The sequence below is a fragment of the Pseudoliparis swirei genome, chromosome 8, assembly GCF_029220125.1.
Source record: "Pseudoliparis swirei isolate HS2019 ecotype Mariana Trench chromosome 8, NWPU_hadal_v1, whole genome shotgun sequence".
In the NCBI taxonomy this organism is placed as follows: domain Eukaryota; kingdom Metazoa; phylum Chordata; class Actinopteri; order Perciformes; family Liparidae; genus Pseudoliparis; species Pseudoliparis swirei.
Genome location: NC_079395.1, coordinates 16,330,743 through 16,441,316, shown reverse-complemented (window position 1 = coordinate 16,441,316; position 110,574 = coordinate 16,330,743). Strand labels below are relative to the sequence as shown.

Here is a 110,574-nt window from a genome sequence, read left to right as displayed (position 1 = left end):
TCATTCTGTCTCTACGTGTCGCGTTAACACTTCTCGGCTTTCTGTCTCGCGCGCCGCAGAGCTCCGATGCCAGCGTGTGCGCGCACATCGGGACGGAGAAGGAAAAAAAAGTCACTTGCACTTTGTGTTAACTTAAAACTCACCTGCTTTCACCTGAAGCAGCTGCAGGGCGATACTTGTGTTCGCCACTAGTTGGCGGTAGCGGGTTTTGCCATGACTGGCGCCGCACCTCTTGCGAGTACCTTTGATCTCCGTGACTTTGTCCGTGACTGACCAGGTCACCATGGAAACATTGTCACATGACATGTTTGTTTTCTGGCTCTGTGACGTCGCTAGTGACGTCACGGCGCACCGAACCAGAGTCTATAACTAGAAGTGACTTCCAGCAGGAATTTGTTCTGTGAATTGGCAGAAACCCCCACCACGACGTGTGGTAGAGGTAATGTGGTGTGGGGCTCTGTGAGATTCACAGAAAGGGTGGGTGGGAAGGCGATTCTCGAATCGCCAAAGTCCAAAAGATAAAAGAGAAACAAAAATGAAATTAATTTATTATATATATATATATATGACATTACATAACATTACATGTCATTTAGCAGACGCTTTTATCCAAAGTGACTTACAATAAGTTCATCCACCATGAGAACAAACTCAGAACAACAAGAATCAAGAAAGTAACATTTCTTCAAGAAAGCCAAACAACAAAAATACAATAAGATACCATAAGTAATAAGTAATACCATAAGTAATATAAGTAATACCATGAGTAATACCATGAGTAATACTATAAGTAAGTGTCATTCAAGTGCCACTGAGATGCTAATCTGTTTTTATTCAAGATAGTCAGAAAAGTGGCGGAAGAGGTAGAATAGAGACTTCCTGCCGTCAGTGGGGTTGTGAGTAAGGGATGTCCTGATTGGACGAGACCTTACGTGGGACACTGAGCTCCCCCAGCTTTTACAAACGTGCATATGTTGGTTGATTTGCATAATTAACATGATTTTCTAACAAATATTCAGGATAATCACCCACAGGCTTATGGGCGATATTTCAGCAAATGCTGAGCTGATTTTGACATTATTGGTGAAGCTTTGTGGCGTAAACGAAGACCTGGAATCCATTTTAAAATAATCTCCCGGAGATGGGCCTTTGCTGTTCTCCACATGGATCCAAAGAAGAGGGTCGATGAGACATCACAATAGTGAACATCCTGAGACGAGTTGAAAACAAATGTAGGTCAAAACTAAATTAAATAGAAACTTCAGACGTGGCTTCAAAGTACATTCAGTGTCCATTTATTTTTCTGCAGCAAGAAAAATAGAAAAAAGTGAAACGAAGGACATTCATACTGCTGAAGTGTAGTTTCTCATGCGTGCACGTTTACAGTACATTTTGATCTGATTACAAAGTCTCTTTGAACCGGATGTATTGCAACAATATATTTACAAAAATAACAATAAAACCGCAGTCAGAATCTTTTTAAACACGTCGACACATTCATAAAAATAAAGCTTTGTGAGACGTGTTTCCCGAAAAAAACAACAACACCTTATTTACAGTCAGAGATGAGTCCTGTGGAGCTACAGCAGAGATGACATCATTGTTTCGCATCTTTGCCACAACCTAAATATCTGAAGCGTCAAAACAATTGGAAAGTCGCATCTGAAAAGACATTTTACGTAATGTAACCATGTTACAGAAGGCAATGAGTCTGAATGATGACATACTTTATACTGATGACACCTTCCTTTTATATGTAAATATACTTGGCAAGAAAAAAATTCTGATTCCGATCAAAAGTACCCGCTGACTGATAGAATACTTTGATGTCCCGTTGTATTTGACTCCAACCGCTGCGTGCTTTTGTGCCAAAATTATTTAGATTTTATTTAGGAATTTTATTTGGGGGGGGGGGATTTTTTTTCACAGATATTTGACACTTCTGACATGGTTTAAAAATCAGAGAAAATACAACCAAATAAAAAGGAACATAACGTTTGAATTACTAGTATAATAATTGCACTCATTTGACTCTACAAATTCCAAAAGAACACAACTTCTTGCCACTTTTAAGTGGGCCGGGCAACACAAGGCACAAATAAAGATTCAGCATCAATCCTCCATATTGGCACTGGAAAATGTTTGTTTTTTTGTTCTGTAGATTTCTTTGTAACAGCCGAGGCGTCGTCTTGCTACCAATCAGAAAGTTGCCTCTGAGTGTTCCTACACCAAAAACGGACGCGTTTTCCTGAAGGTGACAACATTTTGTACCGACTCCGAAATGCAACTAAAAACCCACTGATGACAGCAGCATGATTGTCACGACACAACCCAGAACACTGGAGCCCTAATTCATCAGGAGCAGTCGAGACTTCCCCACCGTCGACCAAGCAAGTGACCATAATGCATGTCTACGTGTGCGTCTGTCTAAATACAGTAGACTCTGTGTGTGTGTGTGTGTGTGTACATCTGATCAGTGTTCAAACAAACCCAAAATAACACTCATAAAATCCATCCTCAGTGCAGGAAGTCCTCCGTGCAGCCGTCTAGCTCTTTGGTTTCCAGCCTCTCCAGTGCATCCGTTGCAGGGTCTCTGGCACCGTGAGACCGGCGCCGCGGCCTCAACCACCACACTTAATTACTCCCACCGACGCTTCCCCCCCCCCCCCTCTCACTCAGTCAGGGTCTCCTCCTTACAGGCATCTGGGGAGAAGAGCAGCAGTGAGGACAAGAGCAGTCATTTAACCAACCACGTTGTGGGAATCTTTTCATGCATTTACATCAATAATTGTGCATAACAACCACAGCAGTGGCTGGATTTTTGGGAAAAACATGCCAGTCTACGGCAGGACGTCCTCCCAACAAACAAAAAACACACCATTCAGGCCTTCAAAACTATAACAAATATCTAGAAATACTTTCACTTATTCGACGAAAACATTTTCACAAATCACTATTTCTATTTTCTACCTATAATTAGCCAGACTTTATTCTGCTCCTCTCCCTCCTTCAACGAGGACACACCAGCAGCAATAAAGTCAAAAGAGCCTTCAAGGGTATCAAAACAAAGCATGTTCACATCCACAGACGAGCTCGCTACTTGCAAAATGCAATCAGATCTCGTGAAAGCCAAACAGAAAAAGAGGAGAATTTAGAATTTGTAAAGCGTCTGCGGTGATGACGCCTCGGTTTACATTCAGACACGCCTCGTGATCGACTTCCCTCAACCTGTCCGTCCATGGAACTACTGGATGAACTAAAATACTCAAAATACCAATTTGCTCATCTCTAGTCATACTTCGAAGATGCTATATATATATATACACATATATACATATATGTGTATATATATACACACATATATCAATATACATATATATACACATATATACATACACACACATATATATATATATTAGGGCTGTCAATCGATTAAAAAAAATTAACTAATTAATCGCACATTTTGAAATTCATTAATCGCGATTAAAGGTTTTTTTTCCTTCTTTTTAAAGACAAAACTTCACACAGAGCTGTGTTTTCAAAGAGGCTCCTACCTATAAAGTGCCAGCGAGGTATTTAATATCGTGGATGATAAATTGTTTCTTCAGTGAAACATCAGATTAGTTTTTAAAAAAAGAAGTCCTGTCCCATTGGTCCTGTCATCTTTAACACTGAACAGCAGCAGAACCAGTGGCCTTGGTAAACTGACTGACATTCAAATATGTCACGTTAACCCTCTGGAGGCTGGGCTCATTTTATACATTTTACAAAAAAATGTAAATTCACCTTTTAAAGGCGTTTTAATGTGACACACCCCCACGTGTTATACATCAAACATTCCAGAACAATCTCATTTCTATACAATGAGGCACATTGTCCTCGCGCCATGTTCTCTGCTCTCTGACTGACAGGCTGCTAATGAGCCTCACCTGTGTGGTGGGAGGTCCTTGTGATTTACTGTGTTCATTGGTTGTTTTTTTCGCTAAATGTTGACAGACAAACGTATTGACAAATCACGGTGAAGGTTTCGTGTGACGTCGCCCCTCCGTTCCTCTGTGTATCAGAGGGGGAGACGGGAGGAAGGAGGAGCAGGAGGAAACCCGACTGATTCATCCACGAGTTTAAACTGATTTCTGCTCCTTATTTTCGCGGAGAAATAATTTTTTCAATAACGGAAACAGTGTTAAACCGTACTGCCGCGGTTTGACACTCAGAGGAGTGTAAAAATATTTTTGTGCGTTAACGCGGCCAAATTAATCGCATAGATTAACGCGTTAATGCTGACAGCCCTAATATATACAGGACTGTCTCAGAAAATTAGAATATTGTGATGCATTCTGGATTCATTACAAATCAACTGAAATATTGCAAGCCTTTTATTCTGATTTATTGCTGATTATACACAGCTTAAGAAAACTCAAATATCCTATCTCTAAATATTAGAATATCATGAAAAAGTATACTAGTAGGGTATTAAACAAATCACTTGAATTGTCTAATAAACTCGAAACACCTGCAAGGGTTTCCTGAGCCTTGACAAACACTCAGCTGTTATAAATCTTTTTTTTTACTTGGTCTGAGGAAATATTAAAATTTTATGAGATAGGATTTTAGAGTTTTCTTAAGCTGTAAGCCATAATCAGCAATATTAAAAGAATAAAAGGCTTGCAATATTTCATTTGATTTGTAAAAATCCAGAAAATGCATGCATTTTGTTTTTTAATTGCATTACAGAAAATAAAGAACTTCATCACAATATTCTAATTTTCTGAGACAGTCCTGTATACATACATACACATATATATATACATACATATATATATATAGACATATATATATATACATACATATTAAACATATTTAAATGCACATTGGATCTGTTTTTTTAACCAGCAGCAGTGGAGTCTCTTCACCCTCTACCCCCCAAAAGCATCCACACATCACTGCTGCATGCAGCGGCCTCCAGCACCACCATGCCTCCTCCTCCTCACAGCTACAGGCAGCAACGCAGGTGTGCGTTTCCTACCTGGGCCGAGGGTTAGGGCGGGGTGGGGGAGAGAGCTCAGGGTCCAGGACCGAGGGGGAGGGGGTTGGGGCTAGGAATGCTGAGCATCTATACCTGCCGGGCTGAGCACCAGGGCCTGGAGGATGTCGGACAGGGAGACGATGCCCTCGATGCTTGAGCGCTCGTCCACCACCACCAACCGATGCACCTGGAGGGACAACACGAGCACAGAGACATGACACGTCAGTCCTCGGGGTCGTCTCCGGTCCAATCGATGACCACAGACGTCGTCCCAGTCTCCGAATCTCACTTCAGCTTTGACGATTCGGTCCACGATGGTCTCCATCGTTTCCATTTTATGGCACTTCATGACTCCTTCGAAGTACTGAGAGCGGTGTTTGAGAGCCTGCGTCACCGTGATGTCCAGGTTGTTGTACGTCTTCTCGGCAGCCAGGTTCTAAACAGACGTGAAAACACATTGAGGGAAGAGAGACAACGAATCGCGGAGCACTTTACCTCTGATATGTGGCACTACCTTTCTTAAAAAAAAGACAGAAATTGTAAAAAAGTCAACTTACGATCACATCAAACTTGGAGTAAATATCCACAACTTTTCCTGCGTAGAGAACATAAAGAACTCCATGAGTAGGTTTAGTAATATTATGATACTTGGTCAACACTTGACATTACTGATCTCACCCGACTCGTCCACCACAGGCAGGGCGGACACTCTTCTCTCCACAAAGATGTTGAGTGCTTTGATGATGGGCGTGTTCGGGTGGATGAACGCAATGTCGCGGTACGACCCGATGCCCAGCTCCCCGAGAGTCTGCTTCATGAACGCTGGCTTTGGCATTTCACACATCTGGAGTACACAAACACAAACGATGAGGCAGGAACATCACTCTCCATCCACCTCCGTTTAAATAATGGCTTATTTGCTCAATGTCCACATTGGCCACTAGGGGGCAGCAGGCAGAGGGAAGTGGAGGAGGCGATGACGAAGGAATCCTAATGATCCATCACAGAGATTAAAATGCTGTGCAAGCTAAACAGTCGTTCACTGACAGACCGGCAGGGTTTGTGTTGGACTCACAAAAAGCTGGAGGAACTTGAGGATCCTCTTGTGTGTGAGAATATAAAGTGCATTCCCCGTGACGGGGTCGATGACAGGCAGGCGGTGAATTTTGTTTTTGATGAGCGTGTACACTGCATCGAACAGGCTGCAGTACAACAAACACAATGAGGAGTTACAAGTCGCACGATTGAAGAATCGGCCCCCGCGGAGACGAGAATATGCAATCAACCGAAAGATTCTTCATTCACGGAGGGACGACGTACCTTGCATCAGGTGATATGTTGACCAGAGGTTTGAATGTCGCTTGAAGGTAAACCTCTGGAGCAAGAAATTAAATATTTAAGTATTGTGTCCATTGTGCTTGTCAAACACAAGTAAAACCTTACATTATGCATGCTGCAGACACACGAGGGCACGCTAACCTCTCCATGTCTCAAGCTTATGCTCCTCCAATTCATAGATTTGCACCTGGAAAAAAGAAGAGAAGCAGACGTTGGTATGAGAAGAAAAACAAACAGAGGTCTCCCCATGCAAAAATTATGGCGAGTAGACTTTTACCATCGGGGACTTATAGTATCGTTGTAGTATGATGATGAAATCTGTGATTGTCAGCATTCCTGCAAGGAAAAACATTACAAACAGAATCTATGAACAACAGAGAGCGCCGTGCCTGCAGGCAATGTGCTCACAAGGGTGTGGTGCAAACAACCCCCCCGCTTTATCCTCACGCTGACCTGGCATTTATTATTCATCACAGGCTGACTTGCAATAAACTCTCCACAGGATAAATAAAATAAAAAACACAGCACAACAAACGGACGGATTCATAGAAAGTTTTTTTCTTTTGGGGTTAAATTCTATTTCCAACTTCTCAGAGTACTCGTCAACACAGATGAGTCACTGCCGTGTTTAATGGTTTACGGCTCGAATGTCTTTTGCTGAATATAAAGCGACGCACTCTACACGACATGACCAGTTAACACAGAGCCGTCCTCGCCGAGCACAACGGGAGAAATCACTAAATAAAGACGAGCTGTGGACTAAAAGTATGCAGCGTGCACATCGAGGTCTATATTGTGCTGAAGTCAAAGCTACAGAGTATGTAGAGGAGAGTGACGGCATATAAACAGATTGTCTTTTGCTAATTTAACACTTGATTGCTAAGCGCCGTCTTTTCTTAGGAGACGGGATTTAACCAAAAGCTTTTAAGTTACATCTGCGATGTGTGAAGTCTTTTAAAATGCGTCTCTTGTCTAACTTAAACCTGAACATAAAAACACGATCAGGCTATCAGTGCGTTTGGTTAATCACCATCTCACATGGCAGGTAAATAACATTATTTAATATACTATTGTACACACTATAAAATAATAATTCCAGTATAAGAGCAACATGCCACGGGAATTTTGTGACGACTTTTTGGGGTTCTTACCGACAAAGCTTTGCTTCTCCGTGTCCCATAGCGGAGCAGCTCGCACGCCGTTGGCTACCAAGGCAAAGAACGCTTTCTTCACCTGTCAGGCAAAAAGTTGGAGAGAGAAAAAAACCCAATTATAAACAATACTTCACAACAATCTGTGATGACTTCATCTATTGGCTGATAGAGAAATCCATCATCAGCTCTGTAGCAATGTCAGTTTGACCAAAAACAAGATATCTTCGAGACTTTCTCTGAATTCAAATTAATGTCTCATCAAAAATAGTCTTTGCCATCATCATCATCATCATGACATGTCACATTCTCATAGGTGGAGGAGAGACTTGTGATGTATTCTGTGAAGTGTGCGCTAAACTTCTGAGGGCTTTGTGTTGGTTTTAGTATTTCCAGAGTGTGCGCTGCAGTGGATTTAGCGGTCGAGGATCTACACATCAAAGAGGCCAAATCTCCTCAGGATTACTGTTTAACCGCTTTATGACAACTGCATCAACCATCTTCTATAAACCGGCCCGGAGGCAAATAGTCCTGCACATTTTCACTGAACATTAACTTTTGCCGAATGTCTTTTTTTTTTCGGTCATCAAGACGAGCGACCTTGAATTAAAATAAAAAGGTTACTGACTTGGAGTGCCGTGTCGAACACAACCAGCTTGGAGCTCGTGGGGACGATGTCATAGCACTTGTGGGATTTCATGAAGTGCATGTAAATATCACTCTCAGGTTCAGCAGCTGGAAGAACAACAAAGAAGAAAACACTTAGATTTTGTGATATGAATTATGTGATAAACATCACTGGGAATTAACTGGAAATATATATATATATATATATATATAAAATGAGAGCCTGAGAACAAAACACTCGGAGCATAAACAACCATTATGGATCTGGACCACTTAGAGCCACTTTACTCCTTATTACTGACAATTTAGATCTGCTTAAAGCACCAACAAGACCAGAGACAATGGAAAAACACAGACGGCGGTACTTGGGAACTTCTGTCCTTCACTGATGATGCAGTTTGGAGATTACAGACACACACACACACGGTGGCGAAACACTGAGGTCGCTATCAGTTTACTGAGAAATCGAAATATATTTGTGTGTGCATCGTTATTGAAAAATAAAACAAAGATTTGTTCCTTTGGATAATAATCAAACATTTAAAAAAGTGATTGCCGCTCTGATAAATGAGCATTTCGAAGGCGTATATCTCTGATGTGGTCTGGGTACTCCGCAGAGCCATTTGTCATTACTTTCCTTGGATATTTTAAAGATTTAATGATTATAAAAAACAAAAATAATCAGTTTTAACCATTAATTTCTGTTGAATATCTCTTTTAAAGTAGTAACAAGTAGTCTCTCCAGTCATCCACGGGTATGTGTCCATCTATCAAGACCTCATTCAAAATACATTTATTTAGATAAACATGCGTGTTAAGACAACAGCAGCACTACAAGTCAGTCTGTTGAGGAAATCCCTCCAATTCGTGGCAGCCGGTGAGTCGCTGTGTCTGTGTACTGAGCAGCCTCTGCGGACGACGACATCCTTTCACTGAGGAACAGCTGGACGACCTGTGACGTCCCGACGGCTTTTTTTATACACCTTTACATTCCATCTCCAACTGCGTTAAAAACAAAGGTAGTAAATAAACAAAAGAAAAACACTTACCAACATCATCTAGTTCAAGTTTCTCCAGCATGCCTTCGAATAAACCGTAGACCTGTGAGAGGGAGAAGGGGCAGTCGTGTGCAGTGAAGATTGCAGCAAGTCCCTCACATAAACAACAACAACAACAACAACACGGAAAAACTTTGCGTAGCTCGGGAGTGAGCAAGCAGGGGGAAGAGACTTTTCCCCTGCGGACTGAACACACCGAGGGAGGTCGCGGTGCGCACTCACGCCAAAGCCACGACACGCACGCGCGCCTCCGGCGTTTCACCGATCGCGGAAAGCTCCTCCAAGTCCGCTAAATATGCGCAGGTTACGTAACGTAAACATCGTGCTGTACGGCTGCAACTTTAATGGCACGTTACATTAATATTAGACAACACACACACCCCTTAAAACCCATGAGTGGAACAGTCCTGATCCATTTGCTGCAGTGGGGGGTGGGGAGGGCAACGCGTACGCGCCGCTCAAACAGCCGCTACACTGGCGCGTGAGAATCAAAACCACCGTAATAAATCAGATTCATTCTTTGTTATTCGTAATCTAGCAAACAACACTCGCCGAAGGGGGGGAAAGTCTTGAAATAGACAGCGTGGAGAGAAACAGAAGGGTAAGAAAGCCGGAAGCTTCACGCGCTGTGGACACGCCCCTCCATGCAGGGCAACCTGGGCGCTTCACCATATTAGGAAATCCCTTTACGTTGCTTAGCAGCAAGAAGCTGGGGATGCCTTGTCACAGTTCAGAGACCTTTTTTTCCTCTCTCTCCTGACAAAACGGGGAACATCGTAGAGATCCACAATAAATAAATAATAATCTGAGCCTCAGCAGTGAGAAATTGGCATGCAACGGTGTGCTTTTTGCCTGTGGCACATATAGGAGAGTATGGAATATGCCGAGTCATGCCGAGAGATGTGCGTAGCCTATCAAAAGGTTGTTAGTTGATACGCCCGCTTCACCCTCGTCCCTAATTTGCAAACATATATCACAACAAGCCACTGCAGCAGAGTGAGGAAACCGTTATCCCTGCTCTGGGATGCGAGTCGGTCTCCAGTGTCGCCGTGCAATGGTGAGACGGCACTTATCTCGCCAAAAAACACCACTCCTGCACTTTTAGAAATCTTTGCCCTGCTGCAGCACAGCGAGCACTCAGCCTGCTTTTGAATTCCAGCTAACTCTCGGGAAGCAGACGTGCACAAATTCATTAAATGAATTGCTTTTGTACTTGGATTGAGCAACAACAAAAAGTACCAGAAGAGTATTTGGTCTCCCCTTATAAATAATGGAGAGAGAGGGCGGATGATGGGGGGAGAGAGGCCGACAGGCACCGGCTCATCGCTCCTCAACCACAATCATGAGTCCTTAGGTGTTAACACCAACGGTATTCAATGCTGGTGATGAAATATTGACTTAGAATGCACAATCACTCATGGCTGAGAGGCGGAGACAGAGCTTGGGGTAATTAAATCTGTTTGGCTGAGTCACAGCCACAATCATTTATATTTGGCCGTTCACAAGCGGTGGTCGGACCGACCCGAGGCCAACACATCACATATTTTGCGGCGCGACTCACTTGTGGCGAGGTAGAGTAGGCTGTCACGGGGCTCGAGGACGGCATCGGGGGTTTAGCGCAGGGAAGGCTGAGGCGCTGCCCGGTGTCTAGAGGGCTGGAGACGGAGCGGGAGCGGGCGCTCGCCTCCAGGCGCTCGGGGCTCGGCGCGCTCGCCTGGACCTCCTGGGCGAAGACGGGTTGGCTGCAAGCCTGGGTTGGGGTGGTGGGCGGCGTAGAGAGTCCAGAGGCTGCGGAGAGATAGAAACAGTAACAGGTTCACAAATACCACGACTTATCGCTCGCTCCTCTCAATGGCCGTCCACACTTTGTTTTCAGTGACACTGGATTGATATCTTTGACGGGGGCCTAGTTGGCGAGGGCGAGGTGCTAAAATGGTGACGGCTGCAGATACCATCATGGTCGTCACACGCTATAACAGAAGAGGAATGCGTATCCGATCCACCGGGGACTCGGGGAGTCTTGAGTACTGAGAAACAACACGAATACCAGAGATAAAGTCCGAGGCCAGTCGATGACAGACGTGGATGAAGCACCATTAGAAAGACGGCTACAACATTATATCCACTTAGCGAGTCGCGGCGCTCGCCGGCTTTAAACGCCGGGTTTCAACAAACATCGTCACCCTTTGCTGTGGCGGTGCTTTTTATTTTTTGGAAGGAGTTTTTCCGTTTTGTCCACATATTGTGAAGGAAAATATTATCCGGCAAATAAATGTATCCGTCTTAAGAAGTTTAAGAAGCTTTGGGCAGCACGGTGGCTCAGTGGTTAGCACTGTCGCCTCACAGCAAGAAGGCCCTGGGTTCGAATCCCGGTCGTCCCAGGTCCTTTCTGTGTGGAGTTTGCATGTTCTCCTCGTGCCTGCGTGGGTTTCCTCCGGGTACTCCGGTTTCCCCCACCATCATAAAGACATGCACCGCAGCCTCACCCCGGTTCGTATGGATGTGAATGAATGTTGGTGGTGGGGGAGGGGCTGTAGGCGCTGATTGGCTGCCACGCTTCCGTCAGTCTGCCCCAGGGCAGCTGTGGCTACTGATGTAGCTTACCACCACCGGGATGACTGTGTGTGTATGACTACTGGACTCTGGACTGTAAAGCGACTTCGGGTGTCTAGAGAAGCGCTATATAAAATAAATGATTATTATTATTATTATGAAGATACTTTATTTTTTATTTGATATTCCTTTATTTGTCCCACAGTGAGGACATTTTAAAAATCACAGAGCATTAATAGAAAATAAATATAAAACACAAAACACAATAACAATACTAAATACTAAATATACAGAGGAAAGATAAAATAAAGTGCTTAGTTTGCCAGGATCTCCAGCGATCTACTGCAGTTGGTTGTGCAATTTTACAGTATCCTAATTTTACAATATGCATTTACTGTAAAAAAACAAACACATCACATAGATGCGTCAGTTACTAATCATATTACTTACTGCATCATATTCTATTATATCAACTACAAATTTTTATGATTCACAAACTTGTTTAAAAAAAAAAAAGTCTTCCTCGAGGCCCTGCAGAGCCGCCTCCCACACAGGTGTTTCCACTTGTTTGGCCTGATCAGAGGACTAATGAGCCAGAAGTGAAAACACCTGTGTGGGAGTGCAGAGCCTTTCGGTTGTGTAATTGCTTTGTTTTTGTTGTTGTTATTTTCCTCCACACTAATAAATGCTCTCTTTAGCTCGGGGAGAGGAATAGAAGCCAAAAGATGAGAACTCGTCCCCTCATTAAACCTTCAGTGTGACTAATGGGCTCTTTCCAATCAAACGTGAGCGGTAAAAGAATTGTAACAGCTACAGAAAAAGCCTCAAATAATAAATAACAAATATTTAATATGACAAAATCACATCACGATAGATCAAAACATCAATAAAACTAGAACGGGCACTCGGTAGAGCGCATACCTTCGCATATGAGAATATTGGGCATTGAATTATGAACATGTTGGCATTAGTTGCATGCCAATTGGATAAAAATTGACCGTGCTCTGGTAAAAAGAAGATGTTGACCTTTCCATGACCTTGACCTTAACCTTTGACCCGATTGATCCCAAAATCTAATCAAATGGTCCCCGGATAATAACCAATCATCCGACCAAATTTCATGCGATTCGGTTTAAAACTTTTCTTTGTTATGCGAATAACTCATACAAATAAATAAATAAACAAATAAATAAATACACGGCGATCAAAACATAACCTTCCGCATTTTCAATGCGAAGGTAAAAAGCTGTTAAAAATAAAGAAACAGATATCCTCGTGGTCTAATCCTCCGTAACGCTGCTGTGAAATAGTCAGCTGTTGACATCTGCAGCCCTCTGTTTCAATGAAACCCTTTGATGGCACTCCACAGCGCTTCTCATCTCGATGACCGCTCTAAAGTCTTCAATAATGTATCAGTGCTGGACAAAAGGAGTCCACTGAATCACGTGGGATGTCTTTTGCTCGTTCCTGGCGTCCTTCCACAATAACTAAACCGATCACAAGCAGCCACATTAAACTCCGCTGCAGCGGCCGGCTTCCCGTCACGCAGCTCGACCCGCCGCAGTGTCGGGTTGCAGGTGTCAGTCACTTGACAGCCTTCACATGCTCTTTCAAATCAGGCATCACGGTCTCGCGCGGGGCGACATGCGACACCCCGCGCCGCCCCTGAGCTTTGCCCACATATTTCTGAGGCCGGACAATGAGGGACATGGGTGATGAGGCCGGGCCACATTGCACGGGCCTCCACCAGTTGATCACGCACGGCCACGTAGCCAACACGTAAATGTCACATGAGGACTCAACCGCGTGAACATACGAGAATCTGCTGAGTCGTATGAAACAAGCCCAGATTGTTATATTCAAGTAATTTAAACATACGAGTGGAGAAATGAAGTATTTAGGATCATCGCTCAAAGGTTAGAGAGTTGCGTGTACTTCTAAATGAACCCGGGCCGACGTGGCCCTTATGGCACGTTGCTTTTTCAGATCATTTCCTGTGACTCGCTTTCCTTCTAAATATAAAATCGCAACAGAGAATCACACAACGTCTGAGATACTTTTCATACGTGAAGCCCGGTGTGTGTCGAGTGAACGCGTTTCTTTGGTCTGTCCGAGCGCACTCGGCTCTATCTCTTGACATTTAGTTGGCGGGCGCCAGCTCTCTCTCTGGCTTGACCTGCTTCCGCAGCGTAACCTTCTTATTTTAGCCGCGCCGTTGTGGCACATTCCACAGGAGGAGATAACAGCGGGGCCGCGAGCCCTCTCCTCGGCCTGCTTAATGAGGGGCAGCTAGACACCACACAGGAAGCAGATTACTGAAATTAGTCCAGTGCATCCAATTTATGTAATACTCTATATCATATTTTACAAGCACATACCACATACTGATAAAGATGCACTTTGCAAAGCTCCGTCAACGCAGGAGGACAAAGGTGGCATCGATCTGCGAGGTTAATCCCTCCATCCCTTGGAAACCAGTAAGAATAAAGAGTACACATTTCTATTTCCATGTCATCACGCAACTATTTCAATAAGAGATGAAACGCTTAGCCACACATAGCAATACATTAATCTGTAGCTACTTTGATAGTTTATTAAAGCGCCAGCACATCTGAACAAAACTAATGTGCACGTTTGCCACGCCTCCTCCGTCCCTTTGCGTTTCTCCCTCAACGAATTTATTCCAGCTGGTCAGCTGTCTCGCTCACGCTTTGGTGGAGGAAAATCTGGAATGCCGCCTTCGGCTGAACGCTTGGAACTGCATATCTGCCACCTCGCCGTTACAATGCAGTGCGAGAGGTCGCTCTCCGGGGTCTCTTCTCAAACACGCACAGGGCCAACAGCTGCAAAGGGACGCACCGACACACACACACACACACACACACACACACACACACACACACACACACACACACACACACACACACACACACACACACACACACACACACACACACACACACACACACACACACACACACACACACACACACACACACACACACACACACACACACACACACACACACACACACACACACTTTTTTTTCATGCAAAACGCAAAGCATTTCTTTGCTCCAGCTTCTCAATTGTGTAGATTTATTGATTTTTGTTGAATATCCCGGGGGTCTTGTATGAGACGTGGTCGGCGTAGAAGCCGCTCGGCGGGGCGGCGGATTAGCAGAAGGCCGCTCACAATCGGTTGTTATATTGCAATTTACAGTAAGCCGTGTTAACATAACACCCAAAGCAGATCCTCTCAGAGGCGACAGCGTGTTTTCAGCCAAGTGGTTCTGCGGTGACTCGGGGAGCAACGGGCTCCAGAGGGGTCGCCGGGCTGCGCCAGGCCCCAGTGGACGCGCTGCTACCGCTCCCTCCGGACATCCGCGTAAACACAACGGATCCCGCCTGTGGCGTGTGGATGGTGATGCAGGAGCTGACATGGGAGTCAGAAACCACATCATTAAAACTAGTTTACACCGTGATGCGGTTTCTCTGCACCGAAGCGCCTCGATAGCGGCGGGCTCGCTGTCACGTGCAAACTGCGTCACGTTGACGAACAGTCACAATTCAAACTGACGTACAAAATGTCTCAGAGGAGCACAGAGACTCCGGAAATTTGTCGTGAGGATGTCGGCAGCGAAGGCCTCGTGCGTTAGAGGCGTCGCCGCGCCGCGCGGCCTTCACGATGAACTCGACATCTGCTGACGCGGCCACGTTTGGACGTACATCATGATAACGGGCTCCTCTCATCGACCGGCTGTAAATCAGGAGCCATCACGTCTGTGATGAAGGGGCCACTTGGACGCCTCCCAGAGGCTCCCCAGCACTTTGCTCAGCGAGCATCACGAGCCAACACTTTACGATAGCCGCCTCGAGACGGCGGGCTGTGCTTTTTTTCGATTGGCGTCCATTTTCTGTCCCCGTTCACGTCGGCCTGCGTTTACTCGAGAGAACCTGGAGGGACCAGACACGTGCACAGATAGAGCCCTAGTGGTGCTCAAGCACCTGCCCTTTTGCCCTGGATGAGTAAAGGGCCCTTTTTGCTGGAGACACATTTTTTTCATTCATCAGTATTTAAGAATAAAAGTTACTCTCTCGGTCATCAATTCCCCGCAAATGTGTTTTAATATCCGACGGGGCATTTATTTGAGTTCTTAGTGAGAATTTTTAATGAAGAGAGAGAGAGAGCATTTTCTTTGTGTTGTATAAATGCCGTTTAGACAATTTCGAAAGTATTTTGAAAGTATGTTTATAAATGTCACGAGAATTCACAGCTAGAAAATAGCAGCTAGACTATGCTAACAATGGTATCTCTGGGTGTCACGCTATCCTTGTGCCTCATTGTTTTATGTGTTATCTCTTTGTTTGGTCTGTTCCAGTCTTGCAACGATCAATCTTGTAGAACACGGACAACACGGCTCAGCTAAAATACATTTTAATTTACAGTAAAGTAACAACACATGTGATTCAAACTATAGTTTCTAGTCTTCATCACTTTCAATAACACATTTTCGCTGCTTCTGAATTTCCTCTTGGCTGTTGATGTCTATCAATATCGCTCATTTTGAAAATGAGGTCAGAGGGCAATACGGATCCGTATCAGACCGGCGAGGAGGGCGATAGTGGCTGGCATGACGACCCATTAGCCAATCAGAACGCTTGTACTGTTGTTGCCATATAATAATTCATCTTTATTCATAAGGAAAATGTAAGCTAGCTGTCTAATCCTGCCCAGAGGAAACGCAGGTCGAGGACAGCGTCATCAGTGTAATGCTTCAACTTTGTCAGAATTTTCTTTTGGCAATGGGTGCCCTTTTTTTGGGTTTGAGCACCTGCCCCCCAAAATGTCTGTGCACGTGCCTGGGAGGGACTATTTACAAACGGAGAGCCCGCAGACTCGACTTGGAAGCACTGTCTGACGACCCCTCCGCCAGCTGTATTCAAATGGAGCGGCTATTCTGGAGAGACACGCCTCAGGATATGGGACAGAAATAATTAACTGACACTGTATGGCTAAAAACGACTTTACCATGATGACGGGACGACGACGGGATACATTTCACTTATTTCTGTCACTGCTTTAACATCAACATTAAAAAAGGAGAATATATATAGAAATATGAATCGGGCCACAATGCATAAAGCGTCACGCAGTAATGTGCAGCGCTTGGCATTTAGCAAAGTGAAAGCGAGAACCTTTTTCATGGCTTTACCACTTTGGTGTTTGTGAAACCAAAGACCGAGAAACAAGCATCGCAAATATATGGAGAACCTGCGGTCACAGGGATCAGAGATTATTTAAATATCTGATATCCAAAACTACGAGACGACTGGAGGAGGCTGCAGGCCCACGGAGCACCTGAAGAGCACGCCGCATTACCGGAGAGACACGACGCCTCGGACTGATGGCGCCCTCCTGGCCCATCTTGCTCCTTCCGTTTCTTGCTCCTCCTCAGGCTGCCGAACCTCTTCATGAGACGCAGCGGGTTGTAGGTCCAAGACTAAATTTGACCATGACCATCGCGATATGAGCTGCAGGGGACGGCTCAGAACTGTCCCAAGTGAGAGTCACTCCATTCGCTCGATGAAGCAAGTTGGACAGAAATTAGAGTAGAGTTGGCAGATTCAGAGAAAGATTTGTCTTTGAAGCAGGTTTTTTTTATTTTTGTCGTCTTTAGAAGATAAAAATGCTCCTTCTTCTTAAAAAAAGGAGGCAGCTGGTCACCTTCAATCGGCGGATGAGGAATGTAGAAAAATTGTCCCCAGGAGAGAATAACCGAAAGTCGACGACTCCTTTAAGCACGGCGGTCCACTTCTACTTGGCACAGAAAATGACAACCGCAGCAAGAGGAAAAAAGAAGAAAAGAAATCCACGGAGGCAAAGTGTGCAGCAGGAGGCGGCGTACTCGGTCCGCTCGCACGTTTGATGACGGATGAATTCAAACTGTAATCTCCACGCGGAGAAACGCCGCTCTCCCGTGTCGCGAGTGATGCAAAGAACAACTGGGACCCCCGAGCGCCCCTTCCCCCGCTCTCTGCCGCATCGGGGCTGTAAATTGTCAGGTGCAGCTGTGGGTGGCGTCTCTCTAATATAAGCACGCGTGTCAGCAGCCTGTAAAAGGACGGCGGTCTACAAAGGCGATTGGCTCAGGCTGCACGTCTCCCTCCCCCCTTCTCCTCTTCCTCTCCCCAACACAGGCAGAGTAAGCACCTCAGGCTCAGTCTTGTGATCGCTCGACCACGGGGTTTCCTCAGGTTAAAAAAATTAATAAATGGTGCTCGTGGTTTTGAGCTGCGGAGTCCTGCAGCCGTTTGTATATTTCATTTTGTCTGTTCATTTTAGGGGCCTGACCTTTAAGACTGCTGAGGCCAGTCTATGCAGAGGACGGCAGGGGAACCAGCAGGTCAAAAGGCCACGAGCCTCCCCAGATGGCCCGCTTGGGATCTGCGGCATACGTTAGAGCTTCAGTGTGTCCGGATCTCAATTGCCATGTTATGCAAAGTGTTCCACTCCGCTCAGTGGGTCACGGCTCAGACGAGCGAGGGGTCGACATATCGGTGACGAAATCAGTCGCCTCAAACACTCGTGAGATACTCGCTGTGATTATGTTTTCAGTTCCCGAATGAAACAGATTCAGTTTGTGTTGAAGGTTGCAGATCCACGAGGATTTGAAATACTGTCCTCATTGTGTTTCATTAAGCCTAGTGTACACACACACAATAAAATCATTCTGTCCTTGTAAGGTCCGCACTTTTTGAACTTGGAAAATCAAAACTGCCAAGTTTCTTATATTTACAGACAACATGCAGCACACAGTAGCAACCGAGAGAGAGAGAGAGAGAGAGAGAGAGAGAGTCTGCATGGTTGTTTTAGGAGCTGCTGAGTCGGGTCACTTCCAGATAAGGGTATGAAAACACTTCAGTTGCCTTCAGCAGTGAGGGACCGACGATGTCCAGGCGATGGAAGACGCATAATTAGACCAGATGGGAATGAAAAGACCTTCCGATTATATTTGTGTAAAATGTGGCTGTAAACGCACCTGGGACACCCGTCAACTGATGCCTATTATGCAACGTATACAAAATCAGAAGTTCAGGGATAAACTCTGAAAAAATGCCTTTATGTTTACTAAAAATGCAAAAAAAAGAGAAAATACTGATAATTATTATTATTATTTATTAGAATTATTATTATGTATAAAACTGGCCACTTAATCAACACTTGTATAAAACCGCCTGCTTTAAACACTCCTTTAAAAACGACATCAAGGCTACACTATGCCTTTAGCGCACCCGTGTGGCAAAAGTAGGGAGTCTCCAAAAAACATCCCATCATGGAGCTGGAGAAGCTGTTGGCCCACCCAGTCGCTGGTTGATGTTCACTGGCCCATTACCATCGGCCCCGTTCACTTAGAGCCACATCGTTAGGCAGGAAACCAAACCGGGGGGATGTCACGTCTCCAACCACATCGCGCTCTTCAGAAGATCTGGAGCCGACGCGTGCGTTACGGTTTGGTTACCATCCATACAAATATATCGAGTGGAAACGGAACATGCCGGCTCTTGAGGCCTGGCGCCGACACCGCTGTTCCGCCGGCCACTGCCAAAACTGTTTCCGAAGCGAGGAAACAGAAGAATGGGTGTAACGCACGAGCCAAAAACAAATGACTCATCGTTTCTGCAGCTTCGCGTCCAGCAGCGCCGCTTCCATGTCAGGCGGAGCAGGTTTCTGTTATGTAATCAGCCTCACAACGACATGGGAGACATGGAGCTGAACATCGGCCCGTTGGGTCCGTCCTTCATCACTGGCTCCATGTCTCATGTCCACCTCTTAGCGCGCACCAGTACTACCATTACGTCTGTGATGAGTTTTCATTGAGGGAATGCACTGCTGCTGGACTCCCACCTGCAGGAGCCAAACCTGGAACTTCCTCTAATGAACCGGCTTTTTTACCAATCCAGGCTTCTACTTCCTTATTGGCACAACGATGTTCAGCTGAGGAAATGCTGCACGCCATGCTGTTAATGCGAGTTCTGCCACAGGATGCAAAATACGGGTTCCTGTGTGCGGCTTGGCCTCGCACACACAACAGGAAACCCACATTATCTCTGAGATAACTTGGTTTCATCTATTGTGTCTTCTACTTCCTTTATCACCCTCTTCCTCCTCGAGCCTGCCCTTGAGCAAGATGACGTCGGTTCACGGACGCTACGCGTCGGTCACCCCGCAGGGTTAAAACTCACCTCTCCTGGTTCTGGAGAAGATTTTGATGCTTCCAGGTGTGGAGCTGGACGAGGAGCGGAAGATACCACTGAGGCTCAGCCGGCGGGGGGACTTGGGCGGGGAGCCCTGATGGGAGGGATAGGGGAAGATAGTTCTGGGGGAGCTCGAGCCGGGCCTCAGTTGCACCGGAGCGGACTGAGAGCAGGGGGGCAAGGGGCCGCCGGCCGGGCTCCCGGCTGGGCTCCTCGCAGGCGACCTCCCCTTGGTGGGGCTCGCTGAGCGGATGCGGCGCTCGCCCTGGAAGACGAGAAAGAGGACGTTTCATTTTCCTGCAGAAAACTGACGGACACGCAGAGATTTATTGTGGAACGGTGGCCACCGGGTTTTTTTTGCGTGAGTTTGCCATTTTTTGGTTACTTCTTATTTAGTTTTGGTTCTTCCCCATCAAACACAACAGCAACACTTTATGGGCCATAATTTAAAAAAAAGAAGCAGAATAAGAATGTAAGTGCCGTGTGCAATAAGGACACATAATCTTTTACAGATACCATATTGACTCCTCACTTTCTAAACACAGGGAGCTCCTTGACGCAGCATTTTCCCACATGTCAATTTGCATTCCCACAATCCTGTAATTCACGCTGCAGTTGCAACGCATGTGCCTTAAACAAATCAAAATGGTTCTCCATCTTCCTCTCAGACTTCATATCGGGCTGCATCGGGCATCTCGTTTCAGTAACAGCAGCAGCCTCCTCTTCGTCAAAAAAAAACACTGAGCCTTTTTTTCATTGGGACTTTCTGCGTCTTTTGCAAGGTCAGCGTGGCGTAAACAGACGTGGAGAAAATTCTTCCCTTGTCGAAACAAAAACAGCAGAGACGCGAGACGCCAGCCTCCTCCTCCTCCTCCTCCTCCTCCTCCTCCTCCTCCTCCTCATACAGCGGCGCGTTACGACACACAGCCGTCTCCAGCTCGGAGGGGCGTGTTTACAGGAAACACTCAAATGAAACAGGAGTGTTTGCATCATAACCAGGCTCAACTAAACGGATGCATCGTGATATGAAGTGCAAGAGGAGCCGCCGATAACAAAAATCACTACAGGGAGAATTGTTTTGGTCTGCTCCGCGAAGGTTCAGGGTGGTGTTTGCTCAGAGGCGAGCAACCCCCTTCTCCATGCGCACCTTTTTTTCGGTTAAAGCCAATCCTGTGACAAGTCTGAGGGAGGGAGAGCACACACCCTCCGTTTCTGTTTGCCAACAACTCCAACTATGTCATTGTGCGAGAGCTTGTTCGGCAAAGTAAACAACTATCGGGGTGTTTTTTTCTTTCTTCTGGCTATAAATGACCCGTTTGGAGAGAAAGCAACACAGGAGAATGCAGGTTAATTACTGAGGTAAAAGGTGAAACATGTAGTGTGTGGTGAGGACGAGGGAATGAGTCCATCAGAGCCGACCGGAGGAAGAGGCCGCTTTCTCTGGAGAAAAAAAATCAATTTCCTGTGTGTGATCCAGCTACGCCCGGACGCAGTGGGCGTCATGTTACTGTAAGCCAGTGGAGCGGTTGGCAGAACAGGAGAGACGGCCTTGAGGATCATTTTGCTCGCCCAAATCCACGTCTAAATATATTAAGAAAGGGCAAACAAACAAGCGATGAGGGAGGGGGGGGAACACATGTCAAGACACACACAAAAACCAAAAACCCAGAAAATAACGTCCGTACCGTCTGATCTGCCTTTTTGGTTGAGCCACTCGTCTCCACTGCAAAGGCCCCGAGGTCCTGCAGACACGAGAGTTCTGAGTATCGAGGATAAAGATCAATTTCGGGAAATACAGCAGGAAAAATTGACAAAGACAAGTCACGACAGGTCTACCACGAACCACGTGCCGCTTTTGCCGGGTCTGAAAAGTGGACATTGAAGCTCTCAATTTGTTGAAAGATGGTTAAAAGAAACCGAAAGAAAACATGCTTTGACAATGCGGAAAAACCTTTGCAGGCAAACGCAACACGCGGCCTTCCCGATGCCCGAGCGCCACATTCCACTCTGGAGCGCCGCAGCAGGAAGACAGCGTGCGATTAGGGTTAGATGCCGTCTGCGTGTTGCACCAGGTGGAGGTGGTGGAAGCGAAAGCCCCGACATCTCACACTTGAGCCACAAAGCGGCGTTGCATTCACAGGCTCACTTCCTGTTGGGGAAGTGATTCATCCAATCTTTACAGCCCCACACACACGTCATTAAAATTAAAATGACACTTTCATCTTTTCAAAAGTCTCAACTATTGCACAGGTTGCATTCAATATTTGCATTTCAACTGGGAAAGTGTGCACGTGGATCTGATGGAGGCCGTCCAAAGAACACGCATGTGTGCGAGCCACAGGAACACGGCGGTTGTCTAGGCGACAAGACTAAACAGAAGAGTTGTCACCAAAGTGGGCCCACAGGAGAGCATCATGGGGAGCTTTGACCTTGAAGAACAGAAGGTTTGATAAGCGCTGCGGTGATGTCGCACACTTTCTAGGTATGTGGAGGCTTGCAAAGCAAAGAACAACAACAACAACAAGCCAGAGAGGCCACTGTGAGTCAGTGGCCGTAAACGTGACTTGCAGGTTTCCTCCCAGAATGCCTGCCTCACTTGTTTTTACTCGTTTCTCCTCGCAATGCAAAACGTGCACGTGCACCGAGAGAAGAACTTTCTGGAGCTTCAGACGACACCATAAGCTAAACGTCCGTCGCAGCTTCACGAGAGCCGTGGCAGCCGGGAGGAGTTGGCTGCCATGGCAACACATTAAAGAGTCGCCGTCGGACATTTTTAAAGAGTAGCCTATATTAAAAAAATTGTACGGAAGAAAAAATATATACATTTATTTATCTATTTCCAACGACGCAACACAGACGACGTGTCTCGCGAGTGTTCCGGACACTAAGCAGGTTATATATATACGCGGTGTAAAGATAGCTGCCAATCACGCACGCGCTTTCTACGTCGCGTGCGACTCCAGCAGTCGCAGCGAGAAGCCCCATGAGTTGATACTTCCCCGACTCACGGGCATGTTGATCCGCAGACGTCGTCTCCTCTTGGGTGTTTTCTTGGAGCCGTCCTTGTTGGTTTCCATCACCGTGCTTCCCATTTTGGTTTTTTTCTTCAAAAAAAGGAGCGAAATTCCACCCACCCGCAGCAGCAAAAGTGTGCTAATTAACTGCGGTGTCGCGCGCGCCTGCTGAACATCAACAGCCGCCTCCACCTTCGCCGCCCCGTCTCGTTACTACGAGAACGCAGGCGCCGCCTCCTCCACCAGGAAGTGGGCTCGGCCGCGGAGGGAGAGGCCCGGCACGGCGCGCTGCTCACAGGTGTGGCGGCGCAGTCCGCGCCCCCAGAGGAACGCGCGCGTCCCCTGGCGGGGCGCACGCGGGTCGGTCTCGCGCCAGAGAGAAAAGAAAACAGCGTCACTCCATGGCTGCGTTGTTCTCCACCTTTTATCAGTGACGTTCCCCCTGTGACATCTTTCACCCCCCAAACAGCGCAACACTATTTTGGGTTGGGAAAAAAAGGTGTAATACACACCGTTGTGCCATCATTGTCTGATTTAATATAGAATATATAAAATGCAGTTTATTGACTTCCACTTATATTTGATTGACTGTTTATTAAATAACTAAAGGACTTTTTAATGAATGCTCAATTTAAATAGATTACAAAATATATCACGTAGCCTACTTCTTGGAGTGTCTTCACGTACCCCCATTTGAGAACCACTGCTCTATGGGATCAGATCAGTCTCAAAAATTGCAAATGTACACAGAGACTCACGAACAGAACAATTCATAAATATATTACATTTACAAATACACGCAGAAAGATTTACAAACACGTTTCAACGCACACGTCGATAAATGACAATTTATATAAATGCAAAAGAAAAATCACAAATATATTTATGTATTTCTATGTGGATTTGTCTATTTGTGGATAGCATTTAACATTTCCATATTTGACAAATATTTGTTTCACACTTTGCGGCGGTTTCTTTTTTTTCCTTGTATGGTGGCGAAACAAGAAAAAAAGGCAAACCAGAGACCACGGAGCCGAGAGGACACGTTTTTAAAAGGGAAACCAATTTCAACGCCACACCAGGCAGCGCGTCGTGTAAAGAGATGCTTCACCAACAGAGGTCAGCACGACTCAGATTTTAACTGGTTGATGCCATGTCGACCCGGTGAAAAAAGAAATCGGCTAAATATGTGATAATAAACTTATATAATCAAATATATATACAAAATATTTACTAAAAATAGAACAAAACACACTAAAAGTAAACAGTTAAGAAGATATACTCATGGTCATCCCCTGATTCATACTAATTCTAATTCAGCGTGAGAAGATATAATGTTCTGTGTAAATTTCTAAAATACAATGGGAGCCAGTGCCATAATGCTAAAATGGGGTACATGTGATAAAGTCCATGATCGGCTTGCTGCATTTTAAAGATAATAAATATAAAATGATGAACCTCGTCGCCCAGTTGCAAGAAACAGGATTGACAAGTCAAATTTACGTATACAATTATTTAAAGTAGCTGAGAGGGCGATGGAGCGAATAATCTCCAGATGTTACTGTGTGTCTCATATAAACAACGGCTTAAATAGGACATCTTCATTAACTCAGGAGGACGCTTTGGACACCCGTGTTTATGACGTGAGCTTGACAATTCTGTCATGAGGCGAGCTTGGTTGAATAACAGGGAAGACGAATGAAGACGGCGATGAAGACGCTGTGTTCTCAGGAGGCGTCTGAGGACCCACAGTACGACTGAGCTCAGGGGGATGGAGGGAGCGCCCATGTGATGGCCGTTAGCAGGAAGAGAAGTGAAATGTCTCCCATGTGTGGGTCACAAGCCAAACCAGCTGGAAGCCATTGGCGTGTACGTATCCATGGCAATAGCACTGCCTCTAAAAGGATAGTGGTTTATTCCATCGAGTATTTATTATGTTTTTATATATATTTTTTACTTTTCTAATCTCTTGGAGGCTTGCTCAGCTTCTTCAAAGTCAGAGATAGGAACTCCCCTAAAAAACAGTGAAAAGGGGAATGAAGTATTTCTTAAATTCATATTTAACAATTTAAAATATAAATATTAATTTCACAGACAACATGCTAACATGTAAAATAGTTTATTTTTGTAAATGTTTCTAAATTCAATTCACAAACTCCAAACTTCATACTCTGTACACTTCAAAGGCATTTTCAAAAACAAAAAAAAGAGGGGAAAAAAGAAAATGAAAACAAACAAAAATCTGACTACACAACAAAGAAAATGTAGCACAAACACACTGGCAGGATGATGTAATATCATACAAGAGAAGAAAAATATCCAAGAAACAATTTTGTTACAACCATTCATTGAGAAAATATATACAATTGAGTCTTCGGAAAGTTAAAAAAATACATGCCATATACATTACAAGTTCTAAGACTGTCTCCAAAATTTTACAGTCGACTTGAAATTGTGCACGCGAAAACTCTTCCGTTTCTAAGCATGTGACTTGTGAAGTGTCAGTATAAGAAATATTTCTGATTAAGGAGAATGCCACTTCTGTCCAAAAAAGGTAAAACAACCTGCGGCTCCACAGTTCCCCGTTTACGATTCGTTCCGTCACACGCCGGCTCGTCTAACTCACAATCGCATTAGACGTTTGCACCGTATTTTTAAAAGCAATGTAAAAACAAAAACAGGTAAATACATGTTGGTGTTCCTATTCGTGTTAAAAAGTTAAAAAGTCATTTTTGGGTTTCAAAACCTAATTCACAGTTCTTTAAAATCAAACCTGATTAACAGCAAACAGATCACACTGATCTCTCACTATTTGAAGTCTTTTTTTTGATTCTGTAACTGATAACTCGTTACGTTAGTCAACAAAAATATTTCTTTTTTTTTTGAGTGGTCAAAGCATGTGTAAGTCACAAAACACTACGCTACAATACCTTACTTTTAATACAACAAAAATACTTTGTGAATTATTGTGGTTATATTACAAATTCTGTACAGAATAATCATAATATATACTCTCAAACTGAAATAACGTCCATCTTAAATAAATTTCAATGACAAACAGAACAAAAACAATTTAAAAACACCCAAACATCGAGAAGGTTAAGGTAGTATTTGGTCGGTTATTCCTATAGTTTTCTTTATGTACATTTATACAAAAAGTAACAGCACGTCTTCCTCAATCTTCAAAAACAATATCAATCTAGCCTTCTTAACTCAATCTCACCATTTTGAGAATAAAATTCATTCACTCAGTAATAAATACAAAACCTCTCGAATTCCACACAAATCACATGACAGAGACCTATGATAAAACTGACTCATGGAATCAAGTATTTTAAAAGTTTTCGTTTTCGTGTGTGTGTGTGTGTGTGTATGTGTTTTTTTAATGTGTGTTTTTTGTCTTTTTTTAGTGCAAGTTAATATTCCCTTCGCGGTATTCATTGCTGTACATTCCTCATTCAGTGATGTCTACATTTAGTCATACGGTATACATTAACAGTATGAAACAAAAGGGCCTGCCCTTAGTAAGCAATAAGGCCGCACCCTGCACAGTGCGCTCTCATTCGCTGGTGGATTCTGCACCCCACGTACCCCGGAACACGCGCACAGACCGACAGACGGAGGCATCTCATACAACAGAGCCCCCCACATATGGCACGAGTCACATCCTGCTACTGTGTTACGTCCCCCCCCCCCCCCCCATCCCAGATTCTCCTCCACCCATTTCTTTCCCACGATCTTGACGAGCCGACATTTAAATTCAAATCACCTCTCCAAAAAAAGGGCCGGGGCCTTCCGCTCGCTCATAAAATGACTTTAATGTGAAGCCTTTTTTCCTCTTCTTCTTCCTCCCCCTCCTCCTCTTTCTCGGTGCAGAGATCACAGCACACTATATAGCAAGGAATGCATTTAGGTTTTTTGTCATTTTTGTCCCCCTCAGTTAATCCACTTCCTGCACTCAGGAGCTCCGCAGTGGCAGGCGATCTTGTGCTGACCCTCCACAGTGTCAAACTGGTAGTCGAAACACAGCTGCAAAAACAAGGAGGGACACATCAGTTCCTGAGAGACGCATTTGGAGCTTTTGGCCAAACATTCACGCTCGAGATGCTCCGCCGGAAGAGGGATCGTGAATCCCGCTGCTCTGCGTAGCCGACTGGGGCTTCAGGTTAAGGTGAGGCATTGACCTCAAGGGTCAAGAGGGCCTGTAAACACTACGGTTATCAGGCATGGACGCCTGGACAACCACAGCACTTCAACGCTACACGGGTCGGGTATTGCAAAATAAATAAATAAACTTAAAGCAGTGGATTCAGAATGCATACAGAAACCTGGTATTAAACGGGCAAAGAAATTCCTTAATCAATACACCTTTTCAACAAGCGGTATGCGTATCACTCCTTAAACAAATACATCCCAAACCTGTTTAAAAAAAAAAATTATTCATAATTAGTTATTTGATGAAGAAGAATAACCGATAATATCGCTAAAATCTAAATGACACCCGTCCTTTAATTCAACCGTCTGAATAAGACCAGTCACAGAAAAGAAAGACATTCACCTCTTCTCCTTTTTCTACCCGGCGATTGCAGCTGATGATGATTTTGTAACCCCGTTCGAACGTGACCACCTCAGCGACACAGTTGGGGCCGCAGGAGTGGTTGATGTACCTGGGAGAACCAGACGACGTGAAAAGAGATCGTGACGCAGAACACGACATTCTAGAACGTGGCTTTGAGTCAAATTAGCGACATTGTTACATTCTAAATCGGAAAATGAAATGTTATGCGTGTATTTCGTGAACAAATGACCGTCACATGGTTTTACAAACTCAACCTGGAGCACCGCGGGGCTATGAGGCAATACCAGCGGAGCAGATTATAGGAGCATCCCCTTGAGAAACACGATCCATTCATTTTTTAATTAATTTGCAACGGCACTATCCAAGATGTGGCGCTGCAGATGAAAGATGTAATGACATGTTCTCCTACGTTTGCAGACAAGTCTCGACCGCCCACAGTACCTTGCCAGCCCTCCAGTTCGAGTGGAGTCGACGACGTGTTCGCTGTCGATGCGGAACATGAACACGGTCCGGTTCTGTTGGGGGGGCAAGAAGAGGGTTTTACTTCTGTCTACCACTAATTTTAGAGAGATGTAACTTCAGCTTACCAACATATTAAATACCTGAGATTTGTAGATCTTCTCCTTCCTGACGGCGACCTCGTTTCGCAGGACGGTTCCGTTGTACTCGATCACCATCGTTTGTTTTTCGATGTCTCGAGCAGCGAACAGACCCAGGCCCTGTGGACGCGGCGCACAAGACGGTTTTCACTCGGGAAAGAGAAGCCACGAGAGGCCGCTCGACACAAAACAAACTAAAGCATCTCGTCGACCACTGACCTGGACGCGGGAGCGGGCCAGATAGACGTTGGCTCTCCACTCGTTCTTCATCCAGCGGTATTGAGAAGACCTGGGGTGCACTACTGGAGGCTTGCTGTGGGGGGCGCCACCTTCTCCTTGAGCCACGTTCTGGTTCGACCTGGCACTGCTGCTGGACACAGCCTGTGGATGTGGCCTTTATGCAAGCAGGTGACGTGAAGAGCAGAAATATTAACAAACAAATCAAAAATGCCGGACTGGTTATGTCGAAGACCGCAGAGAGCGTATTCATCGCTACCTGATCACAAGCGCCGTGTACGGGGAGCTGGCTCTCGGCGCGGCGCGGGCGCTGCCGGCCAGATTGAAGATGAGAGGCAGCTCCACAAGAGGGTTGCGTCCGTAACGGAATGAGTAGCCGACGCAAGCCTCCACTCCTGGGAGCTGGAACCAACACATAAAAAAGGGGGTTATATCCTGCCGCCTCGTGAGAATGTGAGATAAACATTTGTTTAAATTGTCACGTGTGAAACCAGAAAAGCAGCGACAAACCGATTCAGAGATCTTGGCGACTGCAGGGACCGTGAGTCCAAACAGGTCCTCTCCTTTCAGGTAGAAGGGGAAGAGCTTGAGAGTGCCGGCCTCGTTCCGTTTCTCGGCGACGGGACCGAGGACCTTATCCCACACTCCTGGATCACAGTCGAGCACACCGGGTCAGACACTGGCCTCGGGTCCACACACACACAACAACAATGTTCTTGTGACGGCCGAACCTTTTGCAGAGGAGTCCGTCAGCACCAGGTCTTGGTAGCCCTGCTCGATCACCCTGATGGAGAACTCCGGCAGCTCCTCCCGGTCCTCGACGGAACAGACGTAGCGGCAGCGCCGGCTGCCGTGGCGCATGCTCCAGTATATGCGGCAGGCCTCGTAGCCGATCGGGAAGATGGCCGTCGAGGAATGGAAGGCTGCCATCTGCAGAGGCGTGAGCTGGCCGATGGCGTGCAACACCACGCTGCCGACTCGGAAGGTGTAGCCCAACTCGGGCCGCCGCACGGCGGTGGCGATCTGCCGCACCTCGTCTCTCTGGACGTAGACGCGCCGGAAGACGGCGAAGCAGCGCAGCTCGTGCTCCAGCGTCTGCCCGGCGGCGCCCCGGGGCCTGTGGGCGTGGCACAGCATGGTCTTGTCCTTGAAGAAGGTGCACTGGGCCTGCAGGGCGCAGGTGAAGTGGTAGACGTTGGTGCAGCGGAGGCGGTGGCAGCCGCCGGTGGCGCCGGTCTGCTGGCAGAAGGCGCAGCGCACCGATTGGCCGCGGCGCAGCGCCAGCTCCACGTTGATGAGGGCGCCGGCCTGCGTCTCGTACACCTCCGTCGACCAGAGAGCGCAGTTCAGGTGAACCCACAGGTCCAGGTCCAGGTTGAGAAGCCGGGCGGGGCCGTCCGTGATCCCGTCGCCAAACTGGTGGCAGAAGCAGCAGCGCCGGTGGTCCCGCAGGGACGCGGGGGGCCGCAGGGAGGCCCCGAGTTTCTTCAGGAGCTCGTCGATCTTATCCTCGTCGGGGAGTTGTGAATTCCCTCTCGGCACCAACACCTGGACGGTCCACTTCCTCCAGCGGAGTCCTTTCTGTCTCTTCCCCTGGTGCCAGCCGTCGTGGGACCGTTGCCGGGCCTTCAGCTTCACCGTGACCTTGATGGCGTCGGACTTGGTCTCCATCTTGTGTGTCTCGTCGGCCATGGGGAAGGGGATGGGAGGAGTCGAGGGGGGGGACAGCTTGGGCTGAAGCTGGGCCAGGCAATGAACGTCCAGCGAGGACATGTTGTGACTGTACTGGTGCAGGATCTTAGAGAGGCTCTCCGTTTGCTCGGAGGCAGAGAGAAGGGACACCGACTGCTTAGGAAAGAGGAAACGAGAGCCATGAGGTCCAGCAAAACCAAGAAACATGAGTTGCATGATATTTAGACCCACGGTGGTTTTACAGGGTACCTTTGTGTCTGTGGTGGATCTGGATTGCATGGGCGATGAGGAGCAGTAGAGGAGGAAGCAGCTGTGGCTACAGAAGACCAGGTCCTCAGATTTCAAACGGCCTCCCGATTCCTGATGAGAGGAAGCGGTCCACATTTCAACTGGCTGAATTAGGAATGAGATGTTGAACAAAGGCTCACCCATTTGAACTGCTAAGTTCCACTGATGTTAAAAGAAGTTATGAAATCAACATAAAACAACATACACTATTCAAATAACCACAACACACTGAAGTCATGGGGTATGCGGTTGAACCCACTAATTCATCTGAAATGGATTCAACTCCAGCAGGCAGGATTTACATAATCACAGGATATATGGAGTAGTACTCCGGTGCACACTGTGAGAGTGAGAGTGTGCGTGCGTGTGTGTGTGCCCTCTCAGGCTGAAAGTAGCTCATACATCCTCTCAGTAAAGTCCGGGCATCCAGTCACGGCTCATCTAGCCCCCCGCCCCCCCCCATCTGGAAATCAATAATAAATTATCCATAATTTCTTGGTAGAGATGACTTCTTATGAACTGGGACTGTGTATTTATTAGTCTCAAAATCACATGTGCACTCCAGCTGAAAGGTGGCCTGCCCACTTAATGTACCACCCTGCTGCTTGAGCCCAATTCATCTGGTACCTTCAAGTGGGAGGGGAGATCTTTGATGGATTTCTGCACTCCACTTCCCAGAACCACCACTTTACAGTGGCAGCACCACTGAGGTTTACATCCCGGACTACCGGGGATCTTCTTGTCCGGTCCGCGAGCTGCGCCTGAAGAAACAGAAAACACATGTTGATGTTTGATATCCATCACAGGAAGTCATTCGTTTAGCTTTAATCACACTTTGAACTAGAATGGGCACTCGGTAGAGCGCATACCTTCGCATATCACAAGATTGGGCATTGAATTATGAACATTTTGGCATTAGTTGCATGCCAATTGGACAAAAATGTATCGTGCTATGGTAAAAAAAGAGTTTGACCTTTCCATGACCTTGACCTTGACCTTTGACCCGATTGATCCCAAAATCTAATCAAATGGTCCCCGGATAATAACCAATCATTCCACCAAATTTCATGCGATTCAAGAACATTTTGACCTGTTCATGACCTTTGACCTTGACCTTTGACCCGATCGATCCCAAAATCTAATCAACTGGTCCCCGGATAATAAACAATCATCCCACCAAATTTCATGCGATTCGGTTCAATACTTTTTGAGTTCTGCGAAAGATTTTGACCTGTTCATGACCTTTGACCTTTGACCCGATCGATCCCAAAGTCTAATCAACTGGTCCCCGGATAATAAACAATCATCCCACCAAATTTCATGCGATTCGGTTCAATACTTTTTGAGATTTGCGAATAACACGCATACAAATAAATAAATAAATAAATGGCGATCAAAACATAACCTTCCGGCATTTTCAATGCGAAGGTAATTAAAGATGCTCTGATTTTATTCCGTTTTACTTCCTCACCTGGGCTGTTGGGATGGAAACGGAAGTGATGCGCCTGCTGCTGTTGCATCATGGCATGCGCTCCACTGGGCCTCATCATGTGTCCCGGCCGTCCGTGGAGCCCTCCGTTGTCTACTTGTCCGTGGAAGAGCATGGGAGACCGGGGCTCCACACCATGGGGGCCCGGCCTCGGACCGCCGAGCATCGATGGGTGCCCCCTGTCTGGGTTGCTGCTGACCTCGTAGCTACTGGGGATCTTTACACACAGCAGGTCTGAAATGGCCGCCACTACACCCGTGATGTTCTGAGACAACAAAAGAAAGTACAGGCGATTAGATCTCATCCAAAATCTCATGGATAAATCCCGCAGGGCTGGATTGTCGATTACCTTTAAACGCCCGTTTGTTTTTAACGGGATGCATCTATTGTCCTGTATGTGAAGCCACGCGTTATGTATTCCTACCTCTGCTGCAGCTGGTCTCAGTGTGATCGCGACAGACACCAGCCCTTGTTTGGAGTCATTAGACATGGAGCCAAAGGGGGAGCCGAAGAACATCGCAGAGGGCTCCGTTTTGATGTCCCGCAGCTTGATTTCCGATCCTGGAAAATAAAACAAAAAAAGGAGGACATGGCATGAAAGTTTGCCAACGCACTGGAATAAATGTGTTACTTTGACATCATTATGTGTGTTTACCTTTCCCGTCAGGCGCAGGGAGCAAGGGGAGCATGGGAGACAGGCAGGGGGAGGGCGGCTCTTCCTTCACCAGAGACAGGTCTGGGTAGCGACTGATCTCCATGCCAACTACGCTTTCAGGAGATGAGGATGGAACAAAGCTGTCCGGTGTGTCCCTGTCCTTGCAAGGCTCCTGTCCTCTGTTGCTGTCGTCGTTTTGGGAGGAGACACAAACATATTAACCACCTCTGTCGACACCCCGCAGGCAACAAAAAAACTCCATTACCATGACATGACGACACGAGCAATCAACACAAACAAATGATTTGACAACCGTTAATGGAGAAGGGATTTTACCTGAGCTCCTCCTGGTTGTTGTGAGGAGGGGTGGGGAGGGAGGCCGGAACATCCACAGTTTTGGGACCCTGTGCAATGGCGCGGGCTAGAAGGTCTTCCTCAGTCCTAAAGGGGACGTGTAGCGGCTTCGGGACCAGGCCTTTGGACACTATGAAACAGGAGCACAAAGTTAACACCACTGTGCTCAGTATGCCGGCTCACAGTGATGCAAATAATGGGATAATGTGGGATAAAGGGGGGTACATTTTGCGATGATGTCATTAACAGGTCTGCTATGCAGGAATTGTGACGTAACGTTTGTAAACACAACATGGTAAGCCGCCCCCTCCGCCGCCCAATGGACCACCCGCAGCATCACATGCGACAGCCAACCCCAGATACACTCTTTTTCTACAAGCTTCGTCCACTTGGCGTCTCCCCTCGCTGTATTTGAATCAAGCCTGCCCCTTCGGTAGCTTCCTCTTGGATGAAAGCCTCTGCTTCCACACCCAGAAATGTCCCAAACACACCACACACACTTCTGGGTCTTCAGTGGTCAATGAGAGGGATTACTATCAGGGTTCTTACACATTTTGACCAATAGATTTCCAGGACTTTAAACCAAATGTCCATGACCAAACTGAAATCTCGGTATAAACATGAACAATTTAGAACATTTAGCGTATTGAGAGCGTACGCCGGCTTATATTTTGAGCGTCTTTCTTTAAAAAACATATTAATTATTTCAAACTCGGCGTAAATGAACATGTGATTATAACACATTTCCATGACTTTTCCAAAACTTTTATGATTTACGTTTTTTCCATGACTTTTCCAGGCCTGGAAATGACCATTTTAAAATTCCATGACTTTTCCAGGTTTTCCATGACCGTACGAACCCTGTACTATTAAATGAGTCAACAAATACGTTTCCTGAGGTAAAGCCTTTAAAAAAAAAAAAAGGTACATCCTCTTGAACGCTTACCCATGGCAGCAGCTTTGCTGGCCAGCTCTTCCGTCGTGGCAAAGCCGTTGATCATTTTCTGTCGGTTCACAGGCGGCGGGGTTGGAGGAAGAGACGCCGGTGGGGTCGGTGGATTGCTGAGGTTACTCTGCTGTAGGAACAGAAGCAATGCAGTGTCATCACATGCTGCACACACACACACACACTAAACATACACCCCCTGTGTATCCAACTTGGTGTGGCGAGCAGATCTCACCTTGTAGGCCAGTTGGGAGTAGTAGTCGGACACTCCGTCGAGCGAGGCGCTGCCGAAGGTGCCGGACAGGAGGTTCTCTCCGTTGAGCTGGCCGCTGCCATAGGGAGCGAAATGGGCAAAGTTGACCCCAATCAGCGGCTCCATGAGGGGCAGCAGGGACAGCTGTGCGTCGGGGCAGAGAAAACATACAGACAAACTAAATGATACAACGTTTTCATTAAAAATGGTGAAACATTTAAAAATGAACAAGAGCTTACATAACATACATTATATTTATGATTAACCTTGCGTAACCAGCATTATTACTATTAGATGGATGGATGGCGTGTTCAAGCATTAACCTTAGTCATGGGTTTGGCATGTCGGGTTATGCCATCACATAGTTCTGTCACTGCCTGTAAAATGGTTTAGAAATCTCAAATCTCTGAGACGGCGGCCACGAGTCTGGATTGAATATTGGACGAATAATACGAATTTAAAAAGTCTAATATCGGGTGCAGTCGTCGACCTTGCTGTGTGCAGACCACAGAACAAGGCGGGTAAAGGAAGGCAGAATCAAACCGTGAGCTGTCCGACGATGGCGCTTTTTACCGCTCACAGCCACACAGTCGTGGTCATAATTTCCCTTTCAGGCAGACTCGTGTGAGTCGATGCAAAGTGCATGCTCATCTGGTTCGCTGAGCTACATTAAATGTGACAATGAGATGATATTGTAATACATTTCTAATGAGCGAGTCCGAGTCATGACGTTTAAATTAATAAACCTTGATCAATGAGCTTGGTATATAATCACGAATCCCCTTCCGCTCGCCTGAATATTAACACCTGTGTGTGAAATTGCCATCCAACAAGTACCCAATTACAGTAATATGCTTATGATATTTGAAATTAGTGTGTGCACTCAATGGAGACCATTTTATATTCTGGCGGTAATTAATACTGAAAACTCGGAATACGGTATTCACATTCCGGGCTATAATCTTTGGAGCGTCCTTTGTTCCCGAAGATGTGCCGGGCTGCAGCTTCGACACATTCAACGAAGGGCAGGTTGTGCGTCGATGAAATCCATCCCACCTGTTTGATTTGGGTCAGCACCGTGTCGGGGCCAGAGTGCATCAGCTGCCTCTCGTCCCCTTCCTTCTTCCTCTTCTTGTAGCGGGATGCAGGCTTGTCCCCTCCTTTCGGAGCCCTCTTGTTCCTCCCTTTCTTCTTCTCCTGTTCGAGGAGCACGGGTCCGGGGAAGTCTGGGGGGCCGTCCGAGTACGCCTGGAGATGAGGAAAATGTTTTTTTGCATAAAAACACATTAATTGACACGGATCAATGACTCATTCAACAAATCAACAGCTATGACTCATACCAATCTAGCTATGACACAGCCTCCATCTGAATCATCTAGCCCATCTATGACTCACTCTGTTGATCACTTAGCGCTCTCGCTGTATGACTTAACGCAAACACTGACCCCATTGCTGTCCATGGAGCTCTGCCTCAGCAATGCTTTGCAGTCCGCCAGCTCCTCCTTGTCCAGGCGCATGCTCTCCTCCGACCTCTGCTGGGACAATCCGGATGGGGGGGTGCACTTGTTCTTCAGAAGGTGTTTCAGTAGTTCATTGCCGGCTTCCCCCTTGTTTGGACTTTGCCCTGCTGCGAAGGGAGACCCACTCCCCTTTTTCCCCTCCTCCTTCACAGAGCTCATTTCTGAGGTGATGGGCCCGTCCCGTGGCCCATGACACTCGCTGGCATCCGTCTGCTCCAGCTTGATGTTGTTGAGGATCCGGTCATGTTCCTGAGCCTGGGTTCTCGCCATGTCTGATGAGAGGCCATGGTGTCCAGTTTGGCCTCCAGAAAGCTGCCGCTCCAGCTCTGAGTGACTGGGGGTGGAAGATCCCAGTAAGGGGGACCTCGACAAGTCCTGCTCACCAAATAGATGGGTGTTTCTGGTTGGAGTGGAGGTGTCCGAGACACACGGTGTGAGCGGTGTTGTGAGGTCCGAGTGTGGCGTTGAAGGCGTCTTGACTGAATCTGCGTCATCGTCCTTCTTCTTTTTGCGGTTTCTCTTCTTTTTCCCCTTCTCGTCTGGAATGATGTTGGAGTAGAGTTGGATTAGAGACTGACCTGAGCCTGGAAAGTTAGACGGCAGAGGCGTAGCCGTGTCGCCAAATGGTGGACCCTCACCCGGCATCGGAAGCATCATCCCCGGCCCACTGAACGGACGAGGTCTGGGTTGACCCTGGGAAAAGTGAGACGCTTGTAGGGCAAAATTATCAGGCCCCATGTCGCGTGGCATCATTCCATTGCCCATCATGGCCCTCCTTTCGCCTTGCATGAAGGCCCTGGGCGGTGAGCCCATACCGGGCTGCATGCCCTGCTGCGGGGGGAACATTGGTGCGAGCTGTTGCTGCAGAGGAGGCCGCTGAGGCTGCATGAAGTCCTGAGGCAGCTCTGCATTAAAAAATGGCATCTGAGCGAGCGGGGCCATGTTCCCATCCTTCCCCATCATCCCTTGCTGCTCCATCTCCATACGGTGTTTCAGGGCTCTCTGTCGTTCAACTTCCTGCATCAGCTGCACCCGCTGTCTCTCCTGCTGCTCCCTCAGCCTCTCTCTCCTCTCCCGCTCCTGAAAGCCTTCACTGAATGGGTTGTTGTCGTCGAACTTCAAACCACCTCCCTGTATGGGTTTTACACCACCTGGTGGAGCTGGTGAGGCCTGAGCTTCCACAGGCATTTGTGAGTGTTTAGGTAGGTTTCCCATTGGCATCTGATGTGGTTGGCCAGGGTTTCCCACGGGTACCTGGGGGGGCATTATGGGGGGTATTCCCGGTCCCGCTATGGGCGCACCAGGATGCCAGCCAGGCGGTGGGTTGGGAATACAGGGAGGCGGATTTGGCTGGCCAGGAGGAAGTGGCATCGGCATGATGGGGTTCAGAGGAGGCTGGACGACTGGTGATCCACTCGGGACCATATCAGCCGGGTCCGGCATTGGGTGAATCCCAGGCATTATGGGTGTCATATTGTTTTGCTGTTGTTTCACTCGGTACTCCTCTATGAGCTCAGCATGCTCCTTCTGCTGCTTGCGGATCTGAAACGGAACATATACAAATAAAAAGGTTATTCTATGAAATATACAGAAACTTGAGTTTCATCACATTTGCAAAAAAAATAATATATTAATTTCAAACAAACTGAAGAATTTAACTTTAAAGCCGAAGTTGGAAAGGTGCAGCGCAGACACAAGCCTGTGTGTTTGAAATCCCTGTTTGTTCGGATATCAATTATTTTACATAAAGTAAATACCTAGAATAGTATTTTCAGTTAAATAATATTGCTTAAATAAAAAGAATTTCCATCAGTTATTAAGATATTCCTAATTTGAGAGCCATACATCAACCATAACAGCATTCAGGAACTCCTTGTGGTGGAGGGCCAGATAGCTAGTTTAAACATTAAACTCTGCTTCATAGCTCCAATGAAACATCAGCAACATTGGGACTACAGATGAAAAATAGCCTCTTGGCAAACTCTGGCACATTTACTGAAATGTTTTTATCAATGTGCACTGTCCCTTATTAAATAAACCATAAAATAAAAAATAAAAAAAAGGATAATTCTCAGGACAGTCGTTGTTCTGAGGAGGGCTGAGGTAAAGTTCAGTGGTGGAGCTTGACAGGCCAAACATTCACCTGCTCCAGTTGTTTCTGCACGACACCCTGCTGCTCCGTGACATGTTTGAGCTGCTCGGTGTCCTCCTCTGGGAACTCTCTCCCTGCCTTCTTGGCTGTTCTCTGCTTGGCAGACAGGGCTTTCTTAGACTTCCTGTGTGCCCCGATCTTCTCTTCCAGAAACTTCTGCTGCATTTGAAGTAGTTGCTGAGTCTCCTGGAGCCACTCCTCGTACTGAGCCCTCTGAGCATTATCTGAAAGAAGGAAAAAAACTTTATTGTTAACAATCTTGACAGCATGAAAAACAAACTTCTTAACATTTCAAGGCGCGACAGACCTTCAAACCAAAAAGTTGAAAATGCAAATGAATATTAAGAGAACTTACTGACAAATCCTGGTCCAAAGTTTGGAGGATTCGGTCTTGCTACTTGTGTCAATTTGCCATCCTAAAAGAAAGGTTGACAAATGTTTTTTTATTTAGATATTTTTCATTATGTAGTTTTGTATCAAATGTAAGCAGATTGATGATTCAATTACCTGTCCAACCACTTGGGGAGGAAGCGGTGTGCTTTCAGGACAAGGTGGCGGAGGACCAGGAGGAAATCTGTGAGAGCAATAACAACAAAGCATTTAGTCATCCAATCAATCGCCATTCTACAATACTTCTACAATATCTTAATGTTTGGGCCATTAGGTCGGTATCACCGTTGCTTTAAAACCTAAACTAATACATACAACCCCACTATCAGTAGTACATGTTCTACTAAAGCACAAGCATCAAACACAAGACCCGTGGGCCAAATCCGGCCCGCCACGTCATTTTATGTGGCCCCTGACGGCTTGAAAGACAGATGATCACCTTTTCTTTAAAAAATTTAAGAAAAATATCCTGCGCTTTTATTTTGAAGGTTTAACATTAAATGGATTTATGCTATAATATTAGAGCCATTTTCTTATGTGCGATATTTCTACACTCAAATAAACAATAATCAAATGCAAAGAGAGTTATTTAACAATACGGTCGAGTAGTTTATACAGTTACAACGGGCCCTTTAAGAGGCAGCCGTGATGCTGATGTGCCGACCATGAAAACGGGTTTGACACCCCTGTACTAAAGAAAGAAAAGACAAACAAGCCGTTGTACCTGTTCATGACCATTGGCGTCATCCCCATGTTGTTCTGAACCATGACTTTGTTGATGCCTTTCAGAGCAACCATCTTAGCTTTCATGATGGGATCCGTGATGGCGTCAAAATCTGCAAATAACAAATAACGCACTCTCAGAAAAGACGAGTAATCTCAAACATGACGACTCAACTAGACGACTCGAAGTTGCGGCCTGAATAATTTACCGATGTTGGGGAAGAAGGAGTCGCTGGAGCGCTGTCGTATCATGGCCTGCATCTGCCTCTGCTGCTGCTGCTCCTGCCTCTCCTGGTCCAGCAGGTCCTGCAGCAGCAGCGGCTGCTCCTCCAGCAGAAGGGGGCGGTGGAGCTGGCCGTGCTGACCCAGCGCCTGGCTCAACGCCACCTGCTGGGCCAGGGTCAGACCGCTCTGGTCCAACGCGGAGGCGAGCCCCGCCTGATCGTCTTCCCCGAAGCCGCTCATCGAGGCTTCTCCTGCGGTGGCGGCGTCGGGTATTGCGAGTCCAGAGGTATCCTGAGCGTCGGTGGCTTGGTTGGGCATGAGGTTAACCTGACTGACGGATTCTCCGATTGGATTTAATGACGGTTCCTCCGGCTGCTGCTTGATGAGCAGACGAGACAGGACCGGGGTGGAGTCGGAGAGCGCTCCCTGCTGGTCTGAGGGGAAGGTGTTTCCAGCGGCTTGCTGCTCTCCGACATCAGGGGGTTTCTGACAGTCTCTGACCTCCGTTTTTATTTCTTTCCCTGACGCCCAGGAGTCCTGACTCCCAGGGGCTTCCAGCTTGACTTCCGCTGAAGACTGAACGCCAGAGGCCTCCGACTTTGCAGAAACCGACGCTGAACTGGACGACGCTTCACTTGTGCTTGAGTTTTTGTTGATATCTGCGGTGTCTGCATTGTCATCCATCGGATCACTGAGGTCCAGTTCCTCATTAAACATGTCTTTCTTGATGTCATCCAAGTCAGGGTCTGTATAGGCAATGATGTCAAATTTCCCAGATGTTAGGAAGTCGTCGAGGTGCAGGTCATTCGTCTCTAGATCCAAGTCTTTGCCATCTTCAGGATCCAAATTTAGATTATCCAAGTCGGCATCCACCAAGTCCTTCACCTCCACGTCCTCGAGATCTTTGACGGCGGATTCTTCTGCATCCAGTTTCTCCTCCACGCCGTCACTGCCGGTCTCGCTATGCCCAGCAGGGGGTGCAGTCAGGATCATAGACGCTGCCATGTTCTGGCTCTCGTTTGAAGCAGGCTGGCTCAGGGATCTCATCAAATGAGATTGTCTGAGCGCGTGGTTTCCTGACATTTGGGCATGCTGATGAAGATTGTCCATGCTGGCAGATAGCTGTCCATGGCCAGTGTGGCCGGCCATGGGGTCCACCATCCTGGGCCCCTGATTAAAAGGAAACCTGGAATCAAGTGTCCCTTGAAAGCCCTGTAGTCTTTGACCCTGCAAATTAAAATCCATGTGCCCTGGCATGGCTCCGGGGGGAAATGGCATACGTGGCCTGCTTTCTATCGCTCTGTGTCGCAGCTCGATAAAAGGCTGGCCCATTATGTTGTGCTGCTGCACGGGCATGCCGCGCGATGGGAAGTGCTGGGGAAGCCCCAGAGGGTTGCCTCCCATACTCTTTGCCATTTCGACAGACGTGGACCGTCGCATTTGAGGAGGGACATCCTGCATCGGGTGTTGCCCCCGGGGAAAGAACTCTTGTGGCCCGTGAGGCCCAAGAACCCCAGGTGGAAATGCAAACCTGAAATAGTATAAATGAAAAAAAACAGTATAAATAGAGGGGAAGGGCATTCCTAGATGTGTGTAATCAATTACATCTATCTGAAAACACATTAAATGTACTAAATATCGCATCACACAAACCTTGGTCCCTGATGTCTCAAATTAGCATCTCCGGGATGTGGGCCCCTGGGGAGTTGTCCCTCATTACGCTGATCACCTGGAAACGGTCCAGGAAACCGCATCGGCCCTCTCATAGGTCCTTGTCCAGGATACGGTGGCGGAGGCCGGTTGAACATTTCCACCTGATGCCCAGGGCCCTCCTGGGGCCAGGGGCGTGGTGTTCCCGGGGCTATGTTGCCGGCAGGGTCCTGAGAGCCCCTCTCCTGTCGAAGAGCGTTCCTCTGTTGCTGCTGCTTGAGGATTAGCTCTCTAATTCGTTGTCGCTAAAACACACAAGCACACATACATTTAAGCCTTACAAGGTAAAAGAGCCGAGAGTAGCTCACAATAACACTGGATTTCTATCTGTTACGACGGATTGTCTTCCAACTTAAACTCCACAAAGTTTTCACTTCCTTTACCTCACATGCTCCTATTTAGTTAACAAACCAAACTATAAAATGTGATTGAAATAAGCGTAGATGTTAGCAGAGCACTTTCCCCCAATTTGTCGTTCAACAAGCTACTGGGCAGACAGACGTGTGTTCATGAGCTGGACAGGAAGGAGACGTTAGCAGGACAGATGATGTGGTGGTTGTTCATAGTCTGTGGATATTGGGTCGTACACAGCCTGCCGTTTGCTTTTTGTTATTCATCTACCTAGACGAAAACATCATTTTCTTGAGATGGCCGTCATTCACATTTGATATGAAACCATTGTACTCACTTCTTTTATTGGTTTTGAATATTTGGACAAAAGTGTTGTGTACATTGTAGTTTCAAAACAAGCAGCAGCCACGGTCAGATATTCAGACGGGTGGTAAACAAACCCCCAGTTTCAACAACATATACGTGTGTGTGTGTGTATATATATATAAATGTTTACACAAACCAACAGATATATATACACACAAATATATATATATACACATACATATATATATAAACATAAACACATTCATGTATATATACTCATATACACGTATGTATACATATATACACACGTATGTATACATATATATAAAAGTATGTATACATATATATAAAAGTATGTATATGTATACATATCTACATTTATGTCTACATATATACATAAACATGTATATACAGTAGGGCTGTCAATCGATTTAAAAAAATTAACTAATTAATCGCACATTTTGAAATTGCGATTAATTAATCGCGATTAAAAGGGTTTTTTTCTTCGAAAGACTAAATCTTCTAAATGAACGAGTAATCCTGCAGACAGCGTGTATTTTAGACACTTGTTTAATTGTATTCTTTTTTAAAGACAAAACTTCACACAGAGCTGTGTTTTCAAAGAGGCTCCTACCTATAAAGTGTCAGTGAGGTATTTAATATTGTGGATGATAAATTGTTTCTTCAGTGAAACATTCAGATTAGTAAGAAAAGGTGTATTAGAGATTGGTCCTGTCATCTTTAACACTGAACAGCAGCAGAACCAGTGGCCTTGGTAAACTGACAAATGTGTCATGTTAACCCTCTGGAGTCTGGGCTCATTTTCTCGATTTTACAAACACATGTAAATTCACCTTTTAAAGTCTTTTGCATGTGACACATCCCAGTGTTTCCCCCACCATTCTATCAGGGTGAGGCCCCGCCCCCCTGTCATGTTCTCTATCGCGCCAGATTACAGCAGAAGTAATGTACGGTTCTTTTCTTAAAGACGTCTTTGTTCTTGTATTAAACTAAACGTGTGTTGTTGGTCGTCTCTACAGCAGCATGTCATTCTGTCTCCACGTGTCGGTCACTCTTCTCTCTCCGTCTCGCCGCAGAGCTCCATGCCAGCGTGTGTGCGCGCGCATCGGGGCGGAGAAAAAAAAAAAAGTCCCCTTCACCTTCCGCCTCGCGTCACCGACACGTCGCCCTCTGCTTCTCTGTGAATATGGAGGAGCAGACGGGAGGAAGGCGGCGGACTGCCGCAGCTTGACACTCACAGGAGTGCATCAACTCCAACGCACACCGGAAGTCAACAAAGTTGCGTTAATTGCGTTAAAATATTTTAGTGCGTTAACGCGGCCAAATTAATCGCATAGATTAACGCGTTAACGCTGACAGCCCTAATATACAGACACATATAAACACACATATATACATTCACATATATATATATGTATATATAAACACATATATACATTTACACACATATATGTATATATAAACACATATATACATTTACACACATATATATATATATAAACACACATATACATTCACACATATATATATGTATATATATACATATATATATCCACATAAATATATATATGTATGTATATATATATGTGTGTATATACAGGACTGTCTCAGAAAATTAGAATATTGTGATAAAGTTCTTTATTTTCTGTAATGCAATTAAAAAAAACAAAATGTCATGCATTCTGGATTCATTACAAATCAACTGAAATATTGCAAGCCTTTTATTCTTTTAATATTGCTGATTATGGCTTACAGCTTAAGAAAACTCTAAAATCCTATCTCATAAAATTGTAATATTTCCTCAGACCAAGTTAAAAAAAAGATTTATAACAGCTGAGTGTTTGTCAAGGCTCAGGAAACCCTTGCAGGTGTTTCGAGTTAATTAGACAATTCAAGTGATTTGTTTAATACCCTACTAGTATACTTTTTCATGATATTCTAATATTTAGAGATAGGATATTTGAGTTTTCTTAAGCTGTAAGCCATAATCAGCAATATTAAAAGAATAAAAGGCTTGCAATATTTCAGTTGATTTGTAATGAATCCAGAATGCATGACATTTTTGTTTTTTTAATTGCATTACAGAAAATAAAGAACTTCATCACAATATTCTAATTTTCTGAGACAGTCCTGTATATATGTATGTATATATATATATATATATGTGTGTATATTTTAAGTGGGTGGGGGTGTTGTTCAGCTGTGTGGTTATCTGACCGTTTCTGTTTCTTGCCGAGTTGAATTAGAAATGTGAATCCCAATAACTGACGGAGTAAAACATTCAAAAACTGAGAGAAATGATTACCAAACCTAAAAATACGACCCAGGTTGTAAAAAGAAAACGCCTTCATAAATATTGTTAGGTGAGATGTGAAATGAGAATGGACAAAAAAGCTAAACTAAAAGTGCAATAGTAGCGCATGAGTGATTGGATTCTGAATAGAACATAGACAACGCTATTCAAATACCTGTCTGAGTCTTTCCTCACTCTCAGCGAGAGCAACACCCTCAGAGGAAATACCAGACATTTGTGGGTTGTTAGACAGTTGAACTGGGTCATGAAGGACAGCTCCATTGTTCCCTAAACATGTCTGATCTTTCATTTCCATTTTCTCTATCGACTGTGGACGAGGGGTCGTGGGGGCTTGCTCATATGAGTCATGGCCAGGTGTCTGAATCGGTCTTCTGGAGGGTGACTGAGTAAATCCATCTTCTGAAATGCTCTGGTGTTTCGGTGTTTGTGAGCTTGGATGAGGGAAGGGCTCATGAAGTCTTCCTTGAGGTGGGGAGAAATGATCCTGGCTTCCCATTAGTCCGAGCCTTGGCCCTTGTCTGCTGAGCACATCAGGACCAGGCCGTGGGGTCCCTGGAGGCTGGGCGTAGGGGTCATTAAGCATCGGCCTGGGAGCCCCAGGCTGGGAAAACATGTCACTGCTCCCTGGCCGAGATGGCCCAGGTGGACTAGAAAATGGCTCTATTGACCCCCTCTGGCTGCCCGGTGACTTCGAAAACCGCTCCCCAACAGAGGGCCGTGGAGTTCCTGGTGGCTGAGCATAAGGGTCCATTGAGTGGGAAGGGGACATCCTTTGTCCAGGGTGCGGCTGATGTGTGAACTGGTTCATCCCACTGGGGCGAGGAGTAGAGGGCGCTTGTGAGTACGGGTCCGAGGATGGGTTAGGGGTGTTTGAATAGTTGTCATGTGGACGTGGGGTGCCGGGAGGTCGGGCGTAGGACTCAAAAAATGGGCGGGGTTGAGCACCGGGATCGTTGATGGGTCGTTGATTGCCTGTAGACTGCGAAAAAGTGTCAGTAGCCGGCTTGTTGGGACCAGGGGGCTGAGCGAAGGGGTCGTATGTGAAGTGGTCAGGTCTCGGGGTGGAAGGTGCATGGGCATAGGGGTTTCTAGACATTGGGGCCATTGGTCCTGGCTGAGCAAATGGGTGCACCTGAGGGTGATGTTGGCCCATCCGAGGAGGGCTGGTGAAGTTGTCATTGCCGGACGGTCTGGGAGTATGCGGAGGCTGAGCATAGGGGTCCATTTGCTGATTCTGGGAGAACCTGTCGGAAGGATGTAGACCTGGTCGGTTGAAGGGATCCTGAGCCTGAGGAGGGGGCATAGGTGTTTTGAACAGAGGGACTGAGCCAGACTCATTACTTCCAGGGATGGGTGTTAGCAAAGGCCTTGAATAGGGGTCAGACAAGATCATCCTGTTCTGGGCCATGTGCTGATAGGCCTCATTTCTTATCATGGGCCTCGAGTATGGGTCTCTGCCTGGAGAACCCATCGGGGGCCTTCCCTGAGCAGCCTGACTGGCCCTGGGGGGACCCATGGGCTTCAGGAAAGGGTCCATGTCCACTGTGGGCCTTGGGGTGTCAGGTGGTTTGGCGTAAGGGTCACTGCTCATGGACGTTGGAGAGCCAAAGGATTCATGAGCAGGAGAGGGCCTCCCTTTGTCCTGCTGCTCCATCATGGACGTGGGGGATTTACCAGATTCCACTGGCATTCTGCGACATGTATTTGGCGGTCTTGGGGTCCCAACCATCTTGGCATACGGGTCCCATGGAGAAGAGGGTCTGGAGCCAGAGGAACCTGGTGAGAATACCTGTGGGGACTGCGGTTGGGAGGAAGAGCCAGATGGAGGGGGAGGAGGTGGTCGCAAGAACACATCCTCTGGGGGTCCTGAAGTGGGCGTCCCTGGTCGCTGCGGCCGGGCAAAGCCGTCTTTACAATTGAGCTGCTGCACGGGGGACATGCTGCCATTGCTGGGCTGGGAGGCCGGGCTCTGGTTTCCACTGTTGTTGCCGTCTTCCTCTGACTGGCTGTTGCTCTGCTGCTGCTGTTGCTGAAGTTGCTCATTCTTAACCTGCTCCAATTTCTGAGTGGCTTCAATTTTGGCTTGCTGTTTGCTTTTCTGCCTCATTTGCTGTGGGGAAGGGCACAGTGAAGATTGGGATTAGACGTCAAAAAAAGGATGCAGCAAATATCAGTCTCATGCCAAAAATGAACTGGACCTACTAACCACCAATGTCATCAGGGTTAATGTGGAGGATAGTGCAGTTGTTTAGGGAGCTTTACTAAACCACCACTTCTTAGCTGTCTTAATATAATGTGGACCTGCCGCTGCATTCCCTGACTTCATTGCATACACTCTTACCTGTCTAAACTTCCACTCTTGTTCATGCTCTGACTCTTTTGGTTTCAAAGGGTCTTTAAACAGCAGTTCTGTGTCTAGTGGTATGTTGGGATCAAACACCTCAGGGGGCTGTTGCTGCGGATGCTGCCTCTTCACCGTCTCATTCGACATCTGGACTTTGTTGATGCGCAGGGCTGCTCGGTTATCTCTTGCCTTTTGCTAAACAGCAAATCAATCACAAAACAAAAAAAACATAGAACGGACATGAGTACAATTCGTGGACACAAGATTGCAGAATAAAATATGGGTGCCGATCTAACTCTTTAAAATGTCCAACAAGTGTGAAACTGGAGGGGTGACGCTCCTACTAGTGCCAAAATGAGTGTGTATGTACCATTAAAGTCTCTTTCATAGCATTTAAAAAAAATATGTCAGTATGATATATTGGGGCTTCAGTACGGACAGGTATGGTTACATTAAAAGATGACTGGTAGCTCCCTCTCATGAGTCAGACTCCCTTTCACCCCCTCCCAAATGTATGCGTAAAGGACCAAACAGCATCAGCAGCCCAAATAGATACAATCCAAGACAGCGTGGAGGAAATCACCAGCGTGCTAGTTGTTATTGAACGTTGCTATGCTAGTACACAAGCGTACAAAAAGAAGGTCTCTCTCTCTCTGAGAATATATCTATCTTGTTTGTAATCCACGAACGTGCATGGCTGGATAAGCACTCCATAGATGTTAAATAACATTTATTTATGTCCTATGCCACTTTACACCCACTATCGAGTAACTTGACCTCCTAGTACTGTATATACAAACAAGATGGAGGTCATCTGTTGCTGATCTCAATAGTTAGGATGTGTTAAGTGGGAAATCAAACAAAAGCCATGAAAGAGAACCGCTACCATGTAAACATCGGCAAAATAGACTAACGATCATAATTCCTCGTTTATTAAGAGTTTACACTTTTTACATTTACACTTTGAAAAAGGCCTCTGCCAGATCCAAATACTTCGGTGAACTTAAATCCGCAGTGAGTTCTAACACGGAGCCGGCCTTCCTATGTTAATTAGTTTGTTTGTGGCCAGATTTGAAATTGCATTGGCGAGAGGCCAGATGCAATGGAGGAGTCTGCCTTCTGCACAGTGATGCGTCAGCGAGACGAGTCGTGAGAGCTTTGTGTCTGGAACACGTTTACACTTCAAGATGGTTGAGGAACATCTGCAAATGAATGATCTTACCACATATGGGGCCCTGTCTTGTGAACTAGCTTTCCTCCAAAGTTTTGCAATTTGCTTTACTCGTGTCGACCAATCTGTAGGAAGAAGAAAGAACAGGAGTTGTCATGACAACAGTCTCACATAGCATACAAGGTATTTTTTTTGTGTGTGCACTGAGACCAGAACAAATAGCCAGAGAAGAGCAGAACAATGATGATTGAAAACACCAACCTGGGTATTCTTCTTGGAGGTTGGGGAAATTGACATTGGTGTATAGGACGGGCGCAACGGTGGCTAGCTCTCCAAGTGTCTCCTCCTTCTCCCACTTGAGTGTACTCCTTTGGGCATTCGACATGGCTTCAGTCTCCCCCTCGGGCAGAGGTCCAGGGGTTGGAGGGCCGGGGCCATGGTCAGGGGAGAGCCATGGACCAACTGCCTCTCTAGGCAACTGATTTAACGTTCTGTCCCTGAAACAACAAAGAAAACAACTTGTCTTTAAACGCAACGAAAGGCTGGTTTGAAAAGGTTTTAACTTTCGAATACACCATTGATAGACCAAAGGAAGGAATCTGTACATACCTTGGATTGTCAGTGAAAGGCATATGGTTGAGGGGGGAGAAATTGTCCGGGATGCAGGGCCCTGCTCCTTGGTTTGAAGGGAAGCGTTGGTTCGGTCCCATCGTGCCATTGATCAGTGGCATCCTTGGAAACATGGAATTCCCTACACACACACACAATGTAAGATGTGAGCTCGATGCATAGATTTTTAACAAACAGATTGCTCTGACGACATGCTTAATGATGTACCTGCGTTGGGGTGAGGCATGCTAGTGCCAGGTGTGGCAGGGAGGGGCCCTGGACCCTGGGGGTGAGGCACCTGTGGTAGAGGTGGTTGGCTCGTGCTGGGGCTGAGGACTGCTGTGAAGAGATCCTCCACATCTTTGCCCTCGAGCTCTGTAACAGAGCAGCAGTACGATGTAGCGTGTGGAGGTATTACCCATTAAGGTAGGCGCAAACGTGGGTTAATTTAATGAACTGCAGTGTCAACATTCATTCCTCCTGTATCTATTATGAGATAACTGCATCATCGTGTGTGTGTGTGTGTTTTTCTTTGCCTTAAAGACACCTGTGCTTTTAATCTCACTAATCTGAGCATTCTATCGCAAAACACTGAACCGCAAGAGCTGTGACATCACATTCATTAGTGTAGGCCAACGAGGGTCCAACGTTTACAGTTTGGCAACAAAAATAATGAAATTACAAACCTGGAATTTTGTAAAGTTTGCTGAGAATTGATTCTGAAACGAGAGAATTTGAGAAAACAGATCAGTATTTATCCTGTAGGGCGTTTTCCAAACCACAGTGGCAAACAACTGAAAGTGTCTGGATGACTGTTGTCCTTCACTGACCATCAGTGACCATCTTGTCCAGCTCTGGGCTGAGGATGCCATCCAGGGGTTCCTCTGCGAGGGTTCTTGGAGTCCTCCGGCCAGCCTGAGAATGGAGCGCCACTGGGGAACCGTCTGACAGCGACCCGATATCAAAACCAGCTGTGGAAACACACACATACAAAAACAAATCATAACATGCATGCACACATGTACACACACGCACAAAATACCCAACAGAGAAGGTGATCATAAATATAGACGTGAAGTACCAACTGTCTTCAGAGCCGGGGAATGCAATCAAAACAGAACAATGATTGCAGCTCCCGTGTTGTATCAAATAAATATTTAGGGAACTGCGAAGGGACCGATAGGGCAACATAATTATCAATAAGGGTATATACCAACAAGTCAATGTTTGTGTGGAACAATATGAATCCAATCTATAAGTAAACTCATAAAACTAATCTGGGTTACTACACTGCTGTCAGATTCTATGAAAATAAGGCCTTCTATCTCTTTCTCTTCTCTCTGCTTTCCATCTCGTACAGACTCACAACGTGATGGCACGCAGGCTGAATAAAGTGGACGACATGTAACCGCAATGCTTTTTGTCATCCAGCCGCAGGAATGAGAACAGAAAACCTTCGGTCTTTGGGAACTGGAAGGACATTCTCCAAAGGCCAAATCTAAAATTTCTGTTTTCTAAATTGACAATTTTCTGGATGTCAAAATGTCCTTGTGAGTTTTGATAAAGCAGCAAAGAATTTGTATTCGTTTTTTAAACACTGTGAAAGGGCTCAGGAGGCTCACGGACATAAGACTGACACACCATACGCATTCGAGTGAACACTGCGCATTGAGTTAGAAAGCACTAAGCAGTTTATGAGTGTTAAAACAATCTGAAGTATGAAGCCGCTTAGAAGCATGCACACTCAAATAGAGACAAACATTGTTAGAGGGGAAGAATGCACGAAAGCAAGGGATTAGTAGGCCAGAGCACCCTTACCAAAAGGAGGAGGTGAGCTGTCAACCTGGAAGGGGCAAAAATCAAGACCTACAAGGACCCAAAACCAGATAAAATGAGTGAAAATAAAATAATAGTGAAGACAGAAAAAGCACAACACGCTTGAGACAATGAACAAAACAAAAAAAAGATGAACTAAAAAAGTAATATTAGAGAACGTGACTTTAAAAAAAATTAAAAATAATCATTAAGTGGTGTAAGAAAAGTAAACTTTCTGTCTGAGGAAATTTCCCGAACCGGGAAGAAAAGATTTTTTGTAAACCCACGGCTCTGTGACTATTAATAAATCTTGCCGCTGTGACTGCCTGTGAAATATATGACGCACCAGAGACACTGCCTTGCTTTCCGAGCATTCCCAAGATGTCTGCATCAGTGTTCAGAACATCAGATAGATCAACTAACGGTTCCTCAGACGTCTCTGTGGATGGAAGGGGGGAAAGAAGAAACAAAAAAAGGAAAGAAAACCAAAGCGTCACAAATCATAATTGATGGCGATGTTGAAGGAACATGAGAAGGTGATTCGGAACCGTTGGTTTTGATGTCACCTGTTCTGGTCTTGACTAAACAGGAGGAGACACTCTGAACAGCAGCTAAACCGAGTTTTACTTCACCAGATCTTCCAACATCACGTGTCTGATTCAAGTGTCAGAGAAGATAATAAATGGACTTATATTCATTTAGCACCTTTCTCGTCAGCCGACCACTCAAAGGATTTTTAACTACATCACACTAAAGCCAACCTGCCCATCCAAATGCTCATTTACCCACGCGCACAAAGTAACACACACACACACACACACACACACACACACACACACACACACACACACACACACACACACACACACACACACACACACACACACACACACACACACACACACACACACACACACACACACACACACACACACACACACACACACACACACACACACACACACAGAGAGAAAGAGAGCGATATAGAAACATGTACACACACACACACAGAAAGAGCGACATAGAAATACACGTGCGCGCACGCACACACACACACACAGACAGAAAGCAACATAGAAAACACGTAAACACACACACAGAAAGAGAACAACATAGAAACGCGTAAACACACACACATAGAAAGAGAGCGACATAGAAACATGTACACACACACACAGAAAGAGAACATAGAAACGCGTAAACACACACACATAGAAAGAGAGCGACATAGAAACATGTACACACACACACAGAAAGCGTCATAGAAACACGTAAACACACACACACACAGAAAGAGAACAACATAGAAACATGTACACACACACACACACACAGAAAGCGTCATAGAAACACGTAAACACACACACACAGAAAGAGAACATAGAAACGCGTAAACACACACACACACAGAAAGCGTCATAGAAACACGTAAACACACACACACACAGAAAGAGAACAACATAGAAACATGTACACACACACACAGAAAGCGTCATAGAAACACGTAAACACACACACAGAAAGAGAGCGACATAGAAACATGTACACACACACACACACACAGAAAGCGTCATAGAAACACGTAAACACACACACACAGAAAGAGAACAACATAGAAACGCGTAAATACACACACACAGAAAGAGAGCGACATAGAAACATGTACACACACACACACACACACAGAAAGCGTCATAGAAACACGTAAACACACACACACACACAGAAAAAGAACAACATAGAAATGCGTAAACACACACACACACACAGGAGAGCATCACAGAAACACACACACACACACACACACAGACTTTGGAAGGTAACTTGGGGTTCAGTATCCGGCCCACGGTCACTTTGACATGCGAACTCGAGGAGCCAAAGATTGAACCGTCAATCTTCCATTTAATATTCTGTAATGAAGTTGTTCGCCCTCCGCCCTCATCAGCGGTGCGGTCTGTTCTACGCTTCCCTCAGGACTAGTCAACGTCTTTCTAATTGGCTGAAAGTGTTTTATATCTTCAACGTGATTATTATTTACTATTCCTAACTTTTTTAAATTGCAGCACTAACATCATTCATACACATCTTTATACACCAATCACACCCATATTTTTCTTTTTTTAAACCACACTACAAGTTGGCATATTTCTTTTGTACTCTGGTATTTGCTAATAAAAGGTTTTAATTACTACACATTCAGGTGTGTAGTTCAGAGGTTTCCTTTCTAGTTATTTGAAGAACAGAAATGACTGATTTACTATCTACTACACTATTGGGATGCAATAATAACTCAAACAATCAGTTTATTTCTACTGCAGTTTAGCTACTGGTCCAATTAAAGCATTACTCGAGTTATGATGGTTTTCCTGTTTTTAAACCCATCGGTTTCAGGAAAAGCCTTCCACTGTGCCGAGACGTTAGTCGGTGACGGTGCTGGTGCGCCGCATCGTGTGCAGAGCCACAACTGACACAAATGAGTCTGTGAGCACCGATTGACCTTTGACACCGACTTTGTTTCGTATGAATGGGTGAAATGTGGTTTGAACACGTGTTCATTGGACCTTTGTGACCCCCATTTACACCTGTGTGAAAAGGGTCAACACTCTGATTGGGTAATGAAACTCGCATGGACGGGGGGGCGAGAATGGGAATAACAATAAAGGGAATAAAAGACGTCCTTGTAAAAAAAGAAGAAAAATGGCAAAAATAAAAAGATACCCATGTTGTGTCAGGCTGTTCCGACGCCTTCATTGAATCCTTTCGACAAGTCTAATTTATTTGGTCAAACCTAATGTTAAGTCCAACGCTTTGAACCCATGAATCATTGCGCCCCTTGCCCCGGAGAACTCGATGTGTTCACGTACGTGCTGCTACTGCTCTGGTGGGAAGGGACGCCGCAGAGGCGCTGAGCAGAGGGTCCGATGACGGGTCCAGGAAGCCGGTGGTGAGGTGCTTCCTCTTCACTTGGCTTGGCCCTTCTTCCAGTAAGCCCGATTCGACCCCCTGCTGCCGGCTCTGCTTGCTTTTGTCCAGCAGGTCCTTTCCGAAGAAGGCTTCCTGCACACGGCAACACAGAGCACTGGTTAATTCTCAGAGTTGACACTTTTCTTCAACGGCTGGCCGCTTTAGCTTTCTCGACGTCGCCCTGGGGAAACGCATCACGTCACACGGACGTTCCTCAGCACACATTGACGGCCCGTGAGAAACAGAGACTCGACGCTGCTGACCTCAGTTTTGTGCGAGCACCTACCACCCGCAAAACCACTCATACCCACGAGTCATCCACTATCCTCAAAGACATGTAACTGCGGCTCCCTGCTGCACAGAGACATTAAAAGCCCGACATGTGGCTATTTCAATAATTCATTAAATGTGCTTCACTGTGTTGGACCTGTAATGTCGGACTGAACATCCCCCGACCGCGGGGAGGTGAAGAGCAGCACTGACGGCGTCTTAATGCACATCACAAATGTCGGCGTTTTGGCCAACAAATGGTGACACCCAGATTCTGACTGGAGACGAGAAGCCTCGAAGTCATCTCCGCTTAAGCTTTTGCCAGACAGGAGCCACGAGGAGCCCGATCAGAGGTTCCGATCGTCTGCAGAGAGTTCCTTGAGGCTGTTCCTCTTTCCTAAAAACGCCCACAGAAGGGGGCACCGTGCACCGAGTTTCAGTAAGTGGTTTCCAGGCAATGTACTTTGGATTCCAAACCGTCCCACGGGCGAAGATAAAAGGGGTTTTATGAAGATATGGCATGACGTGAACAGACAATCTGTGCATATGAACAGGATGCTTGCACAACAATGAAAAACAAGAGATTTCATCAGCTGATGAAATAAGCCGTCCTGACCGACGCCATATTTTTCTTGTCACGAAGCCCTTTTTAGGATATGGAAACCGTGTTGGCAAAACAAGCTGATTAAATGGATAAAAGAAAGTTTATTATTATTAAAGATGACTATTTGTAGATATTATATACCACAGAACAGTTGTATAGGGGGTTACTGTAAATGGCTATATACAGATATAAAAAACATGTTTTTAAAGAGTGTGCTATCCAAGGGGACGTGCCTGCAGGTAGGCGGGGAACGCTTCCTCCAGTTTGGTTTTCTTCTTGCGGTAGCGTTTCTTTATCTTTTCTGGCACCTCTGGTCCAGGGGGCGTCTCGTCCACAGGGGTATCAGGCAGAGTCTCCGTCCAGCCTGCAGCAAAGAGAACAATGACATCACATAAAAACCTGAATTGAGGGGACACGGCATTGTAATACAGATGTGTGTTGATAGTAGAAGTGTACAGACCCTCATCTTTTATAAAGGGATTCTCTGACATGGAGCCAGTGGAATCCTTTCTGCAGAGGGCTCGTTTGGCTTTGCCTGGACCCTGACCGGGACGGCTCCTCTGGCGGACCATGAACCCACCAATTCCTTGAACAGAGAAGGTATTAATTTATTAGCAATTTATCAATAAACAAAACTTAAATGCACCGCGGAGATGATGTGATTTAACGTTCGTAGGGTCTGATTGTGTGGGTGCATTAATTGTCCAGTGCGTTCCGCATGAAGACTCAGCAACACTAGAGAGCCCTGTGTGTATATCAGAGGGCCTGAGATGGCAGTGCTTTGCTCCAGCTACAACGTCGGGCATGTACTGCACCATTTTACGCTCCAGAGGAGCTGTCTCCTTCAATCAGGTGCCCTACCCGGCCGGTACGGTTTCCTCTTCCTCTTCTTGCCACCGTCCGCCCCCTTGGAGTCTTCTTCTGCTGGCTCTCGCTCCAGGCTCGAGTCAGACTTCGCCTCACAATCGAGGAGCTCCGCCTCTGCAAGAGGGAGAGAGCATTGATGATGAGTGGCAGCCCTGCGGCAGAGAACACCCTGACCAGGCCCCCCAACACAGCCACCAGGGGCAATCCCACCGGAACTACAGCCAGTGACATTAAGCCGATTGAAATTAAGTTCACGATGCATTAATAAAGGAAATCATATCCAGTCAGACTTTTTCATACACTTTTTGTTGTCGTTGATGTTTCAACTCTTCAACTCTGATTAATAAATAAGAGGTATTATTGTATTAAAGCTATTTGGGATATTCAGTGCCGATCATCTGGATCATACTGAGGCTTAATTACTCTCGTTTTAGTAATTATTGATCATATAAAGCAGGCCCCATTCATGCTACTTTTATTTATTGAAACAGACTGTGAAACTAAAAGCTGTAGTGAGCTAATTGTACTAGTCTGTATTGTTTTCATGATGTTTATATCTATCTTGTGACCAAAACACCAGACTTTGATCTCCACACAAAACAATACACAAGTAGAAAACAGGGGACCTGTTCTATAGCACCGACCAGCTCAAAGCAGCCTGACAACTATCCAGGTCTGCTCCACAGATTCTGATGCTATAGTTTCAGATTTAAAGATTTAAATTGAAATGTTCAGGCTGGTGTTGTTGCCGTGCAGCTAGTCGTGGTAAAACGCTGTGTGTAGTGATACTCGCGAGCCGGAAAGGTTGGAAGTTGATATATACACGTTAGCACATCGTTACCGAGCGATAGCATTTCTATGCCACCCGAGCTACTGAAGGTAATCTCAATCCATACACATGTTGCTATTGTTGACGGTGAATATAGACCTAACCGACTTTACAGGAACAGTAATTAATTGTATTGTCTTCTGTCTGGAGCGCCAGGTGATGTGGTGGTTCACTGTGTTCTGTGAGCTTTCAGTTTGACATCCTGGATAGATATATCCTTCAAGTGCATATTGATGATGAGTGACAGCCCTGCGGCAGAGAACACCCTACTAGGCACCTCCGGTCGGATTTTCTCTGAAATAGCTTTTTCTCACCAAAATGTGACAGTTTTGTGCAGTTAGTGACAGTGTGGGCTCCTTGGTAGCTCTGACTGCTTGACTGAGTGACAGCGGGGGGAGGGGATTAGCGAAGGGTCAGTTGGTGAAACACACTTATGTACATGACCAAATACACCAAGTCAAACAAGGAGGAAAACAGAGAGACAAAAAAGCCAGTACTGATCAAGTCACCGAACTGAAGGGCTCTAATAAGCACTCGGAGATGAAAGAAGAAGCTTGTGCGTGGAAGACAAGTACCTCTGTTGTCCTCTGCGTCTTCATCACGAGAGTGCTCTGAGAGCGGGTCGACGGGAGCCTGAAGCACCGCCACACTGTTCTGGTTAATGATCTTCAGCTTCAGCTTCGGCTTGGGTTTCCTGCGCCGCGACGCCGTGGCAGACAAACTCTGGAGCTGGCAAAGCCCCGACTCTGTCAAGCAAACACCGTCCTGGGTGTACGTCCTCGACAGATCTGAAAAGACCAGATCAAAGAAGCAATCGGGATTAGAAGGAACATATACCGTGAACCGAGTCACCATCTTGCAGAAAATAAAACCATTTCCTTTTATGCCATTTACAACCCACACATGTTGAAGCTCTGAACGTACCCATTTCTTTAGCCTTTGTGACAATCTGCGTCATAAGTACAGGCTCAATGACGTCTCTTGCCTTGGTCACAACTGCAGCAGCACAGGACAGAGACGAGACGTTCAAATAAAAAGCAGGGATGAGGAACGAGAGGTCTCGATTTACTGTACAGTCACATGAGAAACACACTGCGCTCACACACCTTTAGTGGTCTTGAAAGATCGACACATTGTGCAGTCGAAGTTGCTGTCTGCAGCTTTTTCCACATCTTCGTCTGAATGGAGACCCTGACAAGAGGCGTGGAACCATCTGTGAATAGAAGAGACGGTTAAGATAAGATAGATAGATAGATAAATACTTTATTAATCCCCAAGGGGAAATTTGTCGTAGCAGTAGCAGCACCAATAAACTAAACACACGAGAATAAAAAATAAAATATAAAAAACAGGGATGAAAGATGTATACAAGAAGTATACAAAGTAAAATATAAAATAAAATATATATGTATATATACAACATATATGCATACACAATACAATACTAATGACTAAAATTAAATTAAATATACAAATATTAAATATAAGAAGGAACAAACAAAAAAAGAACAAGAAAAAAGATGGTATTTAATTTATTCTGAGCCGACAAGGATTTGTAGAAACACACCTGTCACATTGGCGACACTGCACAATCACGGTGCCTTCACTGTAGTCCACGAGGCAGATGGGGCATGTGCAAAGGCTGGCACAGGGGGCACATTGGGTGTAATTATTCTGCCACTCACACCTTAGACCCGGGGTGGTGGAACCACACTGGGTACAGGACACACACCTGCAGGAGGGAGGGAGGACAGAGGTCATTCTACCCATGTTACTTCTAAAAGGATGACACATATCGACTGTGCAGCGGAAACCTGCCGGCTCGCTGCACATGGGAGTTATGAATATTTCTTGCTCATTTGGAATTTAGAAAACAGGGAATCTTGCAAGTTAGTCGATCCCCTTGGCGTGAAAACAAGAAATGATTTACTTTGCATGCCTTTGTATGTGTTAAAAAAAGGGCACACTTTCAAACAGAGGGGTGAGAAGGTGTTACAAAGATAAGTAGTTATTGATCTTGAAGAGGTGGACTGTGGTAAATTGCTTGAACCGTTTCGGAGCTCTTTTAGCAAACTGAACACAAACTGATTAAAACATTCAAATGATTGCCTGTTTGAAGCCAATTCAGCCGAGATGATCTTTCATCACTTACCATTTGCATTTCCAGCTGTCCTTGGGAACGTTTTGCAACGGAGGGTCCAGGCAGTAGGTGTGATAGCTGATGTCACAGTCGTCACACAGCAGCAAGCGGCCAGGATCCGTGGCCTGGCCGCAGGCCTCGCACACTGTACACTCCAGACAACGCCAACCTTTACTCAGCACCACCTTGGTGATCTGTGAAAGCACCAATGAGACATTCACATGCAGGCCTGTGTAGCATACAAAGGAGGGCATCTCTCAGAGTACACGGTGTGTGTGTGTGTGTGAGCTCCACAGCAACTGTACCTTTATGCCAACACAGAATGGATGGTAGCACTGCCCACATTGAGCACAGGCCAAAAGACGGCCCTCTGCACCAAGGCCAAAACTCCCACACACCACACACATGTCCTTGAAGGAAATAAGACATCAGGAGTTAACACATTTCGCGAAGGCAGTTCAGTTGAGACACTGAAATGCTCGAGCTTTACATGGAACAAGACACCGTTTTTGCTCTTCCTATTTAATATAACCTTTTGTCTTAAAAAAAACAACCAAAAAACCTAGTCAACTGCTTTCAGTTTGTCATGACGTAAAAAAATAATTACCAATTTGTTCTGCATATTCATTCAACATCAATAACGCTGTCGTAACCTTCTCATTATCTATTGTGCCAAATGCTTTCCTAGAATACTGAAGGAATAAAAGGCTTTCTTTATCCTAAGCCTACACAGCCGATAAGAACAGTGCACCTGTCCTCAAGTAGATCCTCACATCTAGCTGGGCAAAAACAACATATTGGAATAACAGTTTAAATATATATATAAATGAGGAGATTTGGGCCCCTCTCTCAGCCCACATTCACAGCCTGAGAGCCAGACGGAGCCGTCTTATGTGAGCCATTCGGGGGTTTGAGCCTTGATCAGCAGCATCAGCTGTAATGTTTAATTGTTTTTATACGAGTAGTTATTCTTTTACAAGACAGGATTCTAACCTCTGAATTACTACCCAACAATGCTATCTTCACATTCACTGCCGTCTCTAAAAACCTTGATGAGAACGTGAAAGTTGCCATCGGTTCTTTAAACGGCAGAATGTAAAAAAAAAAAAAAAACATTTCAATTCGATCCTGTGTTACATAATCATGTATTTTCTGCAGGCATTTGCCAGTATCTCCACAAAAATTAATGATCTCCAGTGGGAGAGGTCTTTAAGCACAGATGTAATTCCAGGCCATCTAAGTCGATAGAGAGATTCACGGGTGAGGACTCAGAATTAAATACATTAGCAACACTCTGAAGTATTAAATGAACAACAACCTGTTTTAGCGTGAAACTGTCGTTGCTGGAGAATATGACCACCGTGTTATGCATGGCATTCTCCTCCTCGTCCTTGACCGGGTATTGTGTTTCTATTGTTGTGATCTACAGTACAGCGGAGAAAATACACAAAATAAACACGCATGACATATTGGGATGACGAAAATGGAGTCATCGCTTTTCACCATCAAGACTTAACGTGACTTATTTTAGGATAAAGAGTCGTGAGTATCAGTTATTACTGTCTGCTTTTCTGTCAAGTCATCATTTGTCGGTATTGGAGAAATGACCCTCATTTGCACAAAACAACACAAGCAAACAGTTAACGCGGTTATTAACAATAATGTTTATAATACATCACCCATCTCCTCAGCAGGAGGGACACCAAACACTGCTTTGCATAGAGTGCAATATTTGCCAAAGATGTTCAGATGTCGCCCAGCTGACAGCACGTACCCCGTGGTTCATGCCGAGGCTCGCTCCGTTCTTGCCCCTGGCCCGGCCACGTCCAGGTCTACCCGACAGGCCGGCCCCTCGAGGCCTCCGCCTCCCGGGGAAGCCTGAGCCTCGACCCTGAGGAGGAAAGATGAAAATGAAGAAATGTGCAGCGCGAGGAGTGGCAGTGGCAGCTTGACGGGGAACGCGGGGGGAAATGGCCGCTCCGCGTCGCACATACTGATCCGGGCCGAGGCGAGCTCCACTTGTTTTGCAACGCTTTGCTCGCGGGCGCCGAATCCTCCAAGCCGTGCTCAGTGGACGCACACAGATTCCGAAACACTTCAACATTTCACCACTTCAAGAGCATCGATCATCCAGTTCTAGAAAAGCGGGGTCATTCTGCGCGTTTTGTGTGCATGGATGTAAACAGCTGCGTGATACATTATTTACATTCATGTTGGCAGCGCTTTGTATTTAAAAATAACTATTATTTCTTTGGCACATTTTGATGGAAATTGCCGTTGTTTGAGCGATACACAAACATGTCAGACACACAGCCAGCAAGTGAGAGTTGAGAAAAGGCCGCCGGCACATTTCCAACAGGGGGCCTCGGCCTCATCGTGACACTTAAGTCTAACTCAGTCTTCTAAGTCTTCCTGCTCCTGCCACCAAAATCACCTCTAAGTTACCCCTCATCTGACACCAACTCTAAACCGAGGCCCCTCCCACCAAAGCGCGCCTCCAGCCAGACACACTGCTCACCATGGTGATTAACCTGAGCCGGACCCCTGCAACGACACACACACACACACACACACACACACACACCCTCACCCGGCCTCGCCAATGGAAACCAACGAACACACACTTTTGATAACTTAAGAATCAGAGAAGAACAAAATAATACTTAAGAAATACTCACGCGTCTGAATAATACGGAGAAGAGCACATGGCTGGCAACATTCACTCGTTAGTAAAAACCTATTTGCCAAATATTTAGAGCGTTTAATACACGATAGCCGTGATCTCTCAACGCAACAGCAACGCCAGCCAAACCCTTTTTCCGATGCAGCCATATCTTTCGTTTCCACTTCCTGAAGTCATGAGCTCAGCCGCTGGCCTTTGGTAATTGTTAAGAGTAGCCTACGGTTCCCATCAAAGAGACGTTCCACGCCACTCGGGGAGCGCGTCACTAAGGTGAACAGGGGGCGAACACGGCCGCCCCGTCGTCTCCGGTGAGCCACAGTATTTACCACTCTGATGCTCCAGCCGGGGCTGCCAGAGGACTGCCTGGTCTTTGAGACGTCCCACCCCTCTAGCTGGTCTGGCGACCAGGACAATGGGGAGCTCACACTGCTATGGGGACTCCATGCACCCTAAGGTAAAACGGGAGGGGGGGGGCAGGGTGGGGGGACAGGTGAGAGAGTGAGAGGGAGGGAGGAGGGCGACAAAATGCAGCAACTTAAAAACAAAGCCAGCGAAGAAACAAAACATACAAAGAGATGTTTGAGATGTCGGGAGCTTCTAATGCAGCAGAGTGGGAGCTGCTCAATACACATCCATCGACGCAGGGCCACAGCATTGGAAAGCATCTGCCGTGGCAAATATGAACAGAATAGGTTATTATGGTCTGTGATGAAGCCAGTCCCGGAGAGCTTTCATGCAGATGAGTTGAAGAGGCGAAGATCCCGAGACTCTTCACGGAGGCAAAACGGGAAGAGCGCGATTGTGTTCGTTGCATTTCACTCGCCAGGGCACCAGGGCGCCATACGGCAAGGAAGAGACCCTGCAACCTTTTCGTCACGGCAACCGTGTATGTTTGGCATGTGAACAAAACGAGGAGACTTGCGTCCGTACGGCAGTGAGGCACTTCAGACAAAGCACTCCGGACTAAAGGAGAGAAAAAGGCATATCGAAGCATCCTTAACAGATTTCCCCAGGCCGTGTGTAATAAATTAGTTTGAGCCATATACTGTTTATTTAAGAGATTAGTTATTTCCAGGGGAAAACCCATTTTGCAAACTAAGTTAATCTACCCTCATCAGCATCATTCATAATATATTATAGCCATGGGTGTGATTTTACCCCTATAATTATTTGTCTAAGAGAGTCCACATTCAGTGTCTCCATTATAACCTATTTGTTTTAACGACACTAGAGGATTAAAAAGTTATTTTCTTCCAGTCACTAGTGACCCACTGCAGCTGATGGTATAATAGGAGAAAACGTGGACATGGCGATGGTACTAATCTCTGAAATGTGTGACTTGATGAACCCTTATCCTCAGTGGGGCAATAAGGCGGCGCATGTTCGTAATGTGGACAGAGTGACGGATGGAAATGCTGCTTTTTTGGAAAATGGTGAGGACTCTGAGGAAAATGTGTTCTAGCCATTCAAAAAAAAGCATAATTCCTATTAGAAATAAAAAATAACTGTGACCAACTAGTTGTGTGGATGCACATGCAAAGGGGGCATCGGGAGTTGAGAGAAAGCATCTTTCAACAAGCTGTCCTTCTGCGATGCCTTGGTGTACGAAACAAGCTGCTTCAACCAACCCAGTGCCACCCAAAAAAATAACGTAATTCATCTTCATGGAGCAGAGCACTAAGGACACTTGCACGCATGTCATTTAGGAGTACACAGGGTACGCAAACCAATTATTAGCCCCTCTGGGGGTAGTTACTCTGGCTCGTTCTGATTATTGGCTGTCCCATCCCGAGAGCGACTCAAAACCAATCAGTGGCCCTCTGAGACACGATATCCAGGTTCCTACCTGTTTCACTCGTGGTCTCCCAGGAGAAAACTTCCTCTTGGTGATGGCTGGCTTTCCCATTCCTATCTTCGGGGCGAGTGGTATGAGGGTGGTGATGGGCATGACACTGCTGTGGTCACCCAGTGACGGTAGGATCTGGGTCAGTTCCCTGGGAGATGTCCCTCGGCCCAGAGGGGAGGAGTGGCACGGAGAGGAAACCATCTCCGCCAAACTTTCCACGGATGTCTTGAGCGGCTTCTCCTCCGAAGACAGGCAGGGAAACGAGAGATTGGGCTTGCTCTCCGTCGTAATGTACATCTCCACGGATGTACTGGAGGCTGAGGAATTAACAGTCTCGGCCGGGTTCCTGTGAAAAATACCCTCCGTCCTCTCCTGGTTGAGTTCCTCTGGAGAGGATTCCAGGAACGAAGCCCTGTCCACATCCATACTCGAAGGCTGGGGTAGTGAGACTTCCATTGGTTGGTCCGTGAAAGGTACTGATGCAGTACTTGGTTCTTTGGTGGTTGAGATGATGGCCGTAAAATCCTTTGTGCTGGGGTTGGCCGTGCCCTGCTCGGGGCAGGCCTCTGTCTTTGCTGGTTTGATTTGTAATGTGGTATCCTGTGTCTGTAGTGCCTCCATAGAGAGCTGGGCTGGAAAAGACTCAGACTCCTGGCTGGGAGTCGCTGGAGACGCAGGACTCTCGGTAGTTGTAAACTGGGCTCTTGCTGCTGGTTCTGTTTCTGCAGGAGGAAACCGAAGTGGTCAGAAGAACATACTCGAATAGACGGCATGCACAGATGAAGAAACGTCAAAGTGTGAACCCGAGACGATTTGATGCTCGTGGTTTGTGAGCAACGACACAAAACATGAATAAATCTTAACGTCATTAATGTAAAAGATAGGAGGATTTGATGACAGTAGTTATGCTAACGGCGTATTCACACCAACGCAAACGTTGGAACTAGGGCTGCAACGACAAATAAAATAAAATCAACAATAATCGATTATTAGAATAGTCGGCAACGAATTTCATTATCGATTCGTTGTGTCGCGCGATTATTACGCCACTCAATAAGTCGCGGAGATGTTGGAGTATGAAAAAGAACGAGTGGTTAGATCTCCGTGGTGGATGAAGGAAATGATAACAGTTTGTATGGAGCAAAGCCACGGAGATAAGCCCCGCCCCCTTTCAGGAGCGGATGAACCACAAAGTGTTGTCAGCTCTGTTTTTGAATAAAGGGTTGGAAATGAATGTTTTTTTATTTATTATTATCCGATTCATCTAAAAAAAAAATCAATCGACAGATTAATCGATTATTAAAATAATTGTTAGTTGCAGCCCTAGTTAGAGTTACATTGAAATTAACGCAAATAAACACGAGGTTCTATAGCGCAGCCGAGATCGTGTTCACGAACCTGGTTTGATTTTGTTGACAGGAGGTTCGGTGACCTGCTTCTCAACGTCTGCTCCCACTGAAACTTCTAAAAGAGACAAGATGAATCATCAAAAAGAGTATTTTCAAAGAAATGGATGTTGTGTTCACTAATGGAGAGAACGAAGAGTCGGAAGAGACCGTGCACACACGCAAAAAGAAAATGAACTGGAGGGAAATGTTGGGCTTAGATTCACGGAAATCAAAAAAAAAAATTTTTCTTGCATCAATTCTCTCCATCAAATCCAAACCAACAAGACTCTCCAAAGACGTGAATCCGGAAGTGGAGGAAACTGTTCTCCCTTTGGTAAAACTACGGAAACACTAAAAGCGTTGGTTGCAGATAGATCATCGATTACCGTTTGAACCAATACATGGAAAAGTGAATTATATATAGTTCACTATCAGGTCAAACATTAAGAAAAAAGGGGGTTTACATTTTGTGGTTAAATATTATTGCAGGTTCTTTTTTGGGGGGGGGGTTGTTTAGGGGGGTCCACAATGATGTATATGTTGTGAATACTGTATTGGTTTATGTAGATATAAATGTGTACGGATGGGTGCATGTAAACTGTATAAAGACTGTGTAGATGTATAAATGAAAGGAAACTGAGGGGAGGGGTAGGATGGGGAAAGGTTTGTGTAATATTTTTGTTTTCTCTTTGTTTTCATCTTACGATTTAAAAAAACCCCATCATCCTTGTGTGGTGTTTCTACAATGTTATACATTTGTGTATTTTCTTTTTGTAAAATAATTAGGGCTGTGAAACGATTAACATTTTTAATCAGGTTAATCACAGGTTTCTGTGGATTAATCATGATTAATCACATATATATGTTTACAGGGCTCTCAAGACAGGGTGACTTTTCTTTGCTCTGTCCCGATGCGCGCAGACCGGCATCGGAACTCTGCGGCGCGAGCCGAGAGAAGAGTTGTTGACGGGGGGGGGGGTGCAAGTGACTTTTTTTCGTCCCGATGTGCGCGCACACGCCGGCATCCGAGCTCTGCGGCGCGCGAGACGGAGATTGGAGTCGTGTTAACGCGACACGTAGAGACAGAATGACATGCTGCTGTAGAGACGACCAACAACAGACGGATTGGAAGCTCATTCTGCGCATGCGTTAAATGCGTAAAAAATACTTTACGTATAACAAACTGTAAATGCTGGCTATTTCACTAAAAATATCCTGTAAAAAAATTTGTTGTTAATAAAAATAAATCTTTAAAAAAACAAATATTATTTTCTCGTATTTAGTCCTCGAACAGGATTCACCGTGAGTCTGACCGATGAGTAACAAACAGCCGCAACGCATAGAAAGACAACGAGGCGAGCCTGTATACGCTATTGTATATTAATCTAGTGTCTCTACCCTCTCTTTGGTTGTATAGCGTCTCCTATCCTGTCCATTGGGTTTTGTATTAAAGACATCAATACATTTGAATAGTCTGGTATGACTAGAACTAGTCATTCCTGGCTACCAGGCATCCACCCATCCAGCCAATATGCTGCCAGGCAGCCTCTGGCCGTACAGATAGCCCAGTCTTAACAAGGCGCCCACCATTTCGATCCACAAGTTCCCATGTCTCGCTGATCCCGACACACGCGTGCACCTGCTAGGCATCGCTGCCAGGGAAGGGAGTAACCATGACAACCAACATCCCAGGGTCTGTGCGCTCTGGGCTCATGACTGTGCAGCTTGCAGGTGCTCATCCGGTGCCGATGCCAGAAAGTCAATTAGGAGATGGGCCTCCGACCATCTCCAGCCTCCAACTATTGACCAAGCTGAACACACATTCTCATTCATATGAACACCCTGCTTCCTACGTCTTCTACGGGGGATAAGGTAATGGTTTGGATAAATACACGGCTCAGATTAAGGCAGCAGAGGCCTCGAGTCAGGTCTCGATTGCAGTCACAGAATGGATCTAATGGCATCTGTCAGTTGAGTCACAGTCCGCCCGCTGTTAAACACTGGGCAGTGGAGAATCCTGGCAGGTGATAAACAGCTCTGGTTAATGACTTTAATTACATGACATGTGCGCTCGGTTGGCAGCATTGCCACGATCTCACGTAACGAGAGACCAAGACATATACGTAAAACAAATCTGCAAAGATCAAAGTGAATTCCAGCACACTATTGAGATTAATGTCCTCGATTTGTAGCGGGAATATCAAACACACTGCAAAAAATAAAGCTAATTTTCATCTTTTTGCATGATAGGGTTTTAACTTAAACTCTCAAATAATATCGCCACGGGGTGAACAGCATTATGTGAATCGATTGAAAAAAAGAGTTATTATCGTTAAACTTATTTTGAGGTGCTTAACATAAACCTCCTCGAGCTTCTCTTGCATCAATACAGAGATCGCTCCACGCGTCTTTAAGACGACAGAAGGGGCAGCATCGCCATGCCACCGAAATCCAACGATGAAGCAGTTCATGACCAAAGGAGAAAGAAAAGAAGGAGAGCACGTGTGTACGCGGAGCCGAGTGAGCCAGCGTAGCTCCGAGGCAGGTTTGCAGACAGGGGATCTAATAACATCACCGCCGTGCTGCTCCTATTCGTTCTCTCCTGCCAGTGCTGTCTGCCGTCTAGCCCGAGTGGGCAGCGTAGCGTCTACTGGCATCCCCAGCTCACCGTGGATTTGCCTGGTACGCCACTCCACTGCTGGCAGATCTCACGTGGCGTGGAGATGGAGCCCGAAGCTTCGCAGAGACCAGCGTCACAGCACGCAGTCCGCCCCGCGACCAATCAAGCGCCGATGCAAACGTACGGTTTTAACGGGGCTACTTTTACTAGTTGGCATCTAGCAGGATAATCTTATATTCCCCCCCCACCCCAAAAAACATAGCTAAACATTTTTTTCTTGAAATAGATAGTTATTTTAAGACCTTTCACCAAAGATTATATTCAAGCGCCCACGGAAACAAACGGGCGTAGAGAAAATGTGACATGCTGGTCAAACCGTGTGATTACACGATTTCCAGACCCGTCACGTGAAGCCTTGGGGCCCAGAAATACTCCCCCCCCCCCCATAGATTTACATTGGGAAAGAGACTTTTGTAAATCAGCAGATATATTTCTATATATTTTTTAGGGGTGCCAACTTGCCCACACTTGCCCAGCCGCCATTTAAAAATAATCAGGGCCTTAAAGTGAATTATTAGCCGAATCCAGTTACATTTCCTCCTCCGCTCATGTGAATGGGCCCCGAGAACGAGGTTAGACCGAGAAGATCCGGCTAATTTTAAACCAGGAAGTCAAATTAGTTTTGTCTCATGTGCCCATGAGCCACGTTCCTATAAATGAGAGCTGAACTCCACCAATGTATTCAGTTCTTTTTTTATATCCATGGTTGTATCCTATATATTAACCGCCTAAGGGTAACTGAAAGTTACTTCAAGTAAATCACGCAGTTGTTCTGCCCAAGGTTTTTAAAAACCCAGAATGTAATGGCCATAACTTAAGAGTCTGAATCCCATTTATAGCCCTTATAAGTCTGACACAGCTTGTCGCGCTTAGATTGTGCGTCTCACACGTCGACTTGGCAAACATCAGACATGGTCCCGGAGCCTTGACAATCTCTCCCTCTGCTAACTGGTAATATTAACACGTCCCTCTAGTCTGAAGGTAATAAAGACAAACTGCAAGTCAAATGTAATGCTGATGTGTTGCAGCGTGAGCGGCAACTCAAGGTTCCACCTCTGCTTCAAGTTGCACGGAGCAGTTGCACTTCACCGTGTATTCAATTCAATAAATAAAAAAACCCACTTTCGAGAATACATTTCTTGTCCGCAGACTGGCAGCACAAGTTGCAGCTCCAGGAGACAGCAGGGAGAAACACAGTGCTTCTAATTTTTAAAACCAGAGTTACAGAGACAAAAGGAGTCGCTTTAATCTGTTGGTAGCAGGACACCATCTGGTTATTGGGGAGTCCTCAGAAAGTCCTTCACATAAGAGGGAGCGCTTCTCTCTGGTCTCAGTCCAACAACTCTGAATCCTTTCATCTGCAACAACACCGACTTTCAGAACTTCATCAGCGGCGACACCACGGCCCACTTTTGTGTTGCATGGCCAAAGCTTTCACTGGCCTCTGCATTGCGACAGGCTGAGCGAATCAACCCTCGACTACAACGATTGTCTCTCATTTTCAAATCGCGTAGCCTGGTGCCCGTATGTAAAATTGTGTATAAATCAAAAGGGTTAAATTCCATGTCCTTGCAATAACAACACAAGATTAATATGCCGATGAGATGCTCAGACGGGACACTTGCACACTGAGGAACATTAAGACTAAGAGATAGCACAGAGATCAGAGCAGTTATCTTCCTATCTAATATCATCAGTTTGGAACAAAGACCCACCGAGCTTCTGGGCCGACACGGCCAGCTTCTCCTCCTGGACAGCAGCCGGAACAGGCTCTGGATCCGAGTGCAATGGAACAGCAAGTAATTCCGGTTTGGGGTCATTGTGCATTTCAGGAGGCCCCCGAGTGCCAGGTTCTAGGTCCGTGTGCTTTTGAGCCAGCTGGAGACCAGTCTCAGAGTCTATGTGCATGGAGGCTGGCTGAGGGCTGAGCTCTGGGCCGGTGTCCATATCCTCGGCCTGCAGCGCCTGCTCTGCAGCAGGAGACTTGCAGTTGGAACAGACGTAGTCCTCTCCGGAGTGATGGATTTCGGCTTGGCCCGAGTTCTGACGCTCGCACTCCAGGTGTAGCCATCTGAAAGGAGTGCGGAGGAATTTTAAGGTATTGTTCGGTGGGGTGCGATCCTGTGCAATCCTAACACGTCACATTTATTGCTGAGGTGTTCACACTCGTTCCTTTAATGTCACCAGAGAACATCAAACTGCCACAGGAATGAAACAAGGTAACAAAAACAAACAAAAGCGTTGCATTTGAACCGGCGATGAACACGTGTTCCTTACCTCTTACAAGTCTGGCAGAAGAGTAAGTCTTTATGATGCTCAGGGTCCAGGATGCAGGCACACATAGAACAGCACAGAGCGGGGTCCTGGTTTTGGACGCAGTTCTCACACAGCAGGCTGGTGTGGTGCCATTGCCCGCTGGTCCGTGTTCCACATTGGATGCATACTCTGCAGCTCTGAGGAGCAAAAGAGGGCCGATTAGTGATACAACGCTGAAAGCCATTCACACTCAATACGGTATGAATACAGCGATTCTGCTTTATTGATTTGGCACTTAAGTCCTGGGATGGGGAACAAGCATAGAACCCGTCCAGGCCCACAGTGAATGTGAGCATATTGAAGACCATGACTCTTTTCCAGCTAAATGTGTGAGGTAGAACTGGGGGATTTGACTTCAAAAGCAATATCAGTATTGTGAGGCCCTGGGGAAATGGATTTACAAGGCACTTTTCTAATCATACAGATCATTCAGACTAACGAGTTTTTAATAAATGGCAAAAGGAGAATACTTTTTATTTTTAACGTTAACATAAATAACTGCGGTCCTGGCTATGTGGCTGTAACATACTGCCAGGGATCGTTACAAATGGCCGACAATGAAATTCAAAGCAGGTTAACAATAACCTGTACTTCCTGGTTTGACTTGAATATTTTAGGGATTCTTTTTAGACGGGTCAGTATGTGCCATATGAAGTCCATTCCATTTTGCTACCTTTTATTTTCCGAGTGTGCAAGTGGACAAAAGTGAGCGCAGTGTTGTGAGCAAAAGAACCACGGAGTGGCACGAGCAAATCAGGAGCAGCAGGCAATTTCGATGCAGCCCTGACGGCGTGCGGCATCGAGCCGCATCGAGCCGCATCGAGCCGCATCGAGCCGCACGCCGTCAGGGCTGAAGCTCGTCGCTCTGCTCCCATTCCAGCGGCTTCAGTGCTGCTGCTCACTGGAAGGAGAATAAATGCATTTGGACTCCAGTATTTTTGCTCATTGTAATGGAGAGGCAGCTCACATGTTGACAACCCCTTAATGCCATGATCACACACACACACACACACACACACACACACACACACACACACACACACACACACACACACACACACACACACACACACACACACACACACACACACACACACACACACACACACACACACACACACACACACACACACACACACACACACAGAGAGGAACTCTTGGTTTCGTTAAAACGTATTCCGTTTTCAAAACATAATTAAATAGGTTAAGTAGAGCTGCTTTTGGCAAAAAATACTCTATGCAGCTGTATTATGAATGCAAAAATATCATTAAAACAAATATTGTATACGATTTGATTGATACTCTATACTAAAGCAACCTCACTGAGATCTGGGGAAAGTAATTTTTAAGGATTCTACATAGCGATGGTCATCTTCAATTGTTATCCTTATTTCCCTCAAGGTCATGAAGCTTGTAAAACAGTGAACCAGCTCTTACTTTGCCCCCGTTTACTTGTTTCACCTGCCGTGCTGGTGCTCCTACATGATGGAGGAACATGACACTGGAACAATGCCGAGTACTTAATTCTACTTCAGTGACACGGTTGAAAAACGACAGAGAGTGGGGACAGAGGTTGGCAGCGGATGCCAAAGGTGTGTGTGTGTGTGTGTGTGTGTGAGGGGGTTTGGTTTTCCTGTGCCAAGTGTGAAGACCTATCAGCTGCTGGCTACATGGCCGCAGCCTGATCCGACCACCGCGGAGTTTGTGTGTTTGCCAGTTGCCTGAGTGACGAGTACATGTGCGCTGCTGAAGTGCGTGTGCTCAAGATGCAACGGCATGTGAGCGCATATACACACAAACACACACACACACACACACACACACACACACACACACACACACACACACACACACACACACACACACACACACACACACACACACACACACAAACACACACACACACACACACCACGTTAACTTAAGCTGAGGCTGAACTGAAGCCTTTAAAAGACCAGCCGGAGTGAGTCATTTCTTAACCGCAGGAAGTGCAAATACAAACCACCAACAAGTGATAATCTCATGGGTGGCAGACATTTCACTCTGTGCCAGAGCAAGAATTCAGATCTTGGATAGTTTTCCATTGACTATTACTGCCCACACACAGTGGGAATTTTGTGTTTGCTGTCAAAATAATACCTGCTGAAATCATCAATATGTAATAGTAAAATAACTTTATATTTCTACATACCAGTTAGATTAACACTTATTTTGCATGGTCTTAAATAATCCATCCAGCCTCGGAAGAGGTTCCACCTACCTTACATCTCCATCCGTTGGTGGGAAGAGAGTCGATAGCAGGTTGCAGACAGAAGGTATGGTAGCCTTTGTCACACATGTCACACACCAGCATTTTAGTGTCCTCTCCTGGGTTCCTACAAAGTGAAGGAGCCAAGACAGAAGACCGGTTTGTGAATTTGGAGAGCAAAAGACTGGGCAGTGGAGAAAATCCAACATCACAATATATTTGGACAATATCCAATATATCTCAATACCGATAATCAGACAATCTTGTAGGGTTGACCATTGGCGCTTTCATACAATATTTACACAATTAGATTTTTGATAAATAATCATCAGTAATGTGGATGAAATGACTAAATGGGTTAAGGCAAATACTAGAACAGGTCAAAAAAAGTCTGGTAAGGTCAGAAAATGACAATTTCACTTTATATCAGCCATTAAAACTGTGAAAAGACAACACTTACGGCCATGTAATAGCAATATCTATATATACATAGGACTACCCAACATAGGACTTTGATGTACTGCACATATACTGCAACCATCCAGGAGGATTTTATGTAAAGAAGAAGTATGAAAAAGTCACATGCATGATCATTGTCACCTTCAGTCTCTTTTTATTATTTCCACAAGGGAGATAATTAGATTGTGTGTGTGTGTGTGTGTGTATCCATCTCGGTGTCTTCCCACAGCTAATCTCACCTACTGCTGAGCCAAACTGCTTAATATCTGCATGTGTAAAGCGTATTCAATTGATCATTTATGGCTGCATGCTCAAGGAAGCGTGACTGCTGACTCCTGACGACTGATGGAATAGTTTTTAAACTGCATTGAATGCATTCATCACTGGCTGTATTATTTTTACTTCAAAAAATACAGGTTAGATTTAGAATTGGTATAACAACCACAATAAAAGCTATGCTCAGGCAATGATAATAATAAAAATCTAAATCCAATGAAATAATAACAAATTGGAATTATCCCATCGATTCGTTATTGACAACCTCCTCTCGAAACACACCGTGCTTTCCAGCAATAAGCCAGTACTGGGGTTTCTATGCAAACGCGGAGCAGAAAGCTCAATGGACGTTGTTCACCGAAGGCAAACAAGACGGGTTGCTAGCAGAGCCCCTGTGCTGTTTAAATAAGGTCAGAAGTTACAAGACTGCAGGGTACAACATCCAGTCGTCTCCACACAAGCCACAGAGGTAAACAGCACATGCCTGGTAGCTAGAGAGAACATTAGCAAGTGGGAACAGAAAAGATCGAGAGGACCAAACCATTAAGCGATGAGATGGTTTGTGTCGGCGAATGGGAAGGTGACTCACTTGCACGTCTGGCAGATTTTGCACTCGGGGCACTGCCAACCTGCCCTCCTCAGAGGGGTCACGGCCATGTCCAGGCACATCCCATGGTAATGCTGACCGCAGCTGGTGCAGAAGAGCTGGTCCAGTAAGTCCCCTGGGCTATCACATAGCGCGCAATTTACATCATCTACAACTATAGGCAAGAAAAATGAAAGAAACGGGATTGAAGTCAGGAACATAAAGGGGGAGACAACTCAGACCGTGTTGATGCGTTATTTTCACTTGAGCAAGTCGTTTCACGAGGGCCGTATTCAATACTACTCGACTTACATTTGTGAATGACCAGTTCAATGTGTTCTGGGCAGAAGAGCGAGAGGCTCCTGATATCCTGAAAGGTCCCAGCTGCCCCCGCACAGGGGAAATGGTAGAGTTGAGCACATCCTTCAGCACAGCACTTAACGGATGCTCCAAGGCGCTTACAGTATGCACAGTGCTGCAGAGAAAGAGAGACATTCCAATATTAATATAAATGTCAAATTAATTGATTCCATTCACCGACGACAAACTCTAAAACACGTCCATGACGATCTTTCATGACGTGGCTTATGTAAAAACAGCGTTTCATCCATTAATGTCCCTTTGGATAAAACAGTCATCTGGTTTCCCAGCTGAGAGAAGACCTGTCTGTAAACCCCCGTTTGATCCCCCGATGATCACATTCACGACAGACCCTCGTCCATTTGCTATTCCCCTCGGTTACGATTGTGCACTCTGGAGATCAAATCCAAGACTTGCTGATGGGCTCCACGACCAGTGGGCTGCAAACGCAAATTGGAGCCACTGCTAACACGAGGAGCTAAGCTGCCATGAGGGCTCAGCCCCGTTGAGTGGCGTGACCTTTTCCATTTCACAGCTGAGAGATCCACGCTGCCAGGCCGACCTTTACCAGCCCGTCTGATCCATCAGCTTTGCTGTGCCTCACTGAAGCATTCTCACTGCTGCCCCAACACATTACGATGCTGTTAACACCCATTAGTTCACGGATCTTCTCCCCCGACTCACCTTTGTGCTCCCTGAGTCAATGGCTCTGTCCACATTAAGCAGAGATGGTCCCTCGCCCTCACAAACACCCTCGGACCACAAGGCACAACTCTGATGTGCCCAGCATTGCCCTGAAATGTGAAAGAAAGGGGGTGAAAACAAAAAGGTTAGCATCCAATTTGTATCTGGTGCAGATTCTGCATCAACGTACGCATTCATGATGTTAAAAAAAGTGCCAACAGTGCTTTGTTAAAAAAAAAAAAAAAGGAACAAGAATGCCAAGTCTATTGGTTTTACCTGACTCGAAGAGAGACTGGACGTTAAGATCTTGTGGAAGGCCGACATGAGAAAGTTCATCCCAAGATCGTCTGGCTGGGTCTGGTTCTTCCTCGCAGCTTTCAGACCCACTGGAACAAAGGAAGAGGTTTGCAGAGACAGCGGGTCAGCACAGCTTTTTTTAGTTTTCTTGTTTGTCAAAAGTAGAGGAGCCCCCCCGAGTCAATTTAGGAATGAATCGAGAGTAGCGACATTAAGGTAGAGGACGATGTTCAGTTTTTACAAAAGCAGAGAGATGAAGACGGAGAGAATGAGCTGGGGGGAAATGTTAGAGAGCAACTAAAAAGCTGTAGGGGAGGAGGGAGAGGAGGAGGAGGAAGAGGGCCAGCTTGTTTGGCATGTGCACAAGAGGCTGGCTGTTCTGTCTCATAAAATCTGTTGAAAAGGATGCGTTTCCCCGAGCCCCTGGCTTGAACTAGTGAGCTGCCTAGCATGCGGAAAATGTGGAGGGGGAGCATTAGCATTTAAAAAGGACCTTAGTTCAAGTAAACAAACCAACGGCCAAAATCAAGTGAACGGTTTCTCGAAGCATGATTGCACACTCGTGAGGGCTCATTGTTCACGGCCCAGAGTTGCATCACCAATTAGGACCTTTATCTTCTCACATCTCACATTGTGTCCAACATCCCTGACAAATCAATATATACATTTGTCCTCCTGTGTCTCTTAAGGCATAACCGAGGTCTGGCCCGAACGACCAATCACACAACAGCTACTGGTCGGCTTGGCGTGCGGCCAGACCCATACGGCTCCCACTGCCAGCTACGTCACTGGGAACCCAGAGAGACGCCCAACTGGTTCCAAAAAGGACCAAAACAAATTAGGCAGCTGGCCAAGAGAGTCCGAGGAGTCTTTAGTTGGGACAGTGTGCAAATATGTCCTGCTCAGACACACACACACACACACACAGGAAAGCTCATGTGCAGCAGTCACCTGACGTGGGATCCCTGGGCCTGGGCACACGGACTGCCGAGGCAAAGGGATCATTTAGCCTTCGAATGTAGAATGACTAAACAATCTGGTGACCGAGAGAGGCCCTTTGAGCTGGAGAGGCCTGCGTGTTTATTTTGTGTGCGTGCTCCTTTGTGTGTACGAGTCGGCGTGAAGGCGAAGATGAATGTGTGGTCATTTATTAACCACCATCATTGGTTTCTTTTTGCCGTGGTGATCCAATGTGCATCAATACTGCTTTCCAGGAAAAGGGGTGCGGGGTATTTTTCGCCCACGACTATCCCGGCCAACGCTGGCAGCCAAACCATATGCGACAACGCCGCCCGCCAGGCCTACTTACTCCGTCTTTTCCCTCTGTCCTGAGGTGGTCTCTCCGGCCATTTTCGTCCGAGTGGTATTATCGCCATCGCTGCTTTCACTCGTTGAGCCTCCTCCACCCTTGTGGCTGAAGAGCGCTTCAAACTGAGGCGTGGTGTTGAATACTTGCAGCTCCCCCTGACCCAGCAGGCTACGGCCACCGCAGTAACAGAAGGCACAGAGACGCTCGCTGAAACAAGGGGAGGGGTTAATTATATATACCTACTGTGACTTAATACAGTGCCACGCATGTCACCATGAATTAAGGCCTTCCTCTTCTGGAGACGGGACTGTCTGTGCAGCAACATACTTACCGGTATAAAACACATAAAGTCCACATTTGTGAGGCTGCCGCACACACCGTCACACACACACACACACACTTAAACTTATGAACTCCACAATGGTAATATATTCACAATTTTGTTTGACCGCCGGTTCATTTTGGTTTATTTGTGCCACTCGCACTGAACGTGGCGGAGGGGTTGGCGCATCCCAGATACGCTGGGCTCATATCGTCACTCGTGAATTTTCACCGAGCTGCATTCACTGCATCCGTCCGCAAGACGACACGCAAACAACTTTTAAAATGCTTGTTTTCTGAAGGGAGTTTGGATTGATTGACTCAGCTCTGCTGACCTGGCAGCTGCTCCATCAAGACGCAAAATAACATCATCCAGGCATGAAGTTAGTGTTAAACTCGATGGTTTATTTATACACATAATTATGTCTGCTCTCTCACCAAATATGAGATATTGTAGAGCTCTGGGCGACCACAGATCGCTAAAATGTATTTTCCGATTTCTGATTAATCAACGCCGGAACTTCAGTGACGACAGCGACACTCAAATGTCTCTCTCGAGACGCAAGGCGTTACCTAAAGTTTGCTGTCCGCGTATTGTGAACGCACCATAAGCCCCGAGGCCAGACACTTTCTGGTATGCACCTTAAACTGAAACCTGGAGTGTAAAAACAGGTGGATGTATTCACTTCCTATAAAACAATACACAGCTTTGCTTCAGCAGTTAATTCTACATTTGACATCAAAATCCGTCATCTTGTGAGAAAACCTGGACATGGAAGTGTTCCAGATCGCATGGGCGAGGGCCGTTTCAGAAGACAGAGTGGTAAAGAAACCACGGGGAGAGGCGCTGCACCACAGAAAGTGGAGAAGAACGGGCGGTAAATATTTAGCACATTTTTAGGCGACGAGATGGCCTCGTTAATAAGATCCCAGGAGAGGGTGCTGGTCTGCCCTCCATCGCCAACATCGATACTACAGACGGACCGGAAGATTGATTACAACCTTTAACAGAGTGGCACCTGGGAAGAGAGTGTTGCCGCTACCGGCTGATGACTCTATTTCGATTCATCCATGCATGTGTACACAGCAAGGCAAACAGCATGTCCCATTGCCACCAACACACACACACACACAGACCAAGAATTGCATACTAATACACACACATTCATATAAACATTTAGAAAAACTAAATAGGGGAAGTTTAGGGTTTCCAACCTGCTTTTAACTTCACCGCTGGCGGGGACAGATGGTTGGGCTGAACTCTCGGCTGGAGGGCTCTGGGCCAGAGGGGAAGAGGGCTTGTCCTCCTCCGGCAACTCAGTGGCCACCACTTCCACAGCTTCCACTGGCTGGATTGGCGTTTCTGATCGCGGCAAACAAACACCAGTTGGTCAGTAAAAAGAAGACTCGGCGTTTAATCCCTCCAGAGTGTCGATGAGCATCGTGGCACATTCACCGTTGACCTCAATGCTATTAGCCGCTCTGCAACTCATGACCAATTATGACTGTACGTTCAGCTTCTGACCGGTCCGGGCTGTCATAGGGCAGGTTGACTGCATTCTAGTCAGTTTCCTTCAGGTCAGAAACACAGCGTTTATAACGGAGATGGATGGTAAAATATGGGGACCATATGCTCGACAAGCACTGATTACAGCAAACCCACTGGGGACATCAAGCTCTCGTACAGAATAGCAATAACAATGGAGGCAGAGGAATAAAGGGAAACAGCGATGCTAAAATGTCTCTCAAGTCGTGGGTTTTAATATTAATGGGGAGTATTATGCCTGAAATACAGCTAAACTCAATTGTGTTACCATCATGAGTGCTTTTGATCTACATTACAAAGAAATGGCTCAATTCACTGCACTAATCATACTAAATACTCCCAAAAGTACCTCTCACTGAGACGTTGGGCCCTGCTGGATTTTTATTAACATTTCATTGAGATGTAATTAGGCTAATACTGCAATGATTCAGCGTCATCCAATGTTACACAAGGACACATTCAAGCTCATCGCCTCCCAATCGCAGTTTTCGGTTATGAGCGAGATATATCACTTTTGTTTTAGAATATTTAACATTAACTCTGATATTCTGATATGTCGCTATGCTCAATTTTCAAAATAAAAGAGTTTCAAATATGCATGAAATGTTTTGAAAAGTGGTTTGCATGAAACATTTAAGCTACATTGAGCAAATGAAGCAACACAAGGGTTACCAATTAGATTAACACAGGAGATATTAAACCCACGTCTTTTCAAAGAAAAGATATATTGACCTCAGATAATACTGTATAGAAATTGTAGATGTTTTCACCTGGAGGCAGAAGGAGCCACTAGGAAAACAAGGAAATTCCCAGTTTTGAGACAAATAATTGGCTATTATGAATGCACTGTAAACCACAGCTTATAAAAGCAAAGCTAACCACCGGCAGAATTTCATTCCCCAATATCTCCAGCTCAGCAACAGAGCAGCACTGAGATGTATGAGGCTGGGAGGCATGGTCACGTGACGTGATGTCCACACAGAAAAAAATAGCACATAAATGGGTCTGGAGAGACTGATGGGATTTTAAAAAGCTTTTAGGGGGCATTAGCCTAGGGCTCTTTCCCACTGCACCTCAATGCCAATCTCAGAGCAGGAGGAGAGATTGAAGCAGGAAGGGGAGCGAAAGAAAGAAAGAAAAATACGCACTCACTGCAGCTTCACAGCTCAAGCTAAACCCTTTCAATTATAGCCCTGAAGTAGAAGCATGGGGTGCCAAGAAAGAGCTCTGATCCATCCTTCTCCAGGAGAGGGAGACTCCTCTTCTACCTTCACTGAAATACCCTTTTGAAGCACCGCCTGCATGAGGCTGCCTGGATGTGCAGGTTCAAGTCTGAGATCACTCCCCCAACGTGACCACCGTGTACATAATGCAACAAAGGGGGGGATTACAAAGTCTCACCTGTGTCCTGAGGGCTTGTGGACTCTGTGATCTCAGTCCCATCCATGCTGTCCTCCTCATCCACAACAACTCTCCCTCTGGTGCGACCCCTAGGGTGAGGAGGAGACAGACAAATAAATAAATACAGGGGCAAGACGAGAAAAAGTGCCTGGGGTTTGACTCCGGAGAGGGAGTGGGGGGGGGGGGGGGGGGTTGGTGGTGCGGTCATGAATTAGTTAAATATAGTCACAGCTGTCACTGATTTTTAATGGAGGCACTCAAGGGCGCTGGGTAAGGCAGAATGGTAGGAGTAGGCGGGGAAAGGGGAGGAGTTACTGGTCACAGTTTGAAGATGGAGGCAGAGCAATCGGATAACTTCACTCTCAAGATTGAGTTAAAGATGACAACAAAAAGGCCATTGTGGCATTAACGCAACATCGTCAATAAATGCATGGCTATGCCCATGTGAGGTGACAAAGTTAGAATTCATCTTTTAGTGTTGAAATGTGTGTGTTCATCTTCAGAGCAACGTGGAGCAAACACCGGTCTCCTTCACATTCCCTCCGGCGGTAAAGACCGACTCGAGTTCAACTGAACACGCTCCCGTTGAAATACAAATCGGAGTACAGTCATTACTTATTAGACGATAATAGCTCTGTAATGTAAGACGGCACAAACAAGCATTTAATCATGAACGTGCGTGAGTCACGTTTGGTATCCAGAACGCACACATCCTTAGAGTTATGTTGCAACCACTTGGAGCTGTGATGTATATCCCAGGACAATAACATTGGTGTTGTGCATTGAAGCTTTGGAGAAAAACAATAAAGCAGAGAATACACAATGTTTCAATAAGGGTATGTCTTTTTCTTTTTTATAATAAAGGACAAGAAACAATTATTCATGCAAAATCTTCCAGTGTTTTCAAGGGATGATCATAGATAGGTACAAAAACACCTCACTGTGAAGGATTAGTCCCACGGGAATAGAATTACTAAGGATAATGCATACTTCGTTACATTTCTGAATGCCAACCAGTAAAAAAAACCAGCTAAAACCTCTCATTATTATTATTACTATGTAATCGACAGCGACTCTATCTGTTGACGGCAAGCGACTGTAACCAATCTGTGTGTAGAACAAGGCACTTTGTCCGTACATTAGCGATAACGTGATGGTTGTGGTTGAAGAACAGCTAAGGGTTTGTGAGAAGGTCAGCGCTCTGTACATTTCCCAATAACGAATTCAAAATATTTGCAAGATCATCATAATAAAAAAATGTTTTTACGGCCTTTTTTTAGAGTATAAACCCAATATTTCCCTGAAGATTCTTAATTGAATCAAAAAAATATTTTTAAAAATTGACAAAAACAAGTATTTCTTGGAGATGGTCCTCCTTAAGATGCTTCTTGTTACGCGATCAGGTAATGATACTGTGCTGTAAAGGTCACATTGTTCATAGGTACATCACTGTGTTAGACAAAGTAAAGACATCCAAAACGGCACACGGCACCATGTGAAGCAAATAAAAAGGGTTAGAAGTATAAAGCTTACAACTATCTACAAACGGGCATGTGCAAAACAGAATATTCAAACCATATCAGCATTGGTGCTGGGGCAATACAGCGATGTAATCAATTACAAAAAACATGTTGAGTTGGAAGAAGCGGTTGCTTCCAGTCGACACCGTTCCCACGGAAAACAAGATGCAGCTTAACCCTCCTGTTACTTTAGGGTCAATTTGACCCCATTCAATGTTTTATGTCGGTGTTCTTTGGGGTCAATTTGACCCCAGGCTGTTTTTCACTGTGTCAAACATATAAGAAATATCAACTTTTTTATATATTTAAAGGGCTATTTAGGTAGTCAACAAACAAACATAAAGTACCTCACACTTAAACTTGGGAAACAATATTAATTCTAATTTTCTGGAGGTTTTAATTGCTGGGGTCAAATTGACCCCGAGGGTAAAATATGTTAGTAAATGTGAAGGTAACAGGAGGGTTAAACACCTTTATGCATTATGCTTTAGAAGCTACGTCCAGCTGCGCCGCCTTAAAATACTACAACATGAAAACCCAACGCAGTGGATCAAGCAAGTTCATCTGGGGGAAAACCTACGGGGATAAGCTTTAAACCTAATCACATATTTAAATTGTAGGTGTCATTTAACTGGATTGCATCGTAGCAACACAAGAATTTCAGAACAGCGCATCGGCAAACACTCGTCATTAAAGGAATTGGATTGAGATCTTAAGCTAAAAATAAACATGATCAGGATATCCCATCTTGTGTGTCTGCCTCTGGTTGAGTGACCCACAAATATCTCATTACTGCTCCTGTTGAAAATTTTCTCTCTGGAGTGCCCAGTAAGATGTAATCGCAGCCTCTTCCCTCACTTTGCTGTCTCATCTGTTAACCCTCCCCCCCCCCCCACCCCCACACACACCTTCCGACATACAGCATGTGAAGATCTGTCAGTGTCAGCATCCTCCAATGGGAGCTATGGTAAACTCATCTTGGAAGCGCCATGTGGAAGGAATAATTGTCGTGGATACAAATTGAATAGCAACATCAATTGTTAGCATGCTAAGTGGGTAGAGAAAGCGCAGGCCAAATGAGAGCAGCATGTCTCATGGGTCCTCGGGAGGATACAGGGGGTTGGAAGCGAGGGAGGAGATGGCGGGATGGGGGGGTGGGGTAATTTTCAGTGCCACTGGAGAGAGAAATCACAAATGGCTGGATGCCAAATCAACCCCTCCCTCGAAATTACTTCCATGTCGAGATAAGAAACAACCCCAAAAAAAATGGAGAAAGGCAGAAAAGGCCTCCGGCAAACCTCGGCTCGAATCATAATTACCTGTAAGCTCGAGTCAAACAGAAATATCTTAATAACGTAGATATAAACTAACAAAGAGCTCGTTTTACGGATCACGACAGAATCTGAACTTGTAAAACTCTCGAGGAACAAAAAATAACAGTAATAATGATTATTGATGATGACTTGATATTAGAAAAGAAATCTAGAAAAAACGGTTCGTTATTTCTGAACAAACCAAATAATCAAGTGACAACTGATCAATATACAGCAACATACATTATCTTAATAATCTTAGGCTCAATTTGCCAAACATAGGTTTAGAGAGAGACACTGTCTTTTTTTTAAAACTGTACATCAGCAGGACACGAGGTTAGAGATGGCGATGCAGCAGGACCAATCGCACCGCGCTGACAGCAACAAGCCCTACATCTTCTTTTCAATCATCATGCAATCGTGTTTTTTCTCAACGTGTTCACAGCAAACCCCGTTTTCCTTTACACACAACGACATGCAAGCGGGTTTTGAGTCATACGGGCAATCCAAATGCAGAAAGAAGCCATGTGGGACATTTACATGTATGACTGGCGTATCACACGCAATGTAGTCGGTGGTGGTGGCGTCTTAACGACAGACTGCTACATAATATTCAACCGTAATTATATATATATACATATATACACACATATATATATATACATATATACATATACACACATATATATATATTTACATATATATATATATTTACATATATATACAGGGTTTTTCCTGCATAGAGAAAATGTGGGCGCACGCCTAAGCCATTTTCCCGAGCGCCTAAGGCAAAAAAAGTCTGCGATGAAAAAAACAAACAAAACAACCTGTGTTCATCACGTGCATGTCAGCGAATATGTTGTCAATAGTATGTTTCAAGGAGGCTACAGCCGAACCCTCGTTCTGTTTTGATCAATAGTAATCGAGTTGATAAGCGTGTCTTCTTGTCTGATCAATACGCAACTGTGAGGTGCTGAATGGACAGAGCGGCCAGCTGCTGGTCACTCAACAGCCCGACGTGCACGAACACACCTGGATTATTGTCAATAGGGATGCACCGATCTGATCGGCGCCGATCCATATCGGCCGATATTCCCATTATCGGCATTCTCAAACGGTCGATCAGATGATGTAATATCTGCGAGAACTATCAGAGACGTTTCAATCGCGGCGCATCGCAACGGAGACGATGCGCCCGGCGAGGGCCGCAGAGTGAGAGGTCAGAGGGGATCCTCACCACCGAGCAGCGTCCCCGTCCCCCGAGTTGAATCTCTGGGTCGACTCAGCCGACTCTCACATGTCTGCCCCTAGAGACTGATGTTCACGGTAAACACATTCGATCAGGAGCGCGCGAGGATTTTGATAAAGTTAGCGGAAGGATTTAAGTGACAACATCCGGTTTTGCAAAGTTAGCGGAAAGAACCACGTGAAACAACATCCGTTTATCAAAATAACATGTCGACAAATCATACACTAAGATATAAAAGTAAACAATGAACTGATTTTGTATCTTTATAGATCGTTTGAGATTTAGCTTAAATTATGCTAACATTAAAACATTTTTACTGTACCAAGGAAGAGTTTATAAAAATAAGTCAGACTTTTGTATGTTAAAAAAAGTCCTGTAAATAGATTTCCCCAAGAGTTCCAGGATATGAATAATGCAGATGTGTTCCATACATATCTGAAATCCCCTATAATAGCAATCAAACAATTTTAATGTATCAATTAGGACATTTTTCAAAGTAAAAGTCCTAAATGTTTAAAGAAATCTGTAATTTCTTTCATGTTTGAGGTGCTTTATATATGTATTTCCTCATAGTCCTAGGCAATAATGCTACACAATAAATAGAATGCTTCAATCGACACCGTGATCGGTTTTATCCGATCAGCAGATACTGATTTCGGTGATCGGCACCCAAAAACCTGATCGGTGCATCTCTAATTGTCAATCTATTAGCCTATCTATTTTAGCAAAATGATTTCCTCAAGCATTGCCTCCATTATTTATGGAAAAAAATTTAAAAACCTAGATGTCTGCTAATTACGGTGACATGGCAATACAGACCGTGCGCGCGTCTATATTGCCATGTCACCGTAAAACCCTGATATATATTTACATATATATATATATACACACATACATATATATACACATAGATATAGATATACACAAATATATACACATACATATATACATATATATATATATTCGTCTAAAAAGGCATCAAATATCCACATTAAGACGTTATTTCACTGACAAACATTCAAGACTAACATTCAACCCCATACCCTGCACAACTTATCCCCCCCACAGTCCCACCACAGGGAGAAAGAAAGAGAGAAAAAAGAAAAAGGTGAAAATAATGCTGTGGTAAGTAGTTCTAGCCAGCAGCAAGCTGCTTGGAAAACCTGAAAAGGAGCACGCTGATCCGAAATGGACCGACTAGCAGATGGAGCGTGGGCAAAAATCTAGTAAATTCCAACAACCCGGTCTACAAGAGCAATTTCTGACACATTCTCTTTTGTCACAAGCAAACTGGCTTTTAACACGTGACATTGGTCATTTTAATATTTATACACATACGGCTAATATCCATTGGAGGAGGAAGCCAGTTGGTCTGAACACAAGATTACGCTATGCTCTGTGAAGTTGTTTCACTCACGAGTGGTTAAGAGTTGGTGTAGTTTGGTTTCTACACTGCCTAACGGGTACTTTTCATCTAGGAGGACCACGGCTCATTAGCCTAGTGGGTGGTGGGTATCACAACCTGAGGTCCATCCACAAAACTCAGATTATTATTGAGTGGATCTGATTCAATGAAATATTAGATGGGATAAACAATTGTGGCATCGACATTAAGCTTGATAACGCTCTGAAACATGAAAACAAATCTGTTTTCACACAAGCAACGACAGTCTTAATGACAACACTGGATGACCATTACTACACTATTGTAATAATAATAATAACAACTAAGAAGAGAGGGAGACAAACGCATTTCTGCCTGGTTGTTAACCAGTTCGACAGCATGAAGTAATCAGGGTGTACCAGGTCATCCAGCCACGGTGGCATTAACCATCGTCTGGATTCTTGCAGATTAAACGATCCATTGGGAGCAGGGTATTAAGAAGGATTGAGAGGACGGACTAAGGAGAGTAAAGAACCATGCAGGCATTATATTACAGAGCAGCTCTAAGTTGCATTATATGTTGCTATGGAAGTCACAAAGAAGCCAGGCACCTTGTCCAACGCCTCAGGAGAAGCTTCAGCTGGGAAACTCTCTAGAAGGCCGTCGATCACAACTCCAAAGACATTTTATCCAAAAATGTTATCGCAACTAAATGGCCAAAACAAGTTTTAAACAACCAACACTACTGCACAGATCAAATCAACAAATTACCTGTAATTTAAGTAAACATTAAATATTGCCATATTTAATACAACTTGGTGATATATTATCAGGTATTAGGCCATACGTGGTGACTGTAGGCCTTGTTTTGATCTATTTTAAAGGTACTTCTCAATTTGAACTAAACAGGCTTTTTAAATTGTGTTGAAAATAAACTATCCCAGATTATCCTAATTTTCAGTAACCATTTTTGCACTAAGATTTAGTTTACTGACGAATTATATTTTTGGAGGGGGAAAAACCCTCAAAAAGAATAACGCAGGCTTACATGTTCGAATGGTTAGACTAGTTGTATCAAGTAGAATTAACGAACAACTTTGGCTGTCAAAATTGGCCAAAGATGACGTTTAAATATTGGTTCTCAAAAAACAATATTAGAATATCTATTCTTGCACATTCGGTCCATGACGGGTCCTAACTCACCGCGAGTGACTCAGCACTTGATCACTTTCCCTAAAAGCCTGCATCGGACGAGGAACGGCTGATTTGTGAAGTTGAAGTGAGGAGTTATCCACAGGATACCTTTTCATTTGAAGCACACACTTAAGTGAGCAAGAACTACTCACCCGTATGTTAAGCGGTTACGTCTCCCTGATCTTGCACGCACAGCTGATGTAGGTGGTACGCGTCTTGTTTACATGACGAAATGCTTGCTGTTAGGACATGAAGTTTCTCTGTGGCTGAGTTCTCATGCCATCTTTACCATTGTTTCGATTTATTCCTTGTATATATATTTTTTATTTTTTTAACGAATCAGATATATATTGGAATTCAAATATTACTTGACAGCCCAACTGGTAACAAAGCATCAAGCAAGTATTGTTGTTACGTTTACCCGAAATATAATATACAGTACAATAACCGATGATAATAACATAAAATACAACAAAGCTGATGCAGACAGGCGGTTAAAAGACTCACCGGAAACATGTTTAAAATGTCACCGTCAAATCATTTTAAGGCGAACCGTATCCGCCTGATATACCAGGCTCAGTTGCGTCTTACTTGAAAGAACTGTGGATTCCACGCGTATTTCCAAGAGGAGTTCTTGTGTGCCTCCATGCGTGAATGGACCAGTAGGTCAAAATGCACCACTGTCTTGTCTAGCCTGATATCAAAACGACAACCCTAAAAGTGGGGACCGAGCGTAAAAGGACTTGGCACCTGGCGCAGGACCATTACTTAAAAAAAGAAAAGTCTCAAGTAATCCTCTGGTTTTAAGTCTACTCTACGAGCACCACCAAGTTGCATCGAATTTGAGTAATCAGTAAATGATCTATGGCGTGAAAATACACACACGATTACTTTGAATGCCCGAAGGTAAAAGCCTACTTCTTTCTGTTCTTAGACGTGGACGAGGGCGGTGCCTGGGGGAGGGCGGTGGCGGCAGCAGGAGCATCTCTGCGCTCGTCTGCATGGGGAGGACTTCCTGTGGACGTGGCCTCTACACTGCTGGAGGGCGGTAAAGGTCCCTGGTCAGAGGGATCCACAGTCCTATCCTCTGATGACATTCTGGAAAACAGAATGTAAAAAAATATAATTTTTTTTAAAAAGGCGAGATCGCGATAGATGTAGGGTCGGGTCCCGAAATCCTATACGACCGGTGACACCCGGACCGAAACGCAACGCACATTTCGGTGCTTCCTTTTCCTGAGCCGATTGAAATTGAAAAAAATATTATTTTGAACTTCTCTGGTGACTCCGCCCTCTCAGCAGGTTACGATAGCCTCTCATATCTAACTTTGAATGCGCCGTGTTTGACTGTCAGCGTGAGCCCTGCGGAGCACATCGGGGTCAGGCTGGGCGCGACGGGGAGACGGTCTCCTTGAAAAAGGTGGAGACCGATGATGACAAGAGCAGCCTTAACTCAGATTAGTACCGTAACGTTGATTGCAAGTCTTGCATTCATAAAAGTAGGCCAACAAATAATAAATTAGCCATTATAACCATGCTTACGCTCGTAGCTCGCGCTAGCTACGAGCTACGAGCGTGACAGTGCTATCCGTTTTTTTGTCAGTGCGCTATGTGAACGGCTATTATAGGGAATATAGCCGAAGAGGTTTTTAATGTCGACATTGTTAATTGTCGTTTTGTGCTTCTTTTTTTTTAAAGTATCGGTTCAGGCACCGGTATCCTTTTAAATGTACCGGTTTAGCACTGGTACCGAAAAAAGAAATAAAACGATACCCATCCCTCGATAGATGTCACATGGCAGGGGCGCTTGGAAAATCAACAGTAAGAGGAAGATTAGGTGCTAATTTCCACCTCTGTTGTTTTCATAATCGGAGGGTGGGCGTAAATTTTTTTTAAATTCATAGCTGCATCGCAATTCTCTCTTGGACGATTGGGACACGATGCAGAAAATTCAATAATCCCAAATGTAAAACTCAATTCCTAACGTTGTGATCGCCTGTACCAATCCTGCAGGCTTTCCATTCTTAACCCCCCCCCCCAATCCAGTCATTTAGCATCACAGCTTCCGTGCCATGTTGCGTACTTTGGACCTGAGAAACAACATTCATCTCAATGAGAGCCTCAACACCTGAACCAAATCTAGAGTCATAGAATCAATGAGGAACATGGACATCCGTTACCACAGAATCGTGTGTCAACGTAACTGCAAATAGTCAGTGAGAAAAAAGAAAGTGCAATACATCTCTTCAATGCATCGAGATGAATCGATAATTGTCAAATAAAAATCCCATCGTAGCCCTCTGAATCCAATCCAATCATAAGGTGCCCATAGATTACCGTCCCTATGTCATACAAGCTTTATTGGAGCGGATGGGACGCGTTCATTCTCAAGCCTCCACATTCAGCTGCTCTGGGTTTTCCCACTTGCTGCAACCCCCGCTGAACAGAAACCTACAGACAGCTCGATGGTAGATATGGTGAACGCTGCCCTTTAGTTGCATTTTACAATAAGAAGTGAAATTTAGAGCTAGCGCGAGTACATCGGTGACAAAAAAGGAAAACAGATTGAGACTCATTTCATGTTGCAAAAGAAATATATAGTTGGATGAAATGATAAATATACAATGATACGGACTGTTGACTGCCACAGATTGTTCTATATCATTTAACAGAGGTATCTATCGCTTTAATATCTCTGGGGGAATTTGCCAAATACCAGACATGCTCAGTAAACAGCTCTCATGTCCATTGGCTGTTTGCATTCATAAGGTGCAGAAACACTCCACGAATTAATTTGTGTTATATGTGAATACAGTTCACTCAGAACTGCTCATGGGATGTACTTGTACACTGGAGTGAGTGAAAATCCCACTTTATGCATGAGGCCAAGTGGCCAGAAGTGGCTAAACAGGCCACCGTGCACCTCTCGTTCACGTCTATAACGGGAATGGACCTTTTCCTTCATTGGGTCTTTTAGGGGAAAAGGTAAGGAACGGTGAAATACAACAGATAGTAGAGAGGGAATTATGACTTCTTTAACTTCCCAACACTACTTATTAGCAGCTTATAATACATCATTAACACTAATAAAACATTTGTATTTATTTTTTAATCAATAGAAATACTTAGCTTCTCTAAAGACATGTAAAAACAAACATTGGCTTGCCAAATACAATCTTTTATTTGCTCGTTTGAATTTTGAGTTACGCAAAAACCACTATAGGAGAATATTACAAAAGGATAACATTTAGAAATGGTAATGGTTTACATTGACTTCAGATTGTCTGGAGCACAGGTGTCAAACACAAGGCCCGCGGGCCAAATCCAGCCCACCGCATCATTTTATGTGGCCCTTAACGGCTTGAAAGACATGTGATCCCTTTTTCTTAAAGAAATTAAAGAACAATGTCCCGTGCTTTTATTTTGAAGGTTTCAAATTAAATGGATTCATGTTGTAATATTAGAGACATTTTCCTATGAACAATATGTCAACACTCAAATAAACAATAATCAAATGCAAAGAGAGTAATTTAACAATATGGTCAAGGAGTTTATAAAGTGTTTCCGGCCCTTTAAGAGGGCGGCCATGATGCTGATGTGGCCCACGGTGAAAATGAGTTTGACACCCCTGGTCTAGAGCCTTGTAGACCGGCTGCTATAACAAAACAACAAAAGCATCGGTATCTGTCAATATGGATCATCAATGATTGACAATTGTTATCGGCAAAAAAGTGTCATTGGGATCTCTAAAAGTTACATTTGTTCCCTTTTTTATTTTGTGCCGATCCGATCCGTGACACCGATTGGTGATACTTGAGTTTTATTACCCCAAATGATTGAAGCGTCGCAAATGAACGAGTTATTCTGATTCAAAGAAACAAACCCAAACCCTTTACTCAAAACAAATGCCTTTGAATTTTAGACACCGATTCTATAAAAACTGGAGAAACGCATCGCTTTCTTTTCACCCAGTATAACTGTGGCACATCTCCAAAAGTCACCCTGCTTTTGGAATATTTAGTACTAATGCTGCGTTCAAACATTACAGACAATTCTTCAGAGTAGAAATAACAGGAAAAACACATCTTATTCTGACTTGTTCACAGGTTTTTCCAAGAATCTAAATCAGCCATGACGATGCCCACGCCTCCTTGGAAGGGATGCCATTTCAAAGCAATGTGTAATTTGTGTTGTAAAGTGTCTTTAGTTTCGCTAATTGACACAATCTGATGGTGATGCCGTAGTGGATTTAATGTTTTAAGTGTATCCAAAGAATAATATCCGACTTCCGTTGTGTTGACGCATAGTTTGAATCAAATAGTTGTCCAATGTCCATCGAGTTTGATTAGACCACCAAGCATACGACAGAGATGCCACAGCCAGATGTCCTGTACGGAAGAGTTCAATACAAACACAGTTAGTTAGATTAAGGTTCCCAGTTTAACAAACGAAACCAGACACAAACAAACATTGTATGCTCCCGTCACATGAGCTGAATCAATTGTATTTGTGTTAATATTGGATTTTGTTGTGATGAAATCACCAGCGATGGTGCCCTTTGCAGCCATTCTGTGTGCAGTTGTTGACATGGCTATTTGACCCAAGTGGAAGATATTGACGCCATTACAAATGACTGATATCTCCAACTTTGAAGTCAGGGTCTAATCTCTATTATAGTTTAATCAATCAAAACCTTTTATTTCCATGGATTTCTTGGTTTACGCAATTTCATTGTCATATGATTCAGTCCTGGAACTCCACTGGAGGTTTGAACATCATTCTACCAAAAGATAGTCCTTTATTCTGCATTTCAATGACAGGTTTCCACTGGGTTGAAAAAGGGAATTGTGGCATAGCTTGTGATTCATATAATTTTTATGCTCAAATATTCAGTGCGCCCTTTATGCCGGCATGTGCGTTTGTTGTTTTTTGCCACTCATTTATTCAGGTTTTTCTTCATGTGATTTACAGGCGGGTTTAAAAAGTCTGGTTGCCTGCACATCAACATCGAGCATCTCTCAACAAGGCAGTGCAGCAAGGCGTTTACTCTGTTGCAGCGCCGCCAGTGTGATAATGCACTAAAGAAAGTATTTTTATTTTTCCATCACAGAGCTCAACAGTGGCATGATAGAAGTGTGTAGCTTCATGCAGATTTTTTTGTTTCTTTTGGGGGTGGACAGCCTCGTCAGAACGCTACTTTCTTACCCAACAGACGTCGCTGACTGCAGCTGCTTTGGCTACAGTGATTCTAGACAAGGACCAAGTGGCTGGTGAGGACATTTTTCTTGGCAGTTGGTGTAAAAAGAAATTACAAAAAAAACCTAGAAAAAGGCAAGAGAATTCTGGATATACATTTCCCGTCATGGCCGTGAACTGTTTGACAAGACCAGAGCACCATCAACACAATAGAGCCTCCCTGGGTTGTCATACATGTGCTAAAATAAATAAAGTCCAATTAAATGAATGAGATCAAACATATTTTCCAATTTCATCGAGGTATACATGTAGGGTACTTGATACTATCACCTTCACAAACACTCATACTTAAGAAAATGGTATTAAAAACAGCAGAAGTAGCATGTTTTCGACCACTGGTAATCATTTTATAACGGTGGATGCAAAAATCCAGACAAGCCACTTGCTGGCTTGTTTTTCTATCCCAAAATTAAATTACATGACTACATAGTAGTAATCTTTAGGAAGAGTCACGCTAAGTCAACTTCGCTAGATTTCATTTTCAGTCAAATTGTTATGGACTATAGTGGGTCTAATTTGCATTATGTTGTATCCTTTGCAGGGCAACTTAATGTTTGCAATGCCAATGCTGTGGGGATATGTTTGCCCTACATTGCATACTTTTTTTTTAACGGTTATTTAACATTATTGATATTGGTAGCGAGTCATGTGCTGCGTTTCGAAAGAACACTATATGGCCTAAAAAGATTTCAGAATCCAAAGAGAAGGCTCTCTATTGGGGCTGTTGGAGATGGTGGGACTCAAACCATCTTCCACTGCCGATCTGCGTTAAATTATCTCTCTCTTATGTCTACATTGGCCTCCAGGCTCTGTGGACAGATGGTGGTCCAATAACACCAAACTCCACAATAAATATCATTCATTACAATGGTCGTGTCAGAACAATTATCCAGAATGTATTAATGTGAACCTATAACTCCTCAGATACGAAACAGGGGGGGCTTAACGGTACACCGTTGCCCCAAACCACTGTAGGTGGTGATGCAACACAAAACTAGTTGGATAAGGAGCATTTTATAAGCAGATTAAAGAGCCTGGACGGAAACTGATGCTCGTTGGGGCATCCGAGGTTCGGATCTGGCGACCATAAGGCAGTCACGACCACCACAGTCGTCACAGTCGGAGGCATGCTAACGTTAGCTTTTATTAACTCAAGCTCGGGCACAAAGCAGTCGCACACAGCTAGCGACGCTAGCCCGTCGCGTTGAACTCTGTCGCCTTTTTTTCTTTGGCGACCGCGGACGAAATAAACGTTCACGTCGTCCGAATGTGGCTGAAAACGGGGATAAGAAATGAGGCAATCCTCCATTGTTCCACCGGAGAACAGCAGAGAGGCTTCGGCTGCGAGACGGTGTAGTCAGTGGGACAAGTTTGAAAGAGATCTCACGTCGCGTTAGCAAACAGGTTACTACCTATGGTTGCAAATAGTTGGCGAACTCGTCGCACGAGCTTGTAACTCACGCCTTTGCCCACAAAACACCAAACATTGACGCTTCAGCCTTTTGTTGTCCACCGGCCAACGTTGCCCGTAATAGCCTGGAGATGGTAAACTTAACGTATACCGCCAGCTTTAACTACCAGCCAACTTACAACCGGGTAACGTTACAATGTAATGATGATCATTGGTCCCCAACACACACACACACACACACAAACACACACAAAGGCTCGGTCTATTCAATGAAACGGAACTGTTCTGGGGAACTACACTGCCACACAAAAAGTGCAAATGATACGTTCCACAATGACGTAAGCTTTGTTTTCTGCATTTCGGTATACATTACCGATAGTGGCGTGTGCATGTCGACCACATATATCGCCTTGAACGTGTAACGTTACAACCTCGTTATTTCTGAATATCACCCCGTGAAGCGTTCCGTTGAATAGTCTGAGTCATGAAAGCCGAGGCGGCGACAAACCCCCAACATCAGACTGGAGGTGGGTAACGTCGGCTGAGCTTTACTTCACAAGGCGAAAAGACAAACAAATCCAGCTTGCACGAAAAGGAATTGAACACGTCGCTGCGGCTTACCTTCCAGCGCCTATGAGTAGCGAATTATCCTCTTCATATCCAAAATACTGGGGATGAAACGTCGCACTTTTATCCCCCCCGCTAGCTAGCGAGCTAATGGAGTTAGCTAGCCTCTCCAATGAAGCAACACCGCAGCTCTCACAAATGCTTCACGCATATCATGATATTCCAACGTTGCAATGTTATTCCCAACTTTGCCCATTTGATGGGGAGGCGGACGATGTAAATCCAACAGAACCCCACGTCGGCTGCACGCGCATTTGCGGGGATCACTTTCCTTTCTCCAATGACAGCTGTCGTCGCACGAGTTCGGGTTATGGAGCTAACGTTAGTTGGCGTTAGCCACCCAAGTCTACGGCCAACAATTTGTACCATTAACGTACAAACAAACCAACGCCAAAACCCAGGCGGCCGCAGGAGTCAATACCCCGCGAATTAAACTTTAAATGCGGATCCTCGGCGACCGTACGGCGACGCGCAGAGCGAAACGTCGGGTGCCGACCGCTTGGTTGGCAACTGGTTCTATTTTCTTCAGCATCGACAAGCTGTGGGACCAAGCGGCCAGTTAGGAGACTCTCGCAGCCAGCCTGCCACGCAGCAACAACCGCCTTCAAAGACATGTAAAAACAAACATTAGCTCGCCAAAAATAACATGTCGCCTGCCACGGTTGCAGAACTGCAAGATGACTATGAAATCTCACTAAATTAAGTTGAAGATTACGCTTCGGTGGACTCAATAACGGTGGCCATATCTAATGATAAGTGGGACCGAAGCACAGCCCCTCTAGGCTCCTCGAAAACTAGATCCACCTCCCCCTACCAAAACAACGGCATATAAAACATGTGTGGTCTGTCGAGAAAAGGATGTTTCGTGAGTGTGGAAAATATTCAATAACATCGATGAGAATGTATGACATAAATATAACGCAAACCGTTTGACAATTTCTTCAAAATACTCTCTGACCCCGCGGAGTGATATGGGCATTTAGTAAATAAAATAATGGCCAGGGAGGGCGGAAAACATGGAGTCTGGATTTCAACCGGGGTGAAGGGGGATTGTCAACCGTTGGTGCTCCAGCTCATGCAAATCTTCGCTAACAACAACGGCAGCCAGCAGCTGTAGTGACTAAAATAGTCGCTGGCCTCCTCCAGAGCAGGGTTGACACACACGCAGATGGATTCACTTTTATATGCGAGTGTGGTGGCTCATGGTTCGTCCAGCTAGCACCCATTCAGAAAAGACCACGAACAAATGGATCCCCAGCAACCCACACGACGTCTCTTTTCTTTATTTCTTTCTCTCTGTCTCTCTCCCCCTCTCTCTAATACACACACGCGCGCACTCACACGGATGCAGGGATTGCATTGTGGTGTTTGGTAAAGGTAGCCTCCAAACAGGCAGACATACTGTACACGCAGGGGTTAAATTACGGAAAAGCCCCAGGGGTCGGCTTCCAGCAGCTACACATAATAAGTAAAAAATAAATATATATTTTAAAAAAGAGCCAGTGGGTGTTACAAATGTACGTGCATGTTTCTTTTGTTGTGCGCTTTTAGTTTCAACTTAATGAGTTTGTTCGAGTGAAGCCTCCAGGAAATTAACTGGAAATAAACACAGCCCTATTCCTTTAAATGGTAAACCTTGGCACCTCTTTCCTAGACCACGAGCGCCCCCTGCTGGCTGACAGAACACGAGTGTTTGCAATTAGTTTTTGTTTTTTAATTAATATTTAATCAATTGGACAACTACATAATTCAAAAAAATGCAATAGCAGTACAGCAACAGCTCATATCGGGGAAATATGAATACATTAGTACAACAACATATTCCACAAATGCTGGAGAGGTTACTGCTTTGATAAATATACGTCAATCCTATGCTAAGGCCTTTACGTCATTCACATCTATATATAAAAACAATAAGACAAGTCAATGTCATTGAGAATAAAGGGTAAGAGAAGTTGACTGAACCCTACTAAAACTAATATATAAAATATCGGAAAGAAAATCAGGAAAATATGAATGGTTTTGATATGCAATTTCTTCTTTTAATATGTATTAAGTGTATACAATATGGTATAGGTCTACAAAAACAAACACCGTACACAAAGTATGTATTATGATGTGTGTCTCTTACTGTGAGCAGGAGGGACCATTGGATGCTGGGTTGCAAAATGTATCTTTTCATTTCAGCTATTTTGCTTAAAAATGTCACACAAATGTTATTGTCATTCATCAAATATTCATCATGAGCAATGTTTCAAGATGTGAAAATAATGTAGTTAGACTTTACAGATGATGTACAGTATCTAATCACCCATTGCTGTATTAGAAAGTGTGCTATTGTGCATCCCCATGCATTGTGGGATGGAAACATGTCACAGAGGTGTGAGGTGCTGCATGTTAAGGTGTCCCTTTCTAAATTATGACCGTTGAGCTGATGTATGTTTACTCACCACCATTGACTTAATTACCTTGTAACTCAGGAAGACACTGTTTTGAGTTGTAACTTTGATACTCTTGTGGGCCTAAAACAAGCCTCCGGAAAAACTGACAGATCTATTCAATTTGGTTTATTTTGTAAAGACCAAAATCACAAATTACAAATTTACAATCTTTACACATCCAGAACCTCGCATCATATCAGGAAAAACTCCCCCAAAAAACAGAAAAAAAACTTTCACGTGGAAAAAAGGGAAGACACCTGAAGGAGAGCAAAAGAGGAGGATCCCTCTCCCCGGATGGACAGAAGCAATAGATGTCATGTGTACTGAAGGAAGCGTTACAGAGTTCCATTAACACATTAGATGAATATGACAGAATGTATGAATAATGAGTATAGGAGGCATGGACCACGATCCAGACCTCCATGATCCATGAAACAGAAGGAGGAAGAGAGGAGGGGGAGGAGGGGGCATCAGCAGGGCCATGGCAGGGGGCAGGAGGCCGGCCCACCAGGCAGGAGGCATCGTGAAGGAGGCCAGACCAATGAGACCAGGCCATTGAGGCAGTAGGCACAAAGGAGGAGGAGGGGCCATTGGGAAGGAGGCCAGGTACAGGCAAGGGTCTGGATGCAGGAAGCAGGGGCAAGGAGGCAGGAGCAGGACCAGCTTCAGACACAGCCAGGTCCAATGGACCCAATGAAGGCACAAATACTCCAGAGAGAAGTAGAGTTAGTAATGTGCAATGAAGAGATGTACATTTGTCCATAAGGAGAGAAGAGGAGATAGGTGTATCCTAAAACGTCCCCCGGCTTATAAGCCTATAGCAGCTTATGGGCTGGACCAGGGCATTTAAAGAGGAAAGTCTTAAGTCTACTCTACATGGGGTGACTGTGTCTGCCTCCCGGACTGAAGATGGAAGCTGGTTCTATAAAAGAGGAGCTTGATAACTGAAGGCTTTGGCTCCCATCCTATTTGTTAAGACTCGATGAACCATATAGCCCCGCATTTAGTGAGCGCAGCCATCTAGTGGGGCAATATGGTACTACAAGCTCCCTAAGATATGATGGAGCAGCACCAATCAAGGCTTTGTAGGGGAGAATTTTAAATGTGATTATTGATGTTACAGGGAGCCAGTGCAGAGCAGCCAATACAAGAGTCATGTGATCTTATTTCTTAGTTGTAGTGAGTACACAAGCTGCAGCATTCTGGATCAACTGCAGGGACCCCCATGTTGTCCTGGAGTCATTCTGACCCCAAACGAAATCTTTTGCTGTTAAAATATATTTTGTATTCATAAAATGAATGGAAAATAATGGGGGTTGTTTGATACTATGCTCTTCATGATTTGATTGAATTATGGGTGATTTATTTAACTTAATAACGTCTGTTGTCCTCTAGGGTCGTGGAACATATGACCAGGAGGACAACACTGAACATCATGAGGAAGAATCAACTGATGAGGAGGATTCAGGGTCAGAGGAAAAGTCATGATGAGGTGATGGAGCCAACATCCAGACCACATGCTACTTCTTCCTCTGAAGAAGGCCCCACATCACCTGCTGCAGGAATGGAAGAAGAGTCTGAAGTGAAGGAACATGAAGAACATGAGTAAGAATCTGAAGCTCAATGGAAGAAGAGTATGAAGTGCAGGAATCTGAAGCTCAATGGAAGAAGAGTATGAAGTGCAGGAACATGAAGAACATGAGGAAGAATCCGAAGCTGAATGGAAGAAGAGTCTGAAGTGAAGGAACATGAAGAACAAGAGGAAGAATCTGAAGCTCAATGGAAGAAGTGTATGAAGTGCAGGAACATGAAGAACATGAGGAAGAATCCGAAGCTGAATGGAAGAAGAGTCTGAAGTGAAGGAACATGAAGAACATTAGGAAGAATCTGAAGCTGAATGGAAGAAGAGTCTGAAGTGAAGGACTTCACTTATGATGATGAAGAGTAATAATCAACTGATGAGGTACAATCTGAGGAAGAGGACCCAGCTGCGATAGAAGAATATTTCCCACAGAGAGAGACGAGCCACCACGGCCCAACCGTGTGTTCAAGGTAAGACTAAAGGTGTGAAACAGAATGCGTTGAACATTTATACTTTATGCTTAAATAACAGTCAAAACAGGCGGGGTCATTTTGACCCCAGAGGACAAAAGGTGTATTTCAGTTGGGAGGACATTACGAGGGTTGAGAGACTCATTAGAGCAACCTGATTATAAAGGAATTGCAATAATCTAGTCAGGAAGTAAAAAACACATCAACCAGTTGGTCTGCATTGCTCTGAAACAAGATGTCCCTGATTTTTTAAAAATGTTACGTAAATGAAACAATGCAGTCCTACAATTTGCACATATATATATATATATATATATATATACATATACATACATACATATACACATATATATAAATACATAAATATATATACTTACACATATATATATAGTATATATATGTGTATATATGTACATATATATATATGTACTGTATATATGTGTATATATATATATATACATTTTAATAATATGGGATCTATTTCATCACCACATTTGTTTTTATAAATATCGATGGAAGACTTACGGCTGTAGCTCCTGGGGGAGGGGGGTCGTCCGTAACCACAAGGTACTCAGTTCAAGCCCCGCTCTCCCCATAGTTGCATGTTGAAGTGTCCTTGAGCAAGACACTGAACCCTCAGTTGCTCCCCGGGTACTTCATGCAGCCCACTGCTCCTTAATAACTAACAGGGGCGGCTTGTCCATAAGGGCGATTGGGGCGACGCACTGCCTCGGGGGGAAAAGAAAAAAGTCGCATTCTACCACTAGACGTCTGCTCTGCCTCTGTGTGTCATTGTCCAATCAGGTAACCGTCATTCAGTCAGCCTAAAGTCGTGCTTCAAATGGCCCCGCCCCTTCTGGGGCGACTTTGGGCGAAATGAAAATCGCCCCAGACCTCTCCCATTGACTCCAATGTTAAACCCATTTTTTTCACAAAACAGAGCTCTCAATGCATTCTCTATGGCTTCCGGGAGGAGTCGCCCCTCCAGTAATCAGTCATCAGTAATCGACGTAAAAGCGTCTCAGTACGTCATACAGCTTCGACAGAGGCGTATTCAGTCGAGATGGCCGGTGCTCAGGCCAACAGCAGCGATTCAATTCTTTCTTTGAAAGAGACTCCTTTCGATCGGCGTAACAATGAAGACACATTGGCAACAATATAAGTCGGACCTCCTAGAGCAGCGGTCGCCAACACGTCGATCGCGATCGACCGGTAGATCTCGGAGACGTTCGCTGTCACTCTCCAAAATAAAATGAAAATAAAATCAGAAACACATTGTTCCTCATTCTCGAACATTTTCTAAAGTGTCTTCTGAAACGTTTTCTTCCTGACGATCGACGTCAGAAAAGATCTCCGCCTGATTTTAATGAACGCCTGTAAACGGGTTCTCTGACAGCCGTGTTGTCAGCTGTGCTCCTGAAAGAGGAACGTAGGACGACAGGTGAGGCGCAGGGGAAATGCAGAAAGACCTTTATTGATAACTTCACATGTTACACAAGGTCAAAGTACAGAGACATAAAACTAAGTCATCAATAAATAAATGTTGAGATGCCTGTACCTTAGTGTAAATGTTTACGTTACGGCATTAACAAGTTGCGCCTGCGCATGCGCGACAGCCGAGATTATTGGCGATTTGCCAGGTTTTACCTCCGTGAGTTTGGTTTTTCTGGTGTTGCCCTTCAAAACAAAAACTGAGCTTTTTTCTTGTCTGGTGGAGCAATCTGGTTTACTTGAAAGTGATTACAATTGCATTTATTCTATTATTTGAAAAAGCTCAGATGCAGGAGTCACAAATGGGGATCTGATATTTATTATTATAATAATTATTTAAATCTTGTTGAAAAAAATCACCAAATCAAAGACCAGGAGCTGGATTACTGACAGCAGCTAACAGACGGCCTCAGACTGTCTGTGCTTATGAACTAACTACAAGCTCACATACAGAGTTCAGTCACAGCCGTCACACTGACTGGAGTCACATGACTTGATGGCATTGTGATGATGCTACACATAGACAGCTGTCTGAAGGTCTGTGGTTTTGGGTTAATCATTATCAAAAAAATTGCCCCCCCTGAGAATTTTTTCAGGAGCCGCCACTGATAACTAAGGATGGGTCAAATGCAGAGAAGAATCTGCCCACTGTGCGATCAATAAAAGTTGTATTTATAATTTAATTTGAATCATAAACGCAAGGAAATGAAGACTAAATGAGTTTCTTCTGAAACAATATCCAAACTGGTCTTTTGTTTTGGGTGGATAAAAACAATTCCCATATATTACAGACAGAGGGCAGCATGGCACTTTTTAACACTGGAAATAGTAATAGAATAAAATTGTACAATTACAATTCAACATGAAACATGCAGGATGGCTGTGTATCTGTCCAACCTCCCTCTGTTTTTAATCATATTCAGCCAGTTAATAAACAGTACATTCCTTAAGTAAATTATTCTCTATTGTGGGAGATATCACAATTACAGATAAGATGGCAAGTCTTGTAAAAGTAATTGAGCCGGTGGAGCTAAAATGGATCATGTAAACAGAAACTCACACGTTTTTAATTTCTTGACTGTTGTTCAGGCATCCGGCGGAAGGTAAACCCATCTATACACACACCTTAAAATGCTCATCTAAATCTATATGATGCCAAGTTATAACTGCATATAATAATATACGGTTTGTGTAATTATCAGCAGACAAATGTCTTTTAATACAATACGTCATTTCAGCTAAATAAAACCTAATTTCACACTGGTAGTTAAATGCTTGAAGAGCTCTTTTCTGGTTGTAGAGCTTAATAGAAACCCCTTTGGCTATCAGTATTAAAGGCTACTTTTCAAGAGAATACAGAGACACTGAGACGGGGAGATGAAATGGGCTTTTTAGAGGCCATTAACGTACACTTTGCTCCTAAAGCGAGCCATCATGTGGATGTTACGTTTTGAAATGCTGTAGATCTGCTATTTTATAAGATAATGTCCCTCTGTTTACGTTGGCGGTTGTTTTTCTTATGTTTATCTGAATTCATGCCATACACACCATTTAGTGATAACTATGAGCAGTTTATGATATTTTTAAGTTGTGCATTTGTTAAATAAGGGACAAAAGTCAGAAGAATAGCAAATTCCCTTCTGCCTGCGTTGTTTTTTTATTCTCAGCAAAGCAGGGATTAATCTTTCTATATTTTATCAGTTAAAAAATAATTTCCCTCATAGTCCAAAAGGGGTAAGAGACATCAACCTGATGTTTTACTTTGTAAATGAAGTACTTTTAAAGCTTTAAGAATAGATGCAGACAATTTGTACATATTTAAATATATATGTATGTATATACAGGACTGTCTCAGAAAATTAGAATATTGTGATGAAGTTCTTTATTTTCTGTAATGCAATTAAAAAACAAAAATGTCATGCATTCTGGATTCATTACAAATCAACTGAAATATTGCAAGCCTTTTATTCTTTTAATATTGCTGATTATGGTTTACAGCTTAAGAAAACTCTAAAATCCTATCTCATAAAATTTTAATATTTCCTCAGACCAAGTAAAAAAAAAGATTTATAACAGCTGAGTGTTTGTCAAGGCTCAGGAAACCCTTGCAGGTGTTTCGAGTTAATTAGACAATTCAATTGATTTGTTTAATACCCTACTAGTATACTTCTTCATGATATTCTAATATTTAGAGATAGGATATTTGAGTTTTCTTAAGCTGTAAGCCATAATCAGCAATATTAAAAGAATAAAAGGCTTGCAATATTTCAGTTGATTTGTAATGAATCCAGAATGCATGACATTTTTGTTTTTTTAATTGCATTGCAGAAAATAAAGAACTTCATCACAATATTCTAATTTTCTGAGACAGTCCTGTATATAAATACATATTTTTTCTATATACATATACCTACATATATATATATCTGCGAATATAAAAGACGTGTAAAAGACAGCATTCACTGAGAAGCATCAAAGAGGCAATGCCATAAGTGTTTCGACAATGTCAATTCATATTATCACTCTGTTTGGGAATGTAGACTAAGTGTTTGTTTTGTCTTTATTTTCAGTTTTTACCAATGCACGTTAAAGGAGGAAAAAGTTAAATAAATTAAAGAAATGTACCACGACTCTGTCTTGATCGTCGGTTTAACCTGATGTTAAGTCAGAGTTCACACACTCTGCACGAGAACATTATAAGGGATGTAAACCACGTAGTCAGACTCAAAGTTCTCTGTTAGAAACGCCAGGTCATTATTTAGCTCCTGAAACGAGTAAAAGTGGCGATAACATCAAAGTCTCCGGGTGAGAACCACCTTCCCTTTCCCTGTATAGTTTGCATAGGAGGCTTTTAGATGTTGTTCCAGGTGGGGCGGAAGGCAGCTGCACCGACAGTTCCAGAATAACAGGATAGTCAGCTGCCAGGTGAGCAAATCATATTAATATAACAGGAGAGAGGAAACATGAGACCAGATGTGGACTGCAGGCTCTTTGTCTGCAGAAGAACAGCCATTGTTCAGCGCATCTCATTCACTGACGGATAATTATTTTCCATAGCAGAATACGTTTCAGAATCGCGACATGTTGTAAGTATTAAACTCACAGAAAAACGTCAAAAGGCTCCAGGAAAGGGAATCTCTTTAATATGGCTTTTCAAAGAGATACAACATTAAACTTTTTCAGAGAGTAATTTGCATCATAATTCTGAAGAAACAGTGGAAATATATATATCTATATATAAAAAATATGTATATACAGTATATATATATATATATACATATATATTTATATATGTACAAATTGTCTGCATCTATTCTTAAAGCTTTAAAAGTACTTCATTTACAAAGTAAAACATCAGGTTGATGTCTCTTACCCCTTTTGGACTATGAGGGAAATTATTTTTTAACTGATAAAATATAGAAAGATTAATCCCTGCTTTGCTGAGAATAAAAAAACAACGCAGGCAGAAGGGAATTTGCTATTCTTCTGACTTTTGCACAAGCATTAATGTATAAGGGCCTCTGAGTGCAGTCCCCACTTGATGAACAATTCTATTGCCCATGGCTGGAGGAGCTAATTATAATCTTTTTATAATCATATGGGAATATATCCAAACAGCTAAGAGAGAAAGAGAGTAGGATAAAGAGGGGGCTATGGGGAGAAAGAGAGAGAGAGGGGGGGGGTCTGCCTGCTGTGATATCTGAAACCAAGATGTTCAGATGCCCGACAGAACCAAATTAACAGCGTCGCACAGACAAGACAGTCTTTCTTTTATTCGGGGTGAAGAAGAAAAGCAGTAAAGAGGCAGTTTACAGGACTTTCTTCAGTAGCACAAGGTCATAAGGAATCACCAGATCTTAAAGTTTCTAAAACGTCTCATATCAGCCTTCAGTACTCAAGTCCTCCGTAACGCTCCCAGGGGCCAGGACAGAGGGACCCCAGAAGAAGGAGAAGAGCAAGTGAAGAGGCAACATGTGTTAGCACCACAATCAAAACTTTCCCCAACTAATTTATTGATAAATAATATTAAGACACTTTTGCACATTAAACATGAGATAGTGTTATTCTGTTTGGGACGTCTCCCTGGCTAACCTTCATTTGCTCTGAGCTGTTGCATCATCAAGGATTGCGACCAAGATCGGGTTCCGCTTCCCAACTTTGTGCAAAAAACATGAGCACGCTGTCAGCTCTCGGCCGCCTTATGTTTATGCAACGCTGTGACCTGGAGCGGACGCAAAGCAGGGAGGTGAGTGTGGACCACCCATCTCTTCTACCGACACGGAGGCGAGGATACTGCGTCTGACTGGATTTAGGAAATCACTAAAACACTGCATGCACATTCTCACACACAAAGTAGGACACCGGCACAAAAAGACACGTCGGTACGAGTTGTTTGTGTCATGTTATTTCAGATGAGCGGCCACTGGTCCCTTTTTTCAGCCAGCGTTTATTTAAATGGGAGGATACACAAATTGTGCAACAGAAATAGCCTTTGATCCACTTACTAAAAAAACAATAATTGACTGATGTGACAGAATGAAAACATCTGACCGGCTTATTAAATGTGACATTTACTCCTCTCCGTCACATCATCTCCACGCTGCCATCTTTTTCTCTCCCTTAGTCAAACTGTTCCGTTCTGCCCAGTTAGATCCCACTGAGGAGAGACTCAGCCACACCTCTCGCTTTCTCTTTTTAGAAAAAGCATCGGAGGGCTGTAAGACAGTGGACTCCCTCACAGGCCCCAGAGGCCTTATTAAGGCCAGGCTTTGAATCACACCCTGCTCTGTTTTACACTTCATCCGAGTATCCACTGTAAAAGTTGTCTAATATACTGGATTCTCTGCTGCGCTCCTCCGAGCGCTGGACAGGATGAAATCCTGGGAGTGTTGAGATCAACCAAGGTGAAATGTGGTTTTTTTTCTCCGAATACCCGGAGGAGAGGAGAACAATAGGTTGTCTCGAGCTTGTCTGGCTGGTGTCAGGCATTATTCCACCTCATTATTTGTTCGTAGGAGTTGTTTTTGTCCCCTTTTACACAGCTGTTTCTGATTGAGGGAGGCAAACACTGTTGCTACAATCCCATGTGAGCCATGATACGCTGTCCCCTTTCCCGCAGTGATATGCTCACCCATATAAAAAAAAAACCGCACTGGAAACCTTCCACGTGAATTGATGTTTCCGTTGCATCCTCTCCTGTATTTCAGGAAGGAATCAGATGGTCCTACGGCACCATAAAGAAGGCTCTCCTGCATAAATCTACTGTCTGGCTCAGATAATGCCTCATGGAATGTCTCAAGTCTGCTGCAGCAACTGAGGAGATGAATTCACGGGGCTCAAGTTCCCATATAAATCCGGGAGAGAGAGTAGTGGGGCGTGAGACAGCAGAAACGACATGTCTGGTGAGAGAACGAGGCAGAGAAGATGTGTACTGGAGATACCAATCCTTACAATGGCTTTATACAAATGTGTATGAGATATTATTACACTAATTGGCAGCAAATTCAGATAAATTATGAAAGGGGTATGATTATTTTTCTAATTTGAGAAAGAAACAAAAAAAACATTGCAGGTTTACAAGCCACATATGTTAAAGATTGATAAACCTCGGTGCATTATTGAGTGTAATTGTAACAGTTTAGCTCCACGCCTTCCTTTTTGTAGTAGTTGTTTTCATCCTGTCACTCACTATCATGTCATTCCAGATCCTGCTTCCCATCTCGTCAATCCAACTCCCCTCACCTGCCTCTGATCACTCCCTCGTTAGTCTCTCATTCCCTTCACCTGGTCCTCACGCCCTTCTCACCTGCAGCCCATCCCCTCATTAGTCCCTCACTATTTAGCTCCCTCACTTCCACTTGTCCTCTGCCAGATTGTCTTGTGTTTTTCCGACCAAGCCCTCGAGCGTTCCATAGTTTGATTATTCGGTCTGTTCCGATCTTGACGACACTTTCAGTAAATAATCTTTATTTGAATTATCTGTCTCCTGAGTCGTGCATTTGGGTCCACCCTAATCCCATCGTGACAGTAATTATATGATCTGATTTACACACATCATCCTGTGCTTTGCATGTTCTCTTTTGCCCCGTAGGTTCACGTAACAAAATAATCACAGCTCGAAGGTCAATACTTTCGTTCATTCCTTTTCTTTTTTTTCCTTACCCGTCGTTTGAATTTCCCCAAATGTCAAGAATGAGCCTCTGTGATCCAAACTGCAGGTTTATTTTTATTAGTTTATTATAAGTTTACTTTAAAACATCCACCCGCCTGTAGAATTTGCTTGACACAGCCATCTGAGAAATTGTGACATATTTGAGTTTCCAGTGTCTGTTTCCCATGACAATAAGAGTCCAGAATCATCGCACAGGCCATTCACTGCACAGCAGCTTGTCAACGCTATTGCAGCAAGGCTATAACGCTACTGCACAGATCACACACGCCAATGTCACTGGGACAAAAATGTCAAAACATCCTTCTCTGTATTTATGTTATAGCCTATGTATTTAATATTCTCCCCAGAAATAGGAATCCTGGAAATATGGTTGTGCTTTCTGACAGTTTGTTGAGTGTGATACTGAATATTAGACAGAAGATACAGCGAGTCATACTTAGTGTTATCAAGCTGTCATGTTGTTTGTTTACACAGCAATATGCTGTGATGAAGTGTGGGTGGTAGTATTTTATAGGACTACATATTCCTCTTATTTTCGGCTCTGACTTGGACATCGTGTCAGAAAACCATAAATAAGATTACTATCAAATAGCTAAATTAGGGAGGGGAGGGAACACACTGCTTTACCAATCCTCTGTATGCATGCTGTGTGGATACAACTGACAGATTAACAAGGACTTGTATCTTTACCCTGCAGCATAACATTTTTTATGTAAGGCCGACCCTTTCTGATTTACCTAACGTGTAGAAAATATGGAAATTCATTTTGTGTGTAGGACAAGCAGTTAAACAGGAAGCTCTCAGTATCCATCCACCCATCTGCTTTTGGAAGTCATCCCAGCACACATTGGCCATGAGGGGTACATCCTGGGCAGGTTGCCAGTCCACCACAGGGCTAACACAGACCGCAGCAGAGCCAATCCAATTCGGTGTTTTTAGCGGTTCACCAAAAAGGCTCAGCTTTATGGACGGCCTCTCACGTTTCAATAATCTGCATGTCGTCCACACAGCTTTGGTTTCAGTCTTTTTATTCGATGGAGCCGTTTTTCCTCTTGTGTGTCAAAGAGACTTTGGGATTAGATATGATCACGAAAGAAGGCCGAGGATGTTCCAAGTAATACATTAGTCAGACCTCAACTGAGTGCACTTTGCCGTATAATAGACAATGAAAATGTTCAGACAGTATTATATGCAAAAATATAGACACTCCCATCAGTCACTGTTACTATGTGTGTAGGCCTAGTGCTACCGAATGTTAGCATGCTTATGAACTATTGTAAACACTTAAAAAAACGTTACACCTGCTGAAAATCAGCATGTTGGGGCGTGTTAGCATGCTGGTGTTAGCATGCTGACGTTAGCATTTAGCGCAAAGCCCCAGTGAGCCTCGAAGTAGCCTATGGCCTCGCAGAGCCACGCTTTTTATAGAAGGCACTTATCAGTGAACTCAAAAGTATTTGGTTGCACAGAGACTCTTTACCTCCTGCAGGTTGTTGAAACTGTTTGTTCAGACGAAAAAATAGTTAGGCAAACATTTCAAGGGCATTTTGTTATGTTTTGACACTGTTGTTCGGTCTGGCAGACGCACTGGTCCAGTTCGACTAGCCCAACCTTTTGCTGACACGTTGACCCTCGTAGGACCATTGCGGTCATCAGATTGAGCGTTGGCTTACGTTTCCGTCAATCTTCTCTCGTTAACTCCTTCACAGTCAGGTTCAAGCATCCAGATGGATTATATACGCCACGGGGGAACACGTCCACCTTTCAAAATAGACCAGTTTATTGAACCGGCCGATGCATCTGTCCTAAATCTCTCAGCTGGACAAGAGCGTGAGGATTCCATCTGTCCATCATTAATTAGGTTTTAATTGGAAATGCAGTTGGCACTCAAGCATTAAAAAAAATCAAAATTCCTGTTACTGTAATATAACTGACATACACATAAATCACATGCCAATAACTTCATGCAAGGTAGCATTATTTCGTGGGTTTCGTGAATTCCCAGTGTTAATGTTTGTTGGTTGTGTTACATAAGGCTGCTTTTCAAAGACGGTCAGGGAGAAGGTGATGAGGTCATCAAACCCAAATCAGAAATACTCTTGAAAAGGAATAGGCGCTGCTTTACCGTTGCTGCCGGCTATACGGAATATAAATCATAAATCTGTGTCCATCTGTTGGGTTGAACATGAATATCTTTACATCCTTTAAGGCAACTGAAGTTATCAAAGAGATTTAATATGATAATTCATGCAAACTGTCTGAATCAGGTCCAGAGGGCCACAGCGCAGACCCTTCATGTTATCATGTATTTTAGAAAAGGGTCTTTGACAGTCCAGGAAAAAATGCAGTGAACTAACATGAAATGGGTTGAAACTACCACAAATGCAGTTGCTGGGCTGAATGTGAGGCTGATAAATAAGCCATGACATCCAAGTCCATTCGGGAATTGCCAGAATTCTCTTTGTTGGCTATCAAGGGATCACTTCAAGGTTTAATGAGGCGTGCGATGAGACTGCCCAGGTTACAAACCTGTGCTTTCTAGATGTGATGAGCAGAGTTATCTCAGATCACAAACAAAACAAGTATAATGGTGGTTTTCTGTCCTATTTTGATTTTAAAAAACAGCTGTGTGGGCGTCTGAAACAGACAGAAGAGGCGATCGGGCTTCTTGGATTCTGCTGCTAAGGTTCTGCATGTTGTTTGGAAGCAGCCAGAAAAGAAATCCCTGTAGTTTAGCAAATGATTCGCTCTTTGAGATGTTAAATATAATCTCAGACATGAAGTAATAAAGGTCTTCACGTCAGCTAAACAGAGTGGTTATAGGGCCGAGAAGCTGTGGCTGAGACACATGCAAAACCGCGGATAACTGATCCAGGTGAAACATCTTTGTTCAGAAAGCTATGATTTTATGTTTAAATAATGTAAATTAGAACAATGGGGCCCAATTTGGCTAATGTACACTTGACTTATGCAACCATTTCATTAATGGTTGCATAAGTCTGCCAGTTGTTGTCACGACCCGGAGTTTGTGTCTTGTGGCTTATTTTGAAGTCCTTGTGTCATCTGTCTCCCTGTGATTGTCTGCCCTGGCCCTGATTGTTTCCTTCTGTGTGATTGCTGGTCCCGCCCTCATTGTGTCCACCTGTGTCTCGTTCCCCGTTGTCCAATCACCTCCGCCTGCCTGTGTATGTAAACCCTGTTCGTCTCATTCCCAGTGTGGCTTCGTACCGTTTGGTCCGCGTTTTGTCGTCCTGTCTGGTTTGTGGAATTAGAAATTAGTTTTTGCAGTTATGTCGGCATTTGGGTCCTTTCTCGCTGCGACATCCGTGACACCTCCTGACAGTTGTGACAAGTTTAAATTTTCTATCATTTTATGAGAACGTTTATTTGTACGTTAAGGGAGATTTAGAGGTCAACATCCTGGATTTCTAAATTGAGCACTGTAAACTGGAGAAGTTATATGACATTAGATTTACAGCCACATTTGTAGAAAATTAGTACATTTAAATCTCAAACAGCATACTTACGTTTTAGAATAATTGGGAATTTAGTTATGGGTTGCATTCTGCAAAAGATTGTTGCAATGTGATGTGTTTTTACTTTCGCATTGAAAATGTGGAAGGTAATGTTTTGATCGCCATTTATTTATTTGTATGCGTGTTCCTCGCATAACAAAACAAGTATTAAACCGAATCGCATGATATTTGGTGGGATGATTGGTTATTATCAGAGCCAATCCAATTCGGTGTTTTTAGCGGTTCACCAAAAAGGCTCAGCTTTATGGACGGCCTCTCACGTTTCAATAATCTGCATGTCGTCCACACAGCTTTGGTTTCAGTCTTTTTATTCGATGGAGCCGTTTTTCCTCTTGTGTGTCAAAGAGACTTTGGGATTAGATATGATCACGAAAGAAGGCCGAGGATGTTCCAAGTAATACATTAGTCAGACCTCAACTGAGTGCACTTTGCCGTATAATAGACAATGAAAATGTTCAGACAGTATTATATGCAAAAATATAGACACTCCCATCAGTCACTGTTACTATGTGTGTAGGCCTAGTGCTACCGAATGTTAGCATGCTTATGAACTATTGTAAACACTTCAAAAAACGTTACACCTGCTGAAAATCAGCATGTTGGGGCGTGTTAGCATGCTGGCGTTAGCATGCTGACGTTAGCATTTAGCGCAAAGCCCCAGTGAGCCTCGAAGTAGCCTATGGCCTCGCAGAGCCACGCTTTTTATAGAAGGCACTTATCAGTGAACTCAAAAGTATTTGGTTGCACAGAGACTCTTTACCTCCTGCAGGTTGTTGAAACTCTTTGTTCAGACGAAAAAATAGTTAGGCAAACATTTCTAGGGCATTTTGTTATGTTTTGACACTTGTTCGGTCTGGCAGACGCACTGGTCCAGTTCGACTAGCCCAACCTTTTGCTGACACGTTGACCCTCGTAGGACCATTGCGGTCATCAGATTGAGCGTTGGCTTACGTTTCCGTCAATCTTCTCTCGTTAACTCCTTCACAGTCAGGTTCAAGCATCCAGATGGATTATATACGCCACGGGGGAACACGTCCACCTTTCAAAATAGACCAGTTTCTTGAACCGGCCGATGCATCTGTCCTAAATCTCTCAGCTGGACAAGAGCGTGAGGATTCCATCTGTCCATCATTAATTAGGTTTTAATTGGAAATGCAGTTGGCACTCAAGCATTAAAAAAAATCAAAATTCCTGTTACTGTAATATAACTGACATACACATAAATCACATGCCAATAACTTCATGCAAGGTAGCATTATTTCGTGGGTTTCGTGAATTCCCAGTGTTAATGTTTGTTGGTTGTGTTACATAAGGCTGCTTTTCAAAGACGGTCAGGGAGAAGGTGATGAGGTCATCAAACCCAAATCAGAAATACTCATGAAAAGGAATAGGCGCTGCTTTACCGTTGCTGCCGGCTATACGGAATATAAATCATAAATCTGTGTCCGTCTGTTGGATTGAACATGAATATTTTTACATCCTTTAAGGCAACTGAAGTTATCAAAGAGATTTAATATGATAATTCATGCAAACTGTCTGAATCAGGTCCAGAGGGCCACAGCGCAGACCCTTCATGTTATCATGTATTTTAGAAAAGGGTCTTTGACAGTCCAGGAAAAAATGCAGTGAACTAACATGAAATGGGTGAAAACTACCACAAATGCAGTTGCTGGGCTGAATGTGAGGCTGATAAATAAGCCATGACATCCAAGTCCATTCGGGAATTGCCAGAATTCTCTTTGTTGGCTATCAAGGGATCACTTCAAGGTTTAATGAGGCGTGCGATGAGACTGCCCAGGTTACAAACCTGTGCTTTCTAGATGTGATGAGCAGAGTTATCTCAGATCACAAACAAAACAAGTATAATGGTGGTTTTCTGTCCTATTTTGATTTTAAAAAACAGCTGTGTGGGCGTCTGAAACAGACAGAAGAGGCGATCGGGCTTCTTGGATTCTGCTGCTAAGGTTCTGCATGTTGTTTGGAAGCAGCCAGAAAAGAAATCCCTGTAGTTTAGCAAATGATTCGCTCTTTGAGATGTTAAATATAATCTCAGACATGAAGTAATAAAGGTCTTCACGTCAGCTAAACAGAGTGGTTATAGGGCCGAGAAGCTGTGGCTGAGACACATGCAAAACCGCGGATAACTGATCCAGGTGAAACATCTTTGTTCAGAAAGCTATGATTTTATGTTTAAATAATGTAAATTAGAACAATGGGGCCCAATTTGGCTAATGTACACTTGACTTATGCAACCATTTCATTAATGGTTGCATAAATCTGCCAGTTGTTGTCACGACCCAGAGTTTGTGTCTTGTTTTGTGGCTTATTTTGAAGTCCTTGTGTCTTCTCCAGTTTACAGTGCTCAATTTAGAAATCCAGGATGTCGACCTCTAAATCTCCCTTAACGTACAAATAAACGTTCTCATAAAATGATAGAAAATATGAACGTGTCACAACTGTCAAGAGGTGTCACGGATGTCGCAGCGAGAAAGGACCCAAATGCCGACATAACTGCAAAAACTAATATTTAATTCCACAAACCAGACAGGACGACAAAACGCGGACCAAACGGTACGAAGCCACACTGGGAATGAGACAAACAGGGTTTACATACACAGGCAGGCGGAGGTGATTGGACAACGGGGAACGAGACACAGGTGAACACAATGAGGCCGGGGTCTGCAATCACACAGGAGGAAACAATCAGGACCAGGGCAGACAATCACAGGGAGACAGATGACACAAGGACTTCAAAATAAGACACAAAACAAGACACAAACTCCGGGTCTTGACAAGAACCGCCTTAAAAGGCTGAAAGTGTGCGTGTGGCTGAGGGGTCAATCCTGGTTTTGGGTGCTTTCCTGTTAAACCAGCTCAGCTCAGCGTTAGAGATCGCCTCCTGTTTATTTCTTCTTATTTCACTGTGAAATATTTACACATGCAGGACATGTTTGTTTTCCAAGCCCAAAGAATCATAAATCACAAACAACAAATCATCGGCGCTGACTGTGGACTGTCTGCTGGAGAACAGGGTGATGAATGGACCCCCTACTCTTTGTCAAAAATAAAAGCATGCAGAGACAAA

At 44.6% G+C, this 110,574-nt stretch overlaps 2 protein-coding genes and 1 long non-coding RNA gene across 6 annotated transcripts; all 3 read right to left on the bottom strand.

Annotated features, from left to right (window-relative positions):
* Positions 1-1,279: 1,279 nt before the first annotated feature.
* LOC130198141 (5'-AMP-activated protein kinase subunit gamma-2-like) lies at positions 1,280-23,262 on the bottom strand. Of its 4 annotated transcripts, XM_056421234.1 has the most exons (16): positions 23,021-23,262; positions 21,698-21,754; positions 20,001-20,277; positions 10,762-10,988; positions 9,192-9,243; positions 8,144-8,250; positions 7,516-7,597; positions 6,642-6,700; positions 6,506-6,551; positions 6,347-6,401; positions 6,102-6,228; positions 5,705-5,870; positions 5,584-5,621; positions 5,316-5,462; positions 5,120-5,213; positions 1,280-2,703 (listed from the first exon to the last, which is right to left on the bottom strand). In XM_056421234.1, exons 1-16 carry the CDS (start codon positions 23,102-23,104, stop codon positions 2,672-2,674), a joined length of 1,650 nt encoding a protein of 549 aa, XP_056277209.1. In that variant the 5' UTR covers positions 23,105-23,262; the 3' UTR covers positions 1,280-2,671. The 4 variants fall into 4 exon arrangements, with proteins under 4 accessions (XP_056277209.1, XP_056277210.1, XP_056277211.1 ...); XM_056421235.1 differs by lacking the exons at positions 20,001-20,277; positions 21,698-21,754; positions 23,021-23,262 and adding an exon at positions 17,116-17,833; XM_056421236.1 differs by lacking the exons at positions 20,001-20,277; positions 21,698-21,754; positions 23,021-23,262 and adding an exon at positions 17,137-17,831.
* A 1,867-nt stretch (positions 23,263-25,129) lies between these two features.
* On the bottom strand, positions 25,130-85,600 carry kmt2cb (lysine (K)-specific methyltransferase 2Cb). The gene is made up of 60 exons (XM_056420219.1): positions 85,422-85,600; positions 77,844-77,932; positions 76,112-76,259; positions 74,576-74,782; positions 73,246-73,355; positions 72,970-73,079; positions 72,238-72,400; positions 71,929-72,100; positions 70,617-70,731; positions 68,318-68,493; positions 67,756-68,111; positions 63,371-63,436; positions 61,973-62,694; positions 60,453-60,575; positions 59,218-59,334; positions 58,762-58,866; positions 57,749-57,853; positions 57,456-57,637; positions 56,871-57,035; positions 56,410-56,516; positions 56,228-56,299; positions 55,879-56,091; positions 54,469-54,588; positions 54,068-54,193; positions 53,841-53,971; positions 52,634-52,826; positions 50,116-50,208; positions 49,773-49,820; positions 48,785-48,925; positions 48,641-48,673; positions 48,183-48,329; positions 47,955-48,096; positions 47,607-47,842; positions 47,397-47,470; positions 46,172-46,369; positions 43,985-45,940; positions 40,782-41,083; positions 39,113-40,659; positions 38,905-39,016; positions 38,298-38,364; positions 38,146-38,206; positions 37,782-38,014; positions 35,564-37,180; positions 35,175-35,366; positions 34,101-34,262; positions 33,866-33,995; positions 32,902-33,049; positions 32,566-32,750; positions 32,335-32,471; positions 31,893-32,175; positions 31,049-31,182; positions 30,383-30,493; positions 29,173-30,289; positions 28,952-29,088; positions 28,701-28,843; positions 28,424-28,598; positions 28,208-28,324; positions 28,047-28,120; positions 27,585-27,693; positions 25,130-27,055 (listed from the first exon to the last, which is right to left on the bottom strand). The coding sequence occupies exons 1-60, from the start codon at positions 85,598-85,600 to the stop codon at positions 26,963-26,965; spliced, it is 14,826 nt and encodes a 4,941-aa protein (XP_056276194.1). The 3' UTR covers positions 25,130-26,962.
* A 2,065-nt stretch (positions 85,601-87,665) lies between these two features.
* LOC130197524 (uncharacterized) lies at positions 87,666-92,508 on the bottom strand. The gene is made up of 2 exons (XR_008832482.1): positions 91,792-92,508; positions 87,666-88,891 (listed from the first exon to the last, which is right to left on the bottom strand). It is a non-coding gene; the product is annotated as an uncharacterized LOC130197524 (long non-coding RNA).
* Between the last annotated feature and the right edge of the window lie 18,066 nt (positions 92,509-110,574).

Coding starts and splice junctions, on each gene's coding strand:
- LOC130198141 (XM_056421234.1), bottom strand. CDS start 23,104: ATGGGAAGCACGGTGATGGAAACCAACAAGGACGGCTCCAAGAAAACA. Junction 6,701..7,515: donor GGAGAAGCAAAGCTTTGTCG/GTAAGAACCCCA, acceptor TTTTCCTTGCAG/GAATGCTGACAATCACAGAT. Junction 6,552..6,641: donor GATACTATAAGTCCCCGATG/GTAAAAGTCTAC, acceptor TCTTTTTTCCAG/GTGCAAATCTATGAATTGGA.
- kmt2cb (XM_056420219.1), bottom strand. CDS start 85,600: ATGTCATCAGAGGATAGGACTGTGGATCCCTCTGACCAGGGACCTTTA. Junction 73,080..73,245: donor CCAGTCTCTCTTCGAGTCAG/GTAAAACCAATA, acceptor TTCACATTTCAG/GGCAATGCTGGGCACATCAG. Junction 28,599..28,700: donor TACACGGCGCTTGTGATCAG/GTAGCGATGAAT, acceptor GCTTGCATAAAG/GCCACATCCACAGGCTGTGT.